General features: G+C 48.2%; 3 protein-coding genes and 1 pseudogene across 19 annotated transcripts in view; 1 reads left to right on the top strand and 3 right to left on the bottom strand.

Annotated features, from left to right (window-relative positions):
• FHAD1 (forkhead associated phosphopeptide binding domain 1) overlaps positions 1 to 4,631 on the bottom strand; it is a 156,646-nt gene extending 152,015 nt beyond the window's left edge. For all 12 annotated transcript variants that reach the window (XM_058444553.1, XM_058444550.1, XM_058444551.1 and 9 more), the window contains exons 1-2: positions 4,498 to 4,631; positions 41 to 147 (exon numbers count right to left, since the gene is read on the bottom strand). In XM_058444553.1, coding sequence (XP_058300536.1) covers positions 41 to 133 — 93 coding nt within the window. In that variant the 5' untranslated portion in view covers positions 134 to 147; positions 4,498 to 4,631. The remainder of the gene's footprint in view (positions 1 to 40; positions 148 to 4,497) is intronic.
• A 27,183-nt stretch (positions 4,632 to 31,814) lies between these two features.
• TMEM51 (transmembrane protein 51) lies at positions 31,815 to 101,571 on the bottom strand. 4 transcript variants are annotated; one of them, XM_032759002.2, is made up of 4 exons: positions 101,352 to 101,571; positions 41,828 to 41,902; positions 36,622 to 37,159; positions 31,815 to 32,966 (listed from the first exon to the last, which is right to left on the bottom strand). In XM_032759002.2, the coding sequence occupies exons 3-4, from the start codon at positions 36,963 to 36,965 to the stop codon at positions 32,549 to 32,551; spliced, it is 762 nt and encodes a 253-aa protein (XP_032614893.1). In that variant the 5' UTR covers positions 36,966 to 37,159; positions 41,828 to 41,902; positions 101,352 to 101,571; the 3' UTR covers positions 31,815 to 32,548. The 4 variants fall into 4 exon arrangements, with proteins under 4 accessions (XP_032614893.1, XP_032614892.1, XP_032614894.1 ...); XM_032759001.2 differs by lacking the exon at positions 101,352 to 101,571 and adding an exon at positions 100,198 to 100,336; XM_032759003.2 differs by lacking the exon at positions 101,352 to 101,571 and adding an exon at positions 99,566 to 99,768 and having other exon boundaries at positions 31,821 to 32,966.
• On the top strand, positions 59,983 to 64,329 carry LOC116813778 (mitochondrial fission factor-like; annotated as a pseudogene).
• A 32,391-nt stretch (positions 101,572 to 133,962) lies between the features above and the next one.
• Positions 133,963 to 143,018, bottom strand: part of KAZN (kazrin, periplakin interacting protein) — a 1,219,269-nt gene continuing 1,210,213 nt past the window's right edge. For all 3 annotated transcript variants that reach the window (XM_032758995.2, XM_032758993.2, XM_032758996.2), the window contains 2 exons: positions 139,118 to 139,232; positions 133,963 to 136,759 (listed from right to left, as the gene is read on the bottom strand). In XM_032758995.2, coding sequence (XP_032614886.2) covers positions 136,595 to 136,759; positions 139,118 to 139,232 — 280 coding nt within the window. In that variant the 3' untranslated portion in view covers positions 133,963 to 136,594. The remainder of the gene's footprint in view (positions 136,760 to 139,117; positions 139,233 to 143,018) is intronic.

Below are 143,018 nucleotides of genomic sequence, written 5' to 3'. Positions count from 1 at the left end.
GGTCAGCGAGGGGATGGGAACAGGTGGGAAGACTTCTTACCTGTAAAACAAGGTCTGAATCTTCATGCCTTCCAATTGTGGTACTTTTATTTAGGACAAAAAAGCCTTCTGCGCTCTTTAGATAGGCCTTCATCCTCTCTGTTTTCCCTACATAAGGTTTTCAGAAAGAATTTTGTTAGAAAATGCAGTCCTCTAATTGTTCAACAACATCATACTTAGAATGAATGAAATAACCACAGAGTCATGTCCAAAGTGAGAAATCAGAACGGGGGGATTAGATAGATGAGTCAACAATGATGACAAGGACAATTCTGCAGGTTTTTAAGATGATCTCTTCTAACCATGATATCTAGCATAGAGAAGCCTGGTTCTAATAATCAAACAGAGGGCATTTCTTAAGTAACTCAGGACACAAACAAAAGCTAAAACAACCTGACAACAAATCTCAGTTCCACTGATGATTGCTCTCCACCTCCCATCAAGCTTAGTATGAGCTTAGTGATCTGACTTACCAAGTATTCCAGTTCTGTGTTCCTAACCCATCCCTTACTAGCTCTGTGACCTTGGGTGAGTTACTTATTCTCTCTCTGTGACTCAGTTTCCTCATCTATAAAATGGGTGTTTTTTTTTTTTTTTTTTTTTGAGAGAGACACTTTGTCATCCAGCCTGCAGGGCAGTGAGCAATCTTGGCTCACTGAAGTCTCGATCTCCTGGGCTCAAGCAATCCTCCTGCCTCAGCCTCCTGAGTAGCTGGGATTACAGGTGTGCACCACCACACCTGGCTAAAGAGACGGGATATTGCCATGTTGCCCAGGCTAGTCTCAAACTCTTGAGCTCAAGCAATCCTCCTGCCTTGGCCTCCCAAAGTGCTGGGATTACAGACATGAGCCACCACACCCAGCCTAAAATGGGTTAAATGCAATAATACATGTGAGGTATCTAGAATGGTGCCTGGCACACATTGAACACTCATTTGTACTACTCTTATTAGTGTTGTTAACCTGGGATTCTCAAACTCTGATCCAAGGAACCCTAAACTTCTATAGAGCTTATTTTATTCATTCATTCATATTTAGAGATGAAGTCTTGCTCTTTGCCCAGGCTGAGTTCAGTGGCACAATCATAGCTCACCGCAGCCTTGAACTCTTGGGCTCAACTGATCCTCCTGCCTCAGCCTCCAGAGCAGCTAGGAATACAGGCACACCACCACGTCTGCTTTTGGAGTTTCTTAAAGAGTTATCATTGGAGAGGCAGGCATTAGATGATGTTTTTCTTTTTAAATCGCTGCATTTCTTCATTTATTTAGTTAGGGGAAAAAAGATTACTTCTAAAGGCAAAATATCAAGATTATAGCTCAGCCATGTAATCAGGACCCTGCACAGTATTCCCCCCAGCATTTTACTATAAAAATGTCAACATACAGAGAGGCTGAAAGAAGCAGATAGTGAGCTCCTATGTACCCACCACTAGATTCTACCATCGGCATTTTGCCATATTTGCTTTATCACAGATCTTTCCATCTATCTGTGTGTCCATCCATTTTATATTGTGGTGCATTTCAAAATAAGTTCTATACACATCTTTTAAGACAAACACTTCAGTGACTTCAGAAAGTTCTAAAATGTTGACAGTAATTCATCTCGATGCTTGAATCCGATTTGAGATTATGTCTAAAGATGCAGTGTGATATCTTCCACCTCAATTCCTTGCCAAAGAACAACAACAGTCTCTCTCTTTTCCTTTCAATTGAAAAGTCAGTGAAATGCCAAATTATTGGACTATGGATAAAAACAAAACTCAACTAGTTGTGGTGGTACGGACTCTCAGGGCTGGCTCTGCTTTTCATCATCATCTCTATCATCATTTATGGAGTCCTTAGTAAGTGCCAGGCACTTTTCCTTGAATATACTCTTTTCATCCTCAGAGAAACCCTGCAAGGTGGGTGTCATTATTGTCCCTACTTTACAGAAAAGGAGACTGCGATGCAGAGAGGTTAAGGTCTCCTAGCATTCGGGCAGGGAGATTGCCATTGCGTGTCACCACTATATAATCCTCAGGCAGCTCTCAACTTTTTACACCTCCATCACTGCTGGGTGGGGAGGGGATGGGATGGGGGAGCAGAGAGAGTGACTGAGTGGGGGGAGGGAGAGGTTGTCACTTGGGATACTGAGGTTGTCACTATTTTGTTGACACTTGGGATGTGAAATAACAGATAGCCCTTAACACCAGAATTCTATCCTCTGCAAAAAAGAAAAGACACTTGGGAGTAAGAGAAACAAAAACAAGCCAGATAGTTTATGTTTGTAAATTCTGAAGCCTATGGGAAATCCTCAGAAATATTAATACTTTCATATAACGAGAATTTTAAGTCTGCTGTCTTTAATAGGGATAAAAAGACACTTCTTTTTCCAAAAGAACCATGCCCTGTTGCCCTCAAATTGCCTGAGTTATTAATCTTCAATTGCAGAGGACTACATCATCAAGCACCACATCCAAACTAAAAGTAATATAAAGTCAACTTTCGAGAAATGTCTCTTTTGGGGGAAAGCCACAGGAAATGCCTCCAGAGTAAAATCCCAAATCTGAATGACTGGCTTTTTTTTTTTTTTAGCTCTTCCCCTAGATGTTCCCACAGCTGGTGCCTTGTGGTAGCTACCTGACCACCCCAGCTAAAGGCGTCACCAGTCACTTTGTTGTCTAGCTAGCATGTGTCACTGCTGTGGCTCCTTCCTTGAGCTTATCATTCTCTGTCATTTTCTTGTTCTTTACTTAGCTATGTGTTTACTATTTCCCTTTCACTGAGATATGTTCCAAGAGAGCCCGAACTGTGTTGTTTTTGTTAAACTCAATTCTCCATGGGTTTCCTGTGTTTGTACCCATCTTCAGAGCAAAGACATTGACAGATTTTGTTCCAGACAATCTTCTAAGGACATCTGTAGGGCAAATATCCTAAAAGGATAGGGATAATGTCCCTATCCAGGGCAGAGTGCAGATTTGTTTTTGATAAAAATGTCATCTCTGGCCGGGCACGGTGGCTCACGCCTGTAATCCCAGCACTTTGGGAGGCCCAGGTGGACGGATCACCTGAGGTCAGGAGTTTGAGACCAGCCTGGCCAACATGGCGAAACCCCGTCTCTACTAAAAACACAAAAAAATTAGTCGGGCATGGTGGTGTACACCTGTAGTCCCAGCTAATCAGAAGTCTGAGGCAGGAGAATCACTTGAAACCGTGCAGCAGAGGTTGCAGTGAGCTGAGATTGTGCCACTGCACTCTAGCTTGGGAGACAGAGCAAGACTTTAAAAAAAAAAAAAAAGTCATCTCCTTCCAGGGCAAAGGTTGGGCACTGGCTAGCAGCACCTTTTAAAAGACTGGAGTTTCCTGAGCTTGGGGTTCCTTAGCTGGGACACAGACTCGCAGTGTGCACAGCATCCACCTGAGCTGTCCTGCATCACCCCGGAGTACTTGCAGGGCAAGGGGAACCAACGCAAATATGAAGCTCACAGTGCCTGCTGTGCTGTGAGTAATAACATCCTTTGTCTCTGGTCCTGGAGTCTCTGGTCTTCTGCTAGCATCATTCAGCAGTGGCAGGCTAACTTAGCTTGCAAGTAGTGTAAAAATCTCAGGCCCTTTGCAGTTCCTCATAGTCTGTTCATTACTCCCCTCTGGCCCCCAGAGCTGCCATGCCTGACACATAGTGGTGCTCAGTAAATCACGAATGAATGAAAATACAAAATAATGCTTAAAAGTAAGTCAGGGTAGCCTAAGAACCTCTGACAGTAACTACCTTCCATTTTCCCCTTCAGTATTTATCCTAGATGACATCTGAAAAAAAAAAAAAAAAGTCTATTTCTTTAGCTGAATGGGTTGGGCTCTATTTCCCCACTTTAATCTTGCCCTGTGCAGTCACTTTCCTACCTGAAAACACTGTAGAAAGCGATTAGATGCGTTAAACTCTGTAAATTAGTTCTAAGACATAGGGCACCGACCATAGAAAAAGAGCAAAAGAGCTTCAGGCATCTGCACTCCCTGCTTATGGGTCATAAGTGAGAGAAGCAAAATTTCTATTGAGGGGTTACCAGATCTTAAGTGGCTTGAGAGCTCTAGAAATTCCTCAGTGTTGTATTTGGGAAGGGAGAGGTTAGGCAAGGGGGGAGTCTCTCTGACCGCTGGGTGGGTGTCGTTCCTAAGTCAGGGGCAGCAGGGATGCCCCTCCTAATCCCAGCTGTACCCCCCAGGACTTCCCAGAGTGGCACGGCTGGTGCCAAGGAGGGGGTCTAAGGCTCCCGGGGGCTTCCTCCGCGGGCGGGGTGGGGCCTGCACCTGGAAAGGAGGGGTTGGTGTTGGGGCAGCTACTGGGGTGCTCCCGGGGACCGGAGCCTGGATCCGGGAGGATGGGGCCGGGGAGCCACCCCTCCTCCTCCCAGCGCTAGTCCTCGTGGGGCCGCCCCTTCCGGTCTCCGGCCTCGGCCCGCCGCCCCTTCCCGCGCCGCACTCACCTGGCGGGAGGAGGAGGCCCACGCTCCGACCTCCGCCGAGAGCCCTGCCAGCTCGAGAGGCTTCGGGCCCGCTCCGGGGCAAGGCCTCCCGGCTGCGCTCCCGCGGAGTCTCCACCGGCCCCCGGCACCCCACTCGCCCGCCCAGCCTGTGTACGCGCGTTGCCATGGCAACGCCGCCAGGCGCCGCGGGGCCCAGCCTAACAGGTGAGGGCGTGGCCTGCGCGGCAGAGGGGGCGTGGGACCGCGCAGGGAACACCCACCGGGTTACCGCCTACTGAACGCTCCAGGCCCCAAGAGCCTGCCGCATTTCACAGATGGGAAAGCGGAGGCTCAGAGGTCACAGAAATGGCCCAAGGTTTTACAGCGAGGAAGGAGCAGGGAGGAGATTTGATTCAAGAATCCTTTCCATTACCCCTCGCTGTAAGCTGGGTGCGTTGAGGGAGGGTGGGGGGCGATAGGGAGAGGTAGGAGATTGATGGAGCTGAACTCATGAGACCCTTGGAGGTTAGTATGCACCCTGCGCTACCCAAATCTCTAGTCCTTTCCGTTATAGACCAGAAAATAGAAAGAGTAAGAAGAGAGAATCTCTGGGAGTGGGGTGGGGATTGGGAAAGGGATGGGGTGGAGTGAACAATTTTGAAAGAATTAGGATTTCTTCCATGTGCTGGGGAAAAAATATTTCCAAACTCACAATCCTGCTGCCTCTGCTCCTCCCCGTTAAGAGTGACATTTATTCATTCTTTTGCCCTTTCTCTATCTCTGCAAACATCTTTTGAGTCCTATAAATGTCACACGCTGATCCCAGAATACACCTGGAACAGTTACTGTCCTTAAGAAACTGCTTGTCAGCCGGCACAGGACTCGCGGGATGGAGTGTGTTGAGAAGATGTGCAAATCCTATCTCCCGCCACCTCCCACTTCTGCTTGAGGGCAGAGCAACCTGCTGCCTCTACCTAGAGAGTGATTCCTTTCACTGGCAGGAAATGGCTGACCAGACACCTCAAGAAAAACTCTAAATGTTTTTCTAAGAGAGATGAACTATGGCACACTCTACCCTAGTGATACGGTTTGGCTGTGTGTCCCCACCCAAATCATCTCGAATTGCACTCCCCACGTGTTGAAGAGGGGCCTGGTGGGAGGTGATTGAATCATGGGGGCTGACTTCCCGCTTGCTTTTCTCGTGATAGCGAGTGAGTTCTCACGAGATCTGATGGTTTAAAAGTGTGGCACTTCCCCCTTTGCTCTCTTTCTGTCCTGCTACACCGTGTTACAACATGCTAGCTTCCTTGCTTCCCCTTGGCCTTCCGCCATAACTGTAAGTTTCCTGAGGCATCCCTAGCAGCGCAGAACTGTGAGTCAGTTAAATCTCTTTTCTTTGTAAATTATTCAGTCTCAGGGAATTGCTTTATAGCAGTGTGAGAACAGACTAATACATCTAGTCAATAGGAAGAGAATCTGAGAGAGAAATCATGGACATCGATTTGTGGTGGAATATATGGTGAAGATGCTCAAACGTGCCTGGAGGCTTTTAGAAATGTGGACTTCTGGGCACAGACCCCAGAGATTCTGATTTAGCAGGCCTGGGACATAATCCAGGAATGTGCATTTGCAACAAGCTTGACAAAACCCTGATTTATGCAGCTGAACTGCAGAGACCTCTCCTGGAGCCTGTCCCTACAAATCTCTTTCAGGCCCTCAGTCTGGAAGGTTCTGCCTGGATCAGTTTCCTACAACCAGAAAAATTCTAGGCGTAAAATGCTAGGAGGGACCACAAGGGCTGGGACCCAAGTGATGGCTTCACAGGAACAGAGAGGGTCAGGCCCAGCTCCCCACACGTTTCTGCCTCAGAGCCTTTGCTCTTGCCCGTTCCTCTGCCTGGAATGCAGTTCCCCTCAGGAGTCTCCTTTGCCTTCTTTACTTTAGCTTTTTATTCACATACCATCTTTTCTAAAATTGGTTTTTTGAAAAAATAAAACAACCACCATGAAATCTAATAAACAACAAAAAAGAGCAAATAAAAACAACAAGAGCAACAAAAGCAAATAAAAATAAGAATAACAAAAGTACATCCAAACAAAATAAAAACCTCAACACTCTATCCCTCTTCCCTTCTTTCTGCCACTTGCTATGGTTGGAATATTTGACCCCTCCAAATCTCATGTTGAAATTTGCTCCTCAGTGTTGGAGATGGGGCCTGGTGGGAGGTGCTTGGGTCATGCGGGCAAATCCCTCATGGATGGCTTGTAGGGCACATGAGTTCTCACTCTATCAGTTCCCTAAAGAGCTAATTGTTGGAAAGAGCCTGGCACCTCCCCCTCGCTCACTCTCATTTCCTCTCTCATCATGTGATCCCTGCACGTGCAGGCTCTACTTTCTGCCAGGAGTGGAAGCAGCCTGAGACCCTCACCAGAGGCAGATGCTGGCACCATGCTTCTTGTACAACCTGCAGAACTGTGAGTCAGATAAACCTCTTTTCTGGATAAATGACCCAGCCTCAGGTATTACTTGATAGCAACACAAATGGACTAAGACATCACTTATCATCAACTCACATACGATTTCTTTTATTTATTTATGTTATTTATTGTGTCCCTCCCTGACCCCTGGTAGAATCTAAACTCCATGAAGGCAGGGATTTTTTTTTTCCTGTTTTGTTCGCCGCTGTGCCACCAGTCCCTAGAACAATGTTTAAATGAATAAATATGCAGGGGGAAGCCCCTGCCACCCTTCTGAAACCTAGCCTCCTGTCCTCTGAGGACTGCTGGGCTGATCTGTGCTCGCCCCAGGATGTTGGCTTCTCTAGTCCCCTGCCCAGGCCTGGGCTGATCTGTGCTCGCCCCAGGATGTTGGCTTCTCTAGTCCCCTGCCCAGGCCTGAACACCATCTCCACCCCTACCACTACCCCTCCATGCTTGTCTTTAGTCAAACTCTTGTCATTAACATGAGCCCAGGACACAAACTTGCTCACTATCAGAGAGACCCCAGTGAAACCCAGGCTGGCCATGAGCTGGAACAGCCCATGCCCCTCACCAGGCTTTGAGAGTTCATCTGTTGCTGTTAGCTGATATCTCAGTGAAAAACAAAAAATCCTAAACTGAGAGCAAAGCTGACACTCAGAATCAGTGGAGCCGAAGTTGCCAAATCTTAATTGGATCCTCTCTCCCTCAGGATGCCACTGTTATCTCAAGTGTGTGCAAAATTCTTGAAACCCAATTCCGTATCATCCATTTTCACTTCAAAAACAGAAAATCAAATACCCAATAACTTAGGGTTTTACGATATAATTTTCTGGGCTGAGTAAGAGAGTTGTACCTTGCAATTAAACAGTGATGGGGCATTAAAAATACTGTCCCTAGGCCCGGCGCGGTGGCTCACGCCTGTAATCCCAGCACTTTGGGAGGCCGAGGCGGGCGGATCACGAGGTCAGGAGATTGAGACCATCCTGGCTAACACAGTGAAACCCCGTCTCTACTAAAAATACAAAAAATTAGCTGGGTGAGGTGGCGGGCGCCTGTAGTCCCAGCCACGCGGGAGGCTGAGGCAGGAGAATGACGTGAACCCTGGGGGGCGGAGCCTGCGGTGAGCCGAGATCGCGCCACTGCACTCCAGCCTGGGTGAAAGAGCGAGACTCCTTCTCAAAACAAGAAAAAAAAAAATACTGTCCTTGAAAAAAGAAATTGATATTTCTAGATTATTTGTGCTTCTTGGCAGTGCCTACAGTTAACATTTTATTGAACTCTCGGTGACTACCAAGCCCATATTGTAGGAAATAAGGCTCAGAGACAGGGAGAAATGTGCCCAAGGTCACACAGCTAGAAAATCTGGCAGGATTTGAATCTAGATGAATGTGACAAGGAAGGTATTTCCCCTGGGGAACTACAGGTGACAGCTGTCACAATCACAAGATGCCACTTACTCACACCTGCTTTCTCTCACTTCTGAGCAGCCTGCACTCTTGTCTGTCCAAAGGTTCAGGCAGTGCCCAGGGCAGGGAGGGAAGGGGGCATAAGCCAAGAGGAGGCAGCTCAGGCCTACCACCCACATTACCTGCTGACATTGGGTGCTGGGCTTCCTTTCTGCAGAACTTCTGCCCCCGTAAAATCTCATTCCTTCCAAGCCACCTTCCCTGGGCTGTTCTCGCCTGGGGAGAGCCTACCCCTGTGCTCCATCCTCAGAGACCCGTGTGATGTTTCTCCTGCTGCCCTTGCATTCCAACATGAAATGAATGCTGGCTTCAGGCCCCAGCCCCGGCCAGGAGAGGTGCGGCTTCCTCAGCCTCCATGGCATGAAAGAGAGCCAGAGGAAGAGCAAGAACGAGAGAGTACAGAGTGCAGGAAATAGCCAAGCTGTTGTGCAGGGTGACGGATGACAGAGAGCAGAGGGCCCACTAGAGACTCCACGGCCCATTAGTAACCTGACCATATAAGCTTAGAAAGTACGGATTTTTATATACAGACCTACACACACAGACTCATAAAAATAATTTCAAACCATGGAGAGAATAACTGGTAACTGAGGCTTTCTGCAGCCATCCTTGCCTTTTCCCCTGGCAGAAAATGAGAAAACATGGAGCTTCATCTCATGTCGACTCTTTCATGCTGGTTTGGAGCATTCAGTTATCTTGCAAATTGGTCTTCAAAGTCAGTTCCCCTTGGTTCCTTGCGCTTTGCTGTGGGGGGTCTGTCTGTACCATCCATTCAAAAACTGCAAAGTGTGCTGGCCCCACCTGTCCTGGGCCTGGTTTTTGTTGTATTTTGTTTGTGCCTCACTTCCCTCACCTGTAAAATGGGTATAACAACAGCACTGACCGAAAAGATTAAATGGGTTAAGATGTATGAAACGGTGGATCAGTGGCTGGTACAACTGAATGGCTCTATGAGTGTTTACAATTATTGCCTGTTTTCTTTTTCTATGATGCTGTGGGAAGAGAGCCCCAATCTCAACCCAGGTCACAAACACTCTGGAGAAACTTTGATTTGCATCAGGACTCAGTCCCACTCCAGAACAAACCTGATCTCTGGATGACTAGTCTCATATTATCTGGCCGGCTACTCTGAGACCTTTCTAGATGTGGATGTGGATATAAGAGATAGGATGTGCTCCTTCCTGTAGTCACAACTAGAGGTGATTCTTGGGAACCCAGCAGTCTCTATGGGGTGGCACCTCCTGGACAACTCCATAAATTCTACTTCCAGGCATGTGGGCAAACCTTCACTATATTTTTGTGAGTGACAATGAACCTTTATGAATGTGGTTAACAAATTCAGCTCATATTTATTAAGGCTAGCAAGGTACCAACCACCATGTCATGCACAGTTTTATTTAGTTCTTAGCCCAACTCATTATACAGAAAGAGAAACTGAGGCACAGAAAAATCAAGTAGCTTAACCAGTTACCAATCTTGCACATGGTGGTTCTGGAATTCAAACTTTGGCTACCAGATTACAAAGTGCTGTACTTTTTGTAAAGTGTTTTTTTTTTTTTTTTTTTTTTTTTTTTAGATGGAGTCTCGCTCTGTCGCCCAGGCTGGAATGCAGTGGTGTGATCTCGACTCACTGCAACCTCCTCCTCCCAGGTTCAAGCGATTCTCCTGCCTCAGCCTCCTGAGTAGCTGGGACTACAGCCACATGCCATCATGCCCGGCTACTTTTTGTATTTTTAGTAGAGACGGGGTTTCACCATGTTGGCCAGGCTGATCTCGATCTCCTGACCTCGTGATCCACCCGCCTCAGCCTCCCAGAGTGCTGGGATTAGAGGCATGAGCCACCGCACCCCGCCTTTTTGTAAACTTTTTATCAAAGATAATATACATATTGAAAATATACATTTTGTCTCAGGTCATAATTGCACTTTATAGTATTACAAATGGGCTGAGACACCATTTGAATTTTTACTAAGTGTACTCACCCACTTAACCAGAATCCAGGTCAAGAAGCAAAACATTACCAGCACCCCTAGAAGTCTCCCTGTGACCCCTTCCAGTCATTACCCACCCCCTTGGGTAGCCCCTATCCTGACTGCTAATGTCATAGATTCGTTCTGTTTTTTGTTTTTTGTTTGTTTGTTTTGAGACAAGAGTTTTGCTCTTATCACCCAGGGTAGAGTGCCATGATATGATCTCACTGCAACCTCTGCCTCCCAGGTTCAAGTGATTCTCCTGCCTCAGCCTCCCAAGTAGCTGGGATTACAGGCACCTGCTACCATGCCCAGCTAATTTTTGTATTTTAAGTAGAGGTGGGGTTTCACAATGTTGGTCCGGAAGTCGAACTCCTGACCTCAGGTGATCCACCTGCCTCACCTCCCACAGTGCTGGAATTATAGGCGTGAGCCACTGCACCTGGCCAGTTCTGTTTGTTTTTGAACTTTATGTAAATGGGATCCTACAGATTCCATCTTCTGTCTGGTTTCTTTTGCTTGACATTATGTTTGGGAGATTCAAGCATGTCTTTTTAAGTAGCTGTGGTTCATTCATTCTCATTGCTCTGTTGTATTCCATTGTATTGGATACCAATTGCTGCTTAACAAACTACCACAAACTTAGCAGCTCAAAACAACCCACATTTATCATCTCACAGTTTCTGTGGGTCAGGAATTGGGCAGGGCTCAGCAGGGTCCTGTGCTTCAGGGTCTCACAGGCTGCAATCAAGGAGTTGGCCAAGCTGGGATCTCATCTGAGCCTCAACTGGGGATAAATCTGCATCTGCTTTCTTTCCTTTTTTTTTTTTTTTTTTTTCTGAGACAGAGTCTTGCTCTGTCAGCCTGGCTGGAGTGCAGTGGCATGATCTTGGCTCACTGCAACCTCTGCCTCCCAGGTTCAAGCGATTCTTCTGCCTCAGCCTCCTGAGTAGCTGGGACTACAGGCAAGTGCCACCACCCCTGGCTGATTTTTGTATTTTTAGTAGAGACAGGGTTTCACCATATTGGCCAGGCTGATCTCAAACTCTTGACCTCGTCATCCACCCTCCTCAGCCTCCCAAAGTGCTGGGATTACAGGTGTGAGCCACCATGCCCGGCCTGATCTGCTTTCTTTTTCTCTTTTTCTTTTTCTTTCTTTCTTTTTTTTTTTTTTTTTGAGACAGGGTCTCTCCTGTTGTCCAGGCTGGGAGTGCAGTGGTGTGATCGTAACTCACTGCAGCCTTGATTTCCCAGGCTCAAGTGTCCCTCCCACCTCAGCCTCCTGAGTAGCTGGGACCACAGCCATGTACCACTAAGCCTATTTTTTTAATTTTTATTTTAAATAGAGATGAGATCTTACTATGTTGCCCAGGCTTGTCTTGAACTCCTGGGCTCAAGCGATCCTCCCACCTTGGCCTACCAAAGTGCTGAGATTACAGGCGTGAGCCACTACACCCGGCTGGATCCAGTTTCAAGCTCACATTGTTATTGGTAAGATTCGTTTTTTTGAGGGTATCAGAAGGAGAGCCTCAGCTCCTTGCTGGGTATTAGCTGAGCTCACCCTCAGTGTCTTGCCATGTGGGCCTCTCTGGAAGGTGACTTGCTTCATCAAAGTCAGGAAGAGTCAGTAGACAGAGTCTGTGACTCTGGACCCTCAATAGACTCTCAATAGAGAGATGGAAGTTATAATCTTATGTAACATAATCACAGAAATTATATCGCGTCACCTTTGCTGTATTCTACAGCTTAAAATAAGTTACAGGTCCTGCCCCGACTCAAGGGAGAGGATTCCACAGAGGTGTGAACACCAGAGATAATTGGGTGCCACTGTATATGTCCGTTGGTATGCATATGTGCACATGTCTATTAGATATAGACCTAGGAATAGAGTTGCTGAGTTGCAGATTCAGCAGATGTTCAGCTTTAAAAGATTCTGCCAAACATTTTTCCGAAGTGCTGGCACCAATCTACACCCCCCAGCAGTGCATGAATAGTTGAGTTAGAGCACATGCCTTCAAATATTATTCTCCCCTCTCTTCTTACAGAAGGAGTTTGACCAGGAGTTCCTTGGAACAGGAGGTCCTAAACCTGGCCCCATGTCAGAATCACTAAGTTCCTGGGCCGCACCTCCAGACTTTCTGATTGTTGGATGGCTGGGCTATAACCTGGAAGCTACACTCCATGTGGTGAAGGTTCTTTGTTTTTCTTTTGAGACAGAGTCTCGCTCTGTCACTCAGGCTGAAGTGCAGTGGCACAATCTCGACTCACTGTGACCTCTGCCTCCCAGGTTCAAGCGATTCCCCTGCCTCAGCCTCCCAAGTAGCTGGGACCACAGGCACGCACCACTACATCTGGCTAATTTTTTTGTATTTTTAGTAGAGACAGGGTTTCACCATGTTGGCCAGGCTGGTCTCCAACTCTGGACCTTCAGTGATCCACCTGCCATGGCCTCCCAAAGTGCTGGGATTACAGGCATGAGCCACTGCACCCGGCCATTCTTTTCTTGTTCACCCAAGCATCCCTGGTGCTCAGAGCAGTACCTGACATGCAGCCAACATTCAACAAGGATTAAAAAAAAATAAATGAATGAGTTTAGGGGCTGAGCATGGTGGCTCACGCCTGTAATCCCAACACTTTGGGAGGCTGAGGTGAGAGGATTATGTCAGCCCAGGAGTTTGAAACCAGCACAGGCAACATAGAAAGACCTAGCTTTTACAAAAAATAAAAAAGTTAGCTGGATGTGGTGGCACTTGTAGTCTCAGCTACTCTGGAGGCTGAGGCAGGAGGATTGCGTCAGCCCAGGAGTTCAAGGCTGCAGTGAGCTATGATCATGCCACTGCACTCCTGCCTGGGTGACTTAGTGAGACCCCCGTCTCTTAAGATAAAATAAATGAATGAATGAGTTTAGGACTATTGTCCAAGAAGACCTACTGGTGGCCTCAGGGAAGGTGTGAACCATTGAAATTGGGAGGAAGCTTTGATGTGTCTGGGCCAATGTGCATTTTTCTGGAAAGAGGGCCCAGAGCCTTAACCAGACTTCTCCCCAGCAAAGGTTAAGAGCCTCTGTGATTGGATGTGGTCTGGGGTAGTTGATTTATCCTATGAAGAGACAGTTGGGCCTGGGGAAGGAGGCACAGGGGCTGTGTACAAGGCTTTGTGGTGCTTGGCAGGGTTTAGGAAGTGAGAAGAGAGACAGACTCTGCCTGGGGTAGCTTATAAGCTGATACCCTTGCTCACTTTGTCCTTTGACTTATGGTGGCTCTTTTGGCACATCTAGCCACTGCTTGGCCTCCTGTGCCCTCCCCTGTGTCTGTTTATTGAATAGCAAATTCCAGAAGGCCTTGGTGGCCCTGAGTTTCCATCAACAGCAAGCCAACATGATCCCTACCTTTTGAGAAAGCTGCTTGCAATCAACAGCAGGCCTCCCTGTTGGTCTAGTTTGAGATAACCTCAGCCCTTGTCACCTCTCTGGGTTTCTGGAGGTTTTGTAGCATCTCACTGCCATCTGCATTCTCTTCTCATTTCAACAGTGCTCCTTTTTTTTTTTTTTTTTGAGATGGAGTCTCACTCTATTGCCCAGGCTGGAGTGCAGTGGCGCGATCTCGGCTCACTACAACTTCTGCCTCCTGGGTTCAAGTGATTCTCCTGCCTCAGCCTCCTGAGCAGCTGGGATTACAGGTGTGTGCCACCACGCCTGGCTAATTTTTATATTTTTAGTAGAGATGGGGTTTTACAAGGGGTCAGGCTGGTCTCTAACTCCTGACCTCGTGATCCGCCCACCTCGGCCTCCCAAAGTGCTGAGATTACAGGCATGAGCCACCATGCCTGGCCAACAGTGCTCCTGTCTTAGGCATTTTGCTGTTGTTTCAGATCATCCCCATCACTCGCTGCTGATCTTCCTTTCTGAGCCGATCAATCCCCTCATGCTGGACATTTCTTCTCAGGTTTCCTCTGAATCATTTTATTTGGTCTAAACATGTCCAGTTTTTCCGCCTTCCTTACTGCACTCAACATAGACTCTCTCTTTTCTCGAGAACAACTGTTCTTTTCTTTCTGATACTTTACCCAAATCCTCATCTTCCACCATGTTTTCTGACCTCTCCTAAGAACAGATTGTTTTTTGAAACTTAAGTCTCAAAGATTGTCCCTTCTAATCCGGCTCTGAATTTGAATCATTGTCAAGAAACAAGGGGGACAGTAATGTTCCTGGGTCACTAGGATTCTCAGTAGAAGGGCTGAGTGCTCACCAGGTGCTGAGGGGCTGGGGTTGGAGAGGGAGGGACTTGCTTCCACATGGGGTGGAGCATATGGGGTCAGGAAGGGCTCTAAGAAAAAGGAATCACTTGACCTGAGTCTTGAAGGATGGGTAGGATTTCAGGAGGGAGAGAAGGAAGAGAAAGGCATTGCAGGAGGAAGGAGCAGTGGGAACAAGAGCTGGAAGATGGGGAATGAGGGAGGCTACGCAACCGTGGGACAGAGGGAGGCAGGTCCAGGTGCTGAGGCTGCAAACTGAAGGCCACAGTCAGCCTCCATGTTTCTTTGGCTTTCACAGTGTGTTAAAATACTTTTAACTAGCTGACGGAGGATAGAGCTTCTTTCTGTGGAGTGACAAAGAGGCTGTGTTAGTCCATGCTCATGCTGCTATAAAGAGCTGCCTGAGACTGGGTAATTTATGAAGGAAAGAGGTTTAATTGACTCACAGTACTGCAGGGCAAGGGAGGCCTCAAGAAACTTACGATCATGGTGGAAGGGGAAGCAAACGCGTCCCTCTTAATGTGGCGGCAGCAAGGAGCAGTGCCAAGCAAAAGGGGAAAGCCCCTTATAAAACCATCATGTCTCCAAGAACTCACTCAACACCAAGAGAACAGCATGAGGGTAATCGCTCTCATGATTCAATTACCTCCCACTGGGTCCCTTCCATGACGTGTGGATTATGGAAACTACAATTCAAGATGAGATTTGGTTGGGGACACAGCCAAACCATATCAGAGCCCAGTTCAAACTAGCTTCAGCATGAAAGCAAATTAACTGGTTACTGTAAATGAAAAGTCTGCAGGGCTCAAGTGATGTTATCAGACCTCAGTCTGTCTCTGGCTCCTCAGCAATACTTTTGACCACGTGGATCCAACCTCGGACAGAATCTCTGTATAATGGTCACAGAAAGACTGCTGCAGCTCCAGCCCTTACATCTTCTCAGCTTTGAATCCCAAGGGGATGAGAGAGAATTTTTTTCCTAAGATTCTCCCAAAGGCCTCGTGGCTTCTCATTTTCTCTGATTGAATCACAGGCCCATTTCTAAGCCAATTAGTGTGGTCCAGGGGACTGCTCTGCTCTGATTGGCCAAGCTTGAGTCACATGCCCATCCCTGCAGCCGGAGATGGAGTCAACTCAACCAGGAAGAGACTGAGACTGGGCTGAGAATAGGAAAGGGGGTGGTCCCCAAAGGGGAATCATACATAACACAGTAATATTTTAGAAGAAAGGTGAATCAGTATTGGGTGGCAGAAGCTTCAGGTGTCTCCTGCAGTGGCTAACATGTACAAATCACATTGACTTACTTTACAATTTGGATTTATGTCTTTTCTGGGGAAATTGGAACATCCGGCAATACTTGGGCTCTGTTCCTGCACACAGAGCAACAATCTGTGAGGCATGTGGAGAGGCTGCCGCCTCCAGGTACAGCCTGTGTCCTGTTTGTCCGCCGTGCTTATTCTTATTCCTTCTCTGTTCTATAACTGCTTGAGTTTTTACCCCGATGTATTTTGATTATGTGGATCAGTTTATCCTACCAGAATGGAAGTGCTAAAAGTACAGGGATCAAGTAGTTCTCCCTGTGTTCCCACAAAGTTCTGAGGTCAAATGCCTGGGCGTTAAAAAAATTCAGCTTTTAGCTGGGCACGGTGGCTCACGCCTATAATCCCAGCACTTTGGGAGGCCGAGGCGGGAGGATCACTTGAGGTCAGGAGTTCAGATCCAGCCTGGCCAACATGGTGAAAATGTCTCTACTAAAAATACAGAAATTAGTCGGGCGTGGTGGCGGGTGCCTGTAATCCCAGCTACTCTGGAGGCCGAGGCATGAGAATTGCTTGAACCCGGGAGGCAGAGGTTCCAGTGAGCTGAGATCGCACCACTGCACTCTAGCCTGAGCAACAGAGTGAGACTCTGTCTCAAAAAAAAAAATTCAACTTTTATTTTAGATACAGAGGGTAAATGTGCAGGTTTGTTACATGGGCACATTGCACCCAGGTAGTGAGCATAGTATCAAATAGGTACTTTTTCAACCCACCCCCCCACCTCCTCTCCCCTCAAGTAGTCTGCAGTGTTGACTGTTCCCATGTTTATGCTCATCCCACTTGTAAGTGAGAACATGCCGTATTTGGTTTTCCGTTCCTTTGTTAATTTACTTAGGATAATGGCCTCCAGCTGCACCCATGTTGCTGCAAAGGACATGGTCTCATTCTTATGGCTACGTAGTATTCCATAGTGTATATGTGCCACATTTTCCTTATCTAGTCCACCATTGATGGGCACCTAAGTTGATTCCACGTCTTTGCTATTGTGAATAGTGCTGCGATGAACATAGGAGCGTATGTGTCTTTTTGGTAAAATGATCTTTTTCTTTTTGGGTATATACCTGGCAATGGGATTGCTGGGTCGAATGGTAGCTCTGTTTTAAGTTCTTCCAGAAATCTCCAAACTGCTTTCCACAGTGGTGGAACTAATTTACATTCCCACCAACTGTGTATAAGCATTCCCTTTTCTCAACAGCCTCGCCAGCTTCTGTTTTAGTTTGTTTGTTTGTTTGTTTGACTTCTTAGTAATAGCCATTCTGACTGTTGTGAGATGGTATCTCGTTGTGGTTTTGATTTGCGTTTCTCTCATGATTACAGATGATGAGCCTGGCCATTTTTGATCATCTCATTCCTTGCTCATTTTTAAATCCTTCTTTTAAAAACTATTTAATGCAAAGTAGAATCAGTATCTGGGAATTCCAACACCTGATGTCCTTGGGGTAGGAGGAAGTGTCTCAATCTACTATTTGTTCTTTCTGCTCACTCTTGCTCATACTGACTTATTTCTTGGAGGGTTAATAATTTGAATGTGATCTCAGTTTTTATTGAAATTGATCTGCGGGAGTCCTGAGGGGTCTGATTCCTGGCTGCATTCCCCTAGGACAGATTTTTGTTTGTTTCATTTGGATGCCAGGGCTGCTACCAACCTGTGATCCCTTACATTTACTTCCTCAGCTTGGAGTTTCCCCCTTGAATGCACGGAGTGTTAAACTAATTCCTAGTCCCATGTGGTTACGAATCCTCAGGGTTAACAATCATCATTATTATGGTGGCCATTGTTAATTTTCCCCTCCAGAAACCCTGCAGAGCCCATGTGCTCCCTTTTCTGGCAGTCCAGAAAAATACACTTAAAGCCCTCCCTTTCTCAGGATGTAGAGCACCTTTCAAGGTCGTGGCTTAACATGGGCATTGTAGATTTTGCTAGCTCAGTTTGCAAAGGCCTGAGGTCTGACTTCTCATTTCCTGTACCTGTTAACTCTCCACACTGATGGAGGTATTTATCCTCAGGAATTCCTGGCTTCCTCATTTGCTTATACTTTGGTTATAGCTAGCTCTGCCTATGGTGTGTGTGTGTGTGTGTGTGTGTATGTTCCTTTGGGACTACTTACTTAAAAAAATTGGGTGTCTTCCAGCAATCTCATTCCTGAGTATATACTCAAAAGAAAATAAATCATTCTACCAAAAAGACACATGCATTTGTCAGTTCATTACTGTGCTGTTCACTATAGCAAAGACATGGAATCAACCCAGGTGCCCATCAGTGGTCAGTAGATTGGATAAGGAAAATGTGGTACATATACATTATGGAATATTATGCAGCCATAAAAAAGAATGAGATCGTGTCCTTTGCAGCAACATGCATGGAGCTGGAGGCCATAATCCTAAGCAAATTAACTCAGGAAAATAAAACTACGGCATGTTCTCACTCAAAAGTGGGAGCTAACCATTGAGCACACATAGACATAAACATACAGGGACAATAGACCCTGTGGACTCCTAGAGGGTGTGGGGGTGAGTGGGTTAAAAAACTGTCCATCAGGGCTGGGTATGGTGGCTCACGCCTGTAATCCCAGCACTTTGGGAGGCTGAGTGGGCGGATCACGAGGTCAGGAGATTGAGACCATCCTGGCTAACATGATGAAACCCCGTCTCCACTAAAAATACAAAAAAATTAGCCAGGCATGGTGGCATGCGCCTGTAGTCCCAGCTACTTGGGAGGCTGAGGCAGGAGAATTGCTTGAACCTGGTAGGCAGAGGTTGCAGTGAGCCGAGACTGCACCACTGCACTCCAGCCTGGGTGATAGAGTGAGACTCCATCTCAAAAAAAGAAAAAAAAAAAACCTACTCAACAGGTGGTATGCTCACTGACAGTGTGGCAGGATCCATACTCCAAACCTTGGCATCATGCAATATTCCCATGTACAAATCTGCACATGTACCCACTGTGTCTAAAATAAAATTTGAAACTAAAAAAAAATGCTAGTAGTTTGGGGGCTAGAAGTAGCTAGAAATCAAATTAATCTTCACATCTGTATTAGAAATGTCTTATAGAAGAGAGTTACAGTTTTTAATATAAACTAATTGCTTCTCTATGGAAAAAATTTGGGGTTTATAATGGAGTTTTTGAAACATACAACACAAAAGTAGGAAAAAGAATATCATCAACCCCATGTACCCATAATCCAGCTTCAATATTTATCCAATCTTGTTTTATCGCTTTTTTCTTCCTTTTTGATTAACTTCCTTTTGGATTAACTTAAAACACATTGTGTCATTTCATACATAAATACTTCCTAACTAAAAGGAGCTTCCCCACCCTTATGACATTATCACACTAACAATACTAGTAACAGTTCCTGAATATCATCTGACATCCATCCATGTTCACATTTTCTTGATTCTCTGAGAGATATTGTTGTATTGATGATTTGTTGACATCGGGATCTAGACGCCATCCACACGTTGTGTTTGGTTGTTATGTTTTTTAAATATTTTTTATTCCATAACAGCATCCCCTACCTTTTTCATACCACTGATCTGCTGGAGAAACTGGGTGTTTCATCCTATAGAATATTCACACCCTAGATTTGACTGATTGCTTCTTCATAGTTTCAGTTAACTTATTCCTCTCTTCCCCATGTTTCCTGCAAACTAAGAGTTAAATCTCAAGGCCTGATGAGATTCGGTCTTCTTGTTGTCAAGAATACTTCACAGGCAGGCTGTGTGATTCCTTCTGTGTCACACTGTGAACATATAACATCTTGATTGTCCCGTTTTTAATGATGCCAAGACGGCTCAGTGGGATCAGTGCTGACAGGGTGATCTGTCCATCATAAAGTTCCCATCAAATTTTTCTCCAGTGACTTTTAACTTTAATTTTTAATTTTTTTTTTGAGTTGGAGTTTTGCTCCGATGTCCAGGCTGGAGTACAGTGGCGAGATCTCACCTCACTGCAACCTCCACCTCCTGGGTTCAAGCAATCCTCCCACCTCAGCCTCCCAAGTAGCTGGGACTACAGGTGCACACCACCACACCTGGCTAATTTTTTTAACTTTTAGTAGAGACAGGGTTTCACCGTGTTGGCCAGGCTGGTCTCAAACTCCTGACCTCAAGTGATCCTCCTGCCTTGGCCTCCCAAATTGCTGGGATTATAGGCTTGAGCCACCAGGCCCAGCGAGTTTTTATTTTTAATTGTGGTAAAATACACATAACATACAATTTACCATGTGAACCATTTTTAGCGTACAGTTCAGTAGTGTTAAGTACATTTACATCATTGTGCAACCAACCTCCAGAACTTTTTCATCTTGCAAAACTGAAACTCTGTACCCACCAAACACTAGCTCTGTAATTCCCCTTCCTCCCAGGCCCTGAGAAATATCATTGTACTTTCTGTTTCTATGAGTTTGGCTATTCTAGATACTTAGTGGCATCACGCAGTATGTGTGTTTGTGACTAGCTTATTTCACTCTGCATAATGTCCTCAAGGTTCATCATGTTGTAGCATGTGTCAGAATGTCCATCTGTTTTAAGGCTGAATAATATTTCATTGTAGGCATGCACTATATTTTGTTTGTCCATTCATTCATCGGTGGACACTTGGGCTTATCAACATTTTTTTTTTCTTTTTTTGAGATGGAGTCTCCCTCTGTCACCCAGGCTGGAGTGCAGTAGCAAGATCTCGGCTCACTGCAACCTCCACCTCCCAGGTTCAGGCAATTCTCCTGCCTCAGTCTCCTGAGTAGCTGGGACTACAGGCAAGTGCCACTATGCCTGGCTAATTTTTGTATTTTTTGTAGAGATGGGGTTTCACCATGTTGGCAAGGCTGGTTTTGAACCCTTGACCTCAAGTGATCCTCCTGCCTCAGCCTCCCAAAGTGTTGGGATTACCAGTGTGAGCCACTGCGCCCAGTCTCATCAACTTTTTACCTAATAGTTTTAGCATTCTTTGAGGATCATTTGTTGGCAAGACTGATCTTGAACCCCTGACCTCAAGTGATCCTCCTGCTTCGTCCTCCCAAAGTGTTGGGATTGCTGGTGTGAGCCACTGTGCCCGGCCTCATCCACTTTTTACCTAATAGTTTTAGCATTCTTTGAGGATCATTCCCTAGCTCCATTCTTTCCTTTGAGGTTGCAGAATAGTGATCTTTCTGATATTCCTTTGTTAATTATTGCTAGAATTCTTCTTCATCAACTGTTAATGAATTTTCTTCATCAACTATTATTATTATTATTATTTTTGAGACAGGGTCTCACTCTGTTGCCCAGGCTGGAGTGTAGTGGTGCTATCATGGCTCACTGCAGCCTCAACCTTCTGAGCTCAAGCAATCCCTCCATCTCAGCCTCCCAAGTAGCTGGGACCACAGGCACACACCACTACACTCAGCTAATTTTTAAACTTGTTGTAGAGACGGGGTTTCTCCATGTTGCCCAGACTGATCTCAAACTCCTGAGCTCAAGCATCCTCCAGCCTAGGCATCTCAAAGGGTTGAGATTACAGGCGTGAGCCACTGTGCCAGGCCAATTATATGTTTACCATAAAATACAGTTTGTTCAGGAAAGGCAGAATAAATGGTGGATTCTTTCCCTTTATGTATCAATGTTCACAGGAACAAGCAACTTCCCAAAGTGACCAATGAGTTTTTAAGAGTATCATCAGTAATATTTCATTTGGAATTAATGTAGATGTGTTTCAATCCATTGAAGTCACCATTTGGTTTGATGCTCACATGGTGCCACCTCAGGGGGTCCATTTGGGTTGGCTCTTGTTTGTTTTTCTGGGTGGAAACAACTTAATATTTCATTATAATCATCTGTGTTTGTGAAGCATTACTGTGGTCTTTAGGCAAACATCTTTTTACTCGGTTTTCCTTTCCTGTACAAGGAAGCTGAGCAAAATGAACTCTAGAACCATTTCTCCTTAAAATTCTACTTTTTGTAGCATATAATTTAACTCATTTGATTCTCCCAGTCTTGTGGCCCAACGCAATAATCAATATTTCATTTTTCAAACATGGAAATTGCCACTGAGATGACAATCTTTTTTTCCACTTCTCCATACTACATTCTGCCTGCAACCCCCCCCACAGCCAGTAGACCTAAAGCTACAGTTTGTACAGTTTTTAACCATGGGCATTTTGCCCCCTGAACCAGGCCCCCAGAAGACTTTTGACAATGCTTCGGGACATTTTTGATTGCCACACCTGGGCAGTGCTTCTGGCATCTAGTGGTAGAGGCTAGGGATGCTGTAAACTTCCTATAAGGAACAGAGCAGCCTTCCACCTAGCCACGCCTTGCCCAATATCAGGGTTACCCAGCCCAAAATGTCAATAGTGCCAAGGTTCAGAAACCCAGAGTTGAAGCAATACACAGAGATAAAATCATATTCCATTTAATTCAGTGTTTATTCACTGGAGGGGTGTATGATAATGTACACGTCTATGAAATTACTACACAGGAAGCAGGAGCATGGGATAGTCTGCCTTCAACATACGCGTAGGACTTAGTCAATGGTGTTCTTCTCCTCCTCCTTCCCCTCTGGTCTTATTCCTGGTTCCTATTTTGCCCCATGAGATCTTTCTATTATTGGCCTAAGGGAAGATTAGTGGATGATTTTTACTACTTTCAGCCATTGGAAAAATTTTAGGCATTAAAACTTTTTTAACTGGAAAAATAAACATCAAAATCAAGGTTTATTCCAAATAGCAGCTAGAATGTTTGTCCTGATTTCTCCTTGCCAATTTTTTTTTTTTTTTTTTTTGAGACAGGGTCTCACTGTGCTACCGAGGCTGGAGTGCAGTGGCACAATCTCGGTTCACTGCAACCTCCACCTCCTGGGTTCAAGCGATTCTCCTGCCTCAGCCTCCCAAGTAGTTGGGATTACAGGCGTGCACTACCACACCCAGCTAATTTTTGTGTTTTTAGTAGAGATGGGGTTTCATCATGTTGGCCAGGCTGGTCTCGAACTCCTGACCTCAAGTGATCCTCTCACCTCGGCTTCCCAAAGTGCTGGGATTACAGGTGTGAGCCACCACGCCCGACTCCTCCTTGCCATTTTCATTGATTCAATGGATGTTTTAAATAAACTTAGGATTACCTTTTAAAGTCAATAAAATTATTGCCCTCATATGCCCCAACTTCTCCTATAAAATGTATATTCCTATTTCCTTTTCTCTACTGCATTTGTGTTGATTAAAAAAAAAAAAACCCAGTTGGTGCTAAATGAATGTACCATTGGTAACTTCTAGGACGGCGTGTCTCTTCCTGTTCAAAAAGTCAATTGGTGAACCAGTACTTTGAATCTGATTTTTTTTTTTTTTCTTTTGAGATGGAGTCTCGCTCTGTCGCCCAGGCTGGAGTGCAGTGGCACAATCTCGGCTCACTGCAAGCTCCGCCTCCCGGGTTCACGCCATTCTCCTGCCTCAGCCTCCTGAGTAGTTGAGACTACAGGTGCCCGCCACCACGCCTGACTATTTTTTTTGTATTTTTAGTAGAGACGGGGTTTCACCATGCTGGCCAGGCTGGTCTGGAACTCCTGACCTCGTGATCCACCCGCCTTGGCCTCCCAAAGTGCTGGGATTACAGGCATGAGCCACGGCACCCAGCCTGGACCTGATTTTTAAAAGGTAACTAATTTGTCAGAAACCAAAAGATGCAGCTTTCTCTCTCGGTTTAATTTTGAAAGCTGCAGCAATTAGGTAAGGTGGGGCATTTATTCACTGGCTTATGTCAAGTATTTATACAATTTCTTTTATGAACACACACACTTGACTTGTCATACTTTCTCTAAAAAGTAAAAGAAGAATCTTGCTATCATGTTATTCCATTGTTTGTCTCTCTTTTATGCTTTGTTAAAATAGATGCTAATGATTTTTCTTGACCAGATAGAATCACAAGGATACATTCTGAAATAAGACATCTTGAGAATAAATACTAAGAACATTTTCTTCTTCTTAAAGTTCCTGCACAACTCCTAAATTTTACAAAATATTAAGCCCACGGATGCAATGACTCATACCTGTAATCCCAGCACTTTGGGACACCGAGGCGGGTGGATCACTTGAAGCTAGGAGTTCAAGACCACCCTGGTCAACACGGCAAAACCCCATCTCTAGTAAAAATAGAAAAATTAGCCAGGCGTAGAGGCAGGAGCCTGTAATCCCAACTATTCCGGAGGCCGAAGCATGAGAATCGCTCAAGCCTGGGAGATGGAGGTTGCAGTGAGCTGAGATTGCACCACTGCCCTCCAGCCTGGGTGACAGAGCAAGACTCTCTGTCTCAAAAAAGAAAAAAAAAAAAGAAAGAAAAAGAAAAAGAAAAAAACTCCACAAAACAAAGTACTAAGCCTAGCTTATATCTCAGAATCATGCTGTATTATCTGATACTGTTTTTCTGAGAAGATTTATAACCCAGAAAAAGTCACGCTATAATTTTTGCTTCTGAAATTGTATACCAGTTGTTTTATTTTGTTACATACCTTTCATTGGTTTTAAGTATGCTTTTTCAATAGTCCAAAATTTCTCAGAGTCTATTTGAGTTTGTAAGTATTATACCATTATCTTTCCCACACCCTTTATATTACGGTTGCTACATATCAGGTTTTTAAAGAACAGCTGTTGGGCTGAGAATGGATGGAGAAAAGGAGAAAGGAAGATAAATCTGTGCTTACCATGACATGAAGAATTAGATTTACAGTTCTGGGATGGGGAGCGGGACAGAAAAAGTCTTGACAGGTTTTTAAAATAAAAATGATAAGCAATGCAAGGATGACTGTTTCTTGCTTTTTTTCGATGGGGTCCACACTGAGTGGCCAGGCTGTATGACTGCAGTCCCCATGTCCAAGAGCATCTAGGACAGGGCTTCTCAACCTCTGCACTAGTGACATTTGGGGCAGGATAATTCTCTCCTGTGGGGACTATCCTAGGCGTTGTAGGAGGGTTAGCAGGATCCCTGGCCTACTAGATGCCAGTAGCCTCTCCCCTACCACTGTCACATTGCCAAGTGCTGCCCGGGAGCAAAATCAGTCCTGGTGGAGAGTCACTGACCTAAGGTGAAACAGAGAGTTCTGGTGTTGGTGCAGCTGTTTCACAGCCTTCCTGGGAGCGGAGAATGTTTCATTGCATATGTTGTATCTGGGTGTTGGTTGGTTTGTATGGACGTGTGTTCCATCTGACTGCCTTCCTGGAATGTGCAGAGTTCCAGGGGCTGCATGTCCCCTGGGGAACTGGTGTGGAGGAAACGTACGTGGCAGGCAGCCTGGTTAGCCCTGAGGAAACCTTAGTTTCAAGGGCCACGTTTTCAAGGCCTCTCGTGTAGGGATGTGCGTTCTCTCCAGTGGCTTTTCTGGATGGTTGCATCCACATATTGTTTTTTTCCTTTGTCTCTTGGGGTCTTTTCCTCCCTCTTCTGGCCAACCTGCTCCACAGTATCTGAAGAGAGCTGGTATCTGACTTCTCCATCCATTATTGGAGAATCTGAGATTGATGTGTTACAGCTCACTGTCACATCTCAGCTGCAGGCATTCCCAGACATCATTTCCTAGATGCATTGCTACGAAGAGACAGGGACACAGCTTTCTCCTGTTAGCCTGATGTGAAGGTACTTCTGAATGAGCTGGAGGTGGCTCGAAAACCACCCCAGAGGGCAAACTGTCATCCACACAGATGGCAAAAGCTCAGGGAAGCATCCATTCCTCTTCATGGTGGGTGCTGTCACGAGGGGTGCCAGCCTCCCTTCAGAGGTACTTCCTGATCGGGGGAGTGGACACAGGAAGGTCTGCGTGGGTCTGAGAGCCGGGAGGCCCCAGGAACCTGTGTCTGGCTTATCCTGGATCTGCGGTCTTGACCACCTCCCACAAGTTTTCAGGGCATGGGGTGATCTTAGTGGCTTGCCTTAGCTGGTGATCTGTGATCTGAATGCCACACAGTGAGGAGGCTAATGGATATCTTTGCCCACAAGCTGTGGGACTTTGGACAAGTGTCTTGTCTTCCCTGGGCCCATTTCTTTCTGCGTAGAAGGACTGTGTTTGGCTCAATCATCATTCCCTGTTGTGTGTTCTGGGAATGCTGGCCATGGAAAAGGCTCTTTGGGGAAAAAGGGCCTGTTAAATTGGTTTGGCAAATGTTACGTCCTGCAGTACTTCCTTTGAGATTTATAATGCACATGAGCATATTAGAGGCTTTCTGGAATTCTCTGCACCCAGATGCCCATGGGGCTTACTGCCTACTTTTCTCTAGTGTCACCCCCCAGAGGCTCTTCCTGATCACCCTGAAGGTGAGCCCTTCTCACCTCCTGTTCTTCACCCTGCTTTATTTTTCTTCTCATTTTCTGACATTATACCATATACATATTTTTCATCCTCTGTTCTGGCTCCACCGAAAATGTCACCTCGGTGTCAGCAAGGACTTGGTCCATTTTTTTTTTTTTTGGCAGCTTTATTCAGAGCACCTGGCACATAGTAGGTGCTGCCACTTTCCATCTCAGCTTCAGGCATTCTTGGACATCATTTCCGAGGTCAGCTGCATTGCTGCAAAGAGACAAGCACACAGCTTTCTCCTGCTGGCTCGTAGGTGCACAATAAAAATGTATTGAATGTATAGACTTTGTTTAACTCAGGGATTTCCAAATGGATCTAATTAGGGACCTTTTCCACACCCACCTATTAAAATTCAGCAGAACACACTTGAGGAATCGCCAGGAAATCAAAAGTCCTGACAGCTGTGGCCTCCTGAGATTCATTGTCTTAGGACGAGCTGCTCCCTTCTGAATGTGCTGACAACGTGGCATCAGACTGAAAACCAAACCAAACGGACTGACTTGACCACTCTCCATGACGGAGGACCCAAGCCCTGGGCCAGGCTGACCCCGGGGGCTGCCTCAGCTGGCCTTCATTACGTGGCCTGGTTGCTGTTTCCCTGAAGCCGGCTTTCTGTGAAGATGCCTCACAGACTTGTGGCGTTTGGTGAATTTTCTCTGAACACACTTGTAGAAGTGAGTGTGAGGCTCATGCCGGGAGAAGTGCTTAGATCTCAGGTCAGTTTTCCTTCCAACTGTTGCTTCGTCACAGCTGCACTGTCCTTCCTTCCTTCTCCTCCCCTCCCCGACTCCCTCCCCTCCCCTCCCCCCTCTCCTCCCCCACTCCCTCCCCTCTCCTCCCCTCCCTTCCCTCTCTCTCCTCCCCTCCCTCCCTGTCCCTCCCCTCCTCCTTCCTTCCTTCCTTCCTTCCCTTTTTTTGAGACACAGTTTCACTCTGCCTTCCAGGCTGGAGTGCAGTGACGCAATCTCGGCTCACTGCAGCCTCCACCTCCCTGATTCAAGTGATTCTCATGCCTCAGCCTCCCCAGTAGCTGGAATTACAGGAGTGCGCCACCACACCTGGCTAAATTTTGCATTTTTAGTAGAGACGGGGTTTCACTATATTGGCTAGGCTGATCTTGAACTGCTGACCTCAAGTGATCTGCCCACCTCGGCTTTCCAAAGTGCTGGGTTACAGGCATGAGCCGCCGCGCCCAGCCCCCTCGCTTTGTCTGTGCTGGGTGCAGTGGGGGCACTTTACCTGTGTTGGTCTCAGGTACTCATCACAAAATGAGGAACTTCCGTTTTGCTGGTGAAGAGATCGAGGCTCAAATGGGAAGCCCTTCTCCCACCCTCCGTGCTTGCAGACATAACAAGCGCTGTCCTTCTGTAACTCCACACCGGAATATGCAGCATGGTTTTTCCTAGGAGCTAAATGGTCCTTGTCAGGGCCTTTAGAACAAGAAATAAGTCCACGAATCCTCAGAAGGGCTTTTCATGTACTGCCTTTTAGAGCCTGTGGTTCAGTTGATCCACGCATTTCCAGCGATACAGCCGCATCCCATTTTCAGTATCTCAGGACGCTTGTGGATTGATTTCGGCTTTGCCATCTCATGCTTGTCCATGCGGAAGTGAGTCATTTCAGGACATGTGGCTTCAAATGACAGAAGCCCACTCCAACTTGCTTAAGGAAAGATAGGTATTATTGAAAGCAGACTGGCATGTTGTGTATACCTGAAGGTCACAGTGTGTGGCCAGGCTCCCCAACCAGGAACTGCAAAGCAGCAAATCTGTCTCTTTTTGTGGAGGGCTGTTTCCTCCGTGCCCTTCTGCTTCCTCCATCTCTTCCTGCAGGACTGGCTTTCTCTGTGCATGTGGCTACCCTGCAGCTTTCAAATGTATTGCACCCAGTTCAACTAGTCAGCCCCGAATGACCACCCAAAGGTGACTGTCACTCAAGGCCACAGGACCTGCTTTGGGAAGCAGTGCCCAAGCACGAATCTTTCCCATGAATAGCAGGCTTTAGCTTCACTGCTGTATCCTGGAGCCTGGAGCAGTGCCTGGCATCTAACAGGCACTGAGTAGCATTCGTGGAAATGGATGGGTCCAGCTGGTTCAGCTGCACTCCCCAGGCAGTGGTCTACACTGCAATCACAGTCATGCTCCAGTCTTGTGCCTTAGGCACCTGCTCATGGCTCCCCTTCATCAGAACTGCAACCAATCAGAGGAAAGGAAAAATCAAAATCGAGGTTAGGTGGAGTACCAACTGTGGGCCCAGCACTGTGGACAATGGAAAGGCCATTCTGTCCTCAAGGATTTGTTAAATTCAAGATCAAAGCGGGCTGGGCACAGTGGCTTACGCCTGTAATCCCAGCACTTTGGGAGGCCAAGTCGGGTGGATCACTTGAAGTCAGTTCGAGACCAGCCTGACCAACATGGTGAGACACCTTCTCTGCTAAGAATACAAAATTAGCTGGGTGTGGTAGCACGCGCCTGTAATCCCAGCTACTTGGGAGGCTGAGGCAGGAGGTGGAGGTTGCAGTGAGCCAAGATTGCACCATTGCACTCCAGCCTGGGCAACAAGAGCGAAACTCCGTCTCAAAAAAGAAAATAAAGAGAAGATCAAAGCTAAAGAAGGAAATTGACTAGGGGACACCATCTCTCAGCAAAGTTGGGCTTCCCAAAGACCAAGGACCAGAAAGTCACCAGGAGGCAGCGGTCTCTGAGGCTCATTTTTCGTGGTTGCGTATTTGAGCAGTTAGCTCCATTCTCTCTCTGCAGAGTGGCTTCTCCTGCCTCACGTGTCTGTGACCCACCCTGACAGCCCCCAAACAGTCACCTAACCCCTGAGACCACATCACTCAGAACTGACCTCTCCATCCCAAGCCGGGCTCCTGGGAAAGACTTGTCTAGCCAAACTCAGCTTCTGATTGGTTCTCCCTGGGTATCCCAGATACATACCTCAGATCCAATCAGCCGTGACCTGAAAGCATGGACGTCACATGATCCCAACAAGCTGCTGAGATCTGTCCTTTTGAGTAGGGTGGGAGTGCTGAGTGGGACTTTAAAAAACTGGAATTCCTTCAGATTTCTTGTTGCCGCTCTTTCATAGCTCTGGGGCCATGTGGGTTGCTACTTGCATTTCCCCCATGTTTGTGCTCTTATGTTTACTTTAGGGACAAAAACATGATTGGGAGGAAAGAAATGAACTAGTCTTCTGGTTCTTGCCTTCTTAGCTTCTCCCTTTTTTTTCCCCTTCTTCCCTCCCCTCCCCTCCCTTCCCTTCCTTTTCCTTCTCCTCCCTTCCCCTTCCCCTTCTTTCCTTCCCTCCCTCCTTCCTTCCTTTCCTTCCCTTCCTTCCCCCTTCTATTTATCTTCCTTCCTCCTTTCTATCCTTCTTTTTCTTCCTTTCTTCTTTTCTTTTCTAGTCCAAAGAGAAAGAGAGAGTCCTGAGGATGATAATGATAGCTCTGAACCAATAAACAAACAGGGCAAATGTGTTTTGGGGAATTTTGAGTGAAGGTGGCCTCCTGCTTTGGCAGGTGGTTTTAACTCAGTACTGCAGAGAACTTCCTTGCCTCGAGGCACTATTTAGGACTCCAAACCTGTGGTTAAGGTTTCCAGCTAACATTCTTTCTGCCTTCATTTTAGAAAGAGGTGAGCCTATGCTTTATATTGTGTATACCAGATATCTATTATAATCCTCTGAATAATATGAATAATTTTCTACTTGATAATTTCCACACATACAAGCAGGGGTCCTAAATGCTATTTCCGTTGCACTCCTCTCTGTGGGAAGAGTCATGAAGTGTTGAGGCCAAAGGGGGGCTGATCTCTAGTGAGTCGAAGATTGAGCTCTATATCGGTTTCCTATGAACTCTCTAACAAATTATTACAAACTTGGTGACCAATAACAACAGAGACTTGTTCTCTCAGAGTTCTGGAGGCCAGAAGCCCAAAATCATATTAACTGGCCTGAAATCAAGGTGTAAGCAGGGGACTGCATCCTTCAGGGGCTCTAGGGGAGAGTCCATCCCTTGCTTCTTCCTGATTCTGGTGTCTGCCAGCCTTCCTGGACTTGTAGATTCATCACTCCCATCTCTGCCTCTGAAATCACATTGCCTCCTCCTCTTCTGTATATACTCTCCCCCTCTTTTGCTTGTGAGGACATTTGTGGTTGGCATTAAGGGTCCACCTGGCAAACCCAGGACAATCCCATCATCTTCAGTCCTTAATCACATCTGCAAAAACTTTACCATACAAGGTAATATTCACTGGTTCCAGGGATTAGAGTCTGATACCTTTGGGGACCACCAATCAGCCCACCCAAGCCTCACAACTCCTTCTCCCCTGTGGAGGGTCTAGACTAGGGAGACACCCCAAAAGGTGAGAGCTCTTCCAGAAAGTCATTTCTCAACTCATCTGGGTCCTTGCTCTTCTCTTCTATTTTCTTCCCATTTATCCTCTGGTTGGGAAGAAGCACAGAAAAGTAACAGGAAAGCAAGCCCAGCCCAGAGACATGAGACACAAAGAGCCATGGGTCGGCTCAGGAGTGGGCCGGGGAACAGACCAGGCCTCTGGGTGTCTGTCCCATGCCACAAAGCCAATCCCAACATCTCCCCTTTTAATAATATATTGCATAAGGAAAGTGAAAGTTTCGAACTTTAGTCACTGCTGCCAATCTTGAGATAAACAGGTGACTCGGTGCCTGTCATCCCTTCCCCGTCCACCGGAGCTTGTTAGGAAAACATCTGGGCCTGGGAATTACTCTTCCAACCAGGTTGACACAGACTCCTCAGCAGGCTGGCTCCATGCCCACCAGTAGCAGGAAGGCTTCCTTTGGACTTGGGTCTGTTTTCCCAGACACTCACTCCACGGTCAAGACCCTGACCCCAGAGGTCTCCATTCCCCTCCTATGTCCCATCTTCAACAGCTTGCGATCCCCTGGGCATTTCTTATTCATTGCACTGCTTTTCTGGGCTGCACAGACTCACTTTCCCCCTCCAGGGGGACATGCTCACCCACCCCCACACACTTACGTAGCCTGTCAGTTCTGGGGGCAGAAGACAAGCTGCACTGAGCTTCCTCCTGGGCCAGTTCTCAGGAGAGGGAGAAAGGAAGGATGCCTAGACAGGTAGAAAGCTGCTGTTCAAACAACCAGAACTTTCTTTTGGGCGCATGGGTTGACAGGGACAACCCCTGAACTCGAGAAGTGCAAGTCTTCATTCAAAGTCTGGAAAAGCTCTTTACACTGAAATGTATGGGGGGGTATGTAAGAACTCAGGCCTTGGAGCCAGGCAACCTGGGCTCAAAGCCCAGCTCTACCGCTTACTAGCAGCGTGACACAGGGCACTTACATTAACCTAAAGCCTCTGTGAGCTGACCTACAGATGGCATTATTACCAGACTTGGGTCCAGACAAAATGGGGTGATGTGTGAAATGCTTAGCACAACACTGGGCATAAGTATTCAGTACATATTAGCTATTATTATTGCCATTTTCTCCTAAGAAAGTCAGTATTGGAAGAGCTGCTAAAGTAACTCAGCACCCAAATGTACTACATATAAAATATTTTATTACAAAAAGCTCCATTGCATGGCATTTCGAAAAGAACAGAACATTTCCTACAGTTTTCTTTTCTTTTTTTTTTTTTTTTTTTTTTTTGCTGTTACACAGAAGAGACTAGTTAAGTGTACCATTTAAGACTATTATGCATCACGTGCCTAAGTTCATCAGGCCTTAAGCCCTCAAAGAACAACAGCATCAGGGGCTCTGCGAGAGCGGCCACCTGAGCCTCACCGCTTAGTTCATAAAACAGCCCTGTGTCCTTTCTACAAAGCCAGGTCGTATTTCCTACCCACAGTTCAGGACTCCAGCGTAGACAGCAAACACAAAACTTGTTTCCTTTTTGAAACAAAACAGTCTTAGTAGAAGCAAAACAAACAACCGCAATCTAAACCAGCCGCGAGGAACCCTTTCCTAGCTGGAAAGGAGAATGTGTCGCCTGTGATTCGGAGTGAAGAGGATGGGAAGATGCCTGTGCCACACCCTTGAGTGTGGTCCACAGATTCACCAGCTCCAAGGCAGCATCTCTTTCCAAAGCACCTGCAGCAGGAGGCTGTGTGGGGCAACAAAGTCACTCCCGATACACAGAATCCCCCCCACCATCCAAATGGCTCCATGCACAGCTGGTCCCTCTGCTTCTCAACCGTGGCTCATGTGGCTTTGTTAGAGTCTTGGGGTCGAAAGGTGTGAGAGACAGGAGGGAGCGTGGCTCAAGTGGGGCCATTCAGTCGGGCGGCCGGGTGTCGGGGGCCTTCTCCTGGACTTCATCATACTGCGGTGGAGGAGTCAAAGGCTCTATCGAGGGAGGAGGGATGTTTTTGTCCGGGAGGTTGATCCTAAAGTCTTTGAGGTGAAGCTTTTCAGATTTAATCCTTCGAACTTTCAGCGGTTTCAGTCGTTTGGCCAACTTAGAGTTCTGCCTGTCAGGGGGGTTCCCGGGGCTGGCCTCCACGTCAGCCCTGGTGGATGTGGGGATGGTCTCGTCAAGCCCCGTCAGTGACTCATAGGACGGGAGAGAGATGCTCAACCTCGGGTTCTGCTCCTCTCCCCTTGCTTCTGAGTAGTTTGTGTTCATCACTTCCTCATAGCTGGGGACATAGTACCTTGAGGCAGCCTCCTCATCCTCCTCTTCTTCCTCCTGACTGCAAGAAGACACACAGACAGGGAGAGTGTTAGCCTGCGCTCAAGTCATTCAAAATCCCAAAGAGATGGGCTCCAAAGAGTCCACACACAGCAACCTTGTAAATAACAAATGGGTCTTAGAGGCAATAAAAGCAAACACTTCAAGTGTTTACTATGAGCTGGGCTCTCTTCTAAGTATTTTAACAAATATGAACCAATTTCAGATTCCTAACAACACTATCAGTTAAGTTCTTTTCATGCAAGACAGGTGAGTCCCCAGATTGGGGCTTAGCCTGGTAGGGTTCTTGGCTTCATCCAGGAAGGAATTCAAGGGTGAGCCAGTGGCGTAAGACCACAATTCTTTATTGAAGGGCACTGCTTCTTGTGGAGCAGGGCTAACTCATAGGCAGTACACCCAGAGTCAGCCACATAGGGGCTCTTGGAAATTGTATTTATACCCACTTTTAGTCACATGCAAATTAAGGGGTGGGTTAATGCAAATTGAGGGGCAAGCTATTTAGAACTTCCTAGGAAAGGTAACTTCTGGGTCGTTATCATGCAAAGGGATGGTAACTGCCAGGTCGTTGTCAGGGCAATTATAAACTGTCATGGCACTGGTGAGAGTGTCCCATGATGATGAGCAATGAGGGCAGCCAGGGATCACCCTCGTTCCCGTTTGCTGGCTTTGGCTAGTGTTTTTTTAAACCTTATCTCATCTGGACCACATCCTGTTTTGGTCAGCAGGGTTATGATCAGAAAACAAGTCCTGCCTGTTTCCTATCTCACTATTATTATAATACCCAATTTATAGATGGACTGAGATACATCAAGATTAAGTGACTTGGTCAGACCTTCAGGAAATGGGAGGGCAGGAAGTGAACACTATACTCTCAACTACTCCACCATGTTATCTGGGTGTTAAACCTCCTTTGCCTTTAAGGCTTTCCCACTTAGCGACACACTGGGTGAGCTATTCCAATGCTCAGCTGGGTCCTTTGGTCAAAGGCAACACAAAAATGTACAAAGTTGCTATCGACGTTCATTAAAATGGTTGTCCCCAGGTAGAGAAAGAATATCTGAAATATAACATTCATGTGTGTCTCAAATTATTCTGTAATTTTATCTTCCAAGTTTATCCCAAGACTCAAAAAGATCGGGTCCTCTCAGCCTTATTCTCATTTGACTGTTGAAAGAGAAAACCAAAAAGTCAGGATATTTTCTACACATTTGTCGGAATTAACGCCAATAGCCACTTTCCAGGACCCTATACTTGAACCTGTGGGGTGATCATGGACAACATCAGAAACCTCAAAGTCTGCCCTGGTTTTCCTCCCACCCTCCTTTAGGAATGAACTCAAATGTGCTCACAGCTAGGGTGTGGAATGATGAGTGATTGATATTTCTTCTTTGTTCTTTTCTATATTTCTCAAGTTTTCTAGAATAAGCGTGTGTGATGGTTAATTTTAGGTGTCAACCTGACTGGCCATGGTTGCCCAGATTAAACACTGTGAGAGCGAGGGTGTTTCTAGAAGATACTAGCATTTAGCTCAGTGGGCTCTGTAAGGCAGATTCCCCTCCTCAGTGTGGTGGCACCATCCAACCCATGGAGGCCCTAGATAGACCAAGAGTCAGAGCAGGCAGGAATTTGACTCATTTCTCCCTGCCTCACTGCTTGAGCTGGGACATCTCATTTCATCTTCTCCTGCTCTCAGACTAGGATCTATGCCCTCACCTCCCCTCGTTCTCAATCAGGCCTTCAAACTCAGAATGAATTATACCCCTTGCTTTCCTGGGTCTGCAGCTTACAGATGGCAAATTGTGGGACTTTTTGGCTTCCATAATCCCAGGAACTAATTCCTCATAATAAATCTCCACTTAAAAAAATATATATCCCTCTGGTTCTGAGTCTCTGGAGAACCCTGACCAATACAGCATGTGTTATCCTTTGTTATCAGAAAATGAGTTTAATTTGGAAATTGTATTTATACCCACTTACACCCACTTTCAATTATGTGCAAAAGTAAGAAGTGGGTTAATGTAAATTGAAGGGCAAGCTATTTAGAACATTCTAGGAAAGGGACGGTAACTTCCAGGTCATCACCATGAAAAGGGGTGGTAACTGGTAACATTGGAGGGCAGAAATCCCTTCAATATAATGAGATTTTTTTTTCTTCTGGTGTATACCCACAAGTGGCATTGCTGAATCATTTGGTAGCTCTATTTTGAGTTTTTTGAAGAACCTCTAAACTTCTCCATAGTGGTTGCACTAATTTATATTCCCACCATTAGTGTACCAAGGGTTCCCTTTAATCCATATTAAATTAAGAACAATTCCCTTCCCGTTGTAAAGATAAGAAATGCTTGTAGAAAATTCAAACAACACGGAAACATCTAATGAAGAAAAGAAAAACATCCTGAATCCTTCTACCTGGAGACAAACCACTGTAACATTCTGGTGTATACCTTTCCTACCCCTCTCCAATCCCACAGCCACAACATTTGATGGGACCATAACCTGACCAAAGATGCTGTTTTATATCCTCCTTTTCTCATTGTTGTGGATATGGTCCCACATTAACAAATATAGATCAACAGTGGCTGCATAGAACTCCATTGAATAGGTACGTCAGGGGCTGTCTATCTTGATCAATATAATAGGCAAAAAAAAGAAAAGACATCTTTTTGCTTGCATTTCATGACTAATGAAGCTGAACAACTATTGGTTGAACATCTATGGAATATTCATAACCTTTGTTTCCTATTGGTATATTCATCTTACATATTCATTTCTAAGAGCTCTTTTTATAATAGGGATACCAACTATTATCATATGTTCCCCAATGTATCACTTATCTTTTAAATTTGTTGGTGGCATTTTTGCTCAAATGGAAAATTGCTTCCCAGCCATTACAAATTAAAGCGTACAGAGCATGCTGGGGTGAAGGGACAAGCAAATGTGCTGGCCACCCCAGGCCCTGTTCAGTGCCCCTGGGCGGGTCAAAATGCTGGTTCACTTAAGAGTAATGGCCTCCAGCTCCATCCAAGTTGTTGCAAAAGACAGTTTTTTTTGTTGTTGTTTTTTTTTGAGACAGAGTCTCACTCTGTCACCCAGGCTGGAGTGCAGTGGCACTATCTCAGCTCACTCACTGCAATCTCCACTCCCCCGGGTTCAAGCGATTCTCATGCCTCAGCCTCCCGAGTAGCTGGGACTACAGGCATGTGCCACCATGCCCAGCTAATTTTTGTATTCTTAGTAGAGATGGGGTTTCACCATGTTGGCCAGGCTGGTCTCAAACTCCTGACCTCAAGTGATCCACCTGCCTCGGCCTCCCAAAGTTCTGGGATTACAGGAGTGAGCCACTGCACCCGGCCCAAAAGACAGTATTTTCTTCCTTTTTATGGCTGAATAGTATTCCACGGTGTAAAAATCTATTGTAATAAAATTTTGGTTTACCTGTAATCCATTTGTACCATGCTATTTGGGAAGCTCTGGTAGAAAAATCTAAAGTTATTTGTAAAATGATAAACTGTTTTGACAGAGGCTTCATGGGCGAACATGAGACAATAAAGCCTTGTAGATGACAGTCTTTTCACCACAGAAAGGTGTGAGCATGTGTGTGCATGCGTGCGTGCCCGTCCCCAATCCGGGGAGGGAAGGGGACAGTCAGGCCTCACCTGTCTTCCTCCTGGGCGTGAGGCCCAGTGCCTGTCGGGTGCTGGACATGGGCCAGGTCCTCGCCCTGCCGCTGCTTCCTCTTGTCCCTGATACTCAGGCAGATGGAAAGCAGCAGCAGCATCACCCCGGCCCCGACCAGCACGTAGGCCACAGAGAAGGTCTTGCTCTTGAGGATGCCGCCACCCACCTCGGTCTTGTTGCTGCCCTGAGCTGTTGGCTTCTCGGCCGCGCTGAAGCCAGGTACCAGGTTCCACATGGCCATGATCACCCCAAGGACCAGCATCCCCAGGCCGATGGCGGTCAGCGCATAGTGCGAGCCGTTGGCCTTGGACTGGGCCATCATGTCAGGGGGAGGAGGGCGAGGCCCAGTTCCAAGAAAGAAAATAAATATATAAAAAGCAGCAGTCACAAGAAAAACCCCTTAAATGCACTCCACAAAATCTCTCGCCCCACACTAGAAAAATATCAGCTGAACTCCTGCGGGATGGTTCCGAGCAATCGCGAGGCCTCCCGTGTGGATGGCTGCGGCAGAAGGGCCTGGAAGGAAAGCAGAAAGAGCAGAGAGGACGATCAGTTCCGATTCCAGACGCTTTGTGAATGTGGCGGCTCTGCTCTTGAAGGAGTTAAGCAGCAGCACCGAGCACGCCGGCTCTGGCTGGGCCTTGCCTTTGATGCATTCCAGATGTCTTACGTGCTCAGGCTCCTCATGCGAGGCTGCAAGAAGGGAGGCCGGTCTGCCCACCCCGCTACTCCCTGAAAAGGAAAAGCCAGACCTTTCCCTGCAGGAGGCCAGAAAGGTCGGAGCTCAGGTCATTAAAACATTGTGTGGAATTTAATGAAGTGCAGTAAAATCTCAGCTCTTGCTGGAGGCTGCTAGGAGAGTGAGCGATGGGATGAATGGGCCACAATTGATGGTTGTAACAGACTCACCTGGGGGACAGGGCCTCAGCCAATGGTATGACCAGGCCAAACAGCCTACTGTCATCTGTTCACCACCCTCAATGGCTCCCTATTTCCTGCAGGAGAAAATCCAGCTTCTTAGAATGATGCTGCTCATGGTGGCCTTAGCCTGGCTCCTGCCTCTCCTGCTGCATCTCCCGGCCTGCCTTTCTTTGCACTACTCACCCCCAACCACCCTCCAGAACATTTCTCTGGTCACCCATAGCTCAGATGCCCCTTTCATGTGCTCCCCAAAGCCTCCAGCAACCACTGCGGTGAGTCTCTCTCTTCCCATGAACACATCATCATCACCTCTAAGCCTGGCACACAGCAGGGACTCAAAAAGTGTTTGCAGAGTTCATGCCTGTAATCCCAGCACTTCAGGAGGCCAAGGTGGATGGATCACGAGGTCAAGAGATCAAGACCATCCTGGCCAACATGGTAAAACCCCGTCTCTACTAAAAATACACACACACACACACACACACACACACACACACACACAGCTGGGTGCTGTGGCGCATGCTAGTAATCCCAGCTACTTAGGAGGCTGAGGCAGGAGAATTGCTTGAACCTGGGAGATGGAGGTTGCAGTGAGCCGAGATTGCGCCACTGCACTCCAGCCTGGGTGACAGAGCAAGACTCTGTCTCAAAAAAAAAAAAAAAAGTTTGCAGAGTCAATGTTGGATGAAATGAATAGAGGCCACATGAAGCCAAAGCTTCTCTGAAACCACATCGAGTTCTCCCTTTGTTAAAGGGGACGGAGGCCTGCACACTCTTCCTCTTAGCTCCTGTGCCCAGCTGGACAAAATAAACCTCCTTTCCATAAAGCAGCTCAGAGACCCTGCGCTAAAGGGAGCAGCCAGCAGTCCTGGGATTCCACAGCATTTGTTGGTTGAGAGTGAGCCAGAGAAGCAGTCACTTAAGGCTTTAGTTTAGAACATTTTCAAGGACTAAGGAGGAGGAGCAAGCCATGCCCCTTGCTAAACCGCTCCCCCATACGTTATTCCTGTGACAGGAACTTTTGCAAAACAGTAAAATTTACAAGATGTTTAGCTGGGCAAGGACCTGTTTTCAGTTCTGCATTCTTTCCAGTCTCTCCAAAAGGATGGCTGACCAGGCTGCTTGAAATCTGATGCTGCGAAGGTATTTTCTTGTGAAACCATGAGTTTATCTGAAATTGGCCACTTTGTTAAAAGATACTCTAAAAATATTTGGAACAACATCCTTTATCAGCTTGAAGTCTGTTCCTTCTTTTTTTTCACTCAACAAATATTTCTTGTGCATCTAACTACCTGCTAAGCAGCGTGTTAGGCACTGGAGAAACAGCAGTGAGCAAGTTAAGGATTAGTAGAGCTTCTAGGCCAGCAGGAAAATGATCTACAGGGAATACCAATAAAGTAAGAAGGAAGTACAGGAACTGTGGGATTAGACAGCAGGGTGTCCTAGCTCAGGGCTGTGGGACATACAGAAAGTCTATGTGGGAGAGGATTCCCACTGGCCTAATTGGGTCTGAACCCTGAATGCACAGCACTGTGTGTGTGCACGTGTGTGAACGCACTGGCTCTGCTCTTGAAGGAGTTAAACAGCACCAAGGCACACTGGCACATGAACACATGTGTGCATACATGTTTATGCACACATGAGCACATGTGCATGCATGCGAGCACCTATGTACACATGCATGCATATGTATGGAATATGAACAGGACATATGCATGCATATGTATGGAATATGAACAGGTAGGTATGGGCATGCGTGTGGCGTGCAGGGCGTTGAAAGGGGATCCCACTGCAGACGGCTGCGGTAGGACCAGATGGGACCATACACAAGGATATTTATTTCTTACAGTATCACTCATGGCCGGCAAAAGGAAGGATGGGGGCTCTGGCAGCCTTAGGAATGCACCGGTTCGACCAAATGGATCTGAGACAAGGTCAGACTCGGAGGGTGGAGAAGTACACAGCCAGGGGCTTGTGCTGGAAGCAGGAGTGATGAAAATATCACGTTCTGAGCACCTGCTAAGTGCCTGACAGGCAGGCCTTGTACCTGGGACGCTGAGAGTGTGGCTAGCAGACTAGTGATTTGAGCCGCTTTAACCTCCTCACTGCCTGCCCTCATTCATTCTCCATTCCAGCTTTGCCTTATGCTGCACGAGAGAAAGACAGGCTCCAGATGTGAGTCATGGGCAGAGATAAAAATGTTGGGATTAATACATTCTTTTTGTCTGATAAACTGTCAATGATTAAAAACAGGTGATCATACTCAGTGTGGGGAAAGGTGTTGAGATGGCAATTTCATGGCATCTTTTTTAGATGGCAAGTTTTGGCATTTATAGAACAAAAGTTTCAAAAATGTTTATACCCTTTGGCTCTGTAATTCCAATTTCTAAGAATTATGTACAGAGATATTCATCACAGCTTTATAGTGGTGAGAAGCTAGAAATTACTTCAACAGCCAATAATCCAGATCAGGGTAATAAATTATGGTTCATGCACTTACAAAATTATGGTCTCAAAGCAGCTAATATATTTTTAAATCAAACAACAAGGTTAAAACAACAGTATGTTCAGCGTGATTCTAATTTTTTAAAAATTCTCCATACACAGATGAATACATGGGAAAAAGCCTGGATGATTGTACTTACATTGAAATGAAAGAGACAATGTATTTTTATATATACACACGTATGTAAAAATCCTGGGGGGGGGTCACCTTTCAGACTTGTACCAATGATTGCTTCTGGGGACGAACGAAACTCGGAAAGTGTACCCTTTACTTTCTATTTCTCTCTTTTGAATTTTCACAATCTGACTGTATTGCTGCATGGTAGCATAGCTGAGTGGTTAAGAGTGAGCTTGGGACCCAGGCTTCCTGGGCTCAGATTCTCACTCTATTCCTTCCCAGCTGTGTGACCCCGGGCAAGTTACTTAACCTCTCTGTGCTTCAGTCTCCACAACTGTAAAAGGGAGACAAAAACCCTCTAGTACCTACCTCATAGGGGAGTTATGATAAATAAACAATATACATAAAGCACTGAGAACAGTATGTAACCAGCACAATAGTAAGTTCTTAAACAGACAGAAGAAATTGTTATTTAATGTTAATTAACGCTTGTATTCTCAATGGGGTAAGATCACCCACAAGGGGCAAAAATTGTTTCTTGGGGACGAGGTGAAAAAAATCTTGGATATTACAATGGTTTGTGGCCCTCCACAGGGCCACAGAATATAAATAGATACACAGGGCATCCTTGGCATTAAACTTTCAAGTATTCCAAAAAGAATGTCTAAAAAGACTTCTCAGGGAGCGCAAGGTGAGGGAAAAGGTTGAGAAACACTGTTGAATGTATCATACTAAGTTTCACAACACTCGGATTATATATTATGATGTTTATAGTTATTTTCTCCGTGTGATGGGATTAACCATGATTTTAATTTTCTTTTTTTTTTTTGAGACAGAGCCTTGCTGTCGCCCAGGCTGGAGTACAATGGCGCGATCTCGGCTCACTGCAGGCTCCGCCCCCCGGGGTTCACGCCATTCTCCTGCATCAGCCTCCCGAGTAGCTGGGACTACAGGCGCCCGCCACCTCGCCCGGCTAATTTTTTGTATTTTTAGTAGAGACGGGGTTTCACCGTGTTAGCCGGGATGGTCTCGATCTCCTGACCTCGTGATCCGCCCGCCTCGGCCTCCCAAAGTGCTGGGATTACAGGCGTGAGCCACCGTGCCCGGCCTCATTTTCTTTTGAGGAGAATAAGAATTAGAAAACAGAAATATCTATGTGTTGCTTTCATAAAACAGTTTTGGTTTTTTGGGTTCATGGCAGGGTTATGTGTGCAACGGTGGCATAAACTTGTTCTTCAAGTTCAGCCCTCTCTTTGGGGACCGTGATCTTGATGGGTTTATGGGGTCTGTGGAAACCCAGCTCCCAGCGGGGCGGCTGGTCAGCTGTTTGCCCTGTTCCTGGCTTGTTGACTCTGGACAGCACCCGAGCTATATTAAGCATGGTGTTCTTTTCCTTTCAAAAATATGGAAAGAAGCTAATTTTGTGCTTAGAGGATTTGGACCACACGGCTTCCAATATGTCCCTAAAACACAGTAGGCTTGGTGGGCAGTCTGGGGTCCTGGCTTGGCCAAACTCGACCTCTAGACCCTGGGGTTGGCCCCATCACTGCTCACGTCTGAGGAGGCCCTAAGGGAGAAATGAATGATTCTATATCTGAGTTTTTAAAGAAAAATTATTAACCAGTTAGAGAGGTACCTACCTGTTGTTACTTGAGGAGACTCAGGGCAGGCCAGAAGGCAACTCTTCATGCTAGAGTCTTGAGTTAAAGATCCACCTATAAAAAACCACAGAGATGCAGCTTTCTAAGTCAGCTGTGAGCATTGCAATTGGAGTTACATGTGGGGGAGCCATGTGTTTTCTTTGTTTTTTAGGGGGAAAAGGGCAGGGGTTAGGGTAGGTATCTATGCAAGACAAGTGGTACCAGAAGAAGCCAGAATTCTGTACAAAAAATATGAGTTGCAGAAGGATGACAACATGGTAGCTAACATTTATCAAACTCTTTCATGGTATTACCCATCTTAGACATGTGCTCCAGAGAATATCAGAGGAAACACTCTCAGGTCATCTTATAAGGAACGTGTATACCTTGACACCAAAACTAGAAAAGGACAAGGCAGGAGAGGAAAATGACAGGCCAGTCTGACCCACCAGCCTAAACAAAAATCAGCAAATGGAATCCTTCCTTCCTCTCTCCCTCCTTCCCTCCTTCCTTCCTTCCTTTCGGAGTCTCACCCTTTTCCCAGGCTGGAATGCAGTGGTGTGATCTCAGCTCACTGCAACCTCCACCTCCTGGGTTCATGCGATTCTCCTGCCTTAGCTTCCCAAGTAGCTGGGACTACAGGCGCACACCCCCATACCTGGCTAATTTTTGTATTTTTAGTAGAGATGGGGTTTCACCATGTTGGTCACGCTGGTCTCAAACTCCTGACCTCAGGAGATCCGCTTGCCTTGGCCTCCCAAAGTGCTGGGATTACAGAAGGGAGCACCCAGCCCAACCATATGTTTAAAAAAGATAACACATCATAATCAAGTTGGGTTTATCCCAAGAATGCAGGGTTCGGTTCAACATTAGAAATTGGTCCCAGGAGAAAGGATAAACCGCAACACTGTCACTCTGTGGAGTATTACGTACGCAGCAGTGAAGGTGAGTAAACTGCAGCTGCGTGCACCAGTGAGGACGATCCTGACAAACATAATGTTGAACAGAAAAGCAAACTGCAGAAGAATACACACTGCAGAAGTCCACTTAAATGAAGTTCAAAACCAGGCAAAACCAAACAATACGGTGCTCTATTTTTGTAGTATTAGGAAGAAATGCAAAGACTATAAACTAAAATTCAGGACAAATTCAGGCTACCTTCTGGCCAGGCACAGTAGCTCACACCTGTAATGCCAGCACTTTGGGAGGCCAAGGTGGGAGGATCACTTGAGCTCAGGAGTTCGAGACTAGCCTGGGCGCTAGGCTATAGTGAGACCCTGTCTCTACAACAATAATAATAATAATAATAATAATAATTAGCCCAGTGTGTGGCTCACACTTTGTAGTCCCAGCTACTTGGGAGGCTGAGGTGGGAGAATCTGCTTGAGCCTAGGAGTGAGCCCTGAGCGTGCCACTGCACTGCAGCCTGGGTGACAGAATGAGACTCTGTCTCAACAAACAAACAAACAAACAAACACACACACACACACACTACCTCCTGGAGAAATGAAGAGTACTGGTACTGGGGAGGGGAACAGTGAAGGGTACGTGAGCGTTTTATTATACTATTCCTTACAATTCACATATATCTTATATATACTCTTTTGAATGACTGAAATAGTTTGTAACAAGAATGTCCAAAAACCCATCGGTGTGTTTTTATTACTCTTAGCATAAAATCCAAATTCCCTGGCCATGACCCTCAAGCCCCACCAGCCTGGATGAAGCTCCTGTCTTGCTGTCACAGCTCGTATCTCTTGCTCACCAGCCCTCAGTGGTTTCCTTTCTGCTCCTCAGCAGCACCAACTACTTCCTACCACAGGGCCTTGGCACTTGCTATACCTACTGCTTGAAAACACCCTTCCACCTGTCTCTTTTGTCTGGCTACTTATTTATTTCTGTATTTAAAATTTTTTTTAAAATTATTTTTAGAGACAGCGTATTTCTTTGTCACCCATAGCAGCCTCGAACTCCTGGGCTCAAGTGATCCTCCTGCCTCGGCCTCCCAAGTACCTGGGATTACAGGTACACACCATCACACCCAGCTAATGTTTTAATTTTTAATTTTTAACCTTTTTGTAGAGATGGGGTCTTGCTGTGTTGCCCAGGCTGCTCTTGAACTCCTGGCCTCGAGCGATCCTCCTGCTTCGGCCTTACCAAAGTGCTGGGATTGCAGGCATGAGCCACCATGCCTGGCTATCTGGCTACTTTTTAGTAGAGACCTCTGTCTCTCAGCTCAAATGCCACCTCCTCAGTGAGCACCTCTCTGACCACCCAATGGAAATGCCCCTCCGTCACACAGCCACACTTGGGTCTCCTGCTGAGTTCCTTGCCTTTCCTTCCCATGGGTGATAACGCATTGCAGTCAGTAATAATCTCATTTTGAATTCTTGTTGGCTCCCTGTCTCCCCCACTGGAGTGTGAACTCTCTGAAACACGGTTCTTGTCTGTCTTGTCCATTGCTTGCTCAGGCCCCAGCACCGCATGCCAGGAACTTAACAGGTACTTAGTAGATATTTATAGAACAAACAAATGAATACCTGGCAAGTTTAAAAGTTTAACCAATGTCTCATATCAATGGGGGGAAATTCGCAGTCCGAGTGTGAAGCGGAGAGGATTAATAAAAGCTAACTTGCAGGAAGATCCAGATACTCAAATCTTGTATCCGTATGCAAATAATTTGCCGGCAACATGAGAAAAATACGCAGAATAAATGTGATTTCCGTTGTGACCTGACAAAGTGACTATCAGTATTCCCTGGTGGGGCTGGAGGTTTCAGCGGCTGCCTGGCCTTTGCAGGTGGAAGTCAGCAGGGGACATGGGAGCCTTTAGCCTCACTGCTCCGCGCTGGGCAGAGGCTCCTTCCACACCTGTGCACACCCTTAGCCAACCAGAGCCGGCAGGGAGGGGCTGTGCAGTGGGTGTGGAGGAGTGGGGGCCAGGGAGGTAGGCCCAGCTCCAGACGTCAGAGTGGCTGAGACCTGAGTGGGGCCATCACAGCCAGGCACATCTGGATTGAGTCTCCATGAACTTGAACGTGAAGACGACGACTGAAATAAGATGGGGCAATGGAAAGCAGCGCTGCCCCGGCTGAAACGGGGTAAAGGGCCCAAGCATTGATGGCTGGGCCTTCCGCTGCCTCTTCTCGCTGAATTGCAGAAACTCTCCAGGACACAGTTTAGAAACTGGGAATCGGATCTAGACCCTCCCGTGACCACTGAGTGCTGTGCTGCGGCCCCAGAAGGTGCAGTTGCAGAAGCGCCCAGCCCAGTTGGCTTCAGTGGGAGGAGGTCTTGCCAGTCGGAGGCGGCTGGCAGTGCTACCAACCCCCGCGACAAAGGGGCTCCTTGAGCATTCTCCCTGCACCGACCTCTTCCTGCCAAGCTGCATAATTGGGAAAGGGATCCCCGGTTCCACCGGGCTGTGCTACATTCACATCACAAAGGAGGAATTCAGTGGGGCTCTCTCTGCCAACTTTCGGCCCACAATCACTTTTGTCACAATTTCCAGTCCCATGCAGTGGGGGTAGGAAGAAAGGTGCTGAGCCCCTGCTCCTGTCCTGCTTGGGAGGGAGTTTCGGGCCACCTCCCCACGGACCAAGGTCAAAGGGTGTCAGGTTCCTGTTTCAACAGAGCACCAGGGATCTTTTAGACTGTGCACTCGGGAAAAACAAAAAGCAATGTGCAAATGAGGCATAGAGGCAGGGGAGCTGGGAGGAGGGCTGACCAGCTGGAGAGAGCTGATGGGAAAAAGAAGGATGTTAAGTAATATACAAGGCAGGGTAAGAAGAATAATGGTAACAAGAATAGCAGTCTCCGCAGCAGCTATCATGAAATCAGCAGCAGCTGACGCTCAGCGTGAATCAGGTGCATTCCTAAACTCACCCGATCCTCACCGCCACCCTTCAAGGAATGATCCGCCCCACCATCTCGGAGTCTTGGACAGGGTAAGTAATTTGCCTTGGGCCACACAGCCGGTTAAGTGGCACAGTCGACTCATAATCAAATCCACCTGACTGTGAAGTCCACCTGTGCCTGCACTGTGCAGGTTCCCACAAAGCTGAGTCCCTGGGGGCCACTTTCTGGGCAAGGCACCCAGGTTCCCAGAGGTGTTTCAGGACAAAAGTGCGAGGGAGTGACAGGTAAATGTTTCCCTCCCTCCCTTCCCTCCCTCCTTCTTCCCAGGGGTGTTTCAGGACAAAAGTGTGACGGGGTGACAGGTAAATGTTCCCTTCCCTCCCCTCCCCTCCTCTTCCCTTTCTTCTCTTTTTTTTTTTATTTTTTGACAAGGTCTCACTCTCTCATCCAGGCTGCAGTGGCATGATCACGGCTCACTCTACCCTCGACCTCCCAGGGTTAAGCAATCCTTCCACCTTGGCCCCTGAGGAGCTGGGACTACAGGCACACACCACCATGTCCAGCTAATTTTTGTGTCTTTTGTAGAGAAAGGGTCTCGCTCTGTTGCCCAGGCTGGTCTCGATTTCCCAGGCTCAAGCGATCTGCCTGCCTCAGCCTCCCAATGTGCTGGGATTACCAGGCATGAGCCACTGGACCTGAACGTTTCTTTTAAAATGACTTGTTGAAGATTTAGATTTAAACAATTCCCGGCCCATCCCCTACTGTATGCCAGGGGCTTTGGGGGATACAGAGATACGTGAGACAGACTTTTACAATCCAGCAGGAAGACAGGCGATTCTTCCCAGCAGAAGGGAAGTCAGCATCAGAGAAAGAGTCAACGTGTGTTGAATGCCAATTCTGTGCCAGGCCGTCTGTGGAGCTCTTTATGTGCATCATCATTTAATAGTTATTGGTTCTATTTTATAGATAAGGACACAGGTTCCGAGAGGGAAAGTAATTTATCTAAGATCACACAGTGAGTACAAGGCGGGGGTAGGGTATGCCTGATTCTAAAACCCATGCTTTTAAACACCAAGTAGCACTGCCAAAATGGAGCATGTCCAAAGAGCTTCCAAAAAGAGTGACGGATTCAATTTGAGGAGGGCAGGGAGAAGGAAGATATGCATGCAGCTCTGCAGGGCCTTGAGGCCTCTGTGGCCTTCCTGTGGGTGGAATTTGGGGGTAAGAGATCAGGGTATTCCAGGGTGAGGGCTCAGCCTCAGTAATCCCACAGCAATGGGAAAGTGGGCATCTTCCAGAACATGTCATGGCTTACAGAGAAAAGAGGCAGCTTCCCTCCCCGACTCCAGACACAAGATGTCGGTGAATTGTATAAAACGTGACATCACCAGGGGCCTTGCTAATCCATGTAAGTGTTGGAGAAATTAAGGAAGACAAGTTCATCCTGAAGATTCCAGGGACCAGAAGCAGACGCAGTGAGTTCATGAACCACACATCTTTTCTTGAGGAGCTTGACATAGTGTCTTTCTCTAAGCAGGTGGCTGGTGTCCAGCCTTATTTAGAAGGCTGGCATGGGGGACCCAGTCACATTCAGTATTTCTTGGGAAATGTGACATCTCACATTTCAGAGTCTTCTTCTGCCAGGATAGCACTGAGGGATGCAGATCTCCTGTCCCCATCAGCCCAATGTGAGTCTGACACCTCGAACCTTCTCCACGCTCCGGCCATCGGTGTCTCTGTGGATGACATCAGCAGCCCTCCGACCCTGGCAAACAAGGCTAAGCACAGGCTCTGACCACCAGCCAGACCCCCAGTACTCCAGTCCCCCAACCCCCAGCACATAGTTAGGACACTGACACCCCAGGCGCTTTCCACAATTTAGCTCATTTATCCCACCCAACAATCATATAAGGGAGGTACTGTTATCCCCACCTCTGTCCACTGTATCAAGGAATACGCTGAGGCGCAGAGAGGTGGAGAAACTTGCCCAAAGTCTCAGTTTAGTAAGTGGCAGCCTCTGTCCACAAAGCCCCCTTGTTTAGGCTGTCCTCATCCGCGGAGCGGCAGAAAAGCCAGCCTTTCCACCAAGGCAGGGCAGAGTTCCCACCAATGAGGTCTTGCTCTCTCACCCAGGCTGGAGTGCAGTGGCGCGATACTGGCTCACTGCAACCTCTGCCTTCTGGGTTCAAGTGATTCTCCTTGACTCAGCCTCCCAACTAGCTGGGATTACAGGCATGCGCCACCCCACCCGGCTAATTTTTGTATTTTTAGTAGAGACGGGGTTTCACCATGCTGGCCAGGCTGATCTTGAACTCCTGACCTCAGGTGATCCATCCGCCTCAGCCTCCCAAAGTGCTGGGATTACAGGTGTGAGCCACCGCACCTGGCCTAGGCGGACAACTTTGGAGGCTTAGCCTTGGAATCTGAAGAGTGGGAGGATTGGGGGCCTAGAAGAGAAGCTGGAACCTGTTCCACGTTGCTGCCTGTGGTCAGTGTTCCTGGTGGCCAGCCAGGCTCGTGTGAACCTCGGTGCCATCTGGACTCAGCATTTGTCCTTGTGTGACAGGCAGTTCTGGACACTGACTGAATTCATTTGGTTTGTCTTCCCCAAGGGGCATTTTGCAGCAAAAAAGTAGAGAAGGGCAGAGATGAGAATTTATCAAATCAGGGACTGCAGAGGGTGCTGGTGAGTATCCACTCTACCTGTCATGCCGTGGGACTGGGAGCCTGGGCTCCAGATCAGAGGCCGGGTTTGTATCTCAGCTCTGTAACTTAGTAATTACCTAGACAAGACAATTCTTAGGGCTCTCAGTCTCAGCTCTGTCATCTGTACAAAGTGAATTTTACTGGGATCTACCTCACTGGGTTTATAAGTGACGAGCTCAGAATTTTGATTACGGGTGTTTATTCATTTACCCAACACAATATTAACTGAGCACCTACTATGGACCAAGGCCTGATCTAAGCACTGAGGACATAAGAAACAATCAAAACGGACAGAAGGCCTTGTCCCCACAGAGTTCACATCAGAGTCTATGGTATGGTAGCAGGTAATACAAGCTAGAAGAAAATAACAGCTGTGGGTAGTGATTTTAAAAAACAGGCCAGGTGTGGTGGCTCCTGTCTATAATCCCAGCACCTTGGGAAGCCGAGGCAGGTGGATCATGAGGTCAGCAGTTTGAGACCAGCCTGACCAACATGGTGAAACCCTGTCTCTACTAAAAAAAAAAATACAAAAATTAGCCGGACATGGTGGCGCATGCCTGTAATCCCAGCTACTCAGGAGGCTGAGGCAGGCGAATGGCTTGAACCAGGGAGGCGGAGGTTGCAAGTGAGCTGAGATCGCACCACTGCACTCCAGCCTGGGTGACACAGCGAGACTCTGTCTCAAAAACAAACAAACAAACAAACAAACAAACAAAAAACAGTGGCCAGGTACACAGTCACCAAGAAAATGACATCTGAGCAGAGATTTGAAGGATGTGAGGGAGGAATCACAAGAATACCTGGGGAGGAACATTCCAGGCAGAGGAGGGAACCACAGAGCCAATGCTCTAACTCAGGAGCCTGCCCAGCACTTTTCAGGGACCATAAAGCTGAAGAATCCATGAGTGAATACATTGAGGGCCTTGACCCAATGCCCTGCAGACAGTAGCTGCTCTAATTGTGCCAGAAATCCTTTACAGGCCTTTGGAGGCAGGTGGGCGTCCATTCATCTTTACAGAGGCCCAGAAGGGGTCAGAGACTAACTCAAGGCCATTCAAGTTAGGGGCAGAGAAGAAGTGGGGTCCTGCACAGGGTCCTTTGCTGCTCCCCACCCTGTGTTTCTTGGAATTTGGGAACAGGCACAGGGGAGGCTGAATCGTGGTCTTCAAAGATATCCAGGTCCTAATCAAAATTTGTAACTTTTAGCCTGTATGGAAAAAGTGCCTTTTTGGACATGATTAAGTTAAGAATCTTGAGATGGGGAGATTATGTTGGATCATCCAGGGGGGCCCAATTTAATGAGTAGTAGCCTTATAAGAGGGAAGTGGAAAGGTCAAAGGAGGAAGCAGGAGATGGAATCATGGAAGCATCTGGAGGATGTGAGGAGAGAGTCACGAGTCCAGGGATGCAGGTGCCTCCAGGAGCTGGAAAAGGCAAGGAGACGCATGCTCTCCTACAGCCTCTGGAGGAACCAGCCCTGCCCACATTGTGATGTTAGCCCATGAAACTGAGGTTGGACTTCTGGCCTCCAGAACACATTTATTGCAAGACATTAAATGTGTGTTGTTTTCAGCCATGAAGTTTGGGGTAATTTGTTATGGCAGACCCAGGCAACTCCTTGCAGGCGGTGTTCCCGTTCACACCTGTGTATGGTGCCTGGCAGCACAGACTGTTTACCTACTCGATAGCTGATTTGATTAGGCACAGTTTCTCAATCCTGATAAAACCAATCGCTTGGTGAATTATGCGCCCTTTCCTCATGTGGCCAGGTTGGAGGGAGGCTCAGCATGGCGGCGCTCCTCTACCAAGTTTATATTTTAACCCAGGATTCTGCTAACGAGCCAAGTTTACACTTGTTCTAACATTGCTGGAACAAAAAAAACCTAATAAAGGTATTCTCGTGCTTGAGTCAGCAGGCACCCCACTTTCTGGGGGCTCAAAACTGCAGTTCCAAAGTGCTGACGACAGGACAAGACTGACGTTTATTTTAAGTACTCATTATATGAGGGCTTTTAAGCCAAAACTCGAGGTACGTGGAGCAGACAGCCAGCCCTCTGCAGGCCCATGAGTCCTGCAGAAGCAAGCCCTCTGTGTTCCCAGACTTTTCTTAGACCAGCTCTGATTCTGGAGATTAGGACACCGTTTGAGAAAGTTAGTCCTGCCCATATCTGGACATTTTCTATTTTAGCCACAGCAATGCTGTCGCTATAGAAGTGGTTCCCAAACCTGCTGCCAAGAGCTCTTTTGGTATGGAGCCGAGCTTGTCCCCATCCCCTCGCCATTCCCCGTTCCCTCATCTCCACTTTATACCTGACTTTCCTACTTGAAGCATTTTAGCCAGAGCTGCTTTCTCGAGTCCTGGGTTTCCTTCCTGCCTCTGATTTTTAGGAAGTCACTTGTCACACTTGATTCTTTTTCCAACTGTTACATTTTGGAATTGTGGCAACTACAGTGAACCTTCTCCTAAGCTCCTATGAAGTGCCAGTGCTGGGTGCCTTACATGCCTTTATTATTATTTATTACTTCTTATTACTATTAATTTTATGTATTCTATTTTGTTTTTATTTATAAAATTTTAATATCATTATATATTTACTTTTCTTTATTAATTTCATGTATTCTGTTTTGTTTTCATTTATAAAATTTTAATATTATATATTTACTTTTCTTAATGATTTATTACGAATATTATTTACTTAATATAATCATAGTCTAATTTCTCAGTTATTTATTACCATACTTAAACTTCCCAAGCTGATGAAAAAGTTTCTAGAATAAGCCCCATTTCACAGAAGAGGAACCTGTAGTTAGGGAAGTTAAGAAACTTGCTCAAAGTCACATAGTGAATGGTGCAGCAAAGATTCAAACTAGACACGACTCACTCCGGGCAATTAGTTTTATCTGGATGAAGGAATTGTGCCCAGTCAAACCAACTATTGGGTAAGTAAACAGCCTGCGTGCTGGCAGGTGCCATATACAGGTGTGAGGCACCTGTGGCACACTCCACTGCCCAGTGCCTCCCGGGCCCCTCACTCCCACGAAGAGACCCTTCCCTGTGCTGCGGCTGCCAGAAACTTTCCCTAGGTCAGTTTCAGTCTCTGTGGTCAGGAGATACAATTCCCTGTTTTTCTTAGTGTCGTTTTACCTTCATAAAAACCAGCTTCCCCGGTGTGAGTCATTCAGTCCCCTGCAACTCTGATACTCATCTGGATGTGTTGTAAATAATTGACGCTGAGATGTTTAATCATAAAACTGGAATTAAGGTTAAAAGGGGATGGCTTGCAGGGAAGGGGAGGGGAAGAGAGATTAAGAGCTTGTATTAGTTTGCTGGGGCTGATATAACCAGTACCACAGTCAGGGTGGCTGAAACAACAGAAATCTATTTTTTCACAATTCTATAGGCTGGAAGTCCAAGATCAAGGTTGGTTCCTTCTGACAAAGGTTGGTTCCTTCTGAGGCCTCTCTCTGTGGCCTGTAGATGGCCACCTGTTCCCTCTGTCCTCATGCGGTTGTCCCTCTCTGTGTGTCTCTGTCCTAATCTCTCTCTTTCTGTTTTTTTTTTTTTTTTTGAGACACAGTCTCGCTCTGTTGCCCAGGCTGGAGTACAGTGGCATGATCACGGTTCACTGCAGTCTGGATATCCCAGGCTCAAGCAATCCTCCTGCCTTAGCCTCCTGAGTAGCTGGGGACTATAGGTGCATGCACCAAGCCTGGCATTTTTTTGTAAAGATGGAGTCTCCCAGTATGGCCCAGGCTGGTCTTAAACTCCTGGGCTCAGGCGATCCTCTTCCTACAAGGACACCGGTGATACTGGATTAGGGCCCGCTCATATGACTTGACTTCACCTTAATCCCCTATGTAAAGGCCTTATCTCCAAATGCAATCCCGTTCTGAGTACTGGGGATGAGGGCTTCAACAAAGGAATTTGGCGGGGGACGCAATCCAGCCCACGTTTGCTTCGCTTAGCCCCTCTTTCCCACTGGGTAATAAAAAAGATCTACCCTGGACCGAGCACTCACAACCTCCATGGTATTGCTAATATGTTTCACACATCATCTCCCAGCAGCCCCGGGAAGGAAGTGCTATGGTCCCCACTTTGCAGAGAAGTCAGGGCACATCAGCTCACAGGAGGGAACTAAATCCCACCTCTGCCCAGCAGCAGCTAGGACACAATATTGGTCTCATAGGGTTGAGGGGTAAGCGTGTTATCCAGCAGTGTTTGGCTGGCTGTGTGCAGGTACCACAGGGAAAGGTACATCATTTCAAAGCTGGAGGGCCCTGGTGACAGAGAAACATGGAGAGCGGGGAGATGGGAGACTATGGCAGCTGAAGGCAAGGACCCTGGCATGCATCTGCTTCAGTAGCTGCTCCTTACGCCTCTCAGAGCTCAGTTTCCTCATCTGTGTTTGGTGCTGCCAAGACATGATGCTGCAGGGAAAGCTGGCATTATGATTTCCCCGACCCGTGGCTAGCCCACCCTCACAACCACCCGCTCCTCTGGGTTTAAAAATCTCTGTGAACTGGCCGGGTGTGGTGGCTCACGCCTGTAATCCCAGCACTTTGGGAGGGCAAGGCGGGTGGATCACCTGAAAGTCAGGAGTTCGAGACCAGCCTGGCCAACATGGTGAGACCCCATCTCTACTTAAAATATAAAAAATTAGCTGGGCATGGTAGCGGGTGCCTGTAATCCCAGCTACTCGGGAGGCTGAGGCAGGAGGATTGCTTGAACCCAGGAGGCAGGGGTTGCAGTGAGCTGAGACTGCACCGTTGCACTCCAGCCTGAGCAACAAGAGTGGAACTTCGTCTCAAAAAAAAAAAAAAAAAAAAAAAACTCCGTGAACTAAAAAAAGACACAATCGGCTTTCTTCACAGCCAGCATGGCATTCAGAAGTGGCCTCATTGTCGATAGAGAAGCCCTGGTGAAACTTTCATGCTGGAAAACGATTTCACAGGGCTCATTGGGCACATCTTGGGTGTTTTTCCCCTCTGCCATGTCAATCTGTAAACACCAAGCAGGTCCCAGCTAAGGGCCGGAAACGGGGCTGACCTCCTGAGGAATGCACCAGAGCGATCTGGTCAAGATGAGATGTCATCTGCCTGGCACAGCTCACCTCCAAGCACAGTGAGCCTGCTGCTCTTTCCTCCTTCTCCCTGTGCTGGAGGGAAAGAAAAGAGACCGTGCCAATTCACTGGTCTGACGTTTTCATTTGGTCAGCAGGGTGGTTTAGTTTTGCCGGTTGGCCAGGTGGGGTGGCTCACGCCTGTGATCCCAGCACTTTGGGAGGCCGAGGCAGGCAGATCACTTGAGGTCAGGAGTTCAAGACCAGCCTGGTCAACATGGTGAAACCCCGTCTCTACTAAAAATACAAAAATTAGCCAGGCGTGGTGGTGGGCACCTGTAGTCCCAGCTACTCGGGAGGCTAAGGCACCGAGAATCGCTTGAACCTGGGAGGTGAAGGTTGCAGTGAGCTGAGATCACGCTACTGCACTCCAGCCTGGGCAACACAGTGAGACTCTGTTTCAAAAAATAATAGTAATACTAATTTTGCCTATTTGTGGTTCCCAACATCTGTGTTCCCCTTCCTCCATAGTAAGCTGATGCTCGGCTTTCCATGGCTTCCTAGAATAAAGATAGCAGTACCCAGCCTCTTAGGCAGCTCACTAGCTGTTGCATGTGACTAAGTTCTGGCCAATGGGATATAAGCAGGGTGTGTATAGGGGGTGGGGTACATTCAGGAAGGGAAGCATTCTTAAATGAGGAGACATGTCTCCCCCTGCTTCCCACTTCCTATTGGTTCTAGTGCAGATGTGATGGTTAGAGCTCAAGCAGCCATACTGGGATGTGAGGTAGAGAATGGCAGAGCAACAAGATATAGGGAGCCTAGGTCCCTGAGGATCACGGTGCTGCCTTTTCAGCCCTGGACTGCTGACCTCTGGACTCTGTTTACATAAGAGAAAAATAAAGGTTTATCTTATTGAATCTGCTTTTTTTTTTTTTTTTTTTTTTTTTGTCACGTAGAGACAAAGCTAAGCCTGCCCACACAGGCTGAGAGGCTCACAGTTGTGGGAGGAAAGGTGGCCGCTGGCTGGGTGCAGATACCACAAGGAAAGGGACATAGTTTCAGAGCTGGAGGGCTCTGGTGACAGAGACACACCGAGATCAGGGAAGTGGAGGGCTATGGCAGCTGAAGGCAAGGACCCTGGTGTGCATCTGCTTCACTAGCTGCTCCTTCCACCACGGAGAGCCTCGGTTTCCTCATCTGTAAAATGGCAATAATGATACCATCCTGACGAGAGAGTACATGGAGCCTGTGCCCATAATCGGAGCACTGGTCACGACACACGCTTGGCAGGAATGAGGTGAGTGATTCAGTACGGGGCTTTTGCAGAGAGCCTCAGCCAGAAGCAGAGTAAGAATATGGCCTGGGTAAAGATGCAGAGAAGGCCTCTTTAGTTAGAGGCCGGGAAGCCCTGAAAACGCAGGGTCCAAAGGTCACAGGAGGAGGTGTCCAACAGGGAGGGGCGCCGGTCAGTCTCAAGCGCCCCAGAGAAGTTGAGAGGATGCTGTTGTTTTACCTGCCCAGCAGGCACTACTATCCTGCTGGGAACAGTGCCTGGTTTTCCTTCTCTAGGGCCCTCCCCATTCTCAGTCTGTATGACTTTCATTCTGGCTCACGGGGCAGGCACATGCCCAAGCCTGGCCAATCAGGGCATCCCACACTCCAGGGCACAGTGATAATTTCAAGATGGACATGTAACCCACACTGGGCCAGGGAGTTTCAAATTTCAACTTTCCCTGGAATTGCTGAGAAAGAGACACTCCTCCATTGCATAGGCAGCTCAGAGCAGTGGGCAGAGAAAGCCTGCCTGGGAATGAATGAACACAGCAAAAAGCAGAACGAAACGGCAGGAAGTGAGTCCTCATGACACTGTTTGCAAACCTGGATCCCGCTGTGTCTGAAGAACCCCTGGAGGGCTGAGTGGTAAGAGCTCATTCATTACACTGAGTTTTCTGTCCCTTGCATTTGAAAGAGTCCTAGAATGCCAAAACTAGAAACTGAATTCTAGTCAACGCTTATCTTTAGAATTCTGCACTACATCCCAGGGCCAACTAGCTGAATTAATAAGTGACTTGAAATTATGTTGTCACTGTTTTTTAATGCACATACTTGTTCATAAGTCTCTTTAAATTGGAAACTGGGAAAACAAATTTTTTGAAATGACATGTAAAATTGGATGGTCATTCTGGTATCAGTCTGGAAGCACTTAATTCAATAAAATTAAAGGGCTGGGTACAATGGTTCATGCCTGTAATGCCAGTGCTTTGCGAGGCTGAAGTGGGAGGATTGCTTGAGGCCAGGAGTTTGAGACCAGCCTGGGCGACATAGAAAGACCCTGTCTCTTGCTGTGTGTGCTGGTGCACACATTTGTAGTCCCAGCTACTCAGGAAGCTGAGGTGGGAGAATCACCTGAACCCAGGAGTTTGAGGCTGCAGTGAGTTCTCATCACACCACTGCGATCCAGCCTGGGTGACAGAGTGAGACCATGTCTCTAGAAAACAAAGTCTCCACATACTCCATCACAGTGGTATGCTGGTAAACTAGCTGTCTCTCCCCTCGCCTTCACACCCACACACATGCATACACACACACAGCCGGGATTTGTAGTGATTGCCACGGCCCATCGCTGTGGTGTAAATATTCCCATCATAGCACTATCGAGCTACTGACACGACGTCACTGAACTCAGAGTAGGGAGGAGATGTGCACAATTGGCTTTTGCAAAGTGGTCCACGCTCACTCTGGCACAGCATGGCAGGTCTCCACCTGAGTTCACATCCCACACAGGGTCCGTGGGTGAGGCTGTCCACTGCAGCAGTCTGGGTGTCTCTGGGTGGGGGATGGATGGGTGGATAAGCTAGGTGCACACCGTGTAGTGCCGTGTAATTGTCAGATGCAGTGAGTGAGATGCACACACAGCAAAATCATAGGAATAAAAACTCAGGGCTGAGGACTGCCTCCATCTTTTAAGTGACGGGGAGGGAACTTTTTGCCTTGAGTAAGCCACGGAGTTGCAGGTCTCTGAGGACCCACACATAATTGATATTCTCAACACATCTCAGAAAAAGAGTTCAGCCAGGACTGCTTGGGCTTCTTTCTCACAAGCCATGTCTCCTGGGAATCCTGCTGGGTCAAGGCCGAGGGCAGTCAGTTGGGCAGCAGATGCTCGTTAGGAGCTGGGCTCTGTGCTCAGGCTGCTGGAGTCTGGAATCAGGCTCAGTATCCACTAGGTGTGCAACCCTGGGCCAGCTCTTCCCTGAGTCTCAGAATGGGGGTGATGTGAGGACAAAGTGACATGTCATATAGCAAGCCCTAGCTGGTAGTAATCTCAGAACTCAAGGAAGAATCGATGAGTCAGGAGACTCAGAGAAGGAGCTAGAACATCCTAGAGAATGAGGGCAAAACCGGTTCCTTTGAGGTAGCCTAGGGAAGATGAACGAGGGTGGGGGACTCATGGGAACAAACTGTGGGGACAAGAGAGTCCCAATAAACTCTGTGGGACTCAAGATGTGGCCAGTCTGCATTGGGATGTGCTATTAAAAGTGTAAAACACACACTAGATTGCCAGCACTTATCAGGACAAAAAGAAAATCTCACTAACATTTTTATATTAATTACGTGTTGAGATGACATATTTTGGATATATCAAGTAAAATATATTATTAAAATTAATTTTCCTGTTTCTTTGTCCTTTTATAAAAAGATGTGGTTACCAGGAAATTTAAAATTATATATGGGGCAGGCCGGTGCGGTGGCTCACGCTTGTAATCCCAGCACTTTGGGAGGCCGAGGTAGGCAGATTGTTTGAGCTCAAGAATTGGAGACCAGCCTGGGCAACATGACGAAACCCCATCTCTACAAAAAATACACACACAAAAAAACTAACTGGGCATGGTGGTGAGTGCCTGTAGTCCCAACTACTTGGGAGGCTGAAGTGGGAGGATCACTTGAGCCCGGGCGGTGGAGGTTGCAGTGAGATGAGATCGCACCATCGCACTCCAGCCTGGGTGACACACAGCAAGACCCTGTCTCAAAAAAAAAAAAAAAAGTAAAATTATATATGGGGCTTGAATTCTCTTTCCATTGGATAGTGTTGCTGCAGGTGAGCTCTTGAATTTGTGGCCAGGAAAACAAAATTGCTGGCTGAAAAAAATAAGGTAGGGGATAACCAATCAGAATGAGACAGAACCCAATATCATCCACGGAAATGAGAAAGACACAATGTACAAGACCACAGCCAACAAGAAGCACATTAAACATCTTAGGATGGGTGACCTGGATGCAATGGGAGAGGGGAGAAAAGAGGAATAAAAGAATAACAACGAAAAGATAGGAAGTGGCTCTGTAGGGCCCAGTAACAATGACAAAGTACAAACGGAGAGTTGCATTAACCTAGCCCTCTGAGCTGAGGCCCAGCACCTCTCTAAATCCACAGAGAAATGGTGGCTCCTCAATTCCACAGCAACAGGGAGCCACGGAGCCCACTGCTGTGACCAGTGCAGTCCCAAGGGGCACATGGCAAGAACGGACTGATGGACAGAATGTGGGGCTGAGCTCCAGGTGACCCAATGACAATCACACCCAGCTTGCTGTCAGGTGGCCAGAGGGAACTAGCTTTCATCAAGTTTCTGAGTCTTAGGAGGACAAAAAGAATACCTCACTAACATTTTTATATTAATTTCATGTTGAAATGACATATTTTGAACATGTCGAGCTAAATATATTATTAAAATTAATTTTGCCTGTTTCTTTGTCCTTTTTTAAAAAGGTGAGGTTACCAGGAAATTTAAAATTATATATGGGCCTTGAATTCTATTTCTGTTGGAAAGTGTGGCTGCAGGCGGTAAGCTTTCAAGGGTGTGAATTTTTGTCATTTTTGTTCACTGTTCTCTCTAGTCCAAGAACAAGCCTGGCACAGGCCAGAGGAGCTTAATAGATGTTTGTTGAATGAAGGAATAGCACAGCATAGTGGTATAGTGGAATTTGTTGAGTGAATCAGTAGTTGGCTTAGCAGTAGAGTGGAATATAGATGGATTTTGGAGTCTGTGGGATGTAGGTTTAATTCTGTACACCCCTGGCAATGCACTTCACCTCCTCATCTGTTAAAAAGAAAATGCTGGCCAGGCACAGTGGCTCACACCTGTAATCCCAGCACTTTGGGAGGCCGAGGCAGTTGGATCGCCTGAGGTCAGGAGTTCAAGACCAGCCTGGCCAACATGGTGAAGCTTTGTCTCTACTAAATAAAAATACAAAAATTAGCTGGCTGTGGTGGCACACACCTGTAATCCCAGGTACTCAGGAGGCTAAGGCAGAAGAATCACTTGAACCCAGGAGATGGAGGTTGCAGTGAACTGAGGTGGTGCCATTGCACTCCAGCTTGGGCGACAGAGTGAGACCCTGTCTCAAAAAAAAAAAGAAAGAAAGAAAAGAAAAAGAAAATGCTGTCTACTTCCCCAGCCACTTCTGAGAGTCCAGGTCCAGCACAGGACAGGCACACTGCAAGCTGTTGTTGTCATTTGCTGTGGGAAACCTGGGGAGGCCAGAGAACAGTGCCATAGGCCTGTTGCCTTTCTGGGTGTGTGAATGATAACTCCAAGTTAGGTGCCAGCCTGTGATCTCAAGCAGCTGCTAAGAGGTTTATCCCAAGACAGAAGGGCCCATATCCATCCCACTGCAGGAACCACAGCCAGCTTCCCCACAAAGACAGGCAGTGGCAGCCTGGAGAGGGAGGCCTAGGGCCGGCAGCCAGTGCAACTGGGGACTAGGAGAGGTACCTCCATGGGCCACCTGGAATGGCTCTAATTTAGAAACCCCCAGAGTGACAGCGCAGGCTGTTCTGTGGGCTTCTCAGATTCCTCCCCAGAGGGGCCCTCTGCGGGCTGCTACGCTGGTGCTGTGCCTGAGCGCCTCCGTGCTCTCGGCCAACAGCCTCTGGGAGCACCCGCCCCAATGCCCCCGGGAACCGGTGGGCGGCAGCCCTCATTGGGACCCTCCTGTGGGCCCAGGGGGACAAAAGTGGCTCTCAATCCAGCACATGCACACTGAAGCAAGTCAAAGGATTTACTATGAAGCATAGAAGCAAATCGTGCCAAATAGCAAGTACACATTTGTGAGTGGGGCAGCATTTCCTTCTCCTACTGCTGCTGAGATGGCAGAAATCGGTCGAATTCAGTAAGAAATGGAATAGACTGAAGGCGTTAGTCAGCAAATGAGGATCCCAGAAAAGTTAAAAGTAGCACCACTGGCCAGGCGCAGTGGCTCACGCCTGTAATCCCAGCACTTTGGGAGGCCGAGGTGGGTGGATCACGAGGTCAGGAGTTCAAGACCAGCCTGGCCACAATGGTGAAACCTGTCTCTACTAAAAATACAAAAAGTAGCCGGGTGTGGTGGTGGGCACCTGTAATTCCAGCTACTCGGGAGGCTGAGGCAGATAATTGCTTGAACCCAGGAGGAGGAGGTTGCAGTGAGTCAGGAGATCATGCCACTGCACTCCAGCCTGGGCGACAGAGCAAGATTCTGTCAAAAAAAAAAAAGAAAAGAAAGAAAGAAAAGGAAAGAAAGAAAGAATAAAAAAAGTAGCACTGCCAAACGCTGACCTGGAGCAAGGATTCCAAGAAGGAGTTCCAGATGCTAGTGTGATCATGCAGGTTCTGGAGAGGGTTGGTGTTGCAAGAAATAATGAAGATATTCCACTTTCAAGACCAGCAGATCTTGACCTTATTCAGTCAACTCCCTTCAAACCCCTGGCGCCAAAACCACCCATGTACTTACGCTAAGTGAAAGACCACTAGATTTTCTGGATTTAGAAAGATCTCTTACAACCCCTGAAAATGAAGAAATCTGTGCAGCCGGCAGATTAAAGAGAGCATGGTCTATGAGTGAAAATGCTGTTCATCAAAATGGACAGCTGGTCAGAAATGATTCTCTCCCTGTGTCGCGTGGCAGGTCTGCTCCGGCCACTTCTAATCCTCATCATGACAACGTCACGTATGGCATTTCAAATACAGACGCAACAACTGAAGGAACATCGGATGACCTGACTGTTGTAGATGCAGCTTCACTAAGATGACACGTAATCAAACTAAATAGATGCCTACAACTTCTGGAAGAGGAGAACAAGGAATATGCTAAAAGAGAAATGGTCAAGTATTCAATTATTGTAGCTTTCTGGCTGTTTGATAGCTGGCATCAGCTCTCAAAAATATTGTCTCAACAGCTGGAAATAAAAAGATTGGCAAACTTCAAAAAAAAAAAAAATTCCTCCCCAGAGAAGCAATTACTACTGAAAAATATATTTGCATTTGGGATGAGTGATCTAGGAACACGGAGGCTGAGAAGGAGGAAGAGAAAATAGCAGTCATCTCATAGCCGTGCTCTGCTACTTATTAATATGAGGCTTTGGGCAGATGAAGGAACCTCTCTGGGCCTGAGTGTCTGTGCCTCTAGCATGGGAATGGCAGTGGTGGCTGCCCTTCCCAGCAGGGGCCTCCGGGGGCCAGGTGGGGAGACTTGGACCAGTGACTGTTCCTCAGCTGACTCCACGTGGGTGAAAACCTGATAAATGGCTACCCACCTCCCCAAGAAGGGCCGTGTTAATTTCATGTTGCTTCCGCAGCCACTTCTGATATAGCAAACTGCCACCAACTTAGTGGCTTCAAGCAACACAAAGGTATTCTCTTGTCGTTCTGGAGGTCAGAGGTCTATAAGGTGACCAACGGCTGTGTTCCTTCTGGAGGCTTCAGGGAAGAAATCCATTTCCTTGCCTCTTCCAGCTTCTAGAGGCCACCTGCCTTTGTTGGCTGCTGGAACCTTCTTCCACCTTCAAAGCACATCCCTCCAGCTTCTGCTTTGGTCACTGCACCTCCTTCTCTGACTCCGGCCTGCCTGCCTCCTCCTTATAAGAACTCTTGGTGGGCCGGGCGCAGTGGCTCACGCCTGTAATCCCAGCACTTTGGGAGGCCGAGGCTGGCAGATCACCAGGTCAGGAGATCAAGACCATCCTGGCTAGCACGGTGAAACCCCATCTCTACTAAAAATACAAAAAATTAGCTGGGCGTGGTGACACATGCCTGTAATCCCATCTTCTGGGGAGGCTGAGGCAGGAGAATTGCTTGAACCCAGGAGGTGGAGGTCGCAGTGAACCGAAATAGCGCCACTGCACTCCAGCTTGGGCGACAGAGTGAGACTCTGTCTCAAAAACAAAAACAAAAACCCAAAAAACAAAAACAAAACAAAAAAACTCTTGGGACTACATCATGCTCACTTGGATAACCCGGGATCATGTTCGTGTCTCAGGAGCCTTAACTTAATCACACCTGCAAAGGCGCTTTTAGCACGTAATGTAAATAGTCACAGATTCTAAGATTAAGATGCAGATCTTTTGGGGGTAGCGCAGGGGGGCATTATTTAGCCTGCCACAAGGGCCACGGGCACAATCCTGTATAATTTAAAGGGAATTCACTGGCTTTTCCTGGACTGTGCCCCAGGATAAGATTTCCTACCCTGGTGTCTGGCAGCAGGGCTCCTGCAGCTTCAGGTGGATCTAGACAGTGTGTGTCAGGTTCCAAATTCGGAGGAGTACATATTTTATCAGAGGGCATTTCGTTTTTAAAAGCATGCATCTTCCCATCGTGCTCAGGAGAGCTAACACGCACTGAATGCTTCCTCTGAGCCCGGATGACCTCATGTCATCACGAGGCAGCCACCACTGCCAATCCCATGCTAGAGTCACAGACACTCGAGCCCAGAGAGGTTCCTTAACCTGCCCAAAGCCTCATGTTAATAAGTAGCAGAGCACGGCTGTGAGACAGATAGTGAGTCCAGAGTCCATCCTCTCAACCCATCTAAAATCCTGTCTCTAAAATCCAAGCCCTGCTCTAAAAGGAGTTTTTAATCTACACACCAGTTCCGTGAACAAAGCACTCCTTTATCTAAGGTCAGAAGCAGAGGTTTGCTAATGACAGAGAGAAGGAAGGGGACGAGGGGTTGTCCCAGGCCGTCAGTAGCAAAGACAAATACCAATGTCTTAAGTAACCTGCCTTGGAAGACGGGTCAAGGCTGAATGCCGAAAGGGCCTTTCTGCCGCCTTGGGTTAGCCCCTGCAATCCAGGGCTCATGGGGCTGCCTGAAGCCTTATGTCCAGGAACTCCACCCTCTCTGGGCTCCACAGATGAATCTCAACCCACAGGCCTAGAGCCCTGCCCCGGTACCAGCCACTGAGCTGGACATTTCGCACGTCATCTTTGTAAATGGAATCATCCCAGCACTCCCTGGCTGCTGTCTCGTCCCTGCTGTAAGAGGAGGGAAGGGAGTGGAGATCACAGGCTCATAACCAGCACTGTGCAGATTCAAACCCAGATCATCCTCCTGAAAGCCCCACGGTGGGTGCCCCAGCCTCTGGTACATTGGTGAGTATTCCCTCAGGCCAGGAGCTACGCCAGCATCATCTCTACCCTCTGGGGTGTTTAGATCCAAAAGATGAGCTAAGGAATTGTAACTCCACATGCATGGAATGGAGGCAGTCAGAGGGGTGAAGGCCAGCAAGGGTCAAGACTACTTCCTGAGCCTGGAGAAACTTCCAGGCTGAACAACCAGCACAATAACAATAGTAATGACAACATGGCTGGCCGTGGTGGCTCATGCCTGTAATCCCAGCACTTTGGGAGGCTGAGGCAGGTGGATCACCTGAGGTCAGGAGTTCAAGACTAGCCTGGTTAACATGTTCAAACCCTGTCTCTACTAAAAAAAGACAGAAAAAAAAAGAAAAATTAGCCAGGTGTGGTGAAGGGTGCCTGTAATCCCAGTTATTTGGGAGGCTGAGGTGGGAGAATCACCTGACCTGGGAGGCGGAGGTTGCAGTGAGCCTAGATCATGCCACTGTACTCCAGCCTGGGCAACACAGTGAGATTCTGTCTCCAAAAAAATATATAATGATCAAGTATCAGCTGCTATTTCCTGGGAGCCCCCTATGAGCTGGGCATGGATGGTTGGATGGTACTGCCCAGTGAGGGTGGGCTCTGGAGGGGCAGGAGCAAAGCTGCTGACCTCTGGCTGCTGTCTCTCTCCAGACATCCATTCAACAAACATCATCTTTGTAATGGAATCATCCCAACACTCCCTGGCTGTGATCTTGTCCCTTGTCCCTGCTGTAAGATGAGGGAAGAGAGTTGAGGTCACAGGCAGTGATGTAACAGTCACCCAGGTGCTGGGGAACACGGCAATGGCATCTCGGGGAAATGACCCCGTGCCAGGTCCCCCACAGGTACGCCCTCTCTTTACAAAAGCCAAACACCAAATAGGAATGTCCCAAACAGGTAAACTGAGGAGTGCTTCTTGTTATCAGAAAAGAAGTCACTGCAGAGACCCTTCCAGTAGAATGCTATTGCCTTTCTGGAGTGTAAAGCTATCCGAGCCTGTTGCACAAGTGATTCCCAGCAAGGGTCTTTGGAGGCCCCGGGGTATGGCCATGCTGGGCTGGGTGAGCTGGGCTGCCCAGGGTTACCTTGCTGAGCACTCAGGTGATGTGGTGGCCATGCCATGTGCTTGCCTACCAGGCAGGGCCTCTTCCTTGCAGGTTCTAAGGCTGGGCGTCGTCAGGCCTAGCCCATCAGTTCTTCTGTGTCCCAGGGGGCGGGGCTATGGCCCAGGCAGCACCAGTAAGGCTCAGTTCTTTGCTTTGGGGGAAACACTGAGACTTCCCTGCTCCTCTGGGTTTGCAGGAAGGACGGGATGCAGCCTGGAGCTGCTGGTGGCCGTCTTTTCATCGCAAGCGGAGAGGCTGCCTGAGGAGGGGACCAGCAGGGAGCTAACGCGAGCCGAGGTGGAGATTGAGAGAAACTCCAGAGGGTACCACTGGACCCAGAAATCCAGCTGGACCTAGCAATGTTTCCGTTGTGTGAGCCAAAAACACTCTCATCTAATAAATTTTTTAAAATGAAATAAGTGACTCAAACAGTAAAACAAAACCCACTACCCCCCCCCCCCCTTTTCTGAGGCCAGCTTGGTGCCAACAGCGTGAGCAGCTAATGCCACCTGTGCTCATGCATCCTCTCAGCTTGCACAGTCAGGTCGCTCACACCTGCAAAATGGGGGCTCGGGAATGGGGGCTGAGAGTCAGGGTCTGAGGGTTTTATCAGAGCTCTTTCCTTGGCCGGGGTGTTTCGAGGATGGCTGCTAAGGTCACTCACTGAGAGAGGGCTGCGGCCCCAGCAGTGAGGGAAGAAGGACAGAGTCCCAGTGCTGCAAGTTGGAAAATATCTCCTAGGCTACTGCCCTAGAAGACGCCACCCCATAGAGAGGGTCATAAATCACCGTGGTGGGAACGCCTCTGGGCTGTTAGCAGGAAATAGAGGGTGGAAGAACCAGGCCTGCCCTTAAAAACGTTATTGTCAAGGTTATGATTCACATCCAGCAAACAGATACAGGAGAAAAGAAAGGAAGCAGAGATGGATTGACAGAGCAGGCAGACAGCCCCTGGGGCTCCATCTCCTCCCCATGGGCTGGGCACGGTGCTAGGACCTACAGGCATCACCAGCCTCTGCCCTCAGCCTCTTGCATGCCCAAGATGGGCAAAGACAGAAGAAGCCCCAGTGAGACCACATGCTAGGGGCCAGGGGCAGGAAGGAACAGAGAGGCATGGACAGCACAGATGAGGGAAAAGCGAGCAGAAGTGAAGGGGACCCACGGAAGCGCAGGGGAGGAAAAGATGAGGGCAGAGTGGTGGGAACAGGGTGAATTAAGATCCAGTCCCCAAGGAGCCAGGGGGGTTTGGGGATCAGACTCGGGGAGGGGTGGATCAGGGTTGGGGGATGGGGGTGCTGTGTTGGAAGGAGGGTGACTCTGGCTGGGGCCGCACACTCCAACTGGACAGCTGTGGCCTCTCTGGTCAAACAGCTCATCCTCTGATGTCCTGCAGCTGCTGGAGGGCCCGGCCCAGTGCAGGGTTTGTGTAGAGATGGCCTATCAGTCACACATACCCCCGACAATGGGGTTGCCAGGACACATGCTGGCCACCTCGCATTCCTCCCAGTGGTTTCCCCAAGCACAAAGGGGAGGAGGCACACAAGGCAGCTGGCCCGCTTCAGGACTGCCCCCTACTTTCTGCTTGGTCTGGACCAACCCCACACCTCACCTGGATACAGACTGCAAAGGCCCCCCCTGTGGTCTCCTTGCCCCCCTGGCGTGCCCTCTCTCCACTGCTCTCAGAGGGGTCCTTCCAAAAGGCAAATGTGACCATCCCACCCTCAGGCAAGATCCATCCATGGCTCCCTATGGCCTCCCAGGATAAAGCCCTGCTCATAAGGCTCTTCATGGTCCTAGTGCCTGCCACTCCCCTCAGGCCTGGATTAATTTCCAGGCACAATCTCATTTAATCCTCCCCACCACTCAATACACAACCCCATTCTACAGATGTCTTAAGTGAGGCTGGGAGAGGCTAAGTAAACTTTGTCCATTTCCCACGTCGGCAGTCACCATTTTCCTCATCTGGGGTCAAAACCAAGGTCCTCTATGACCCCTGGCTCTCCCTCATTCAGGGGTAAGTCACAAATATCCATTAGTCACAAATGCCCATCTCTTCCCCCTTTTCTGTTTTCACTGCTGCCATTCTGGGGTAGACTGTTATTCCTCACTGTACCTACCAGGCTTCTTTCCCCGTCTTTCCTGTCCATCCAATTCACCCAGCACGCTGCTGCCATTTTGATCCTCCTGGAACAGCCATTTTATATCCAGTTACTCCCTGCTCAAGAACATTCAATGGCTCCCCAGTGCCAAAGAATCAAAGACCAGACTGCTTCACGCCATTTACCCCCAACCTGAGGGGTCTAGGAAAACAAGCAGGGAGGCTTCCCAGGGTGCCTTCCTAAGCCTCTCAAGAGGCTCCCGCCTCTCTCTACTGGCTGAGTGGGGGAGGAAGGGGGCAGGGTCCCTCCCTGGGGCTCAGGGCACAGGTAGCTGGAGGGCAAGACTGGATTCCAGCTGTTGGGGCCCTTATTGCTGACATGGAGTCGGTCTCCCTGACCTGCAGAGTCCTTGCTTGGGGTTCTAATGGGGTAGACATGGTTCTTTCCACTTGGAGGTCTCTGTGGGACCTTGAAAGGGATGACAGCATGGATAATGGGAGGATGGCCACAGGCTGCAGCATTCCACATGTGAGCTTGAACTCAAAACTGACCTCTGCACAGCTGTGGTACCCACAGATGGGCATGTGAAGATGACGCTCAGTTCAGCCAGTGAAAAGAGATTCAAGCAGTCTTCCCGGACTACAGAGCTCAAGTTCACGGACTGGTAAAATTCCTTCCATCTTTTGGAGACCACCTGTCACAGCACTTAGGAAGTACAAGGCTAAGAATGTCCCTTTTGTCAGCCATCATAACCAACCTCACATATAGACACGACCAAGAAAAATAAATCAGAAACATAAGCCATAACTGTGTATTAAACTGAAAATCTGAAATTAATATCCCAGTAAATGAAGAAGAGACTACTTATTATAAGGGGATTTCCCCACTTCCAAAAAGTCTTGGGCCTCAGTTTTCCCACCTGTACAGTAAGAACTTGGGGAGGACTATATTATCCCAACATTTCTTCCTGCACTGAAATTCTCAGGTTTCATGAGTTAGTCCCAGTGAGAGAAGGCTGCCTAGGTCATAAGGATAGCAATTTTTGGAGAGTTCTTTGGAGAAAGGAAAAAATATCACAACTGATAGAATGAATACAGTTTTGGGCAATGCGGCCGTAACCTTCCGCATGGGGGAGGAATAGAACAGATTTGACAAAATGAACAGATGTCTTTTCCTATGGTGGGCTCAGGGCTGCTAAGTTTTGAGCATTTTCCAAGCATTACTTCACCGGTGAGGTGGCTTCTGGGAAATCTGTGTATATGCATAGAACAAAGTCTGGACCATCAAGCACACTGGGAACAGCAGTTATCTTTGGAGTGTGGGGGTCAGATGGGGGTGGGGCAGGCAGGACTTTTCTGCCTTCCTGTACTTCTACCCAAGGTTTCTTTACCTTGACTCCACTGACATGCTGGCAGATAATTATTCGTTGGGGGTGCCGTGCTGTGCAATGTAGGTAGTGTAACAGCATCTCTGATCTCTACCTACTAGATACCAGTAGCATCTCCCCAGCTGAGGCAACCAAAAATGTCTCTAGACATTGTCAAATGTCCCATGGGAGGGCAAGATCACCCCTGCTTGAGAGCTCTATACTCTATACTATTGAGTTTTAAAAAATTAAGATAAGCACATGTATTATGATGGATGGCTTTATTTAACACCTCAGCAAGTGTGGTTGATTTCACCTGTCCAAAGGTCTCAAATCCACCTACTTCCTGCTTCTGCCATCACTACCACCTTTGTCTAAGCCACTGTCGCCTGGACAACGACATCAGTTTCCAGCCTGGTCTCTCTGCGGCTGCCCTGGCCCCAGCAAGTCTTTACGCAGCAGCCAAAATGAGCTTCTAGAAGCATCCTTCAGTCATGTCACTCCGCCTGGCTTCCTACTATCCTGAGAATAAAATCCAAACTCCCCACTTGCCTTCAAGGTACTCTGTCGTCTGGACCTGGATCCACCCTCTGCCCCCTGTCCTCTGCTAGTCCCTGGCCACTCACAGTGTGGTCCTGCAGCGTCGGCAGCCCTGGGAGCTGGTTAGAAATGCAAGGCCAGGCGCAGTGGCTCACACCTGTAATCCCAGAATTTTGGGAGGCTGAGGCGGGCGGATCATGAGGTCAGGAGATCAAGACCATCCTGGCCAACATGGTGAAACCCCGCCTCTACTAAAAATACAAATATTAGCCTGGTGTGGTGGCGCACGCCTGTAGTCCCAGCTACTCGGGAGGCTGGGCAGGAGAATCACTTGAACCTGGGAGGCAGAAGTTGCAGTGAACTGAGATCGTGCCACTACACTCCAGCCTGGTGACAAAGCGAGACTCCATCAAAAAAAAAAAAAAAAAAAAGAAAGATGGAAGGAAGGAAGAAAAGAAGGAAAGAAGGAAAGAAAGAAATGCAGACACTCAGGGCCACCCCGGACTTGCTGGGTTGGATTTTGCAGGAGGCACGTGCACCTTCATGTTTGAAATGAGCGGCTGCAGCCCCACTGTCCTTCTCACTGGCTTCTTCTCATCTGTCACTTAAATGTGACCTCCACAGTGAGGCTTTCCAAACCGGACATTTGCAAGTAGTTGCCCATGCAGTTCTCTGTCTCAGCGTCTTGCTGGTTTTGGACATAGCTATGACCACAACATGTAATCATCTTGTTTATGTTATTTGTTGCCTGTTTCTATGTCCATAGCCCACATCCCCGGTGTAAGCTCTATGAAGGCAGACACAGGGCAGATGGCACCAAACACATAGAAGGCACTCAGAAAATAGTATTGGAAGGAATACTAGCTACATATATTGTGCCTTTACTATGTGGTAGTAAGTTTTCTTTACAAGAATTATCTTCATGCAATCTATAGTTACCTTGTTTATTCTTCATGCAACCTATAGATGAGATAGATACCATGTACGATAATCTCCCTTTTACAAATGAGGAAATGGAGGCAAAGGGACATAAAGTTTTGCAGCTGGTAATTGGCAGAATTGGGGTACCTGGGGCTGGGTGGGGAGTGATCTCTCTCCCATAACTGTACCCTTTACCTCTGCACGGTACTGCCTTATTTGTAAATCAAGTAGCAAATTACGCACATGAGGGACGCATAACATTGAAAGGAATTTCCTAGTGAATGCTTCTATAAAATAAAGAATTATCCCCCGCGTGCCTTTTTGGTAAATGACATCTTGGATTCAGAATCTGTTTAAGCAAAGTCCATAGATCCATATGTTCCCACAGAGTGTTGATTCTACCAGCAGACATAAAACAAGTCCAACAGGGAAGATGCTGGGGCTATTCAAATTTAGAAGCCATTGGCTGGGCGTGGCGGCTCACATCTGTTATCCTAGTACTTTGGAAGGCTGAGGTGGGAGGATCACTTGAGGTCAGGAGTTTGAGACCAGCCTGGCCAACATGGTGAAACTCCGTCTCTACTAAAGACACAAAAATTAGCTGAGTGTGGTGGCAGCTGCCTGTAATCCCAGCTACTATGGAGGCTGAGGTAGGAGAATCAGTTGACCCTAGGAGGCGGAGATTGCAGTGGGACGAGATCACACCACTGCACTCCAGCCTGGGTGACAGAGCGAGATTCTGTGTCCCCCCAAAAAAGAAGCAGTGGATATTTCTGTGTCCTCTGTCAGGCTGGCCTTCCTTCCTCACAGCCACCAGGTAAATAATCTTTCAGCTTTGGGGATCCAGTACTTTCCTTCTATGGCCCTTCTTCCCTGTCCTCTTTCTTGCTCCAAGCTGCCTTAGGTAGTTATTTCCAGAATTTAATATGCAGGACAATCCATTTAGCTAGAACATGGGGCCTCAATTTTGCAAATGAGGAACCTGAAGCTCAGAGAGGTGAATTATTTGCTCAAGGTCACACTGCCAGATGGCGAGAGACCCAGAGCTTGAACAGCTCAACTCAGAGTGGTCCTGGTCTACTGATGATCACATAAGCAGAGGCTTGCTGACTCTGTGCTAAGAGCTTGCCTGCTTGATCTTACAACAGTCCGATTGGGCAGGCGCCATGACTATGTCCATTTTACAGATGAGGAGACTGAGGCTCACAGAGGAAGAGTGACACATTCTCAAGGTCATGCAGCCAAGAAGAGAGCGGGGATTTGACTCCAGAAGGGATGCTCTATTATGTACTGCCATTCTGCTTTCAGCCTAGTGTGGTTATTTATTTATTTATTTGAGATGGAGTTTTGCTTTGGTTGCCCAGGTTGGAGTGTAATAGCACAATCTCGGCTAACTACAACCTCTACCTCCTGGGTTCAAGCGATTCTCCTGCCTCAGCCTCCCGAGTAGCTGGGATTACAGGCGCCCACCACCATGCCCAGCTAATTTTTGTATTTTTAGTAGAGACAAGGTTTTGCCATATTGGTCAGGCTGGTCTCGAACTCCTGGCCTCAGATAATCCACCCACTTTGGCCTCCCAAAGTGCTGGGATTACAGGCGTGAGCCACCACTCCCAGCCAGTCACACATTTTAAATTTATAAACCAGCCCTCGTGGAGTTTCATGCAGGCAGCCAGACGTCACGGTTTGATAGTTCACCTTTTATTTTTGTTTTCAACCCAAAGAAGACAGAGCAGCTTGAGAAACCCATGCTGTGGTTCCCACAACACAGGCAAAACACTAAAGCAAGCATACAAAATAAACAAACAGAAAGGTTGTTTGTTCACCTTGAGACCCGTCTGGTCAAGAACCTGCTGCCATGACCTGAGACCCAGGGCAGTGGGGTGGGAAGCTCATCATTTACTTAGACATGACGGTAACCATCAGCTTGAATCTCTTGCAAGGACGTAACGCAAGATGGTTAGGAACTGAAGCCTGGGAACGAGGCTTTGAGTTTTTAAAATGAGAGAATCCAAAAGACGGTTTAATTTTAGAGCTTACGAGTCCCTGGACGTAGTTCAAAAAGGCTTTTTGCTACACCTGTTGCCACATGCCACCTGGAGGCTATCCTGTCACTTCCTCAAAGGCATGAAGGCCAACTTCCCATCCTACTGCAACCTGGAGCCCCACCCAGCTCAGTCACAAACCTAGAGAGGTGTGTGATCTCGCAGATGACAGCAAATATCAGCTGACAAGTGCGACAGGTTTACAGTGTTCTGGGTGCCGTTCTATACGCCTTACACCTACTGACTCATTCCATCCTCACTGTAGCCTGTTAAGGCTGGTATTAGCACTCCCATTTTAAAGATGAAGAAACTGAGGCTTGAGGCATTAAGTAACTTGTCCAAGGTCCCATAGCTGGTAGAAGAGGGATGTGAAATCACTCTTGGAACCAGTGTACACAGCCTTCTGGAAGGACAGGCTCTCACTCAGCCAGCGATGGAGTCTCTGTCCAGTCTGCGGGGGGTCTTCTGCATTGATCCCCATCCCACAAAGCTGATGACAGCATGGTGCAGTGAACAGAGTCAGGAGTTCAGCAGACCCAAGCGTCAATCCCAGCCCCTCCATTTTCTAGCTGTATGACCTTGGGCGAGGGACTTGACTTTTCTGGGCCTCGGTTTTCGCTCTGCAGATAAGAATAGCACCTTGCCTATAGGGTTATTATAAGGATTAAATTCGATAATAATAGCCAACATTTTCTAAATGCTCCCCGTGCTAAAGGCTCTGTGAGGGAAGAAGTAGGGCCACTGTCTTCATTTCACAGAAGAGGAGCTGAGCCTCAGAGAGGTTAGGTCACTTACACAGAGAAACATAGGCATTCATGGAGACGTGGGGGGCTCTGAGCTCCAGACCCTAAGAACTACACAATGCATCCGCTCATATAATTAAACATGCACCCAAAACAACCAGCATAGTGTCTATAACACAATAGCTCCTCTGCACACAGCCAAAATCATTATCTGGAGGGCTTCCAGGGAGACAGAACCTGATCAGAGTGCCTGGCTGGTTCTGCCCGACACCCAATGCCTGATATATGTCTGCAGCCCTGCAAGTGAGTGCTGGCCTGTTCCCAGCACAGCGGGCCCTGTGATGCCCGGCACATGGCCAGGATCTGCCCGGTGACTGAGGGTGCTTTGTCCATAGCTTAGAGCTGGTCTTGCTGACCATCAGGAGACAGCCCTGGGACCAGACTTTGACCGCAATTAGATTTATGCTTAAAAACAGACTAATGGTAAATGCTCGACAACTGCAAAGACTCAACCATCCTGCTAAAGCCAGAAGAGACTTTAGCAATTAGTGTCTGGTGGTGCCCACTGCAGGCTGGGCATCAACACTCAGCACTTGCTGAGCATGGAAATGCTCGTGGACCACACCCTAGATCTGCTGACTCAGTTGCCAGGGCTGGGGTGGAGGCATCTGCCCTTTACTTATTTATTTACTTAAGATGCAGTTTATATATAATAAAACGCACATCTTAGTGTACACTAAGATGCACTTTTGAGAACTGTATATATCCATGTAACCATTGCCCAGATAGAAGACATTTCCATGACTCCAGAAAGTTCCCTCGTATGTGCATACCTTCAGTCAGTCTACCTTTCTGCCTTATTTTACCAGTGGTTAGTTTTGCTTGTGTTAGAAGGTTTTGCGTTTGTTTGTGTTGCTTTTTGAGACAGGGTCGTGCTCTGTCACCCAGGCTGGAGTACAATGGCATGATCTTGGCTCACTGCAGCTTCAACTCCTGGGCTTAAGCCATCCTTCCCATTTCAGCCTCCCAAGTAGCTGAGGTTACAGGCGTGCACCACCACGCCTGCTACTTTTTACATTTTTTGTAGAGACGGGGTTTTGCTATGTTGCCCAGGCTGGTCTTGAACTCCTGGGCCCAAGTGATCTTCCTACCTTGGCCTCCCAAAGTGCTGGGATTACAGGCATGAGCTATTGCACCAGCCAGAAGTTTATAGAAGTGGAATCACCCAGAAAGTGCTCTTCTGTTTGCCTTCCTTTGCTCATCCATGGTGTGGCCTGTATCCCGGTTCCTTTCCTTCCTTTAACTTGCTGAGTAGCTGTCAGCTGTGCGGCTGTATCAGTTTGTTTAGCTGTTGGCCTGCTGATGGACACCTGGGATGCTTCCTCCACTAGAGGAAATGCATGTCAGGCATAATACTGCTATGAACCTCTGTGTACCAGTCTGTGTGAAAAAGGCAGATGTTTGCCTCTCTCTATAATAAATACCCAGAAGTGTAATTGCTGGGTCACAGGTAGAAGTGTTATTTTAATCACCTGTCCAGGTGCCACAGCTGCCAAACTGGGGTGCGATTCCCCAGTCTGTTCTCTTTTAAGCGCCATGTCCAGATGCCAAGCCCCTGGAGGTTACAAGATCAGCTCTGAGTCACAGAGGAATCAGTTTCCCTAACGAGCAGTCCCTGAGTCACTCCGCATTTTGATTCCCATTTAGCTTTGAAAGTTGAACCGATTCTGGATGGTTTGTTCTGACTGATGATGTCAGCTGCTCATATGAGGGCTAAAAGCCCATGGAGATAACACAAGGAAAGTTCCGGCTGCCAAGGCATCAACCAGGTTTCATGCCCATTGAACACGCTGCTAAATCGCACCATTCTCAGCCCTTCCTCTAAACTCTCCGCTAAGGGACCTCCAGGGGACCAATGCCAGTTTAGCAGAGGCAGTAGAGCAAGGTGGTTAGTCAGTGGAGATAAAAATCCAGGTCTGTCTGGATGGTTTTAGGCAACTTGCTTCAACTTTCTGAGCCTCAATGTCCTCATCTGTAAAATGGGCACACCACCAGTACTAACTCATGATACTGGAGTATATGAGGTATATAAAAGGAGATGATGGGGGTCAGGAAGCAAAGGGAGCAGCAGTTTGAGACCCGGCCATTATCTGAAGACCCTGGAAGCACTACCTTGCGGTCTGCTAAACATGCAGATTCTTGGGCCAGGTGAAGGACTTACAGAATCAGAATGCGAGGTAAGGCCCAGGATCTGCTTTTAATTAGCCAAGTGATCCTGATGCTCACTAAAGCCTCAGAGCCCTCATCCTGGGGTGCGGACCCAAGAGGACTCTGAGGAATCGGCTGAGCTCAAGGATATAGAGACAGGTGGGGTGGGAGGACCAGGAAGGGAGTTAAGGCTTAGAAGAGCCACCATGGGCAACCGAAGGGACTGCTTTACTCCTCCACCAGGACTGTCTCCTGGCTCTGCCCCAGGGAATCCCTCCTCCACCCCTGCTCACCTAGCAAGGCTCCAGCCTGGCCACACAGGTCTCCAGCCACAAGGACCTCATGTGGCCTGATGGGTCAACTCAGCAAAGTGCTAAATGCCTGTGCAAGGCAGGCATTATTGAGCCAGGGTCAAAGGTTCTGGTTCTAGGTTCTACTCCCAGCTGTGTTACTTCCTTCCTGGCTGGGTGAACTTGAGTGTGTTATTTCAGCTGGGCCATGAAAAGGGTTTGATAAGTGGTGTCTCCCTAATGGAGTTGCCAGGACTCATCAGCGTGTACATGATATTAGGCATGCTATGCGTGGTTGTTATGCTATAGTGCTGGGCTTATCTCGCTTCCTCTTTAGGGATGGGGATGGGGTTGGTGACCACTGATAACCTGGGAAATATTCTGCAACCCATTCTCTGAGGCTTAACACCAGTGTTCATACAGTTGCTTCATACAAGGGTGCGAATCATGCAATCTTAATCAATCAATCAATCAATCAAATTTAAAAATCTCCCAAATCTAAAACAATCAAATGCTTAAGAGAAGCATAGACAAGGTCCCAGAGAGACACTGCACACCCATCACCAATTAACCACAGAGACAGGCTCCCCCTCCAGTCTGTGACCAACTGCCTTTGGGATCCAGCTGCTTGCTTGGGATGAGCTGTCCTCAGTCTGTGTCCTCTTTTGTCAAATGACCATCCCCATTGCTGCAGGATCTTCCACTCCCTGCCCATCCTCCCCGGCCCCTGGTTCCTCCCGACTTCCCCATTCCAGTGCAGGGACATGTCACTTTCCTGGTGGCCTGGGCTTGAAATCTCAGTGACCTTGGGCATTCTCTCCCTTCCCCGACTCCACCCCTCTAACATACACACACTCTCTGGTTTCCAACTGGCAGCTCCAGGACTATATCTGGCCCATGGAAGTGTCTTCTTTGGCCTGTGAAGTGTTTGTTACTTATTTTATGTAATATGGAGTAGTTGCCAATATTGAGAACATGGGTGATCTTGCATGCAAAACTTGAAAATCTGGCATCTCTGGCCTAAATTCTCACATGGTGCTGAGTCGTGGCTCTGTCCTAGGGAAGGTGCCTGGCACCCCACTTTGCCACAATTCCCACCACCCCCTGCTGCCTCCCATCTGGCCAGACTCTCTCCTTAATATACCCCACTGGCCCCTTTCAGACATTTGCAACTCCCGCCCATATCCATGTTCGGTTGGCTCCCAAATATGTTGCTTCTTTTTCCCAAAGTCCTTTTCAGTGAATCTTCCTGCCTCATGCATCTCCTTCTCACTTCTCAGGCCTGGCTGATGGTGATAACTGACTCCTCTAAGTCTTCCCTAGCTTCCAGGCCCAGCCATGCCAACCCTCCAGCCACTGTGTCTATCAGAACTTCAGTGTCCCTCACAGCCCACAGGATAAAGTCCCAGCTCCCCAGGGAGGCTGTGAACTACCTCATCCAACCTGAATTCTCTAATTCCTTGAACACCTACTTTGTGCAGGGCCCTGTACCAGGCACCAATGATCCAGGGTGGAGAAAAACATGTTCTCTCTCAGGGAAAGACTAGGGTAATGTCCTGAACTTGTCCAAAGAGGGAAACGGTCCTGGGTCTATCTCCCAGCTTCTGCAGCCCTCCACTCTCTGTGTCTTGCCTCTCTTTCCTCCCCTATCCCATCCTGAAGGCCTCCTCTCCTTCCACATCCGGTTCTGTTCCCCTTTCTTCCGGAAGCCTCCTGCCACGGCCAGCAGGGATTGGCTGTCAAGTTCTGTTCATGCAAGTCGTTTGTATCAGCCAATTGCTACTGGCCATTTAGAGTCATCCTGAGGGTGCTGGTTTCATTCCTGCTTTCTCTCTCTAACTAAAGTTTAACGCGCAGGGCTGAACACCTGTGTTCTCACTGCTGCCTCTGGAGCTTTTTATACTTATCTGGGACTCCTCTAACACCGGGCATAGGACTGTTCACAGGACGCTTCAACAAATCTCTGTTGACTTCATTCATTCATTTCAATAAACATTGATGGAGCAACCACTGGGTTGTTGGGCACTACGAACACAGAAGTGAACAAGCCAAAGGCGTGTTCTCACAAAGCTTCTCTTTTCCTGAAAGAGACAAACAAGTAAAGGGATAACCTACCACAAGATGTCTGGAAAAGAAAACAGAAGAATGTAAGAGTCAAGGTGGAGGATGGGTTCTTTTGATAGAGTGATCAAGAAAGGGCTTTCAGAGAGGACAACATTTTCACTGAGAATGACAAGGTGGCAGCACACTGGGGAGGTGGGGAAGTCCCAGGCAGAGTGATATGGTTTGGCTGTGCGCCCACCCAAATCTCACCTTGAATTGTAATGATTCCCATGTGTCAAGGGCGGGGCCAGGTGAAGACAACTGAATCATGGGGGCAGCTTCCCCCATACTGTTCTCCTGGTAGTGAATAAGTCTCATGAGATCTGATGATTTTATAAATGGGAGTTGCCCCGCACAAGCTCTGTCTCTTGCCTGCCACCATGTTAAGACATGACTTTGCTCCTCATTTACCTTCTGCCATGATAGTGAGGCCTCCCCAGCCATGTGGAATTGTGAGTCAATTAAACCTCTTTCCTTTGTAAATTACCCAGTCTCGGGTATGTCTTTATTAGCCACGTGAGAACAGACTAATACACAGAGGTAACCAGTGCAAAGGCCCTGAGGCAGAAATCACCTTGGAGGATGGGCAAGATAGAAGGGGAACAGAAAACCACTTAGGAGCTTACAGCCCTAGTTTGTTTTATTTTATTTTATTTTATTTTACTTATTTTTTGACATGAAGTTTCGCTCTTGTTGCCCAGACTGGAGTGCAGTGGTATGGTCTCGGCTCACTGCAACCTCTGCCTCCCAGGTTCAAGCGATTCTCCTGCCTCAGTCTCCCGAATAGCTGGGATTACAGGCACTCGCCACAACATCCAGCTAATTTTTGTATTTTTAGTACAGATGGGGTTTTGCCATGTTGGCCAGGCTGGTCTTGAACTCCTGACCTCAGATGATCCACCCGCCTCGGCCTCCCAAAGTGCTAGGATTATAGGTGTGAGCCACTGTGCCCGGCCTATGGCCCTAGTTTAGAGTCAAAGTTGACAAATGGAGAAGAACTTGTGATGAGTTTGATTTGGGCAGGAGAGATGAAGGGGACAGAGGATTTTAGTGTCAGTGACCAAAAGGATGGTAGGGTGCTATTCAGACTGAATATTTGTGTCCATCCAAAATTCATATGAAGCTCTAACTCCCAACATATTAGGAGATAGGGCTTTGGGTAGGTAATTAAGGTTAGACGAGGTCATGAAGGTGGTCTAATGGGATTAGTGCCCTCATAAAAGAGATTCCAGAGAGCTCTCTCTGCACACGTGCATCGAGGAAAGCCCATGTGAGGGCACAGTGAGGAGGTGTCCATCTGCAAGCGAGAAAGAGAGCCCTCGCCAGAAATTGAACACTGCTGGGTCTTAAACCGCACCTCCCAGAACTTCAAGAAAATAAATTCCTATTGTGTAAGCCACCCAGTGTATGATATTTGTATGGCAACATGAGCCCTTTACTGACATAGGAAAATCTCAAATAACGAATGAAATTTACCTAGGTCTCCAGGTTGAAACATTTCAGAGTTGAGACCGATCTAGGAAAATGATGGGGTTGGGTGTGGTGGCTCATGTCAGTAATCCCCAGCACTTTGGAAGGCTAAGGCAGGAGGATCGCTTGAGCCCAGGAATTTGAGACCAGCCTGGGCAACATAGCAAGACTCGGCTTCTACAAAAACTAAAGAATAGCTGTGCATGGTGGCAGTGTGTCCATAGTCCCAGCTACTCAGGAGGCTGAGGTGGGAGGATTGCTTGAGTCCAGGAGGTGGAGGCTGCAGTGAGCCAAGATCAAGCCACTGTACTCCAGCCTGGATAAAAGAGTGAAATCCATCTGAAAAAGAAAAAGGAAAATGATGGGATTCTATCAATGAAGGCTACAGAAGTGTGTCTAAGGCACAGAACCCTGCACGTCATTCAGAGATGCCCAATGCTCACCTGTCTCAGCCTTTGCCCAGTGCTGACAGCTGCTCTCGAAGGTCCCGCCCTGATTTCTGACCTTCCCCATCCTCCTTCCAGCGGAACTGCAAAACCCTGTTTTCTTTACTGCTGCTTTCGCTTGCTGTGGAAATAACAGCTTCTTTATAAGCCATACTTCAAAGTTACCACTCCCTTTATCAGATGGCCTGGCCCCGGAGCACTGCCTTGACCCATTGAAGAGCGGGTGTTATGAAACCTTCCAACTTGCTTTCTTGAAAAAGCAGCTTGTTCTACTCACGCAGACCACAACCGTCTTACCTAATTAAAGTGACAACTAACATCAAGGTGACAGACACAAAAAGAAATTCATAGAAACGTTCAGCATGTGGCAAAACGTCCAAGATTCCAGGTTGAAGAAAGGGTGTTTTTAGATAAACAGAACTGGAAGTTGAAAGGCTCTTCTTTGACAGATGAATTTTGTTTGTGTGTGTGTTTTTTTTTTAGATGGAGTTTGTGAAATTTGCTTAAAGAAAAAATAAACAGATGATATTTATATAAAACAATGCCTGGAATATGAACTGAGACTCTAAAGACTTTAAAGCAAGTCTAGTTTTCATGATGGCAGGAAAACAATCTGTGTTAAGAATACTATCAGGTTGGCCAGGCACAGTAGCTCACGCCTGTAATCCCAGCACTTTGGGAGGCTGAGGTGGGTGGATCACTTGAGGTCAGGAGTTCGAGACCAGCCTGGCCAACATGGTGAAACCCTGTCTCTACTAAAAATACAAAAATTAGCCGGGCGTGGTGGTGTGCGCTTGTAATCCCACCTACTTGGAAGGCTGAGGCAGGAGAATCGCTCGAACCTGGGAGGCAGAGGTTGTAGTGAGCCAAGATTGCTCCACTGCACTCCAGCCTAGGCAACAAGAGTGAAACTCCGTTTCAAAAAAAAAAAGAATATGATCAGGTTAAACCCCAGATTCCTAAGTAAAAAGAGGAGATGCTGGACCCATCTGACCTACACCCTAGGCATGTCTAGGCACAACTATTAACTGGATTAAGCACAATAATATTTCACCTACCAGAAGTTTGTTTGTTACACATGGCCTCATTCGGTTCCCACAACCCTCCATGAAAAAGGTAGGCATTGAGCCCCTTTAACAGCTGAGTACATATCCTTGGGGGATACGTTCCAAGACCCCCAGTGGATGCCTGAAACAACAGACAGCATCCGACCTTACACGACGTTTTCTGATCTGATAACCCAGACCACTCCTAAGTGACCGATGAGCAGGTAGTGTCGACAGCACCGATCTACTGGACAAAGAGACGATTCACGTCTGGAGCTGGACAGAGTGGGACAGTGTGAGATTTCATCACACTACTCAGAATGGCATGCAATTTAAAACTTATGAATCATATCTCTCCAGAATTTTCCATTTAATATTTTCAGATTGTAGTTGGCTATGGGTAACTGAAACAGTAGAAAGTGAAATGATAGAAAAGGAGGAACTCTTGTAGACAATATAGGATCATAAAGGGTTAAGTCGCTTGCTCAAGATCACAAAGCTGGCAAGTGGTGGAACCAGAATTCTAACCCATGGCTGTCTAGCCCCAGAGTTCACTTACTTTCTCTTTTCCTTTCCCTTCTTCTGTCTCTGTCTCTCTCTCTCTCCTTCTTCTTTTTTCTTTTTTCTTCTTTCTTTCTCTCTCTCTCCTTCCTTCCTTTTCTTTCCTCCCTCTCTTCTCCTTCCCTCCTTTTTTTTTTGAGACAGGGTCTTACTCACTCTGTTGACCAGGCTGGAGTGCAGTGGCACAATCTTGGCTCACTGCAGCCTTGACCTCCCAGGGTCAGATGACCCTACCACCTCAGCCTTCCAAGTAGCTGGGACTACAGGCACGTGTCACCATGCTCCACTAATTTTGGTATTTTTTCTTTTTTGCAGAAATGGAGTTTTGCCATGTTGCCCAGGCTGGTCTTGCACTCCTGGGCTTAAGCGATCCACCTGCCTCAGCCTCCCCAAGTGCTGGAATTACAGGTGTGAGCCACTGTGCCTGGCCAGAGTCCACTTTCTTTTCCATACATCAGAAGTTCCCAACCTGGCTAGATATCTTAATCAGCTAGAGAGCTTGTTTGCAAATCTGATTCCTGAGTCCCACTGCTGAAGTCTGACTCGGCAGGCCTGGGCTGGGGCCTGGGAATCTATTTTTATTAAGTTTTCAGGTGATGATCTGAGCAAAGGGTTGCTGGGATGGACCACATCTGTTTCTGCTAGAAGGTCCTGTCAAGAGAGTCAGGGAACCCCCAGCAGAGCCCCAGAAACCACCTGTGGGCTCAAGGAGGTGGCTCCGCAGCAAGACCTGATTCATCAGCTGTGGTAGTTCCTGCTGTGCCGGCTTGGTTAAGCTGGAACTACTTTTCCCAGAATCCCCTTCTCTGACTGGTTCTAGGTTATAATTGGTCAAAAGAGGAATCTGTGGAAAGCTGGGAGATGGAAGTGAAGCAGCGGCCATTACACTTTAGAGGTCATCATGATTGGACGCGGTGAGAGACAGCCCTGTGGGTTCCAGCACATTTGAGCCTGTCCTCCATTCTGCATCCAGCTCTTTCTCCTGATTGCTGGTCCTGTTAACCAACAGCAGCCCAGGCCCAGCCCTGGACATTTGGCTGGGGATGGACTAGACAATGGCCGGCTGTAGACTCCTCCACCTGATTGCTCATGTACCCAGGGCCAGGTGGTGATGCCCCTGGTCCCCGGCAACTCTTTCACCTTCCTTTCTGCTGCCCCCCTATGAATGCATAAGATCTAATTCCTATAATAAACCCCTTATCCCGTAGGTCATAGAAGTTTGGCTTCTCTCATCGACCCTGAAGGATGCCATCATCCACTCTGTCCTGCAAACCTTTTGATCTAAAACAGCGGTCTTCCAGGCGTGGCCCATCATCAACAGCATCAGCGTCACCCAGGAGCTGGTTAGAAATGCAAGTCCTGGGGCCCCACTCAGACCTACTGAATCAGCAACTGGGGGTGGGAGATGTGGCGGGGAGGGGGGGACCCAGCAATCTATGTTTTAACAAGCCCCCACCCCAGAGGATTCCAACACAAGCTGAAGATGGAGAACCACTCATGCAAGCATTTAGAAAACCTGCCTCTAGGGAGGCCGAGGCGGGCAGATCACGAGGTCAGGAGATCGAGACCATCCTGGCTAACACGGTTAAACCCCGTCTCTACTAAAAATACAAAAAATTAGCCAGGCGTGGTGGCGGGCGCCTGTAGTCCCAGCTACTCGGGAGGCTGAGGCAGGAGAATGGCATGAACCCGGGAGGCGGAGCTTGCAGTGAGCCGAGATCACAACACTGCACTCCAGCCTGGGCGACAGAGCGAGACTCCGTCTCAAAAAAAAGAAAACCTGCCTCCATTTCTGTTTGGGATGATGTAGTAGTTCTGGAAAAAGACAGTGGTGATGGTTACACAGCACTTTAAATGTGCTTAATGTCCCTGAATTGTACACTTAAAAATGGTTAAAATAGGCCAGGTGTGGTGGTGACTCACGCCTATAATCCCAGCACTTTGGGAGCCTGAGGTGGGCAGATCACTTGAGCCTGGGAGTTTGATACCAGTCTGGGCAACATGGCAAAACCCTGTTTCTACCAAAAAATACAAAAATTAGCTGATGTGGTGACATGTGCCTGTGGTCTCAGCTACTTGGGAGGCTGAAGTGGGAGAATCACTTGAGCCCAGGAGGCAAAGGTTGCAGTGAGCCGAGATCATGCCACCATACTTTAGCCTGGGTGACAGAGCAAGACCTTGTCTCAAATTTTAAAAAGGTTAAAATAGTTTACAAACAAACAAACAAAAAAGCTTAGAAGCCATACCCAAAATGTCACATATTGTGTAATTCCATTTACATGCAATGTCCAGAAAGACAGAAAGCAGATAGGTGATTGCCAGCAGCAGGGGTTGGTGGGGGAGGGTAGAGATGGGGAGGGAATGCTTAACGGGTACGGGGTTTCTTTTTGGGGTGATGACAATGTTTTGGAACTAGATAGAGGAGGCAGTTGTAGAACACTGTGAGTGTACAAGATACCACTAAATTGTTCATTTTAACATGGTTGATGTTATGCTCTGCGAATTTCTGGGGCTCGCCATTGTATCTCTGAGAGTTAGCATTCGTTGAGATGCTGTGCTAAGGCTTCACAAGCAGTGTCATTTCATCCTCACTCCAATCCTGGGAGGGTGGCATTATTATTCTCCCCATTTAATGGATGTGGAACCCAGGCAGTCTAACTTCAGAATCCATGCTTTGAACCAAAATGCCATTATGCCCAGAACTGTGAGTTATTTCTTTGTGCAGAAGACAGAAATAAGACATCAGCCAAAGCTGCCCTGATCACACTTAAAAGCAGTATCCCGGGCCGGGCCTGGTAGCTCATGCCTGTAATCCAGCACTTTGGGAGGCCAAAATACAAAAATTAGCCGGGCATGGTGGCGCGCGCCTGTAATCCCAGCTACTCAGGAGGCTGAGGCAGGAGAATTGCTTGAAACTAGAAGGCGGAGGTTGCAGTGAGCCGAGACTCCATCTCAAAAAAAAAAAAAAAAGATTTAAAAAAAAAAAAACAGCAGTATCCCAGTCACCTAGCTTTACCTTGCCCTGCAGCAGAGGGCCGGGGGAGAGGAGGGAAAGGAGGAAGTTGGCTTGCTCATGGGTCCGTACTCCCAGGCATTCTGAGATAAAGCCCCACGACTCTCAGGTGTGCTTGGCTTGGATTTGGAATGGACTTATTAGAATGGAAAGATTTTCAAAAATAATTATGACAGTAACACCTAAAAATGTATTGAACATGTACTGTTTTAAGTACTTTTATAGTTTAATCTTCACAAAATCCTAAAACTATTCTCCCCATTTTGAGAAAGTGAGCCATGGCTCAAGGTCACCCAGATCATTAGGACCATTTGAACTTAAAGCTGTTACTTTAATACAAAGTCATACATGTTTCTCTGTGGGAAATTCAGAAAGTACAGGTTAGAAAAGAGAAAACAGGGAGAGAGGAAATAAAAATTACTTGTAATCCATTAGGAATAATCATTGGAAACATTATAGTAAATAGTCAAATTTTTATTCTTTGCGTATGTTTTTGAAATAAAAAATGGACAGCTTCATAATCTGCCTTTTTACATTAGCAAATTAGACTCATCTTTCTATGTCTTTCAGAGCCTTCTGTGTCATTGCCATTTTGAATGGCCACGTGGTGTTCCCCTTGTATAACCTTGTAGAAACTATAGGCTTTTATATGGGACACTTGGGTTGTTTCTACAAGAAGACATTTCAACTGGGAAAAAATGTTTTAATCAGGTTGCTGAAATGTCTCAAACCTCCTCCCTGCAATGAGCAGTAACATGGTGGAAGGGCGATCAGCTTTTGGGGGTTGATATTTGCTAATGAAAAGACCCAAGCACCAGGCAACATAGTCTCATGCACATTTATTTCAGAGGCAAACTTTTGGGGGGAAAAGGCTCTCATTTTTATGTGTTGAACCTGAAAATTCTCACCTGAAGACATAGTAAAAAAAAAAAAAAAAAAGTCTCTCAGATTTACCCATCTCACTCCTTAAAAAGAAGAGCTTGATTCCTTGGCAACAAGGAACAAATGTTCATCAGAATCCCAAGTTATCTCCCACTTCCCAGTTCTGAAGTTACAAGCTAGGTAGATCTAGTTAGATGCCAGTACTCTTGTTTCTCACCATAGCATCATAGTTTAGAATACAGACTCTGGAATAAGACTGGCTGGGTTCAAATCCTGACTCCCTCACTTTCTAGCTGTGGGCCCTGTTAATAGTTCACTAAACCCTTGGAGAGGAAGTGCTGAAGATAGAAGCCTGGGTCCCTGAATGACTGTGTGGAGCCAAGACCCCACCTTCCCACCCAATACATGAAAATGTAACTGAAGTGCCTTAAGTCCTTGAGATGTGGGGTAGTTTGCACCATAACTAGCATACTCCTGCCTCGGTTTCCCCAACATAGAACTGTTTTGAGCATCAAATGACTTAAGAGTGATGGGAAAGCTTAGTTGCTCCCCACTCCAACTCCAGATATTGACTCTAATAAGGATAGTCCCCAAACATCTGTAACTTTTATCATGAGCCGGATATGGCTCTGACTCCCAGGAATTCCCCTAAACTCTTCTTGAATATTTTTCAGCCTGAAGCCCTCTTGTGGGAAGCAAGTTTGTCTACTCCTTTCTGTGAGAAGTTCCCAGTCACTGGCTCACCCTGGGAGAGAGAGTACGCGTGTTCTAAAGCTACCAACAGACTTCCTCAGACGCGGTGAGTCAGTACAAACACACAGGCAAGGTTGAAGAACTCCATGGCCTTCCTCTCTCTTGGCTCAGCCAGGCACAGTTCCTCTCAGACCAAGACAAAACTTAGCCTATGCTGTTAAATCAATGGTTCTACCAGCTTCCAATCATAAAACCAAGGGGCAATAATACATAAAACTGGAACTTATACATTCTGAGTTACAGCTAATTGCAGATGTATCCAAGCTCATTATACATTTATCTACCATTTGTCTGTAAAAGATTGCCTCTACGGTCCTTCCTTCCTTCTTTTCTTCCCCATTCCCCTTCTTTCTTTTGGTGCACAGACCCCTTTGAGAATCTGATGAAAGCTACTAACCTGCCACAGAAAAATGCAGAGATAGAATACTTGACAGAGAATGCTTGACAGACAATTTCAGGTGGTTAGCGGGTCCTTAAAGGTGATTGAGGATCCTCATAGGAGTTATTACAAGTTTGAAATTACCCAACAATTTCATAATGATCCTGACCACTATAATACTTTATCGCTTTGATGACCAGGCATCCTTATATGCAGAGACAATTTCTAGAAGTATATACAAGAAATTGCAGATGGTGGCCTACCTCTCATATAAGGGAATTGGAGCCTGGAATGAGAGGGAGATGCATATTTTTTCATTGGACATCTTTTTACACCGTTTGATTTTTTTATACCATGTGCATATATTAGTTTCCTAATTAAAGAAAAAGAATTAATGAAAAAGTTACTTAAGAACTATCACTACTCATTGTCATTTCCATGCCTGTGATATGGGAAAGGGAGAGTCATCAATGGGGAGGCGGTCAACCGCCTACCTAGCAGGGTGAAACCCGCATCAGCTGGCAAAGTGAAAGCATCACTCCAGAAAAGACAGATGGTTTCACCGGGTCTTCAGCATAGGTCACTGAAGTTCCAAATGGGAGGGGAGGATATTATCAATGTTTCATTAGGTCCCTGCATAGCCCTGGTGCTGGCTGGAGGAACTGGCCCAAACCTCCCAAGTTTGGTCATTTCATATAAAGATAAACATACACTCACATACAAACCCAGTAATTCCACTCCTAGGTATTTCCCCAGGAGAAGTGAAAACATATGTTGATACTAAAACCTCTGAATGTTTATAGCAGCTTTAATCATAATCACCAAAAAGTAGACACAATCCAAATATCCTTTTAACAGGTGAAGGGATAAGTAAACTGTGGTCCTGCACGTTCATACCATGGAATAAATGCATAAATGCAGTGTGGGGAAATTTCAAATGTATTTTTTTTTTTTTTTTTTGAGACAGAGTCTTGCTCTATCGCCCAGGCTGGAGTGCAGTGGCGTGATCTCGGCTCACTGCAAGCTGAGCCTCCCAGGTTCATGCCATTCTCCTGCCTCAGCCTCCCAAGTAGCTGGGACTACAGGCGCCTGCCACCATGCCCAGCTAATTTTTTGTGTTTTTAGTAGAGACGAGGTTTAACTGTGTTAGCCAGGATGGTCTCGATCTCCTGACCTCGTGATCCGCCCTCCTCGGCCTCCCAAAGTGCTGGGATTACAGGCGTGAGCCACCGCACCCGGCCATCTCAAATGTATTCTACTGAGTAGAAGCAGCTAGACTCCAAAGGCACCATACTGTATGATTCTATTTACGTGACATCCTGGAAAGGGCAAAACTATAACGACAGAAAAAAGATCAGTGGCTGCTGGGGGGTGGAGACACGAGAGACTACAAAGAAGCAGCAGGAGAGAATTTTGGGGGGTGATGGAACTTTGCTACATCTTGATTGTGGTGGTGGTTGCATGACTGCCTGTGTTTGTCAAAACTCATCGAACTGTGTTCAAATTGAAAATTACATATATGTATATAAAATATAATGATGGGCGAGTATTTTCTTTTCTTTCTTTGTTTTTTGAGATAGAGTCTCACTCTGTCATCCAGACTAGAGTGTAGTGCTCTGATCTTGGCTCACTGCAACCTCCGCCTCCTGGGTTCAACGGCTTCTCCTGCCTCAGCCTCCCGAGTATCTGGGATTACAGGCGCCTGCCACCACGCCCAGCTAATTTTGTATTTTTAGTAGAGACGAGGTTTCACCATGTTGGCCAGGCTGGTCTCAAATTCCTGACCTCAAGTGATCCACCCGCCTCGGCCTCCCAAAGTGCTGGGATTACAGCGTGAGCCACCGCGCCCAGCCTTGGGTGAGTATTTTCTCACAGTTGCCTATGAGTCGGCTGCTGTGGCTTCCACCATGCTCCTATCTCAGCTTCCTAAGTCTAAGAAGGGAGGCCCAGATACTCGAAGTTTGAAGGGTAAACCAACCACCAGGAGTGGCAGCTGATGTCTTCAAAGCTCTCTACAGTTCTCAAAGCACCTTGCCTGGCAGTAATCCCTGTGGGATGCATAACTAGACTATGGGTCTTCAGCACAGGTCATTAAAGTTCCAAATGGGAGGAGAAGGTGTTATCAATAACAGTTTTGTTATGAAAACAATGCTTGTTTAACAAATAAAAATTAGTTAAATATAGATTAGCAGAAAGAATATCGAAACCCCCCATGGCTACCCCCATCCATAACTGCTGATAAATATCTATGATGGTCTCCATGCTTTCTTGTGTGCTGTGTAAGCAAAATACTTTTTTGTTTTTTACAAAAATGGGATATTGCTGCAATACGTTTTATAACCTTAACTATTTTTTTCGAGACAAAATCTCACTCTGTCACCCAGGCTGGAATGCAGTGGTGCAGTCTCGGCTCACCGCAACCTCCACCTCCCAGTATAACCTTAATTTTGAAAAATTTGATGTATAATGAACAATCTTTCATATCATCAGTATTCATCAACACTGGAATTTTTAGTGGTTGAGGACCACTTCAGTATATGAAAGAGCTGCAATTTATGTCACCAATTCCCTGTTGCTGCAAGTATATTTGATTTTTAGTTTTATTGCTATTATAAATACTGTTGAAATTAACTCCGTATACAACCATAAATTGTTACCTCGGGATAAAATCTTGGTATTGAAGATATTACTAACAAGGTTAAAATCTTGGAATTAAAAGTGTTTTAAAGCTAAATGCTTTAAAGGTTTCGACCTGCATTTTCAGACTGTTCTCCAGTTTACGCTTCTACGCTGAGCTCCTGAAAGCACTACCTCCCAGTTAGCATTATGTAAATTAAAATTTTAAAACTTTTAAAACATTTTAGATTTCCTGTGTGAAAGATGGCATTGTTTTAATTGGCATTTCCTTTAATACAATGAGGCTGAATACTGATTCTTTTTTTCCCATGTACTAATTGGCCACCAGCATTTCTTCTTCTTTTTTTTGAGACACGGTCACCCAGGCTAGACTGCAGTGGCATAGTCATGGCTCACTGTAGCCTCTACCTCCTGGGCTTATGTAATCCTCCCACCTCAGCCTCCCAAGCAGCTGAGACTACAGGTGCATGCCATTATGCCCAACTAATTTTGTTCATTTTTTATAGATACGAGGTCTCACCATGTTGCCCCGGCTGATCTCAAACTCCTGGGCTCAAGCTATCCTCTCGCCTCAGCCTCCCAAAATGTTGGGATTGCAGGTGTCAGCCACTGTGCCCGGCCTCAGCATTTCTTCTTTGCCCATTTCTCAACTAGGGCATTCAGCTTTTCCTTACTAACTAGAAAAGCAGGCTGGGCGTGGTGGCTCATGCCTGTAATCCCAGCACTTTGGGAGGCTGAGGCAGACAGATCACAAGGTCAAGACCATCCTAGCTAACATGGTGAAACCTCGTCTCTACTACAAATACAAAAATTAGCTGGGTGTGGTGGCGTGCACCTGTAGTCCCAGCTACTCGGGAGGCTGAGGCAGAAGAATCGCTCGAACCCGGGAGGCAGAGGTTGCTGTGAGCCGAGATTGTGCCACTGTACTCTGGCTGGGCGACAGAGCGAGACTCCATCTCAAAAAAAAAAAGCAAAACAAAAAAAAGCAAAGCTCCTGCATGTATTCAGAACACAACCCCTTGTCTGTTCTGTGTTGCAAATATTGTCCCTAGTTTATCATTTGATATATCAAAGTTTTTAAATTTTAGAAGCCTAATCTAAAAATCACTTTCAATAATCTTTTATAATGTTGCCTTTCACTCTCATGTTAAAGAACACCCTTCCAAAAAGGGGCTGTAGTAACTTTACAGTGGAGAAACGTGGCAGACACCACCTTAACCAAGTGACCAAGGCTGATGTCATCAATAAGAAGTTACACTGATATTATTTCCATCCTAACATGATTCAGTGAGAAGCACACTTCACTTTTGTAGGATTCTTTCCCAAAACCCAAAGGCCCAGTCCAGTCACGAGAAGACATCAGGCAAACCCAAATTCAGGGAAGTTCTACAAAACACTAACCAGTACTCTTCAAAGCTCTCAAGGTCATGAAATTTAAGAAAAGACTGAGACAGTGTCACAGTTCAGAAGATACTAAGGAGACAAGATGACCAAATGCAATGTGGCATCTTGAATTGGATCCTGGAGAATAAAAATGCAGTGGGAAATCCGGCGAAATCAAAATAAAGTCTGTAGTTTAGTTAGTTGTGATGTCGATTTCTTAGCTTTGATAAGTATAGTACGGTTATGTAAGATGCCAACATTAGACCGGGCGTGGTGGCTCATGCCTGTAATCCCAGCACTTTGGGAGGCCAAGGTGGGTGGATCACCTGAGGTAAGGAGTTCAAGACCAGCCTGGCCAACATGGTGAAACCCTGTCTCTACTAAAAATACAAAAATTAGCCAGGCATGGTGGCGCATGCCTGTAATCCCAGCTACTCGGGAGGCTGAGGCAGGAGAATAGCTTGACCCCAGGAGGTGGAGGTTGCAGTGAGCCGGGATCATGCCACTGTACTCCAGCCTGGGTAACAGAGTGAGACTCTGTCCCCTTCCAAAAAAAAAAAAAAAAGCAACATTAGGGGAAGTTGGGTGAAGGGAAGACAAAAATGCCTCATATTACCTTTGCAACTTTTCTATAAATCTAAAATTAAACAAAAATTTATTTAAAGAGTCTTGGCTAGGACCATCTCTGGACAGATTAAAAACAAAATGGGTTTCTAATTTTGTTGCTATTATTGCAAAAAATAACAGTCTCGAAACTAACTCCTTACACTCATCAATTGTTTTCTTAGGATAAACTTCTGGAATTGAAATTATGGTGTTTTCTAAAGCCTCTGGGCATTCTAGAAAGAAAAGCAGAAAGAACAGGAAGGAAAAAAGCCACCAAAGTTCCTGGCTTTGAACAGGGGTACGAGGTAGGTGGGGGTGGAAAGTAGTTCCTTGTGACTGATGCAGTTGGAGTGGGGGTAAGGCAGCAGTAATAGGTCTGGAAAGATTAACCGAAGCTGACTCTAAGAAGTCTGGGCTTTATAGTGTTGAAAGTTAAAGAGCTTAGCCTCAGCTTGATCCTGCAAGCATAGGGAAGTGGCAAAGATTTCAGATCAGTGCATTTGACATGTTATGATTTGTTATTTTACTTGTTGGTTTCCTGCTTGACTGACTCCTCCCTGCTGCCTAATAAGGTGTAAGCTCCAAGAGGGCAGGAACTGAGCCTGTCTTAGGCACTGTTTTCCCCCAAAGCCTGGAAGAACACCTGGTCTGTAGAGAGAACGCAATGATATGGCCGAATGACTGAGTCTTGTTTCCAAAATACTCCCCGCCCCACCAACTTTTTAGTGTGATAAAATGCACATAACATAAAGTTGACTATCTTAACCATTTTTCCATGAACAGTTCAGTGGCATTAAGTACATTCATACTGCTGTGCAACCATCACCATCATGCATTCACAGAACGCTTTCATTTTACAAAACTGAAACTCCTTACCCATTAAATCCTAACTCTCCATTCCCCTTCCCCCAGCCCCTGGCAACCGACATTCTACTTTCCACCTCTATGATGTCTAGATTCCTCATACAAGTAGAATCATATAGTATCTGTCTTTTTGTGACTGGCTTATTTCACTTAGCATGATGTCCTCAAGGTTCGTCCATGTTGCAGCATGGTGTCAGAATTTCCTTCCACATGGAGGCTGAATAATATTCCATTGTATGGATAGACCACATTGTGGGGAAAAGAGAGATCAGATTGTAACTGTGTCTGTGTAGAAAGAAGTAGACATAGGAGACTCCATTTTGTTCTGTACTAAGAGAAATTCTTCTGCCTTGAGATGCTGTTAATCTATAACCTTACCCCCAACCCCATGCTCTCTGAAACGTGCTGTCTCAACTCAGGGTTATATGGATTAAGGGGCTGTGCAAGGTGTGCTTTGTTAAACAGATGCTTGAAGGCATCACCACTCCCTAATCTCAAGTACCCAGGGACACAAAAACTGCAGAAGGCCGCAGGGACCTCTGCCTAGGAAAGCCAGGTATTGTCCAAGGTTTCTCCCCATGTGATAGTCTGAAATATGGCCTCGTGGGAAGGCAAAGACCTGACCGTCCCCCAGCCCAACACCCGTAAAGGGTCTGTGTTGAGGAGGATTAGTACAAGAGGAAGGAATGCCTCTTTGCAGTTGAGACAAGAGGAAGGCATCTGTCTCCTGCCCATCCCTAGGCAATGGAATGTCTCGGTATAAAACTCGATTGTGTGTTCCATCTACTGAGATAGGAGAAAACTGCCTTAGGGCAGGAGGTGGGACATGCGGGCAGCCATACTGCTCTGTAAGGCATTGAGATGTTTATGTATATGCGTATCTAAAACACAGCACTTAATTCTTTACCTTGTTCATGATGCAGAGATCTTTGTTCAAGTGTTTATCTGCTGACCTTCTCTCCACTATTATCCTATGACCCTGCCACATCCCCCTCTCCGAGAAACACCTAAGAATGATCAATAAATACTAAGGGAACTCAGAGGCCGGCGGGATCCTCCATATGCTGAACGCTGGTCCCCTGGGCCCCCTTATTTCTTTCTCTATACTTTGTCTCTGTGTCTTTTTCTTTTCCAAGTCTCTCATTCCACCTAATGAGAAACACCCACAGGTGTGGAGGGGCAACCCACCCCTTCACATTTTGTTGATTCATTCATCCTTTGATGGATATTTGGGTTGTTTTCATATTTTAGCTATTATGAGTAATGCTTATATAAACATGGGTGTACAAATATCTCTTCAAAAACCTGTTTTCAATTCTTTTGAGTATTGATACAGTTTGAATATTGGTCCTCTCCAAATCTCATGTTGAAATTTGATCCCCAGGCTGGATGCAGTGGCCACGCCTGTAATCCCAACATTTTGGGAGGCCCAGGCAAGTGGATCACTCGAGGTCAGGAGTTCAAGACCATCCTGGCCAACATGGTGAAACCCCATCTCTACTAAAAATACAAAAATTAGCTGGACATGGTGGCACATGCCTGTAATCCCAGCTACTCGGGAGGCTGAGGCATGAGAATCGCTTGAACCCAGGAGGCAGAGGTTGCAGTGAGCCAAGATTGTGCGACTGCACTCCAGTCTGGGCAACAGAGTAAGGCTCTGTCTCAAAAAAAGAAGACAAATTTGATCCCCAATGTTGGAGGTGGGGCCTAGTGGGTGTTTGGTTGTTGGTAGTGGATCCCTCTTGAATGGCTTGGTGCCCAAAGATCTGGTTGTTAAAAGAGTCTGCTCCCCACTTCTTCTCTTCTCTTCTCTCTCACCACATGACGCCTGCTCTCCTTCTGCCCGAAGCCCTCACTAGAAGCAGATGCTGATGCCATGCTTCTTGTACAGCCTTGTATATCCATGGGCTAAATAAACCTCTTTCTTTTTTTGAGATTGAGTCTTGCTCTGTCGCTAGGCTGGAGTGCAGTGGCTCCATCTCGGCTCACTGCAACCTCCGCCTCCCGGGTTCAAGCGATTCTCCTGCCCCAGCCTCCTGAGTAGCTGGGACTACAGGTGCCTGCCACCACGCCTGGCTGATTTTTGTATTTTTAGTAAAGACGGGGTTTCACCATGTTGGCCAGGATGGTCTCGATCTCGTGATCTGCCTGCCTCGGTTTCCCAAAGTGCTGGGATTACAGGCGTAAGCCACTGCGCCTGGCCAATAAATCTCTTTTCTTTATAAATTACCCAATCTCAGGTATTTCTTTACAGTAACACAAATGGCCTAAGACAAGTATGCACCCAGAAGTGAAACTGCTGGATCCTACAGTTATTCGATTTTAATTTTTTGAGAAAAATGACTTTTGTTTTTTTTGAGATGAGTCTCACTCTGTTGCCCAGGCTGGAGTGCAGTGGCACGATCTTGGTTCACTGAAACCTCTGCTTTCCAGGTTCAAGCGATTCTTGTGGTCAGCCTCCTGAGTAGCTGGGATTACAGGCACCTGCCACCACACCCGGGTAATTTTTCTATTTTTAGTAGATATGGGGTTTCACCATGTTGGCCAGGCTAGTCATGAACTCCTGACCTCAAGCAATCCACCCGCCTTGGCCTCCCAAAGTGCTGGGATTACAGGTGTGAGCCACCATGCCCAGCCCCCAAAATGACTTCTAAGAAGAAACTATATAAAATACTTTTTCCACCTCTGCCTTCAGCATCTGCCCTGAGTTCAGCGTTTCTACACTCAGTATCGGCCTGTGTTAACAAAGCTCTTTTACACCTTGAGGCCTTTGCACAGGCAGTTGCCTCCACCAGGAAGACCTATGGCGGCGGCGGCTGCACCTGCCCTCCCTGCTCCCCATTTCAGCTCAGACTGCACTCTTTCTGAAAATCCTTCCTGACTCTCCAAGTTTGGGTTAAGCCTCCTCCTTCACGGGCTGTGCTTCCTCATCTTTATTCACATGTTGTTAAGGTACAATCCCTGCTGCCTCCCGTGGGGGATCAGCTCCATCGGGGCGGAAGGCAGGGGCTGACTCTCCCTTGTTCCTGGGCTCAGTGCCTGGCACACCATATGTATCAGGAGATTTGTTTAAAGTGATGGCGCCTGTGTTTAGCTACAGGCAATTTCCCCCAAAAGAAGAGAATTTGCATCTGTCACTGTTTGAAAACAATAATCACCCACAGGCAGTTCCAGTACCTAACTGCTTCTCTCCAAATTGCAGGCAGTTTTAATGAAGCTGTATGTGAGGTCTCTTATAGTAACTTAAGAAAGTTTGAGTGTTTGTTTTGTTTTTTAAAATCATGTTCTGGCTGGGTGTGGTGGCTCACGCCTGTAATCCTAGCACTTTGAGAGGCTGAGGCAGGTGGATCACTTGAGGTCAGGAGTTCAAGACCAGCTTGGCCAACATGGTGAAACCGTATCTCTACCAAAAATACAAAAATTGGCTGGGCGTGGTGGCATGCGCCTATAATCCCAGCTACTCTGGAGGCTGAGGCAAGAGAATCGCTTGAATCTAGGAGGCAGAGGTTGCAGTGAGCCAAGATTGCACCACTGCACTCCAGCCTGGGCAACAGAGTGAGACTCTGTCTCAAAATAAATAAATAAATAAAACAAAGTCATTTTCCCTCACCAAGTATCAACAAACCATGCCCCACACCCTAACCAGCATAGGAAAAGGTAAGAAGGTAAGGCAGGTAAATCCCACCCGCTTCTCTCCACCCCTCCCTAGACCAGATGTGAGGAGAAAAACACGGAAAAGACATAAAATTCTCCAAGATTTAGAGCCACCTAATTTTACCTGTTGAGTAGAGGAAATAGCAAAACCTCCTGGAGACATCTAGAACTGCACATCATGTGAGTCCACGATCTTAAAAAAAAGAACTTGCACCCTGTGGTGAGTTCTCGTTCTGCCAGGTTCCGCCAGGATTTGGTGACCCTGGGCTTATCATCTCAAAGGCCTCTCAGGCCAGGGGATGGGCCTGGGAAGCTTCCCTTGGTAAAGCTCTGGCGACATTAAAAAAAGAAGGCTAGGTGTGGTGGTTCATGCCTAGGCCGAGGCAGGCGGATCATGAGGTCAAGAGATCGAGACCATCCTGGCCAACATGGTGAAATCCCATCTCTACTAAAAATACAAAAATGAGCTGGGTGTGGTGGCGCATGCCTGTAGTCCCAGCTACTTGGGAGGCTGAGGTAGGAGAATCACTTGAACCTGGGAAGTGGAGGTTGCTGTGAGCCAAGATTGCACCACTGCACTCCAGCCTGGCAACAGAGCGAGACTCTGTCTCAAAAAACAAAACAAAAAAAGAAATGCCAGAACAGGGTTATTAACTCTTCTTTGTTTGAAATGTGGTATTGAAAAAATTAATGCTTTGTGCATCTCAGCGATATAAATTGGGTTGTTGGCACGAGAGTGACAGGCTTTAGGATAAACATGAATTCCTAGTGCACACAACAGTGTGGCCTATAGGGGTCACAGGCTGCACCGTGAACGTGTGTTTTGAGTCTCTCATTTGTGGAGGGGTCAAGGGTTCACATTTGCAGATTCTCCTCAATGTGAGGCCTGAGTGCCACCTCCCCCGCAGCAAAGGCCCCAGCCTCTCTGTTTTGTGGCCTCAGTTTCTTCTTCTAAGAATTGAGGAGGCTAGACGAACAATGGCTTCCAACTTTCTGTTTTATTTTTTAAAGTCACAGAGTTTTAAAAGTGGATGTTTTGTATCCTTAGCATAAGCCGAGCTTCCTTCCTGTCGGCCCTGCCTCCACCACTCAGCTGTGTCCCTGCAAACCCCTGAGTTGCTTCTAGGACCCATCCAAGGTTTCCCAGGATCACAGTATAAAAACCAGTGAACCGGAGCTACATTGCCCAAGGTTCTTACCATGCAGTAGGAGATACGTTTTTACCTAGTGACTCAGTGCACATCCACAAACAGATAACTGAAAGTTTTACTAAGGAATATTTCTCGCGACAGGAAATGCATTCTATTTTCTAGTCCACTGTCTTCTACTTCACTTGTTGAAAGCCAGTGGAAAACCACTCAACGATGCTAAAATCCACTAATAAGTGGCTGTCCACAGTCTGTAAACATGAGCTTAGAAAATCTCCAAGATACGAGTACTTCCAGTACTGATGATTTATGGCATTAACAAAGCTGTGATCCTGGTAGACAGAGACAGAGACCCCACCCCATCCTGTCCCCAGGGTGGGGTGTCCTACATGAACCACCCGACTAGGAAACAAATTCTCTGCACATCTTTGCTATTGAAACACCTGCTCTGCAAGAGCCAGGGTTTGGAGACAGCATGCCAAATACTGATTTTTCTAGAGACCTGTGCTTGCCTAACCCCATGCCTAATCCCAGGGAGATTTGGGGCAAGGGGCAGGGATGGTGGGGTGGCAGCACTTGGATGGGTTAAAACAAACACAGCAAAAATAAATAAACACATAAAAGTTAGAAGAAACAAAGCTCTCTCCCTCCCTCTGTGTGAATTTGGGTCACACCCATCACGCCCAGATGGCCCATGGCTTCCATTTCTAAGAGTTCAGAGAGAATTGCTTTCCCAAACCCCACAGTGATGCAGAAAAATGGCCCTCTGGACTCCCACAGTGGTGAACTGGAAATATCTTTGCACTTTGCACAGCGTCACAGGGTTTTGGCCAAGGGAATACCTGCTAGCCATCAAGGGGTGGAAGCACATGAGACCCACAGGTTAGATCCTGCGTGAAGTCACTCACATTATCACATGAAGATAACAGGCACTGTAATGACGAATTGAAAAACCAGGATATGGCTGGGCATAGTGGCTCTTGCCTGTAATCCCAGCACTTTGGGAGGCTGAGGTGGGAGGATCACTTGAGCCCAGGAGTTCAAGACTAACCTGGGCAACACACAGAGACCTTGTCTCTATTTTTTCAAAAGCAACAACAACAAACCAGGACATGAAACAGCTCAGCAAACAAAAACCTGAATAAAACACCACAATATTGACAGTGGTCACCAGCCTTCACGATGTCATCTGCTCGTTTTTACAAGGAACATGTACTTCTTTTGTAATCTGTGGACGAAAACAACTTTAAAAGCCTGCCATCCAAAGACACATTATCAAATCTGGCTAAGGGAGTGCCAGATAAATGCACTCACTAGCTCATGCCGTGGTGTTAATGCCAGTTTGAACAGACAGGACCTGGAAATGCACAGACACACTCTTCAGTGTGCATGCCTCATCTTTCAGGACTCTCGGCCCTTACTCCTCCTGACCATGTCACCACGGATGCCACAAAAACACCTGGTAGTGTGAAGTGCAGAGAGAAAGGGAATCTTGGAGGGTGAGGGTGCTCTGTTTTGTTTTTCAAGAATCATCCTCAAAATCATTCGAAACAAACTCTGGAACCTCGGGTTCTGGTCCTGGCTGTGATCTCAGGCAAATCTCCTCTCCCCAGTTGTCAAATAAGCAGAGTGGATTTTCTGATGGCTAAGATCCCTCTGGCCCTGATATTCTAAGATCTAAAGCTACCAGCATTCAGGTTTAAGGGCTGCTAAGTCTGATAAATCCAGGGCAAGAGAGAATGTGGAGACTTTAGGTTGCTCCGCCCAAGTAAACACCACAGATAGAAGAAGGTGAGGACCAACCGTCAGTCTTGAGACAGGAGCTGAGGGGAGGAGTCGAGGGTCAGGGGAGCTCAGCAGAGACCCTCAGAGGGCTATCTCTGGTCAGCATCTTGGGGCTGTCTGGGAGGCACAGGGCTGTGCGGCCTGGTACTGGGAAACCAAAGAGGTGGCTTGTTTCTTCCAAACAAATGGCCTGTTTCTTTCTCAGGAGCAAGAGCTCCCAGGAGGGGTGGCCATGGCAGCGAGGGCTCAATCCAGGGGAGGGGAGAATAAAACATTGGCAGGGGAGGCTGTGCCACCTGTCCAGGCTGGGGAGGAGCTCAACTCTGTGAAGCTGCTTGAAAGACAGAGGTTGAGAAACCTGGGGCCCAAAACAGTCTTGGTCCCGAATGTGGCCAGGCCTCCTGGGTTAACGCAAAGGACCCTAGAAGGGAGTCAGGAGGGCTGGGTTGCAGTCCCAGTTCTGCTGCTGAACTGCTGTGTGTCCTTGGGTAAGTCCCATCCCCTCTCTGAGTTTTGTTTGTCAAATGAGAATGATGTCTCTGATGACCTGAAGGTCCCCCTCCACCTGAGACATTCTAGGACCTTCCTTTTCCCTCCAAGCAAAGGGAGACTTCATGGAGAAGGATATTCTCATAGCTTTCACTGCAAGAGGAGGATTCCTCCAAGCTTCAGAGCAGAAACAAAAGTAAAAGCAAAAGTCAGCCCCCATACCACATCCCAAGTCAGAAGGCACCTGAGCTTCTGAAACTTTCCCGGCACCAAGGGAGACAATGCTTCTCTTTTGCATGACTCCCATCTTAATTTGGGGCTGGGGGAAGAGAATCCACACTAAAGCTCCTCACACTCCGGCCTCTTCCAGCCCAAGAAGTCTGAGGGGTTTACAGCCAGGCCTGCAGAGGGAGGGAGGAACATTGACCAGAAACACGACCTATTAAAACGGGAGCCCCAGAAGCTCCAGCTGGCCTCTGCCTCCAGCTTTCCCATCCCTCAGGCAGAGAAATTCCCAGGCTCGTGACATCTGGAGCCAGAGAGCCAGAGAGTCGCAGCTGGAGGGGCTTGGGTCCTGCCAATATTCCAGACACTCACTCACTACTTCTCTCTGGCAGAAGACCAGGCTGGCAGTTTGGGCCTCATGTAGAACCCCAGAATCTTACCCTTGACCAACAGTCATGAGTGAAGGCCACACATTACTCTCTGCTTCCTGTATGGGCCTCCCATCCAGCTCCCCCATTCATTCCCACTGCCCCCACCAACCCACAGGCCAGCCTCTCTCTCCTAGGAGTCTTCTCTAGGATCCTCGCCAACTTCCAGGCAGCCAGGATTATCTTCTTAACATATGGATGGGATCAGACGACTTCCCTGCTTAGAGAACTTGAATGAAAGGGACGTCTTTCTCCATGTTGTTCATCTTCGTTGAGCACCTAGAACAGTGCCTGGCCCACAGAAGGTGCTCAGCCAACATATGTTGAATGATTCCAAGAAAGCCCCTACCTGTCCAGTCCAGCTCACTCCAGACCCTCCATTCCCTTTACTTTTCCACACCCTCCACTGCCTGAGCACCTTCCCCAGCCCAGCACACCCCAGGCACACTCCCGTCTCCGTGCCTTTGCCTGTGCTGTTCCATCTGCCCAGACACCCTTCCTCCCCTGTTCCCTGGGGGGACTCCAGTTCCCTGATGAATATTCCAATACTCTTTTCTTAACAGGACCTCCTGAGTTATTTCCTTTCTTCTGTTCTCATCTAAGCCGTGTGACGTAACTTACTATAGAGTACTTCATGTGCTAGGCATAAATACCCCACCTCGCCCTTGGAGATCATCATCCCATTTTACAGATGAAGAAACTGAGGCTCAGAGAGGTCAGGTCACACAGCCAGCAAGTGGTGTGGCCTGACTGTATCGCCAATTCTGCAACATTTGTCATGAGTATCCCTGACTCCCTCACTAGGCTGGGGGCTCCCTGAGGCTCCTCGGCTCTGGGTCACTGGGGCAGGCCCCAGACACCCCATCAGAGAGCTGTCAGCTCCGAAGCCATGAGGAACAGGTTCACCACTAGCCTCGTCTCTCTTTCTTTGGCCTTTTCTCCCAGTCTGGAGGTACCTCTCAATTGGTGGAGTGAGATATTTGGAGGGGCAGGGGCTCTGTCCCAATAGGTCAGGATCCTCATGTGACAGGTTTCTGGGGTGTGAAAGCTGTTCACGGTCCCAGGGCCAACAGTTCCCTAGACAAGCTGTTCTCCAGGTAACCTATTCAGAAGGAAAGCCGGAAGCCGGCCTGTCCTAGAGGGGCAATCCTTCCACCAGCTGACCTACCTCCACCTGTTCGGGTCCCGGCCCCGCCCACCTCGTCCCCGCCCACCCCACTCCGGCAGCGCCCGGGTTCCCAGCAGCCAGACCTCCCCTGCTGTTGGGAAGGACCTGCAGTCCCATGCACCGTCACAGGCACCTCGGAGCGCTGCGCAGGGCACCCCACGGGCTGCTCCTTGGGGAAACCGTGGGGGAGGGGCCAGGTCTGTCGCCCCGACCTCTGGTTGGGAAAGAGACCATTATCCTGTAATGCAGACCAGGCGCGCCGGCCAAGCGCCTCCCGTTTGTGCGCTGATTTGAGATCTGATTTGTACTCTGCTCTCCCCTAGGCCCGGTAACCTAACTTACCGCTGAGTGCTTGCTGGGTGCTGCGCATGAACGCCCCGCCGCACCCTGGGACGTTATCATGTCAATTTCACAGATGAAGAAACCGATGCGCTCAGGAAAGGACTCGAGTTTCAATCCACTTTGCTCACGCCCGATTCTTTACCCCCGTGTTTGCTTGTAGAGCGACACACACATACGCACGAATCTAAATCCCTCAAAGGCCCCGACTTCCACAGAGTAAGGGATGCGCGAGCAAAGGGCCAAGGTGGTTTCCTGGGACCTGCTGGGAAGTTCTCCTCCTAACCACGCGCTGAAAGCGCTTCTGAAGAAGCCAAGGGTTCGAAGCCCGCCGGGCGGAGAGCACCTGTCCCCGCCAACAGGGGGCCCCCAAGGCCAGCTGCCTTCCCCAGCCGAGGCCAGCTGGCCAGGCGCAGTGCCCGGGAGGCGGGAGTGTCCCGTACTGGCGGGGCGCGGCCGCAGAGGGTGCGGGGTGCGGAGTCCTCCTGGTGGTCGACTCCAGGCAGGAAGCGCTCGGCGGACAGACGGACGGACAGGCGACCCAGACGGACCTCGGCCCCCTTACCCGGCCCTGAGGGGAACCCACAGCGCTCCGCGGGAAGCGGCGGGCGCAAGGCGCGGCGGCTCAGACTTACCCGGGAGGCGGCGGGTCTGGCTCCGTCTCGGCTGGGCGGCCCGGGGCTGGGGGCTTCGCGACCCCCGCGCCCCACCCGGGCGGCCTCCTCGGGGGGCGCCGCGATCTCTGGGCTGGGGTTCGGGGGATTCTCAGCCGAGGGAACGCGGCGGTGGAGAGGGCGCACTGCCCTCTCGGGGACCGGGTTGGGGACGCAGGAAGCGCGGCCTAGGAGCGCCGGCGTGCGGGAGGGAGGGACCGCGGGAAGCGGAGGGCGGTGCCGGCCGGGAGCGGCCTCCAGCCCGGAGAAGCACCGCCCACCGGCCGACCCTCCCTCCCGGCCCTCGGCACCACCCCCGGGCCCGAGGCGAGGTATCGCAGCTGAGCGGGGCGGGCACCCACTCCCCCGCGTATGCCGCGGGAGTGCGCTGTGTGTGCCGGAGGCTGGACCTAAGTTCTCCCCAACCCTTGCCAGCCGAGTTGGATAAGAGGGGGTCGGGAGAAAATAGAGCCCTGATCCCCCCTCCTCCCTAGGACCCGGAGAATCGGTGTGCATGCGTGTGCGCGCGCGACGGGTGGTGGTCGAGGAATGTCTCAAGCCAGAAGTCCCAGGTTTTAGGGGTTTAAGTGGAGCTGGGAGACCCGCTTCCCTCCCACACCAGGCGCAGACGCCGAGGCACAGCTCCGCCAGCCGCCCCGCCTTTACCTGGCGGGACACTCTCCTCTCCTCCTTCCCGGGGAGGCCGCCGCCTCCCTCTCCCCCTTCTGCCCTGGGCTGGTTCCCAGCGAGGCGAGTGACGGGCACAAGTAGGGAAGGAGAAAGCGAGTTTTTAAAAACCGAGTCAGCTCACGCCCTCGGCCAGGGTCCCCACCCGTTGCCTGGTCCCCAGGGCGCCCTCGGGATCGCACACCTGAGTCCCGGCCCAGGTGGGGCTCATTCCGGGTTCTTGCGCGCGGGCAATGGATCGGGGCGCGCTGCACCGGACGCCTGCCCTGCTGAGGGCTCATCCCCAGCTTTGCCGAGAACTTTCCCGGCGAGGCACCGGCTGGCGTTCTCCCAGCCTGCGCGTGGCAGGCGGGCAGCCAGTCTCTGCTCGGATCCATAGAGGCCCCGAGCTGCCGCCGAGTCCTGGCTCCGGGGAGTGCAAACCCGAAGTCGGCGCGGACGCCTCTTACCCGCGGCTCTGCCTCCGCCCTTTGGAGATTTGCCCTCGGAACCGCGTTGCTCTAGTGCCCGAACTAGGGTGGGCTGGTTTCAGCCAGACCGCCAAAAAAACGTGGATTCTAAACACAGAGGGAAGAGCCACCTCCCATTCCCTCTCTCAACCTTAGATTTTTTTGAATTCCGAGAGAGGTCAGGCCGGGGTCCCCTTCTTGGGTGAGCGTCCAGCCCTTTGAAGTTCAAACACTGAGAAGCCGATAGGCAGCTGGCAGGCGTCACAGGATCGAGCCGAGGACTGAAGGCGCCTCCTAGCGGGAATCCACCGCCTCCAGACGAAAATAGGCTGCAATCAAGTTCACTTCCAAAGGCAGAATTCATGGGTACATATGGTGTCCACGTGTGTATACCTGCAGAGTTGTAACATGCGGGCATTTCTCCTCCCACCCCGCCATTCTGGCTTCTTGCACCGTAACAGCTCGACAGAACCTTGGCGTCCACAAAAAGGCAAGTTTGGGTCTGCCTTATGATTTGGGGTGGGAAGGCATTTGGGGAAACAGTCTCTATGTCTATAACAGCAACTGCTATTCCTCACATCCTTGCTATGAACCAGGCGCGGGGTTACTACCCACATCCCCTGAACCATCTCATTTAATCCTCATAACCTGGGAGGTGGTTATTATTGGTTATGCCCACTTTATAGAAGAGAAAGCTGAGGCTTAAGGAGGTGAGGTCGTTTTGCCTAATGAAAACACAGCTGGGAAGTATCAGGATCTAGACCCAAGTTGATCCACTCCAGAGCTTCTGCTCTCCCTCCCATAGCATAATTCCTCCTGTCTGCCCATACTCTCCACCCTGAGGGAAGGTTCACCTTGCCTGGCCACCTGCAAATGCTGAATAAATATTTGTTGGATGAATGAAAGCCCCAAATAATAACCCATGATTTTAGTCAATGGGGAGAACCCTTTGTGTAGGCAGGTACCTATAATAATATGCTCCCATTTAAGAGCTGTGTGTATTCATCCCAGTTTAGACAATGCATGTGGGGACCTTCCCAGGCTCCAAAGGAGTGACAGGAAACAGTCACGTAGCTCTCAGATAAGACCAGGACTCTGGTTTTCATTTGACTCTGCAAGATGGACTTTGGAGAGGCCGGGGGTGGGGGCGGGGGGTGATCATTCAGAACAGCTGTTCCAGCTCCTAATCTGAAGGCAAAGAGCTGCTGTACTTTTCCATGCCAGGGTCATCCCAGACCCGCCCCACTCTGTTGCAGACCCAACTGGGCAGGTCTTGTTTATCGCAGGATATCATCTTCAGAGTGTTCCATTTAAGCAGGCTCACCCTGGCTGATCTGGGGAGAGACTGACGAAATTCTCAGGCAAAGCTGAGGCCCAGGCAAAACTGAAGAAGCTACCAAAGGAAACATGTCTCTCCTTATCCTCCTCTCCTCCAGGGCCCTCTCCCTCTACGTGGTTAGTTTCTCTGAATCTTCCCTACCATTTATTGAACCCTGTGTTTCACGTGCACTGCATACATTGTGCTATTTGGTTCTCGAAACAGCCCTAGAAGGAAGATTCTATTATTCTAGTTTTTCAGGTGAGGCTGTTAAGACTCAGAGAAGTTAGGTACCTAGATCTGCTAGCAAGTGACAAAGTATTTGAATCTGGGGTCTTTGCAGGGCCTTTGCTCTAAATCACTAAGCTAGGAACCCCCTTCTGTGATAGGCAGAATAATGGCTGCCCAAAGATGTTCACAACCTGATCCCCAGAACTGGTTACTTTACATGGCAAAAGGGACTTTGCAGAGGGAGTCAAGTTAAGGATGTTGGGACAGGGAGGTTATCCTTGATTTTCCTGGTGGATCCAATGTTGTCAAAAAGGTTCCTACAAGAGGGAAGCGGGAGGGTCAGAGTTAGAGAGGGAGACGTGATGATAGAAGTAGAGATCAGAATGATACAGTTGCTGGACAAGGGTCAATAGCCAAGGAATGTGGGCAGCCTCTAGGAGCTAGAAAGGAAAAGGAATGGAGTCTCAGACAGAGCATCCAGAAGGAGCTCTTGGCACCCACAAAAAGGCAAGTTTGGATCTGCCTTATGATTTGGAGGTGGGAAGGCATTTGCAGATCCGTTTTGGACAGCTGACCTCCAGAACTGTAAGAAGATAGTTCATTGTGTTGTTCTAAGCCATGAAGTTTGGGACAATTTGTCACAGCCGCGGGAGGAAACTAATACATCCCACCAACTCAGTCACCTAGGCAGATGTTCACTTCACCTGCTTTTTTGGCTACTGTCCACTGTAAACTTCTGAAGAGGCACCACGATCTAGCCTACACCATGGATTTAGAAAGAGGGCAGGATTCCATCACCTTTGTCTTTGGTTTCTGAATCCTCTGCCATTTGTGAGTTGTGTGACCTTGGGCAGATGTCTTATCCTCTCTGAGCCTCAGTTTCCTCATGTGTCAAAAAAATTATTAGCATTTCTATGCTAATAATACCTATTTTCCAGGACCAACTCGGGGATCAGGTGAACTAGTATGTGACAAAGTACCCAGTGTGGCCTGAACATGAGTTGTTGGGAGCATTAGCCTGTCTAGTTCTGAAAGCCTGAATTCAAAGAGGAGAGGGTGCTGTTCTGAGAATTCCCGTGGCATTGTATTTTTATTCTTTCCGGCTGAATGGGTAAATAACGACAGTGTTTTAAAATATTCAACCGTCCCTGGTCAGTGACCAAGACCCCAGTCTGTCATGCTACTGACTTTCCAGGCACATCAGTGAAAGTGAGGCTGGAAAATCAGCTTCTAGAAATAGATCATCATGCAGAACAACTCACACATGTGCTCAGGAACAGACCGTCCAAGGGTGTTCATTGCTGATTAATTGTAACAGTGAAAAATGGTCACCAACCTCAATGCCCAGTACTAGGAGCTATGCTAAGTACATTGTGGCATAGACTCACGCTGGCACACTATGAAGTCACCAGAAAGAATGAGGTAGAGCTATCTGACATGGAAGAATGTCCAAGTTGTATCATTCACTGAGAAAGGCACTAAATATGATGATATTACACAAACCACTTTTTATTTTTTTTGAGACAGAGTGTCTGTCACCTAGGCTGGAGTGCAGTGGTGCTATTTCAGTTCACTGCAACCTCCGACTCCTGGGTTCAAGCAATTTTCCTGCCTCAGCCTCTCGAGTAGCTGGGATTACAGGCATGCATCACCACGCCCAGCTAATTTTTTGTATTTTTAGTAGAGACGCGGTTTCACCATGTTGGCCAGGCTGGTCTTGAACTCCTGACCTCAAGTGTTCCACCCGCCTCAGCCTCCAAAAGTGCTGGGATTACAGGCATGAGCCACCATGCCTGGCTCACAAATGGCTTTTTAAAAAGATGTAGACACACCTATGTATATTTGATTATGTACAGAAAGACTGTGGGAGGAATCAAACCAAACAGGTTACCCTTAGAAACTGAGGGGTGTGTATGTGTGTGCGTGTGTGTGTGTGTTGGGGAGGTAATTGTATTTTTCAGTGAGAATGTGTTAAAGTTGGCTGGGAACCACCTGTATTGTCCACCAGGAGCATATCCTCCTATTATCTGTCCCTGTATCCTCCCTTGCTTGCTCTGTTCTCTGCCATCTGTCACTCTTTACCCTTGCTTGGTTCTGAGCAGGTCAGTCTCTCTTCCCACTGACTTTTTTTTTGAGACTGGATCTTTCTCTGTCACCCAGGCTGGGGTGCAATGGTATAATCTCTGCCTTCTGCAGCCTCCACTTCCTGAACTCAAGTGATTCTTCCATCTCAGCCTCCTGAGTAGCTGGGACTACAGGCGTGTGCCACCACACTTGGCTAATTTTAAAAATTTCTTGTAGAGATGGGGGTCTTGCTCCGTTACCCAGGCTGGTCTCAAAATCCTGGGCTTAAGTGATGCGCCTGCCTTGGCCTCCCAAAGTGCTAGGACCACAGGTGTCAGCCACCGCACCCAGCGCCCACTTACTCTTAATGTGGGTTCATTTCTAAACCTGTGAGGAGCTGAGCAATGTCTCTGCTGTATGACTCTTGCCAAAGTCAGCAGTAAATCACGTATGTGCACTTTCAACCTGGCCTTTTCCTGAAACGGTGCACATTAGTCACCGGGAAGGGATGTGTCTTGCATGTAGGTTTCACTGGTGATATACTGGCCAAGCCCCACTGAAGGTTGAATCAGGTCTATGTGGCAGACAAATTGTGCTCACGTAGCGCAAAGCAAAATTGGATAGTTGAACCATTAGTTTAAGTAAAACAGTTCTGTCCCGTTTGCTGAAAAATGTTGATTTTGGAAATGTGTTTCTATCTGAGTTACCAGTGTAACTGGACCTGTGTAGACAGCCCAGAATGGAGCTTCTGAGGACATCACAGCATTAGGGTACAAGTTCTTGAGACACCTGAGAACAGCCAGCCAGCAATTCTACCTCCCTATCACCCCATCTCCTCTTGTGTTCCAGCTTGTAGAAACTTCCCTCTAAGCCTCAGCATGATTGCAGTTCATCTGGCTGCTTCCTAACTGGTGTCCTGCTCCCAAACCCTCCCCCTTTAATCCATTCTCTATATTGTAAAGTCAGCAATTCAGTGGGTCCCCCTTGTCCCCTCATGCAGTCCAGCCTCCTCTGCAAGGACATGTGGGACTTCCTAAGGGGGTGGGCCCTTCTCATGAGCTCAGCCTCGTTACTCATCATCCCTCGGGCTCCATGCTCTCTCATCTTCCCGTGGGTCTCTTTTTCATCAGCCAGCGATGAAACCTTTCCCAGAAGCTCCCAGTAAACTTCCTTGATACCTCCTTTGCCGGAACTGGGTCATATGCCTGTCACTGGCAAGGACCCTCAAAATGGGCGTAGACTCTCAGGATTCACCTGGAGTCACCTGGGGGTTGGGGAAGACACCTGAACCAAATGGAGGCTTTGACAACAGAAAGGATGCCAGTGGCTGTCAGAAGCCCCCAGCAGGTCCCTGCAGCAGGTAACCTCAAGCCCAGGGAACCTGCCACGTCAGACTGGCACACACTGAAGCAGGAAAGCCAACTGCAGAAGAAGCAGGAGAAAGAAGCAACCTGGATTTACTGCTGACCCTCCAGTTCTGTTTTTCCCAGGAATTTCCTTTCCTAATGAGTTTCTGTTTCTTGCAATAAAAGGATGCTAAGAGAGTCCCTTTGAAGCTTTGACAAGCAGCTGAGGAGTAATGCCAGAGGCCAGGCATGGGTGCCCTGACCCTCTGCTAGTTAACTAACTGCCCAAGGGCCTTGTGTGATGGGATTCCAAGGAAATCCACTCACCCCTTGGATAAGCCAATGACAACAATAGTAGCAGCCAGCCCACTCACCCCTTGGATAAGCCAATGACAACAATAGTAGCAGCCAGCCGTCATACAGTGCTGACCAGGGCCAGGCACTCTGCTACACACTGTATAAGGCCTGCTGCATTTGATCAGGTTCGTCACCACATGAGGAAGGTACTATATTTCCCCTTTTCACAGACGGGAAAACTGAAACAGAGAGGTTAAATGACCTGACTGTGAACACCGAGCTGGCAAAGCTGGGGTCTGGGCATGGACCCAGGCTGCCTGGAGGCTGTGTTCTCGCAGCTTCTCTACCCTGGCTCTCATAGAACTGGTTGCTTGTGACACCCTTCAGATGGGACTCCTTGATCCAGGTTTGGAGAATGGGTCCAGGTTTGGAGAATGGGTCCATGGGGACAGAGGGGCCCAAAGGGAGAAGTAATGACGGTATCTTCCACACCTGCCATGGTCTTGGTTGCCCACGTACTCCGCCATGCTGCTGTAGTGCGATAATATTTCACTTGATGTAAGTCATTTTTCCTCCCTTCTGTTCTTCCCAGACACTGGCTCTTCTTCCTTTAGGGGAAGCCTCATCCAGCAGAAAAGCAGAGATGCTTTTGAGTTTCAAGAACCAATACTTTGGCATTACAAGAGCCTGGGCTTTGAGTTTCAAAAGTAGAAGTCCCAGGGGCTTCTAGGAATAAAATTTGTATGATTAACAAGACATCTGGAAGACTGAGCAAGATGCAAAAGTCATTTCCCCATGATCGAGATGAGGTCACGTGCCCTGGACCAGGGGTCTGGGCAGAGGATCTAAGGAGAGTGGATAAGCCACGATGATGTGGGGCTAGGGAGGTGGGTGGCGCCCAAGCAGTGGTCCCACACTAGCTTCATAAGTGTGGCTTGCGGGCAAGCTCAGGAGAGCGCCTGCTCTTCCCCTCCCAAGGCACAGATGCAGTGGGGGAGGCAGTAATTGGCAGAGGGGTGACACAAACTTGCAGAGATTTACCAAGCTCTGCCAGCATCTCCTGTGTGCCCAAGAGGAGGGAGGAAGAAGCTGAGAGGAGGAGAAAGAAGCCAGACACAGAGACTTCCAGGAGGCCTAGGCAGCTGCATCTGCCATCAGGAAGATGGAAGTGAGGCCAACACAGCAGGTGTCAGGGGACACCAGACGCTGCCCCCTGCCCAGGCCTTGGCACTTTCTGAGCCTCCTCTACCCCCAAAACAAATCTGGACACAACCCAGGGCAAGAGGTAGGGAGGCCCTGATTAATTATGGTTAGATGTCTTTCCACCAGCCAAATGGGGACTTGAAATTCAATCTAGTTTTGAGAGTGGAAGTTGTGTTTCTTGCACATTTAGGATGTGACTGAAGGTCCTTCTGGTTTCCCTGCTGTTTCTCAAAGGGCTTTGTATGTCCTGCTCTGCTTTCTTACTCATTTCTACACAAAGGAAGGAGGTTACCGGGGTTCTTTAGGAGAAACAGATGAGGCAGAATCATAGAGCGGAGGTCACGATATTCCTCCTGCCCTTTCTGCATCCTCTTGTGAGCAGCCCACCAGTCTCTCCTTCCTACCATCTAATCTGTCCCAATTCCCTCCCCTGCAGAAAAGCCTCCCAGTATTGACATAGCAGAGTGGATGGTTCTTTGTACCTACTTCATAATGACCGTAAGCCCTCAACCAACAGTGTACCTGCTCTTACCCTACCTGTCATTGTGTGTACTCAGGTGGAAATTCAGTATTACATAATGTTGTCTGGGTAGCAGTTGTCTTTGTTGTGACTCTTTGAGATCTTTAGATTAGAGTTTTGCAGTTTTGGCACTATTGATATTCGGGTGGGCAATTCTTTGTCGTGGGAGACTGTCTGGTGCATTGCAGGATGCCAAACAGCTTCCCTGGCTCTACTCTCCAGATGCCAGTAGCACCCCTTTCCCCAGCTGTGACAATCAAAATGTCTCCAGACATTGCCAACTGTTTCCCCTGATGGCAGAGGAATCAGCCCCAGTTAATAATGGTTGCTTAGCTGGGTGCAGTGGCTCACGCCTGTAATCCCAGCACTTTGGGGGGCTGAGGCAGGCAGATCACTTGAGGCCAGGGATTGAAGACCAGCATGGGCATGGTGAAATCTAGTCTCTACAAAAAATACAAAAACTAACTGGGTGTGGTAGCAGGTGCCTGTAGTCCCAGCTACTTGGAAAACTGAGGTGAGAGGATGGCTTGAAGTTGGGAGGTCGAGGCTGTAGCGAGCTGAGATGGTGCCGCTGCACTCCAGCCTGGGTGACAGAGTGAGACCCTGCCTAAAAAATAAAAACCAACCAACCAAACAAAAGAACTGTTGCTTAAAACATTGAACACAGGATCCCCGGCATATGGCTTTTGCTCTGGAATTGATGTCCAGGAGGATAGAAAGCAAAATTTAGTCAGAAAATCGGTGGCCTTGAGGTCAGAAGACCTAGGTTCAAGCTCCAGTTCCATCACTTCCTTCTTGTGTGATTTTGAGCAAATCATATAGCTTTTCTGAGCTTCAGTTTCCCTATATGTGTATTGGGGAATAATAAATGAGGAGAGGGATTTTCATTTGTTTTGTTCGCTGCAGTACCCCCAATACCTAGAATAGTGCAGGGCACATAGAAAGTACTCAGTACAGATGGGTTGACTGAATAACTATCTCTGCTCTGCCTCCCCCACACCCAGGGCTTCTGCAGGGTTCAAATGAAAAAGTCTAAGAACTTCCATGACTGAGGGGTCACAGGAAATATTGCACCCCATTCAAACTCAGAGAACAACAGCCACTAGCTGACATTTTCTAAATTAATTTTATAAATCATAAAGATTCATACTAGCCAAAAACTGGGAACAAACCAAATGTCTTTCAATGGTAAATGGTTAAACTGTGGTGCATCTATACCACAGAATACTACACAAGAAAAAAAACTCCAAATCAGCCGGGCAGGGTGGCTCACGCCTGTAATCCCAATGCTTTGGGAGGTGGAGGAGGGTGGATGACTTGAGGTCAGGAGTTCGAGACCAGCCTGGCCAACGTGGCAAAACCCCATCTCTACTAAAAATACAAAAAAATTAGCTGGGCGTGGTGGTGCACACCTGTAATCCCAGCTTCTTGGGAGGCTGAGGCTTGAGAATTGCTTGAGCCTGGGAGGTGGAGGTTGCAGTGAGCTGAGATCATGCCACTCCACTCCAGCCTGGGCAACAGAGCAAGACTCTGTCTCAAAAAACAAAACAAAACAAATCCCCCAAATCGTTGATATATGCAACAACCTGGATGGATTTGAAGGGAATTATGCTAAGTAAAAAAAACACCAATCTCAAAAGGTTACATACTCTATGATTCCGTTTATATAATATTTTTGAAATAAACAAATTATATAGATGAACATTGCCAGGGGTCGGGGATGAAGGTGGCCACAGTGTGGTCACCTGAGGAAGCTCAGGTTGATGGAGCAGTTCTGTATTTTTAAAAAATGTCTTATTTTTAATTTTATGGTTATATAATAGGTGTATATATTTATGGGGTACGTGAGATATGTTGATACATGCATACCATGTGTAATAATCACATGGTAAATGGGGTCTCTACCTCAAGCATTCATCATTTCTTTGTGTTATGAACATTCTAATTCTAATCTTTTAGTTATTTTAAAATGTACTATAAATTATTGTTGACTGTAGTCACGCTGTTGTGCTATCAAATACTCGATCTTAATCATTCATCTTATTCGTTCTAACTATATTTTTATACCCATTACCCACCCCACTTCCCCTTCACTCCCCATTACCCAGCCCAGTCTCTGGTAACCATCATTCTACCCTCTGTCTCTATGAGTTCGATTGTTTTAATTTTTAGCTCCCACAAATGAGTGAGAACAGGTGAAGTTTGCCTTTCTGTGCCTCACTTATTTCACTTCACATAATGACTTCCAATTCCATCCAAAAACAGGCAAAGGCCAGGATCTCATCCTCTTTTATGGCTGAGTAGTACTCCATTGTGTATATGTACCGCATGTTCTTTATCCATTAATCTGTTGATGGACACTGAAGTTGATTCTAAATCTTGGCTATTGTGAATAGTGCCTCAAAAAACAAGTGAGTGCAGATATCTCTTTAATCAACTGATTTCCTTTCGTTTGTGTATATACCTAGGAGCAGAATTGCTGGATCATGTGGTAGCTCTAATTTTAGTTTTTTGAGGAATCTGCAAACTGTTCTCCATTGTGGCTATACTAATTTACATTCCTACCAACAGTGTATGAGGGTTCCCTTTTCTCCATATTCTCTCCTTAGTTTTGTGTTGTTTTTTGGTGGGGACGGGGACAGAGTCTTGCCCTATCCCCCAAGCTGGAGTGCAGTGGTGCAATCTCGACTCACTGCAACCTCTGCCTCCTGGATTCAAGTGATTCTTATGTCTCAGCCTCCCGAGTAGCTGGGATTACAGGCGTCTGCCACCATGCCCAGCTAATTTTTGTATTTTTAGTAGAGACAGAGTTTTGCCATGTTGGCCAGGCTGGTCTTGAACTCCTGAACTCTAGTGGTCCTCCCACCTTGGTCTCCCAAAGTGCTGGGATTACAGGCGTGAGCCACCACACCTGGCCCAGTTCTGTGTTTTGATTGTGGTGCTGATTACACAAACCTACACAAATGATAAAACTGTATAGAATCACACACACACAGGAATGTGATCTGCACAAATGATAAAACTGCATAGCATCACACACACATGAATACGGGTGAAGCATGAAACCAGTGTTATAGAATAAGCTCTGTGGGTTATACCAATGTCAGTTTCCTGGCTGTGATATTGCACTATAGCTATACAAGATGTTATCACTGGGAGAGGCTGGGTGAAGGGCACAGAAGATCTCCCTATATAACTTTTTCAATTTCCTTTGTATCTGTAATTACTTTAAAATAAAGACTTTTAACCCACATAATAAATCATACATAGGGAGATGGGCAAAAAATTATCAAAAGCATGTGCAGTGTTGAAAAAGTTAAATTCCCCAAATTACCAGAGGACGTTTGAGACTCAGACCACAAATGAAGCTGACAGGAATTGGAACTAGTTTTCCATGACTCAGTCTAATTTATCTTATAAGCCTCCATTCTGCCAGGTGGCAGAAATGTTCCCCTCCCCCTTTGGCTGGAATGGCATCTAAGTTCCGAGGGCCTTATGCAGTGCCAAAGGCCCCCCCAGGGGGACACCTGGTCCCTGTTCCCAGGCTGGCTGCCGGCCTTCGGTCTGTGCAAGCCCCTGCCAAGCTGTCCTTCACCCCAAACCCAACACCCTGCTGTGCCTGACGGAAACCTGGCAGGAAGACAAGCCACTACCTGGTGTCCTGCAATTCAAATGCAGATCTCGTGTGTTTTGTTCGGCCCATAGAGTATTTTAAATCACTACTTGCCAATATTTGAAATGCGGCATTTTCACATACGAGTGTAGATATCTGGGCTAGTCCTCTTTGCACACGTCCCCTGGGACAGCAATCGGCTGGACCTCACTGTGTGGCAGCTGCCCCTTGAACCTGGGCACGCCTCCTTGTGGGTTCATCACAGTCCCCATCATTTCTGACCCCTTCATTTGGCTGGATTCACCCTTTTTTTGTTTTGTTTTGAGATGGAGTCTCGCTCTGTCGCCCAGGCTGGAATGCAGTGGCATGATCTCAGCTCACTGCAACCACCGCCTCCTGGGTTCAAGCGATTCTCCTGCTGCAGCCTCCTGAGTAGCTGGGACTACAGGCACGCGCCACCACACCCAGCTAATTTTTGTATTATTAGTACAAAATGGGGTTTCACCATGTTGGTCAGGCTTGTCTTGAACTCCTGACCTTGTGATCCACCAGGCTCGGCCTCCCAAAGTGCTGGGATTACAGGCGTGAGCCACCATGCCCAGCGTGGATTCACTCTTTTACAAAACCTACCTGGCAACATGGAAGCTCGAGGTGGCAGCCCTCCCTTTTCCTCACTTCTGTCCCATTTGGGGTCCCTGGGGATCATTTTTCTCCTCCTGCTCCTTGCGGAGAAACGTTGCTGTGCTATCTCAGACCCACCTGCAGAGGGATGGTCCTTCCGTCTAGGGTCTTGCTGCCTCCTATGCCCACCCCGGGCCCCACACAGCAATGGGTCACCGTGGGACACGGCCCAGGGACCTCGTTCTTGGTTTGCCTTGCTTGCTTTCAGACCTCTTCCTCCTGATACGGGAACTTTTATTTGATCTCAAGAGGCTGAAGCCTTGCTGGTCTGGTGTCTGTGTCCCCTTCCCCGCAGTGCCACATCTGTTCCATCGTCTACCTACACCAGTCCTTTCTGTTTCTCCTCCGCTTCTAGACTGTTGAAAATCAAAAACCAGGACTCTCTGATTCCCTTTTCCTGCTGTTCACCCCTTCCTGGAGGCAGTAAGCTAACAGCTGCCTGAATTTTAGGATGCTGGGACAATAGACAAAGCCGGGAATGAAAAATGCATTGATTAATTCAAATACATCACCCTCATCATCTTTCTTCCCACGCCGGACACTGCACTAAGCACTTACACCCATTCTCTCCCGTTTCCACGTCAAAGAGGAAATGGGGCTCAGGGAGATGAGGTATTGGCCCGAAGTTGACAGCTAGTGAGGGGGCAGAGCTGGTACTTGAACCCGGAGCCCATCCTCTTCACCACTCGCTTCCCACAAAGGCGTGGCTTTGTTTCACAGCCCCGCTTCTTGCTTCCCACACTCCAGCTCCCTACGCATCTCCACAGGGCAGGGACCAGTGGGAATCCTTACCTAGGTGACAGTGAAAGGCTACTGGTCGAGCTTTTCCTAAAGCCCACCTCTGAGGGTGGCTCACCCATCCCCAGCTGATTGGGGTGGATAGGGTTCCAGTTACTGACACTGTGAAATGTCCTGACCCTTGACACCCCTCCCTCAACCCCAGCAGGAGAGTCCAGCCAGCCGGAGCAGATAGATCAGCCCCCCGGAGAAGGTCAGGGTTCAAAATGGAAGGACAAGACCAGAGGCTGAGGCACAGCCTTGGAAAATCTAGTTACAGGGTCCCGGGAGAGGCTGGCGGCCGTCAGTTTGTAATCGGCAGTCCTCCCTGCAAACTGGACAAAGCCATTTCTCGGAAAATCCAATTAGAATTCAGAGCCTTGAGGGCCGCCCCGGATTCTCTGCTGCTCAGCAACCTGCAGAGCCTGGCCCAGCCGGCCCTTGGGCTGTCCCACATCAGAGGGCCCTGATAGCAACAGATGAGCTTGTTAGTCAGTGGCCCCCTGACAGCTGCTGTCTCTTTGTACTCGGCAGGAAAGCATTCCTTTGTCACCCCTGGTAGGCAGGAACACCTGATAAGCCATCTGTCTGGCCAGCCCTCTGTGCGCCAGGGGGCTTTGCTTGGAGGCTGGTATTCCAGGCCCTGTGCAGCCTGCGGGGCTGGGAACAGTGGCTGGGTCAGTGCAGCCCCAGGCACAGACAGACACACTCTGATGTTTTCGGGTTCTCTTATGGGTGATATTGTTGGACCCTTACACCTGGGACTGATTTGGATGGTGCTATTGACCTACGACCCTTTATTTGACCAGAAAGGAGAATTTTTTTTGTTTTGTTTTGTTTTGGGTTTTTTTTTTTTTCTTTTTGAGATGGAGTCTTTCTGTCACCTAGGCTGGAGTGCAGTGGTACAATCTCGGCTCACTGCAACCTTCGCCTCCTGGATTCAAGCAATTCTCCTGCCTCAGCTTCCCAAGTAGCTGGGATTACAGGCATGTACCACAACACCCAGCTAATTTTTATATTTTTAGTAGAGACAAGTTTCCACCATATTGGCCAGGCTGATCTCGAACTCCTGAGCTCAGGTGATCCACCTGCCTCGGCCTCCCAAAGTGCTGGGATTACAGGCATGAGCCACGGTGCCCAGCCAGAATTTTTTTTTTTTTTTAATTCAATGTAATTCAAAGTTTAAAAATTTGCACTAATTGGGAGTATGATATTGTCCTGTTAGAAGCATCAGTGTTTATTTCACCTTATATCACCTTTTAGCTAATACTGGTCACCATTGATAGTGCTGGTACTTACATGTTGAGTCATGCATATATGAGGCAGCCCAGCTTGGTGCTGAAGTGCATGGTCCTGTGGCTGAGCTGCCTGGGTTCACATCCCGGCTCTGCTGGTTGCTGACCGTGGGCCCTTGGGTGAGTTAGTTAACCTTTTGGAGCTTCAACTTCCTCATCTGTAAAATGGGTTAGTAATAGTCATGACCAAGTAGATGTCTGTGAAATGCAGAAAGCAATGCTTGGCTCATGAAAAGTTGCTCTCTAAAAAGAAGCTTTCGGCTGGGCAGAGTGGCTCATGTCTGTAATTGCAGCACTTTGGGAGGCCGAGGTGGGTGAATCAGTTGAAGTCAGGAGTTCGAGACCAGCCTGGCCAACATGGTGAAACCCTGTCTCTACTAAAAATACAAAAATTAGCTGGGCGTGGTGGCGAGTGCCTGTAATCCCAGCTACTTGTCTCTACTAAAAATACAAAAATTAGCTGGGCGTGGTGGCAGGCACCTGTAATCCCAGCCACTTGGGAGGCTGAGGCAGGAGAATCATTTGAACCCGGGAGACAGAGGTTGCAGTGAGCCAAGATCACGCCACTACGCTCCAGCCGGGGCAACAGAACAAGACTGTGTATCAAATAAATAGGTAGGTAGGTAGATAGATAGATAGATAGATAGATAGATAGATAGATAGATAGATAGATAGATAGATAGATAGATGGAAGCTTTTATTGTTGTTATTGGAGAAAAGCTCCCAACGTAAGCGAGACTGTTGTGAGTCAGGAAGAGGTTGGAGTGGTGAGGTTGCTGCTCTTGAGTGAGGGGTTGGGTTGTTGGTCTCAGCAGACCTGTGATTTGAATGGCAAGGACACAGTCCTGGTAGTTGAACTAGACTCTCCGCTGTCTCTGCAGATGCTAGAGAATCAACCATGGAGGCTCTGTGGGATTCACCCAGAGAGGCGTCAAGGCCAAGACGAGGGCACCAGGCTGAGATTTCCTCTCCATCCCTCCTTGGATTATGAAGAACTGTGGGAGGAGATGGGCAAAGGATGAAGGAGGAGGCTACTTAGAGGCCTTAGCTCTCGGGAAGGGGGTGGGAAGATGGGGAGAGGTAGAAGATGAGTGGGGAGTCCAAGCAGCTCTGCCCTGTGTCCTCCTGGCTGCTGGGGCCCCAGTTGCATAGGAGGAGGAAGCCACGGCCAGATGTGCTGAGTTAATGACCTTGTGGGCTGCCAGGGGAGGTGGGAGCCGCCACCCAGTCTTGTGGAAATTCCCTGACAATGGGTGGCTGAGAACCTCTGTGTGCTGGAACCGTCCTCTGGTTCTAGGCCTTTTTCTTATTTTTTGTTTCTTCTTTTTCCTTGATGCATAATTTATGTTCAGTGAGGTGCAAAAATCTCAGGTGGATGGCCTGATGACTTTTTTTTTTTTTTGAGATGGAGTTGAGCTCTTGTTGCCCAGGCTAGAGTGTAATGGTGCAATCTTGGCTCACTGCAACCTCTGCCTCCCAGGTTCAAGTGATTCTCCTGCCTCAGCCTTCCAAGTAGCTGGAATTACAGGCGTGTGCCAGCACGCCTGCCTAATTTTTGTATTTTTAGTAGAGACAGGGTTTCACCACGTTGGCTAGGCTGGTCTGGAACCCCTGTCCCCAGGTGATACACCCACCTCAGCCTCCCAAAATGCTGGGATTACAGGCGTGAGCCACCATGCCCGGCCAGTGAATTTTTACATATGTATATGCTCATGTAGCCACTGCCTGGATCAAAATTAAGAGCATTCCCTGACCCAAGGAAGGTTCCCCTTGTATCCTCTTCCAGTCAAAACCCCTAAAAATAACCTCAACTTGAACCTTCATCACCATAAATTAATTTTGCCTATTTTTGAACTTCAAATAAGTAGAAATCATGCAGTATGTATTCTTTTGTGTCTAGCTTCTTTCATCATCATTGAGTCTGGGAGATCCAGCCAGCGTGTTGTGTATAGCTGTATTCTTCTTCTTCATTGCTGTGTAATACTCCATTGTATGAATATACCATAATTTATATTTTCATTCTCCCATTGATGAGCTTTAGGGTTGTTTCTAGTTTGGGGCTACTATGAATAAAACAGCTATGATCATTTTTACACACGGTTTTGGTACCCAGAAGCATTCATTTCTGCCAGGCATGCACACCGGAGTGTTTCCAAGCCTTGTAGTCATTCTACTTGAAAATGCTCCAAGATAAGGGAAAAGGGAACTAGTGTGTGTCCCTCACCTCGCCACCCCATACCCACTCTAGACCAGGCTCTGGGCTCCAGGCATGGGAGCTGAGAGGCAGAAAGAAGAGAGAGGGCACCACGCCGCAGCAGCCACATTCAGAAGAAGATGTAAAAACCCCTCTTGCCAGGTGGGTGTGGTGGCTCAGCCAGTAATTCCAACACTTTGGGAGGCCAAGGTGGGTGGATCACCTGAGGTCAGGAGTTCAAGACCAGTCTGGCCAACATGGCGAAACCCCGTCTCTACTAAAAATACAAAAAATTAGCCGGACGTGTTGGCGGGCGCCCGTAGTCCCAGCTACTCGGGAGGCTGAGGCAGGAGAATGGTGTGAACCTGGGAGGCGGAGCTTGCAGTGAGACGAGATTGCGCCACTGCACTCCAGCCTGGGTGACAGAGCGAGACTCCCTCTCAAAAAAAAAAAAAAAAAAAGATAACAACAATAATAGTAATGGCAGCCAGCATTAACACAGTGCTTGCTCTGGTCTCAGCAGCAGGAAGGCTGGAAAACATCTGAGACCTGGGCCAGATGCACCTGTCAAGGTGTCTTAGGAAACTCTTACTTTGGGTGTGCAGTTGGGCTGAGAAAGCAGTGATATCCAATCTTGTCCACATGTTAGGAGCTTCTTTTAAAGAATAACTATGGGACCCACCTCAGACCAATTGAATACGAACCTTCTTGGGGTGGAGAGGAACTGTAACATTAGGGTTTTTAAACCCTCCAGGTACTTCAAACATGCCTTGGCTCTGTATATTAGTCCGTTCTCATGCTGCTATAAGGACATACCCAAGACTGGGTAATTTATGAAGGAAAGAGGTTTAATTGACTCACAGCACAGCATGGCTGGGGAGGCCTTAGGAAACTTACAATCACGGCAGAAGGGGAAGCAAACACGTCCTTCTTCACAGGGTGGCAGGAAGGAGAAGAATGAGAGCTGAGCGAAGGGAAAAGACCCTTATAAAACCATCAGATCTCAGGAAAACTTACTATCATAAGAATGGTATGGGGGAACCGCTCCCATGATTCAATTACCTCCCACTGGGTCCCTCCCATGGCACGGGGATTATGGAAACTACAATTGTAGTTGAGATTTGGGTGGGGACACAGCCAAACCCTATCACTCTGGTACTAAAAACCGGCTAGCTCATTATGGCTGGGGTGTGCCCTCTGCAGTTTCAGCAACCACCCAGGTGATTCTCCTGCTCATTTATAGCTCGAGGGTCTCTGCACAAGGGCCTTACTTCCCATAATTGCTTGGCACCCTGGGGTCAACAGATAAGGCTGGTCCTGACCAGAAGTGACCTGCTGGTCACCTGAGATCACCTGCTGGTCACCTGAGGGCTGAAAGAATAAACATCTCAGGCACCTCGTGACCATTCTGCAGGGGGAACTTGATGCAAGGTCTCTTGTATGAGTCTAAGAATCTTTAAAATTGCCCTGATTGCTTTAGAAAGACCCCAGTCTTATTTCTTGATATTCTCATTTTCCTGTGAAATTAGTGGTATCTTTCATTCCTGGTGGAAAAAATCTAGTCCTTGCCGCTTGTGTTAAAAATTATTTCTCTCCTCCCAGGTATGCAGTTCTACAGACAAATGGAGATTCTTTAATAGCAGGGCTGCCTGGGGAGAAAAAGTTATTCTGGCCTTATTTACCCAATGGCATTTCAATTGACAATGCATGTGGAATGCCCTGATTATAATATTCAGGGACTTTTTGTGGGTGCTGGCCAGTCCACACCGGAGCCGGTTACATTTCAAAAGTTTCTTGACAGGTGGGTGCCTGGGAATTAAAATATATTTTCTTGGCCTGGTGTGGCTGGTCACGCCTGTAACCTCACATTTTGGGAGGCCGAGAGGGGAGGATAGCTTGAGGCCAGGAGTTTGAGACCAGCCTGGGCATAGAAAGACCCCATCTCTACAAATGTGTGTGTGTGTATATATATATATATATATATATTTTTTTTTTTTCTTCTTCTTCTTATAGTGACAGTGTTAGCAAAACCAAGGTGGTTTTCCAACTTAGCCCACAAATACCTATTCAACTCATATAATTGCAGAAGGTAGCCCAGGCGCGGTGGCTTATGCCTGTAATCTCAGCACTTTGGGAGGTCAAAGCAGTGGATCACCTGAGGTCAGGAATTCAGAACCAGTCTGGCCAACATGTTAAAACCCCGTCTCTACTAAAAATATAACAATTAGCTGGGCGTGGTGGCACGTGCCTGTAATCCCAGCTACTTGGGAGGCTGAGGCAGGAGAATCGCTTCAACCCGGGAGGCAGAGGTTGCAGTGAGCCGAGATCTCATCACTGCTCTCCAGCCTGGGTGACAGACCAAGACTCTGTCTTGGAAAAAAAAAAAAAGTACTATCACAACATGAATAACTTTTCACTTATGTAACTCATCTAAGATTTTAGATGGGAAAATGTAAAAACCGATTCTGGAGTTAATAGAACTTGTGTTGTTGGAAAAATGTTCACATCTACCTCTTAACCCAAATGTTGGCCTGGAGTGTCTGTGTCTGGGTGCTGTGCTATGAGGGCTGGGGGTCACCATCCTGGGCAACAGCTTCGTGCAGACACCTGCTCAGCCAGGCCAGAGGTCCCAGCAGCCAACCAGCTGCTGTTTCTCAATCTGGTCCCTGCCCAGACCAAAGCGAGGACAAGAGAGGGAACAGGTACCCTTCGGAGATGCAGTTGAGAGCAGGGATGTGCTTAGCTGGGGCTGCACCCTGACAGGCACAGACTTGCTTTGAGATATTGCATTTTATCTTGAACAAATTCATGCCACCTTTGCATTCTACCCAACAAAACTCTCACATTTGTGGGGCACAGTGGCACACGCCTATAGTCCTAGCTACTCAGGAGGCTGAGGCAGGAGGATTGCTTGAGCCCAGGAGTTCAAATCTAGCCTGGACAACATAGTAAGACCTTGTTTCTAGAAAAAACAAACCAAAATGATTTGCTTTATTATATACAACTTAACCCTTCTGTGCCTCAGTTTCTGCATCTGTAAAAGAGTGAAAATAGCAACACCTGTCTTGTAGGGTTGCTGTGAGGACCGAATACATTTCATTATATTTAAAGAACTTAGAATAATGCCTGCCACCTAGTAAGCACTACACAAGGTTAACTATTACTATTATCAATGTTGTTACTATTATTCATCTCATTAACTTACTAGTTATCTTGAGTCAGTTGCATGGGGGTGGCTCCTACTCTGGTTTTCAACACACTCTTAAGAGCCAGCTGCACCCTCTTGGGGAGGAAGGGCAATGCTTCTGTAAATTGTGGTTCCCTTGGCATATTAGTTATCTATTCCCATGTTACAAATTATGCCAAAACTTAGTGGTTCTGTGAAAAACAGTAGTATTATTTCATAGGTTCTGTGAGTCAGGATGAAAGCTGGTGCTCCTGATTCAAGGTCTGGCACAGGCTGCAGTCAAGATGCCAGATTGGCTGCATTATCCCGAGGGTCAACTGGGGAGGGACCTGCTTCCAGGCTCACCCACGTGGTTGTTGGTAGAACTCAGCTCCTTGCAGGCTGTTGACCAGAGACCACTTTAGTTCCTGGTCAAATGGGTTGCTTTATGGGATTGCTTACAACTTGGCAGTTGGCCTTAACAATGCAAGCAAATAAGGAGACACACACACACACACACACACAGAGTGAGAGAGAGAGAGAGAGAGGGAGCACGCCCACACAAACCCAAGCAAGATGGAGGTCACAATCTTTCATAACCTAATCTCAGGAGTGACAGCCCATCATTTTTACTGGATTCTATTCTTAGAAGCAAGACATGATCAAGGAGAGGGGACTTCACAAAAGGTGGGGTCATTGGGAGCCATTTAGAAGCTGCCTGCTCTGTTGAGTGCACAACACCTTGAGATCATGGGCATTAGAAAGAACCAAGTTTGATGCGAACTTTTAAAAAATTTTATTATTGGATCTTGAATTCCTAGCCTCAAGTGATCCTCCTGCCTTGGCCTCCCAAAGTGCTGGGATAACAGGCATGAACTGCCATGTCTGGCCCAATGTGAGCTGTTTCTCTTACCTAGTGTTAAAATAAAATGGGAGACCATTAGGCTGAGGTGGTTCCCATGCCCTGGGATTCTATATAAACAAGGTGAAGCTTAACCTTAGCCAATCATAAAAGACCAGCTAAGCATTAATTACATAATCAGGAACTTTCCACCAGGATCATCTAAATGAGGCAACTGCCCAAACCTTAACCAATCAAATAATTTCTTTATTTTCCACATTCCTTATTTATCTGATTTTCCTCATTTACTCTATCAAAGCCCTCCCTTCAAACTCCTCTGGAGGAGCCCTGAACCACCTTCAATTTGGTGCTGCCCAGTTCATGAATTGCTGTTTGCTCAAATAAACTCTTTAACTTTTTAACATGCCACTATTTATCTTTTAACACTAGCAGTGTGAGTTCCACACGTTGCTCTATCTCACCCAGCCTCGTCCCTGAGAATCAAATGTTACCTACCTTGATGAGCCACCTTGCCCAGCGTGTGAGTTTCCCGTGGCTGCTGTAGGAGATTGCCACAAACTTGGTGGCTTATTCTTGCACGGTTCTGTGGCCAGAAATATGACACGGGACTCACTGGGCTAAAATCAAGGTGTCAGCAGGGCTGTGTCCCTTTTGGGAGGCTCTAGGGAGAATCCGTTTCCTTGTCCTTTCCAGCACTGAGAGGCTGCCGGCACTCCTTGACCTGTGGCGCCTTCCTCCATCTTCATAGCCATGAATGGAAGTTGAGTCTTTCTCACATTGCATCGTTCTGACCTTTTCAGTAGTCACACTTACCTCTGACCCACTTCTTTCTCCTCCTTCACCCAGCGTTAAGGTTCCCTGTGGCTACATAGGGCCCCCTGGATAATCTAATCTAGATATTCTTCCTATTTTTAGGTCAACTGATGAGCAGCACTCATCTCACCTGCAACCTTAGCTCCCTCTGCCATGTAAAGTATCACCATCAAGGGTTCTAGGAACCAGAGTATGGGCCTCTGGGTACCCATCATTCTGGTGACCATGGAGTCCTTCCTTGAATCAGTTTTCATGTGACCCAAGGGCCTCCCCTTTCCCACAGGCCACACCTGGCTGCCTGATTGTCCCTGGCGGGGGGTGGGGGGGGTCCTGGCACCCAGAGGAGGAGGCGCTCCCCACATGCCCAGGGGCCAGGAGGAAGGCTCATTAATTGTGTAGGAACATGAAGAGGAGGCAGGCAGCTGGACAAAGTGATGTTCAGGGTCTTGCTTCGAGGTTCTCACGTGTGTGTCTGACTCCCTGAGGCTGCCCACGTGGTCCTGTGGTTCTACTCCAGGAGGCCACCTGCCTGCCACCCCTCAGAGGAAGGGAAAAAGCTGCCGTTTCACGTTGGAGCTGCATGCACAGAGGAAGACCTTGTGCCTGGCATCAGGCCATTCCTCAGCTCGTCTCCTGCTGGCTGGTCTATCATCTTCACAGTGTGCTGGCTTAGGATCTGGGCCTCCTGGCTGGAAGGGAATCTGGGTGGCTTAACAGGTTTTATTTGTCCTGAGGCCAGCTTTCAAATTTTGCTGACCCCACTGATGTTTCAGGCATCCTGTGGAGGAAGGAAAAACAAAAGCCATTTCCCTACCAAAAGCCACCCTTTGGGATTGCAGAGAGCCGGCAGGGATGGTGGGGGGCCCTGCCCACCTGAAACTTTGTCTACTGGGCCTAGGCTGCTTTGGTCCTTCTTGAGCTGAGCTGGGCTGGGCTGGTGAGGGGCGTATTGTCCTGCCATCTAGTGGCGAGTTCTGGGACTGCGAGCTATAATGGCCCAGGCGCTGCCTATAGTGGAGCCACACATCCCAGGGCGGTTGGTCCCAAGCCCCTGGTCATGCCATAGAATCACCAAAGGAAGTTTAAAAACTACATAGGCTCCAGACTCACCCCACACCTAGTGAATCAGAAATCCAGAGGCCTGGAAATAAGCATTTTAGCTTTAGCATATAGATTCCTTAAGGCCTATCTCAAAACCCTAAATTATTGGCTTTGGAGTAAGACCTAGAAATTGGAACTTGTAACAAGAGTACTCCAGTGACTCTCGTGAGCAGCTTGACTTGAACACCACTGATTCAGCTGCCCACAAGATAAATGAGGCAACTGTGGGATGTAAGTTATTTTAAAAGCTGATACAATATTCGATCATATTACTAGGAGCATAAAGTCCAGGTTAAGGGAGGATAGCAGTTGAAAACATCTGGGTTCGAATCCTACTTTTGATACTACTAGTTATGTGACCCGGCGCCAGTGTCTTAACTTTTTCCTGCCTCTGTAAAGTGGGGATAAGAGTACCTGTCTGCCAGGATTACAGCAAGAACTCAATTAGATCTCATGTAAAGGGCACAGGGCCTGACCCTTGGGAATTGGGCCCTTCATTACAATTCCACTGCTTGGGTGTATTTGGGAGCACGGTGTCCTTATTCAGTGATGTATTTATGAGAGGATTGTCCAGAGAAGGAGGAGATGGAAGGGGAGACCATGGAAGAAGGACAAGGGGCTTGGAGAAGGCTTGAGAGTCTGTAATGGCGTTGGGGGAAGGAGATGTTTTGGGAGGGAGGCATTTATGCCTTAAAAAAATTATGCCTTAAAATAAATAACAGGCCAGGCGTGGTGGCTCACGCCTGTAATCCCAGCACTTTGGGAGTCCGGGGCGGGCAGATCACCTGAAGTCAGGAGTTTGAGACCAGCCTGGCCAACATGGCGAAACCCTGTCTCTACTAAAAATACAAAAATGAGCCGGGCATGGTGGCGGGCTCCTGTAATCCCAGCTGCTCAGGAGGCTGAGGCATGAGAATCACTTGAACCCAGGAGGCGGAGCTTGCAGTGAGCCAAGATCGTGCCACTGTACTCCAGCCTGGGTGACAGAGCAAGACTCTGTCTCCCCAAAACAAAACAAATAACAGAGGGTCAATGTGGAAGAGGGACCAGGAGGCAGAGTGATAAGAAGTCCCCATGAGCAACTGGAACTAAGAAGGGCACAGGCAGACTCATGGTACAGTGAGCTCACAGCCACAGGAGCCTGCAGGCCAATGCTGCATGAGAAATCTGTTGGATGCCATAAAGCAGTGGTTCCCGACTGTGGCACTTATGTCCCTCATGGAGTGTGACCTGATTTGGGGGACATGCAGATGAGCATTTGCAGGAATATTTATTTGTATATTGATGTGCATACTTGGCACATAGAGGCACACATATCCGTACCCACATCTATGTATTAGAAAAAAGAGCCAGCGTCTTAGGCCTGTGGTTACACAGACACAGGCAGTGATGTCAGGTCTGGCCCGATTTAAAATAGGCAGCTATTATGCCAATAATAGTAGAGCTGGTTGTGGATGTGGTTGGAATAGTCAGGGTGGTCTTGGGGAACCCAGCCATAGAGGAACTTTCTGCTTGGGTTTGGAGACTGATGTCAGTGACATGGACTGGCTTTCCCGTGAGTGAGGACTCCACCCCGGGGCCTTCACTCTTGTGTCACCAAGAGGGTGTCTGCAAAGTTGCCATTTTTAGCAAGCCAGTCTGAAGCCTCTGGTGACCTCGATGCTGGAGTTCGTTGCGTTAAGTGACCACAAAACCAAATGAACCCGCCCACCCCTAACACGCGTCTCCTGGACTCTTTCACTCTTGCTTTGTGTTTCTTTTCTTCCCAGCACCTGCTGACATGATATCTATGTATTTGTGCCTTATTTCAGGCCAGAGATTGTTTTGTCAGTAGATCTATTTCACACAGTGCTGGCATAAGGCACACACCCAGCAAGTGTTTGTTGAATGAATAAATGATGGAGCAACTTTGTTAAGACTTGCTCCAGTTGTTTGGGGACACCAGTTGCATGCCCATCTACCTCTGAGAGGCTCTTGGAAGAGCATCTTGCAGCAAGTGTACCAGGGCTCTGTGCTGTCAGGGTGGTGTTGGCTCCATCCTCCTGGCTCTGGGTTGATCTCTATCCTGAGCTAGAACCGGAGTCGTCCCGGAGAAGAGACTGGCCAGAAAAGAGCCCTGTGGAAACCCTGTGAAGAAACCAAAAGAGGGGCGATGGTCCTGGGGTGTCCAGATGGTGGCATGGCAGTGAGGAGACACAGAGCCATAACTTGCCCACAAAAGCAGCCTGGCTTCTGACTCTGCAACTGTCACAGGCTCAAGGGGACGGCATTGTAACCAAAATGCAGATTCAGTTGCTTGCCACTTGCAGAGTCTAATTAACAAGAGCTAGGTCTGGTATAAAGAAAGTGACTTTTTATTCCAAAGCTAGCATAGGGAAAGAAGTACAGGCTTCCTGCCTTAAGGGTTCCACCTTGCCTCTGGAGCAGAAGGGGAGTGTTTTTAAAAGGGGCCTACACAGGGGTGGAAGTGAGCGGTGGCCGGCGGCGGCGGGGGCGGGGGTGGCGGTGGTCCACATGCTACCTTGATGACTTATTTACAGGGACTCGAGTTGGCATCTTCATGGGCATACTCTGGGTCATCAATCAACTGTTATCTATCAAGGAAACCTCCTGGTGGATGAGAGTTTCACTTTGGAGCTTCTAAGCACATGGTTAGGTGAACCTGCCCTGTAGGGAGCGTGTGGTGAAGAGGAGGTAAAAGGCTGTAACTGCATTTCTAAAGAGCTAAGTAGGAAGTGGAGAACGGGGAGAAATGGGGAAAAGAAGAGAAAATAATAAAGAATAATAGTAACTCCTTGTCTTTTTCCTGGAAAAATGGGGGCACTTTGTTACTCATCTCTAGCAGCAAGACTGGGTCAATTTAAAAAACAGAAGAATTTAGGATTCTTTCATGCTTCCAAGTTGTTCTGTGTAATGCAGATAGAGTCCTTAAAATGCAGGCGAGAGTTGTGTGTGCACATGTGTGTGGTATGTAGTTGCTGGGAGAAAGGGTGGGAGTCACCTCAGTGTCAAGGCCAGTGGACAGTAGGTCATTTACCTGGGAATCTTCTCCAGTCAAGCATGTGGAATCCAATTCTAGTTGTCTTTAGCTGGTGATGGGGGTAGTGTGTGAGACTCTTACGCGCTGAATTGCACGCCCTCAAAATTCAGATGTGGAATACCTAAGGGTGTATTTGGAGACCAGGTCTTTAAAGAGGTAATTAAATTCAAATGAGGTCAGATGGGTGGGCCCTAATCCAACATGACTACTGCCCTATAAGAAGAGGCGATTTGGACACACACATACATAGAGAGGCAACCATGGATGGACCACAAGGAGAAGATGGCCGTTTGCAAACCGAGGAGAGGGGCCTCAGAAGAAGCCAACCCTGCTGGCACCCTGAGGTTGGATTTCCAGCCTTCAGGACCATGGGCGAGTCCATGTCTGTTGTGCAAGCGCTGTGGCCTGTGGCACTTGATTATGGCAGCCCTAGCAAACTAAGTCACAGAGAAATGGGAATTGTGGGGTGGTGGATAGTGCATCACAACCAAACCGCAGAAAGCAGGGGTGGACGTGGCCATGGACATGACTGGATCTGAGAATAGATCAATTGTCCTTGCCCCCCGCCCCCATCTAGGCATCCGACTCTGGGTGGGCCCCGTTCTCTAGGCATCTCCTTGTGGGTGGGATGCAGCAGCCTGCAGCTCTGGGACTCGTCATACAGCTTAAGATCCAAAAGAAAGCAGCAGCTCACCTCCACCTGCAATTCGGGGCCCTGTTGGGAAGGGTTCTGATTTTCACCTCTCAGGTTTGGAGTCTACTCCTGGACCTTTCATCATGGGCCAGGACTGCAGGGCTGGATTGGTCCAGCCAGGATCCTGAGACCTCCCTGAAGGTGGGGTTGGGGGTGAGGTGGGGGCAGCAGGATCCTAAGGGCACCAAGATCAGCAGCACCTCCACCTCCAATGACTTCACGGAGTGGGGGCGGAACAGTTCCCCGAGGCCAGCCAATCAATCGGGAGGTCTCTGCAGGGATGCTTTCCCCTCTCCATCCTGATTGGTTCCCACCCAGGAATTTCCCATGAAATCCAAACCACAAGGCGAGTAGCAGACCCCCACTGGGAGGTCCCGGGCCGTGCCTGGGGCGCAGGCAGGGGGGTCCCTGTGAGTGTGGGGAGTGGTGGTGGCTGGCGACGGCCATGTGGCGTCATGGTGATGGGAGGGTGTCCATTCTTTTTCTTCCTTCTCTAGGACTTGAGGTGGGACATGGAAGAACAGGGGCTCTTCCTGGTTTGTCCACCCGGCCCAGACCTCCACTCCTCACCCAACCTACCACTTCAGAGCCAGAAAAAGACCTCAGAGAACATCTGCTCCAACTCCACCGAGGCTCAGACAGGGTAAGGAGTTGGCCCCACGTCACACAGCCTGGTGTATGTGGCAGAGCCTGGGTGACAGACAGTCAGCCCCACCAGGTCTTTCAGCTCCAACCTTGGTTAGAAGGGGTGGAAGGCTGGCACACACAGCTGCTGCCAGACACCGCCACTAATGAGCTGTATTAGTGGCAGGGCCCGAATCACTTGCCCAGTTTGGATGTGGGCAAGTTTCCAAAATGTCCTGGTTGTTTCCTATTGTCTATTTTTTAAAAATGATGGCCTGTAATCCCAGCACTTTGGGAGGCTGAGGCGGGTAGATCACCTGAGGTCATGAGTTCAAGACCAGCCTGATCAATATGGTGAAACCCCGTCTCTACTAAAAATACAAAAACTATCTGGGCATGGTGTTATGCGTTTGTAGTCACAGCTACTTGGGAGGCTGAGACAGAAGAATTGCTTGAACCTGGGAGGCGGAGGTTGCAGTGAGCTGAGACTGCACCACTGCACTCCAGCCGGGGCGCCAGAACAAGACTCTGTCTCAAATAAATAAATAAATAAATATAAATAAAATAAAAAAATTAAAAAAAGGTGGTGATGATGCAGGTGTGGTCCAAGATTAGCTATTCTAAGTACTCACCCAACCAGATCTTTCTAAGTCCCTAAATTATTACCTTGTTTTAAGTCAGGAGCTCATGGGGCTGATGGGGCTGTCTTTACCCTTTAAACCTATAATTTACAGAGCAATATTCTTCCAGGCAGAGGGGGTGGATCCAGCTTCCAATCATGCAGTACTTAATAATGAGGAGGTCTTTTCCGCCCTGGGGACATCTGGCTTCAGGAAATTTTACTGTAAACAGCTGGGTGTGACCAGCAGCTTTAGGGCCAAGGCTGTAATGGCCCAGTGGGTTCGAGCCCAGACTCTGCAGAGAGCCAGTCTGCTGAGGCTGAGGTCCTGCTGCCACTCACTAGGGTGGGACACTGGGAAATCTATGGAACACTCCGTGCCTCAGTTTCCCATCTGACCAATGAGGAAAACAACACTTACCCGAGATTGTTGTGGAGACTAAATGAGCAAAAACACACACAGCCGTGATTCTCAATCAGGGATGATTTTGTTCCCCCGGGGACATTTGGCAATGTCTGGAGAAATTTTGAGTTGTCATGACCGGGCAGACGGATGTTGTTACTGGCATCTAGTGAGTAGAGGCCAGGGATACTGCTAAACATCCTATAAGAATGAGCTGGGCTTGGTGCGATGGCTCATGCCTGTAATCCCAGCACTTTGAGAGGCCAAGGTGGGAGGATTGCCTGAGCACAGGAGTTCGAGACCAACCTGGGCAACAAAGAGAGAGCCTGTCCCTACAAAAATTAAAACAAAACAAAACAAAACAAAAACTGGCCCAGAATGTCAGTAGTGCTCACTGAGAAATGCTGGCATAAAGGACAGTGTGATGCTCCAATCAGTATTGGTGCTTATTAGTCCTCAGTTCAAGGTTGGATGTCCCTCAATTCTCAGTTCTGTTTCTGGCACTTATGTGAGCTGCTGGGTGCTTGGTCTTAAGTTTTTTCCCCTGTCTGAATATCAGGGGGCTCCTCTCCCCGGAGTCTGCCTGCCCAGCCCCACCTGCAGGAGAGAGGAAGCCTGTGTTGGGAAAGAGGAGGCTCCTGCCAGGCCACTTTAGAGGATCCACTGGCTTGGCAAGTCCTAAGAGCCACAGGGCGCTCTTGGGCTGCTGTTCTCTCACCCCTTAAGAGCTGGAAAATCAGTGCATGCGTTGTGTCCTCAGGCCATGAGGCCTGGGTGGGCTGACTCCACCCTCAGTCAGCTTGCAATCCTATCCAAGCCAATGGGATTCCACCCTGAGACTTTGCTAGAACCACCTGGCAGGAGGGTCTCTCTTATGCAGGGGTTGCTGACTGAGACAGTGTTTGTCTTGTGGCCATTTTGCCAACAAATGGGGACAATCTGTCTGAGAATTAACTGGTATAGAGGAGAGCAAACCCAAGAGGTGAAGAAGGCTGAGTGTCTTGAAAGCATCATCGGACACCCTGGCGCCAGCTGTGTCCAAAGCCAGCTGTTGACCTTGACTGTTCTTTACATATGCCGCTTCATTCCCATTTACTGACTTTTCAAACCATTTTTTGAGTGGGGTTTCAGTCACTGGTCACTGGCTGTATTAGGCCATTCTTGCATTGCTATAAAGAAATCGCTGACACTGGGTAACTTATAAGAAAAGAAGTCTAATTGGCTCATGGTTCTGCAGGCTGTACAGGAAGCATGGTGCCAGCATCCCCTTCTAGGGAGTCCTCAAGAAGCTTCCAATCATGGCGGAAGGCAAAAGGAGATGTCTTCTTCCTACTTTCTCTCTCTTGCTCCTGCTTTTACCATGTGATGTGGTGGAAGGTACATCACATGGTAAAAGCAGGAGCAAGAGAGAGACAGTAGGAAGAAGATGCCAGCATTTACAACAAGCAGATCTCGCGAGAACTCACTCACTGTCACGAGGCTACCACCAAGAGGATGGTGCTAAACCACTCATTAGAAATCGGCCTCCATGCAGAGCTTGCAGTGAGCCAAGATCATGCCACTGCACTCCAGCCTGGGCAACAGAGCGAGACTCCATCTCAAAAAAAAAAAAAAAAAAAAAAAAAAAAAAAAAAGAAATTGGCCTCCGTGATCCAATCACTTCCCACCAGACCTCACCTCCAACACTGGGGATTACAATCCTACATGAGATTTGGGCAGGGACAAATACTCGAACTTTATCACTGGCTCATATAGAAATTCTACCTGCCCTATGGTCTTTTGTTTTTCTATCTATGTTTTCCTGGAGCCTTAATTTTTTTTTTTCCCTCCTTAGCCAGATTGGAAGTTTCTTGAGGGCAGGGCTTGTATAGTAAACTCAATCCCCTCTGGATGCTACGAGGCAGCACAGTTCAGTGGAACTTTCTGTGACAATGACGATGTTCTGTATCTGCGCTGTTTGGTACAGCAGCCACCCACTAGCCACATGTAGCTATAGAGCACCTGAAATGTGGCTAGTGTGACTAAGGAATGGAGTTTTAAATTCTAATTTAATTTTAATTCATAATTTGATTAAATACATGTGGCCTGTGGCTGCCATATTGTCCGGCACAGCAGGGTAGCGTCTTGCATGAGCAGCTGTTGCTCTGTGAATTTTTATATATTTATCCGTTCATTTGCTTAACAGACAACAAGAGTGTGCTGGACACCGGGAAATGTGGTCCAGGAGCAGTCACAGTCCCTACAGACCTCCCACACATTACCGTAATGCGAAGGTGAGAATGTGGAATGTCTCAGAGGAGACCCAGATTACAGCCTCTGGAATTCAGCAGAGATCCCTTGTGGTCCAGAGCGGTGTTGCGGGGAGGCGGGTGGGACTGCATAAGACTCCTCAAGGGCAATTAGTCAAACACTGAGATGAACTGATCCATCTGCGCTCTGCTGAGGATCCCTTCTGGGATGTAAGTCCTCATCTGAGAGGCAGCTGGAGGGGACAGGGCCCGGCAGAATACGGTTAATGCAGCCAAAGTTCAAGTTCTGGCTCTATTAGCAGTGAACACTTGGGAGAGCTCCTTCACTCGCCGACTCTCATCAGTAAAATAGTAATAGCATGAAGCCCTCCAGATGGTTTTAGGATTAAAAGAGATACTTGTGCAAAGCCTCAGCATACAGTAAGTGGTTGGAACAAACATATGCATAGAATCTTAGCTGCCAATTATTATGAGGACTCAGCCCTCTCCTCCTGTGGGGGGGCACTGTGAGGCTTAGAGAGACTCAGGGAGACTCAGCTCCTCACCTCCATCCCACACGAGGCTCTGCCCTTCCCTGGGGGCCGGGTCTTCCTTTCTTGACTCCCCTCAATGCCAGGGCTGCCTGGGGTGCCGGAGATCAACCACAGAAAGAAGCCCTGACTGGTTCAAGTGAATCGAGGGGAGTTGGGCATTTCCCACCGGTTCGATGAAGCTCCTTTCCAGCTTCATTCCCTGCCACTGGGAATCAGCGGCACAACTTGCAACCAGCATGGCTGAAAACAGGCATCTTGGGCAGATTCTACCTGACACCTTAGTTGGCAGCCAATCAGCTGTGCCCTGGCTATCCTAGTGCCACCTCATGGGCCCTTTGGATTGGGCTGTAGCCTGATAAATCTAATTTAGCTGTGAGCCAGAGCAAAGGGAAGGACCGAACTGTTTGCAGAAGGCGGGCCCTCATGTCCAGGTGTAGCACTTAAGAAGTACAAATTGCATCCAGGATGACACAGATGCACGGGAGCCAGGTCGAGGGTCCTGGGAGGAGGCAGAGGCCCAGCAGAGGATCTGCTGCCTGGTGCCCCTTCTTTAGCCTCAGGAGATGAGCCCCTAACCCCCAGCACTCCAGCCTCAGGGGGTTCTTTGTAGCCATGGGGCTCTGCCCCTCCTGCCATAGGACCTTTGCATACACTGCCCATGCTGTCTAGAATCCTCTCCACCTGCTGAACTCTCCTCCACCCAGGCCTCACCTTCTCTTTTCTACATTAAATCCCCCATGTGAAAAGATATGAAAAGCCCTCTGACTACCAGCTACCTCTGCTGTCAAGACGATGGTCACACCTGTAACCCAGATCTGGAGGCCAATTTGAGTTGTTGAGTCAGATTCAAGTCAGCCTGGCAACATAGTGAAAAAAAAAAAACCAGACTAGACCACAATGACATTTGGCGGAGTATTTAATTCATGTCTGTCTTTCCCACCAAGAGGGTAGTGGATGGGCAGGATTTTTTCACCATTACGTCCTCAGCATCTAGCTCAGGGACTGCCTGCCTGCCTGGGATGGTCTTCCCCCAGATCTTTGCAGGGCTGGCTCCTCAGAATTTAGGTCTCAGCTCAAAATACTTGAAGTCCTGATCACACTTGTCACTATCTGAAATCAATCACCCTGGCCACTGGTGTGTTTCTTATCTCCTTTCATGACCTGTGTAAGTTCTGCCACTAGATTCCCACCACCAAGGACCAGCCCTGGCTCCCAGGCGGATTGAATAATACAGCATCTGTGGTCAGCCTACAGAAACTGGCCAGCCCCAGTCTATCTCTCAGCGTCTTCTAACTTTTCTTGTCTCCTCCCCATTTAATACACACTTCCAGAGTGCTCAGTCCTTGCCGACATGAGCAACGGGCAGCGCGTCTGGCTGGGTTCCTGCCCCACGAGAAGCACACAGCCTGGTTTGGGGAGGTGGGGCTCCATCAGGGCTTTTTGGATACCTGGGTGGAGCCCACAGACCAGCCCCCACCTTGTGTGTTTGGGGCTTTGCTAGGAAGGCCCGTCTGTGCACCATGACCTTGGAACTCGATGTGAGATCCCTGGACTGGCAGCAGCACCTGGAAGCTTGTTGGAAATGCCGATCTCAGGTGAGACTCCCGAATTCCCACGTCTGCACCTGCACTCCCAAAATACCTCCCCACCCGGTGATCCGAGGTCATGGGGCGGTCTGAGGGGCACTGTGCTGGGGCGTCCCCCACTAGAGATCCAGTCTGGCCATCTGAAGATGTAAGTGCCCCCAGGAGGAGTGACGGAGTGACACAAATGACACAAGGGGAGGGGACTTGTCAGGTGTCTCCTCCTGACTGCAAGTTCCCGGAGCAGAAGGCAGTGCCCTCACAGGGACTTTTCTAGACACTCCGAGTGCACCTGAATTGCATTTTGAGTGATGCTACCTGCTAAGGTAAATCCTATGCTGGGAGGTGGGGGGAGGGGGTTTGCCAACACTGCAGGGGGGTGAGGGTTGGGAGAGTGTGTAATTGTGAGGATGAGCCTGGGATTCGGAGGCAGATGGACTGGGTTTGAGTCCCTGCCCCGGGATGTCTTAGCTTTACAGAGCTGGGCAAGCCCCTCCACCTTTCCGATCTCAGCTTCTCCATCTGTGAAATGGGTTCATAATCTCACAAAGAGGCTGCTGGGAACACTAAATGAGAAAACACAGAAAGAAGCCCCCTCCACCATAAAGTGCTGTGCAGTAGTATTTATTGTTACAGTGTTAAAATTCACTCTCGGGGAAGTGATTCCGGGCCAGGGCCCTGGGAACCGCATCTGTGTTCAGAGCCAACCCATTTCCTCTGCAGCCACAAAATGCCTTTGTGTGTCAGGGCTCGGGAGATTCTCCTCGCTGGCCAGCCATCGGCAAGAATGCCAGACTCAGAGGTTGCCATTGCCCACAGGGTTTCTTGTCCTCTCCATTCACAGCAGGAAGAGCCCTCCAGAGCCTTGCAAAGCAGAGTGGAAGTGGTGGTGCCCAGGACGCATGGGCTCTGATGGGAAGGGGGAGGTGGGCCTGAGCATGGGCCTTCTTCTCCCAGGGTCAGAGGGGCCTGGGTACCCCTGGAGGGAACGCTGAGGTCACCTCTGGCCAAATCTTCCTGTTCTGCCAGTACCCAGCCCTGTTTAGTGACATCAAGCTTTTGGGTCCCTGTCCTGGGGCCCTCCACGCTGGCCGGGCTGTGTAGAGACGCCCTTCTCTCCACCTTATTGGGTGCAGATTGTTGCGTGGCTTCTCCCCTCCTCTGCAGCCTGGGGTCTGAAAACAGTGATGCCGACAGACAGACAGATTTCCAAAAGAAAGGTCCCGCTCAGCCAAGGGCAAAGGGGCCTCGCAGAGGCTCCTGGGGGTCAGAAAGCTGACAGTCTACCGGGCAGGTGCCTTCTGCACCCACAGGCACAAGCTACAACAGCTTTCCAAGAAGCGCATCCACATCGTCCCCAGGTCCAGATGCCCACATCACCCTGCAGGGACCAAGACCACACTCAGGCTGCTTGGACAGTATGTAACGGGTCACTGTTCTGGAGCTGGCCCCTCTGTAGCCTGTGACAATCAGCTCAAGTCTCTCTGCCAGGTCTCCGCCTTCTGTTCTTCTTGCCCACCTTAAAGCAGAGTTGACGTTTCGGGTTTTTCCAGCAGACAAAGCTCACTCAATCTGACGTTGTGGAGGTTGTTAATTTAACAACCAACCCATCCTCATGTTGAGAAACCAGCTCCAAATGCTCACCTGGCTGTCAGGGATGGGGAGCCTCATGGGTGAAAGAGGGATGTGATGGCATAATTTAAACCAAAAGAGGCATTTGCGGTTGCCAGTGTTGCCCCAGGCCTGCTGGCCTCCTGCTGTGAACGTTTTGGGCAATACCATCTCTGCCAGTGACCCCCAATTGTCCACTTGTCTCCGGTAAGATCAAACCATGTAAGTGCCATTTCTGACAACTTGGGTGAACGTTGGTTTCAAATCATCAGCTCTGCATTCAAGCTCTACAATTCTGGCCCACTCTGTGCGAATAACTGCCTGCCTGGGCACACTGCCGTTGCTGCCTCCCAAAGGGCAGTTTCTGGGATCCCAGGTTATCCAGGCTGGATGTGGCTCGGGAGTGACCTGTGGCACCAGGTTGGGGGCAGGTCTCACCTCTCCTTTCTGAGCTGTGGACTGCAGCTTCAGGACCCTATGGATGAGGCTGAATGTCATGAAGATAGTGGAATTTGGAGTCTGAACAAAGCCAAGTCACATGCCAGAGATTCACCGCCTGGGGCCCAGGATCGGAAGTGTGCCCTTAGGAGGCCAAACAGCCACCTGTCTACCAACTAGACATTTGGTCTCAGATAGCAAGAAAAGCTGTGTATATGTCGTTGTTAGGGGGAACGCCACGGTCTTCGGCATGAGAGAGGTGTAATTCTCAAGTTCATCAGAGCTCGGCTTCCCCCATGAGAGGAAACAATTTGCCAGGTTGAAGAACACATGCCTTGAGGATTCTCAGAGGCTGACCCCTGTTGCGAATCTTGGAAACTCAAGCCCCGGTGCAAACGGCCTTGAAGGAGGTCGAGCATCATGGTTCCAACAAGTGGCTCGCTTTAATAACCCGATGTGTAAGCAGAATTGCAATGCATCCGTCCTTCCCTAATCATCACGTGGCTGTCATCTGGTCAATGAACTGAGGCCCGAAGGCTTGAGTCAAACTGGTTTTCAAGGCTGTGCTCATGGGATTTATATGTTTCTTGAGCCCTGTTGGAGGCTCTTGGCAGGTGTGAACATTAAACATTTCTTTTCCTCCTTTTGCACACTGCTCCAACCAAAAGAGTTGGAGCGAACTAGCTCTATGTCATTTCTGTGTTGTAAACAGGAAATTATTAGCTACCCCATAACTTCCCATTGTCTCCTGAGAGGTTACAAAGTGTGTTACAGATATTAGCAAGTGTTAATCCTCACGATGTCCCTGGGAGGGAACCAGAAGTATCGTAGATGAAGACATTGAGGCACAGAGAGGTGAGGCCACTGGGAAGAAGCCACACAGCATAACAGTGGCAGGTCAAGAAAAGGGCTGGGGTTCTCCCCACCAATACCGAATGATTTTGCTCTGTGGAGTTTGTCTCTCGGTTAGGACATTGGTGAGCTATGTCACCTATGTTTCAGGTGACAGGGACATCACAAGAAAGGTTTGTTGGGTTAACAATGTTGAGCATTTCCCTGCCCCAGACCCCAAACTCATCGCCACACTCCATACCATTGTCACTGATGCAGATAATGGGGTTTGGAATCTCAGTAAAGCCAAACCACAGGCCAGAGATTCACCATATGGGGCCATCGGTCATCCCCGATCCTGTTGTCCCAATAGCTTTCATTCTGGTGATAGGATATCTGCATCTCCTAGAAATGTGGCTGCTAAGCCCCACTCCTGCATGGATCATTCACCGGCTCCCCACTCAGCGTAGCCACTCCTGGGTGGATCGGCAAACAGCTCTTCAATACGTCCACCCCCATATGTCACAGAGCTTTTCAGGTGGAAGGATTTTGCATTCTCCCAAGAGAGATTCAGTGAGCCAAGTCAGGACCCAAGTTCTCAGTCCAGGGTAAGGGTGCTGCAGCCGAGAGTCCCCCAACCCCCGCCCTGTCCGACGTCTTGGCGAGAGGCAGCACTTCTTGCACCCGGCTCTGCCAATGCACTGGGCGCTGGGGTGTGGGGTTGGGGTCCCCTCTGCTCCCGCCGGAAGGGTGTTTTGGGAAACTGTGGGCCTCTTCCCACCTTGGCAGCTCAGTTTAAGGCTCCAGGGACTGCTTGGCTGCTCCACAGTGACGGTCACTCTGAGGTGGAGCCTGCGTATCATGGATGGAGGCAGGGCCGGACACTGTGACAGGTCCTCTGGGCCAATCTCCAGCTGAACAGGAAAGTCCATGGCCCACCCAAGACAGGTGGGCTGGTGTCTTCTCTCTCCTGGGCGCTGTGGAGCTGAAACCGCAGAGTGCGTTGGGATTTTGCCCAGGAGCAGGGGACATCCTCAGCCTGCAGCCGCTATGTACAGTGAGCACGACACCTGGGGCCATCTGGCTTCTCTTCCTTCCTGGGTCTCTCACGTTGGGTCTGGTGGAGCCACCAGGTCCTTACACGTTGGTGACCTCCAGGCTGCTGTAGCCTTCCAGACGGCACTGTTCCAGCCTGCTTTGGGGGTCATCGTCTCCACAATCTTCGTTTTGAAGAGAGCCATAGTCATCATGGAAATCGGGATCTTTGCCGCTGAAGCCCCTTCCTATCTTCCCCAGGGGCAGCTGAGAAGACAAGAATATGATCAAAGGACAGGAAGAAGAGAAACAAGAATTAAGAATGAAGGTCTGGGAAATGTCTCCAATTCTAATTGCTCTGTGATTGAGTAACTTACTTAACCTCTGTGTGCTCTTCCTATTAGTAATAATACTCCCTGCTCAGGGAGGCTGAGGGGAGTTTGTGAATGACCATTAGGGGAGAGCTTTGTGTCCCCCCCGCCCCCGGAAGGATTCAGTTGGTTACCAAGGGTGAGGACAAATATTGTCGGTCTGATTATTCCTGATTCACAAAAGCCTCCTTCTTCCCTCCTTGGTGGGTGGAGAGTTGAGGAAGTGTGTCCTGGAGACTACCTGTGAGAATGTCTGTGCAGGCCCATGAGGTCTGACTGCACTCCCAAGTCAAGGAGGAACATTCTGGAAGGCCTGGTGTGGCAGAAAGAATGCGAGTTTTGGGGACTCACAGACCCGGGTTCAGATCCCTGCTCTGCCACTTTCCAGCTGTGTGACCTTGGACAAGTCACTTCCCCTCTCTGAGCCCATTTTCTCAGCTACAAAATGGGAATAGTAGTTTCTTTTTTTTTCTGAGACGGAGTCTCGCTCTGTCACCCAGGCTGGAGTGCAGTGGCGCAGTCTCGGCTCACTGCAAGCTCCGCCTCCCGGGTTCACGCCATTCTCCTGCCTCAGCCGCCCGAGTAGCTGGGACTACAGGCGCCCGCCAACACGCCCGGCTAATGTTTTGTATTTTTTAGTAGAGACGGGGTTTCACCATGTTAGCCAGGATGGCCTCGATCTCCTGACCTCATGATCCGCCGGCCTCGGCCTCCCAAAGTGCTGGGATTACAAGCGTGAGCCACCGCGCCCGGCCGGGAATGGTAGTTTCTAACTCCCAGGTTTGTTGTAAAAAGTAAAGTCCCACCAGTCTGGCCAACATGGTGAAACCCTGCCTCTCCTAAAAATACAAAAATTAGCCGGGCGTGGTGGCGAGCTCCTGTAGTCCCTGCTACTCAGGAGGCTGAGGCATGAGAATCACTTGAACCCAGGAAGCCGAGGTTGCAGTGAGCTGAGATCGTGCCACTGCACTCCAGCCTGAAAGACAGAGTGAGACCCTGTCTCAAAAAAAAAAAGAAAAAAAAAAAAAAAGTCAAGTCCCATCTGCAAAGCACATAGCAAGTGCTTGCACCGAGTAAGTACTTGATGTACTTGATGAATAGTAACTATTATTATCACACACACAGTAGGCCTTCAAAATACCTCTCTCTTAACTATTATTATCACAGGCAGTAGGCCTTCAAAATATCTCTCAACTATTATTATCACACACAGTAGGCCTTCAAAAATACTTCTCTCTTATTGCATACATCTCTGTGTTAAAGTAGTCACATTTACTTTGTAACTATTTATTTGACTTTGTAACTATTTATTTGACTGCCTTTCTTTCCAGACCAGTGTTTCCCGATCTTCTTTTTTTATTATTATTGCTCCCTAAGGAGACTTTTTAGAAAGTTTTTTCCTAATTGCACCCCTGCTGTGAAATTGTAATGTCACAGACATACTACGCCTCTGCTTACGTACCATATGTACATTTGTGCTTTTACATAGAAAGCATAAGAATTTTTGCCCCCACCCCCCACCACCGCCAAAACAAATTTTCACTCCTTTGGGGGCAATATCAGCCCCAATTACTAGAATGCATGTTCTAGAATGGAGTTTCTTAAGGGTAAGGTGGCAATGTATTCATGTTTATGAATGAATGGGGATCACGCCTTCTTCAAATGGAAGACATTTTGGGTTACCCAGTTCTGCCATCTGTGTCTGTGCATTTCCATTGAGGAATCTGTGTCAGTTGGAGTCTGTGCAAATTGGAACTGAACTGCACATGTTTTCATACTGTTTGGTTGGAGTCACCAGAAGTTCATCTTTGCTATTGGTCAGGTCACCGAAGTCCCAAATTGAAATCAGTGATTGGGGCTCAGAGTTTGGGGCTGCGCTGGAACCCTCTGGGCAGCCTGGCTGAATGCAGGATCCCCCTCGCCCCAGAGAACTCCTTTTCCAGGAGACCAAGGTGGGTCCTAGAATCTGCACGCTCAGTAATAGCCCCAGGTGATTCTGATGCAGGCAGGTGAGACCTGCACTTTGAGATCCAGGCACTACTCGAAGCCCTGCGGGGGCTTTGTGCACTGTACCCAAAGCATCGTGAAGGTTCCTTGAAGGTACATCTAGGGCATCTGTCCTGGATGCCCCCGTGACCCGGCCTGGCACTCCACCTTCACAGGCCAACACAAGAGCCACAGAGCTCCTGGGAGGAGAAAAAAAGACCTTTCCCGGGTCTGCAGGACTCACAGGCAAATCCATTGAGAGACTTACCCGGCCAGCCTTGTACTTGAGACCACTGCTGTTCTCCTCCTTTCCTGCCCGCGTGACGCTGGAGGCCCTGCCAGGGGGCGTTCCAAAACGCTCAGCCTCCCGGATGCCTGTGGAGCTGAAGAGAGGACCATTTTGAGTCAGCAGGGGAGGCTCAGTCAGCTCCCCAGAGACACACACGCACATTGGTGACAATGACCACAGCTGCTGAGACCGACTGATTACCTCCCACGTGCTGTCCTTGTGCTCAGCACTTTGTAAGTGTGATTTCACAACATGCCTGGGGCTTGGGACTGCCAGCCCAGCATTACAGATGAGGGAAAGGAGGCCAGAGACAGCAAGCAAGTTGCCCAAGACGACACAGCTGTAAGCGGCAGAATCAAGATCTGAACTCAGGCTTCTGACACTCCAAAGTCTTGCTCTTAACTCTTCAGTGTGCTGTGAACCTTACTGCAACAGACGCCAGATGAGAATCTCAGCATGGTAGCTAATTAGTTGTGCTTAGAGAAGCATGAGGAGTCTCCCCTGCTCTGAATTTGCAATCTGTGTCCCCCACCTAGCTTTCTGCCTGAAGCTGCCCCCATGACTCCCTAGTTTGTGCAAAAGCATCGAAGCTTCTGTTAGGATTTGGCCAACTACAGCCTGCCTGCAGGTCAAATCCAGTTGGCCGACTGATTTTATAAATAAAGTTTTATTGGAACTCAGCTGTGCCCATTTGCTTACGTGTTGTCTATGGCTGCTGTCTTGCTATAAGGACAGAGTTGTAGACTTCTGACAGAGATCATATGGCTCCCAGATCCTAACATATTCACTATCTGGCCTTTTACAGAAAAAGTCTGTGTATCAATGCTGTGGATAAACAGAGTTGGGGCAAGAGGCCTGGCCTGGAGCCAGAAGTCACCATGGAGGTAGACTCATTGAAAGAAATGAAACTTCTAGGCCGGACATGGTGGCTCACACCTGTAATCCCAGCACTGTGGGAGGCCAAGGTGTGTGGATCACTTGAGGCCAGGAGTTTGAGACCAGCCTGATCAACGTGGCAAAACCCATCTCTACTAAAAGTACAAAAAGAATTAGCTGGGTATGGTGGTGCACACCTGTAATCCCAGTTACTCGGAGGCTAAGATTGAACCTCAGGAGAATCACTTGAACCTGGGAGGTGGAGGTTGCAGTGAGCCGAGATTGCACCACTGCACTCCAGCACAAGACTCTGTTCAAAAAAAAAAGAACCTTCTAACCTCCTAGCATCTTTTAAGCTGCCTCCTCTGAGGCAAGTTCTTCTTCTGGGGTAAATTTTGCTGAGAAAGTTCAAGGGAAGGGAGTGGTGTGTAGGAGACAGCACTGATGGAATGGCAAATGAGCTACGTTCTCAAACCCACGGGTTCCACAGGCTTCCACATAACAGGGGGGCCCTTGCTCAGTGGTGGGTCAGGAAATGTCTTCATGAATGGCCCCTCTCCTCCACCTGGAGGCGAAATTCCCCAGGTCCAGTGGGGAAGCAGCTGTAATTGCAGAAGCTACAGAATGTGAACTCAGGCAGCTGGCTGTTCGCTCTCTGGCATAGAGAGGTGCTGGATCCCCCAGCTCACGGAGCACTAGCAGTCAAATGAGCCTGGGACAGCCTCAGGGTCCCATCTCTTCTTTTCACTGAAGAAGAGACAGGAGACCAAAGAGGGGGTGTGTCTTGTCCAAAGATACACAAGACACCCAGTGGCAGGGATGGAAATTGAACTTGGGCCTCTGGGATCAAGGTCTAGACCACAGCCTTCCTACTTTGGGATTTAGGGTAGGACAGTGGTCGCACGTGTGGGCTTCACGTCAGCAGCCTGGCTCAGTGCCTTAGCGTTGGCATGGCCTGGGCCGCGTGTTGAGCAGAGTGGGGTTAATAACAGAACTTCCTCGTCAGGTCATTGTGAGGACTAAATGAGAGGATACACACACACACACACACACACACACACACACACACAAACATGCACACACACACAAACACATACAAATATACACACACAAATACACACATACACATGCACACATACACAAATACACAAACATACAAACAAACACACAAATACACATGAACACATATGCACACACACATACACACACACACAAAAACACACATATACACACAAGCACACACATGCACATACACACATATATACACGCACATACACAAATACACACACACATACACAAACACCACATACACATACAACACACATATACACACATACACACAAACACATATACACAGACACACATACACAAACATACAAACACAAACACATACACACAGATATATACACACACACACTCATACACAAACATACACATACACCCATATACACACAAACATACACACACATATAAACACGTACACAGACACACATATATACACACACACACCCATACACACCCATACATACACACACACATAAACATTAAGCTCTGCGTAACAATAGCAAGAGTAATTGCTACAATTACATCTTACTGTGGCCAACAAAGGCTTTGGGGACACAGACGTGGTTGGAGTTCGTGCTCAGCTATTCCCTCCATATGTTCTGGTGCGAGTAGAACACCTTACTGGGCCTCAGTTTCCTCATCTGTACGATAAAGTCCAGTAAGCAGCCCTGATCTTTTTTTTTTTTCTCTGAGCGAGGGTCTCGCTCTGTTGCCCAGGCTGGAGTGCAGTGGTGCAGTCTTGGCTTACTGGGCTCAGGTGATCCTCCCACCTCAGCCTCACAAGCAGTTGGGACTACAGGTGCACGCCACCACACCCAGCTAATTTTCGTATTTTTATTAGAGACGGAGGTTTGCCATGTTGCCCAGGCTAGTCTCCAGCTCCTGGGCTCAAATGATCTACCGGCCTCGACCTCCCAAAGTGCTGGGATTACAAGTGTCAGCCACCATGCCTGGCCAGCCCCGGTCTTAACAAGCTACCCTATGCACAGAAAGTGGTTGTCTTTCTGTAGACAAAGGAATACGGAGTGACCTTGGCCTCCACTGTGCCAAAATATCCTCCCTACTTATTTTTTCCACAGTGGCTGAAATCCCCCCGTCTAGGCCTTTGGATTAAATCCCATGAAAACACGAAAGCTCCAGGGGATAAGCCATGCACAGGGCCGAGGTCTTCGGAAGCTTTGAACTGATCTATTAAGTATTTCTAGTCACTTAGACCTCGAGGAAATGGTACGTTGGAAGGAGAACTTTTGATGAGGGGAACGTTGTGGAGAATGGGGCATCTCACTGGAATCTCCTGAGTCAATGTAGGGCACCCCGGGCACTAAATAGGCATCATGGTGCAGGAAGGTTGGGGGGTGGGAGTCAGCTTCCGCCAGCTGGGCCAGCCTGAGCATTGAGTCTCAACCCATTAACCAAGGATTTACAAGGCCAGAGAGGCACAAGATGCCTCCTGAGTAGCTGGGATTATAAGGTGCACTCCACCAAATCCAGGGAATTTTTAAAATTTTTAGTAGAGACAAGGTCTCGCTATGTTGCCCAGGCTGATCTTGAACTCCTGGGCTCAAGCAATCCTCCTGCCTCGGCCTCCCAAAGTGCTGAGATTGCAGGCATAAGCCACCATGCCTGGCCTAAAACAGAGTTCTTATCAAACATTGTCTCCATAAGAACCACCCCAAAATGTTAAAATGTAGATTGCTGTGCTCTGCCAGCAGATCCTTGTCCTGCAAGTCTGAGGCAGGACCAGGGAATCCGCATTTTACAATATCTTCAATGATTCTGCTGCAGGGGTCTGTGGGCCTCACTGTGAGAACAGCTTGGGTGTCAGCCTGCCAACAGGGAAGAGCAGCCCAGGACACCTGGATCTTGCCATACATGCACAATTTTTCCTTAAGCCTCAGTTTCCCCACCTGTATAACATGGGGAGTGGCCCAGCTGCTCC

This window comes from Hylobates moloch, unplaced genomic scaffold, assembly GCF_009828535.3.
Source record: "Hylobates moloch isolate HMO894 unplaced genomic scaffold, HMol_V3 SCAFFOLD_9, whole genome shotgun sequence".
Taxonomy (NCBI): domain Eukaryota; kingdom Metazoa; phylum Chordata; class Mammalia; order Primates; family Hylobatidae; genus Hylobates; species Hylobates moloch.
Note: the sequence above shows the minus strand (reverse complement) of the source record. Positions and strands in the feature narration are given on the sequence as shown.

What these genes read in the sequence shown, in the direction of transcription:
- TMEM51 (XM_032759002.2), bottom strand. Translation starts at nt 36,965, where the DNA reads ATGATGGCCCAGTCCAAGGCCAACGGCTCGCACTATGCGCTGACCGCC. An exon ending in CACGCCCAGGAGGAAGACAG is followed by an intron (nt 32,967 to 36,621) that starts GTGAGGCCTGAC and finishes GTCTTCTTGCAG; the next exon opens with TCAGGAGGAAGAAGAGGAGG.